Source organism: Trachypithecus francoisi, unplaced genomic scaffold (assembly GCF_009764315.1).
Source record: "Trachypithecus francoisi isolate TF-2019V2 unplaced genomic scaffold, Tfra_2.0 Lachesis_group10, whole genome shotgun sequence".
NCBI lineage: Eukaryota > Metazoa > Chordata > Mammalia > Primates > Cercopithecidae > Trachypithecus > Trachypithecus francoisi.
The window spans coordinates 27,725,170-27,854,887 of record NW_022681455.1 but is presented as its reverse complement, the minus strand read 5'-3'; the positions used below and the strand labels follow the sequence as shown (position 1 = coordinate 27,854,887).

The window sequence follows — 129,718 nt, the reverse complement described above, 5'->3', positions numbered from 1 at the left end:
TTCTTTTCTTTTTTTCAAGACAGTTTTGCTCTTGTTGCCCAGGCTGGAGTGCAATGGTGTGATCTCGGCTCACCGCAACCTCTGCCTTCCCGGTTCAAGTGATTCTCCTGCCTCAGCCTCCCAAGTAGCTGAGATTACAGGCATGTGCCACTACGCCCAGTTAATTTTTTTTTTTTTTTTAAATACAGATGGGGTTTCTCCACGTTGGTCAGGCTGGTCTGGAACTCCTGACCTCAGGTGATCCGCCCGCCTAGGTCTCCCAAAGTGCTGGGATTACAGGCGTGAGCCACCATGCCCTGCCGGAAGTATTGAGTTTTAGGAAAAATGAAGGATTAGGTGCATATATTTACTTAATATACATTTCTTTTTGGCCAATTCTACATAAGGCTAAACACACTAATCTAGGATAATTATTTCTGAGAAAGGGAGTGGTATTGCAGGTGAGAGGAGATATTTTTTGCTGTTTTTCCTGTATTGTATAGAATATTTATATTCAGAAAGTAGCCATTATTTGGATAATTAAAAGAATAATAATTTAGCATATACTACATTAAAAATGCATGAGATAGTCGAAGTTGACAAACCTTACCTCCTACATAATGTAAAACTTTATACTATTTAGTTATTGACAAAGCCAAACACAAACTTTCTTTTTTTATTTTTTATTTTTTTGAGACGGAGTTCACTCTCTCTCGCAGTCTGGAGTGCAGTGGCACGATTTCGGCTCACTGCAAGCTCTGCCTCTCAGGTTCACGCCATTCTCCTACCTCAGCCTCCCGAGTAGCTGGGACTACAGGCACCCACCACCACGCCCAGCTAATTTTTTTGTATTTTTAGTAGAGACAGGGTTTCACTGTGTTAGCCAGGATGGTCTCGATCTCCTGACCTCGTGATCCGCCTGCCTCGGCCTCCCAAAGTGCTGGGATTACAAGCGTGAGCCACCGCACCTGGCAGCAAATCTTCCCCTTTTGCCTGAACCTGCTGATAGGCAGACCGTTTCCATTTATCTCAGTTCTCTGTTTCATGAGTGATTAGCTAAGATTAGAACTGTTTGTCTCTGTGTTGGGGGTCTCCAAGACTCACTCCTAGGTTCAATAATTGGCTAGAAGGACTCACAGAACTCAGCATATAATCACCCTCACAAGTAATTCCAAATGTAAATAACCTCACCTATAACTTTTGAGGTTATATTTTTACTTCACCTTCCTCCATCTATTTGTACCACACCTTCCCCAACTCCCTGGCAACCACTGATCTTTTTTACTATCTACCTCTCTTTATAAAAGTCTAAGCAAAACCAGCCTGCAGAGTACACACCGCTCTTCAGATAAAGAGTGCTCTCCCAGTTGTAATAACCAAAGATAGAAATCAACCTCCTCACTTACCCAGTTTGGTCTTTGTATTAGTGCTGTGAGTTGCAAAGGAATGAAAGCCTCCCTCAGACACCCATCTTCTTCACTCAGGCACTAAATCCTTTTTAGCTTGTTCTGGTCCTTCCCTGACTGGCAACTTGGGGATTTCACAGTGAGGCCAGCTCCTGATCCCTGAGTTAAAGTCATCTGTCTGTGGTAGCACAGTAAGGGTTTGATTTTGATTCTTTGAGAGCTCCCTTTGTTTGGTTTTCTTGGTGGCTTTTGTTTAACTTGGTATTATGGATAACTCTAAATCCACCCCTCAACCCCTTTCAAAAACCCTCATGCTTTTCACTGTGATAACAATTCAGTTAATTACCTCACACTTTGCTACTGTGATAACAATTCAGTTAATTATCTTTAAAAAGGGCAGAATTTAACTATTAGGAGTAGCTCTTCTAATTCCTTGATAATTCAAGATAATTGAAGTCCGTGTTTTTAAACAGCGAAGGTCATTTACAATTATGTTACCCCCTATCCGCCTATGCTTACCTTTTTTTTTTTTTTTTTTTTTTGAGATGGAGTCTTGCTTTGTTGGCTAAGCTGGAGTGCAGTGGTGCAATCTCAGCTTACTGCAGCCTCCACCTCCCAGGTTCAAGCAATTCTCCTGCCTCCGCCTCCCAGGTAGCTGGGATTACAGGCACCCACAACCACACCTGGCTAATTTTTTGTATTTTTATAGAGATGGGGTTTTGCCATGTTGGCAAGGCTGGTCTCAAACTCCTGACCTCAGGTGATCAGCCTGCGTTGGCCTCCCAAAGTGCTGAGATTACAGACGTGAGCCACTGCACCTGGCCACCTTTTTTCTTTTTTTTCTTTTTCTTTTCTTTTCTTTAAACTACAGCTGCTAGCACCTCTAAGAAATTGTGTTTACTTTATTATTATTATTATTCTTTTCCTTTCTTGAGACAGGGTGTCTGTCTGTTGCTGGAGCTGAAGTGTAGCTCACTGCAACTTTGAACTCTTGGGCTCAAGGAATCCTCCCACCTCAACCTCTTGAGTGGCTGGGACTATAGATGTGTTATTAATATTAACATCTTGCATTCATGTGGTACGTTGGTTGCAATTTTTTTTTTTTTTTTTTTGAGACGGAGTCTCACTCTGTCCCAGGGGCTGGAGTGCAGTGGCCAGATCTCAGCTCACTGCAAGCTCCGCCTCCCGGGTTCACGCCATTCTCCTGCCTCGGCCTCCCGAGTAGCTGGGACTACAGGCGCCGGCCACCTCGCCCGGCTAGTTTTTTGTATTTTTTAGTAGAGACGGGGTTTCACAGTGTTAGCCAGGATGGTCTTGATCTCCTGACCTAGTGATCCGCCCGTCTCGGCCTCCCAAAGTGCTGGGATTACAGGCTTGAGCCACCGCGCCCGGCCTGGTTGCAATTAATGAATCAATATTAATACAATATCAACCAGGCGCAGTGGCTCATTCCTGTAATCCCAGCATGTTGGGAGGCCGAGGAGGGCTGAGTTTGAGACCAGCCTGGCCAACATGGAGGAACCCCGTCTCTATTAAAAATACAAAAATTAGCTGGGCGTGGTGGCCGGTGCCTATAATCCCAGCTACTCGGGAGGCTGAGGCAGGAGAATAGCTTCAACCCGGGAGGCAGAGGTTGCAGTGAGCTGAGATCATGCCACTGCACTCCAGCCTGGGCAACAGAGCAAGACTCTGTCTTGAAAATAAAAGACAAAAAACAAACAAAAAAAAAATGCATGTAAAGTTCCTCTATGTCTTTTAATGACTTTGTAGCTGATTTCTTTTTGTCACTGAACAGTATTTCATTGTATAGATATACCACAGCTTGTTCATCTATTCACCTATTGAAGGACAGCTTGGTTGCTTCCAAGTTTTGAAAATTATGAATAAAGTTGTTATAAACACTCATGTGCGGGTTTTTTTGTGGACTTAAGTTCTTTAATTCTTTGGGTAAGTATTAAGGAGTGCAATTGCTGAATTTTATGGTAAAAGTATATTTAGCTTTTTAAGAAAATGCCAAATTGTCTTTCAAAGAGGTGGTGCCATTTTGCATTTCCACCAGCAATGAATGAGAGTTGGTGACGCTACACATCCTCACCAGCATTTGGTATTGTCAGTGTTCTGGATTTTGGCCATTTTAATAGGTATGTTGTGTTATCTCATTTTTTAAAATTTGAATCTCCCTGAACATATACTGTGGAGCATCTGTTTATATGCATATTAATCATCTATATATCTTCTTTAGTGAAGTGACTGTTAAGGTCTTTGGCCATTTTTTCATGGGATTGAGTTCTTACTGATGAGTTTTAAGAGCTCTTTGTGTATTTTGAATAACAGTACTTTATCTGATATGTCTTTTGCTTGTATTTTCTCCCAGTCTGCGGCTTGTATTTTCATTGTCTTGGTGTTATAGTATTTTTGATCACTAGTACGTCTTTTTGGTTCATTCTAAGAATTTCCATCTCTCTGCTTACATTGCCCATGTGTTCTTGTATGCTGTCATCTTATTCTTAGTATCTTTTTTTTTTTTTCCTTTTGAGACGGAGTCTCGCTCTGTCACCCAGGCTGGAGTGCAGTGGCCAGATCTCAGCTCACTGCAAGCTCCGCCTCCCAGGTTCACACCATTCTCCTGCCTCAGGCTCCCGAGTAGCTGGGACTACAGGCGCCCGTCACCACGCCCGGCTAGGTTTTTGTATTTTTTTAGTAGAGACGGGGTTTCACCGTGTTAGCCAGGATGGTCTCGATCTCCTGACCTCGTGATCCGCCCGTCTCGGCCTCCCAAAGTGCTGGGATTACAGGCTTGAGCCACCGTGCCCGGCCCTATTCTTAGTATCTTAATCAGTTGTTTCAAATTCCTGGTCTGAGAATTTCAACATCCCTGTCATATCTGAGTCTGGTTCTGATGCTTGCTCTCTCTCTTTAAACTGTGTATTTTGTCTTTTTTTTTTTTTAAGTGTCTTGTTTTTTTTTCTTGATAGCAGGACATGCTGTACTGGGTAAAATGAGCTGCTGCAAGCAGGCCTTTAGTAATGTGGTGACAAAATGTGGAGGGAGAAAAGCATTCTGTAGTCTCACAAGTAGGTCTCAGTCTATTAGTGACCTTGTGTCTCTGGACTGTGAGCTTTAAACATGCTTTTTAGGTTTTTTCCCACTTTCAGTGGTACTGGATGGCTAAAGTGAGCTGGAGTTGTTATTTCCCTTCCCGTAGATCCATCGGGCTCTTGATAAAACCCCAGCAGGTTAGATTGAGATTAAATGGTTTCTCCAGAGTGCAGACCTTGTTAAGAAGAACAGAATGGGCCTGGCGCAGTGGCTCACGCCTGTAATCCCAGCACTGTGGGAGGCCAGGCAGGTGGATCACCTGAGATCAGGAGTTCAAGACCAGCTTGGCCAACATGGCGAAACCCCGTCTCTACTAAAAATACAAAAATTAGCCGGGCGTGGTGGCAGGTGCCTGTGATCCCAGCTGCTCAGGAGGCTGAGGCAGAAAGAACTGCTTAAAACCCAGGAGGTGGAGGTTGCAGTGAGCTGAGATCGTGCCGCTGCACACCAGCCTGGGTGACAGAGCGAGACTGTCTCAAAAAAAAAAAAAAAGAAGAAGAAGAACAGAATGCTCTGGCCTGTTGCAAACTGCTTCTTGCCCCACCCGCTACCAGAGGGGATTTTTCTCCCTCATTGTGAGAACTTGGTTGAGCCCCTGACATAAAGTTCACAAATTTATAGCTGGAGATTTTTCCTTAAGATTTGTTCACAGAAAGCCTCGAGCAGTTTCTTAATTACAGCTCAGGTGTCCCTGCTCCAGCACTGATTCACATGGAGGATTTTGCTCCTTGGGTTTCTGGTCTGGTAAGTTGTGGTACTCTGTATTTGCCTTTCTGTCTCTCCAGTTTTGAGGGCAGTGGTTTGCCCTGTGACCTCATACGAAGTATGGAAAACCTTAAGCCATGAGTGTGGATTTTCCTGTTTTTAGTTCCAGCGTGGTTTTATCGTTGTTTTTCTTTCACTATTTAGTTCCTGTGAACCATCAGGTCTTCTTAAGCTGTAATTTTGAAATTATAATAGGTTAACAAGGAGTTACAAAGAAAGTAGAGAACTCCCCTGTACCCTTAACTCAGTTTCCTACAAAGATTACTTCTTCTTCTTCTTTTTTTTTTTTTTTGAGACGGAATCTCGCTCTGTCGCCCAGGAGGGAGTCCAGTGGCGTGATCTTGGCTCACTGCAACCTCCACCTCTTGGGTTCAAGCAATTCTCCTGCTTCAGGCTCCAGAGTAGCTGGGATTATGGTCACCCACCACCACACGCGGCTAATTTTTGTATTTTTAGTAGAGACAAGGTTTCACCATGTCGGCCTAGCTAGTCTTGAATTCCTGACCTCAGATGATCCACCCATCTCAGCCTCCCAAAGTGCTAGGATTACAGGGGTGAGTCACCCAATGTGCTGGCCCAACGGTTACTTCTTATATAACACAATATCAAACACAGGAATTTGACATTAATATGACATGTGTGTATGGTTCTAGATAATTTTTATCATGTGTAGATTTGTGTAGCTACACTGGAAACCAGACACAAAACAATTCCAGCACCACAAAGATCTCACTGTGAATGCCAGCCCTTAATTAGTCATACCCACTTACCTCTCCTCTTGACAAAAATTCTTTTTTTTTTTTTTTTGAGATAGAGTCTCGCTCTGTCGCCCAGGCTGGAGTGCAATCTTGGCTCCCTGCAACCTCTGCTTCCGCATTCAAGTGATTCTCCTGCCTCTGCCTCTGCCTCCCAAGTAGCTGGGATTACAGGTGTCAGCTGCCAGGCCTGGCTACTTTTTCTATTCTCAGTAGAGATGAAGTTTCACCATGTTGGCTAGGCTGGTCTCAAACTCCTGACTTCAAGTGATCCTCTTGCCTTGGCCTCCCACAGTGCTTGGATTACAGGCATGAGCCACTGTGCCCAGCCTTGACAAAAATTCTACAATTCTTTTTCATTTTGAGAATGTTATAAAATCGTATAACAGATGACCTTTAAAGATTGGCCTTTTCCACAACCTAGTTTCCTCAAGATCCATCCAACTCGTGATATCAATAGCTCCTGAGTTGTTATTGTTGAGTATTCCATGGTATGGATGGACAACTGTTTAACCATTCACATATTGAAAGACATTTTGATGCTTTCCAGTGTTTTGCTATTACAAATAAAGCTGCTATGAACCATTTTATACAAATTTTTGTGTGGATATAAGTTTTCACATCATTTTTCGTCTATATATTTTGAAACTATGTTATTGAATGCATACACATTTAGAATGTTTATATTTCTCTTTTATAAAATGTCTCTTCCATTACTATAAAATGCATCTCTTATTGTTATGAAATATCTCTGTGGTAGTGCTTCTTGTCTTAAATTCTACATTTTAAAAAATATTGGCCGGATGTGGTGGCTCACACTATAATCCCAGCACTTTGGGAGATTGAGGGGAGAGGACCACAGGAGGTCAGGAATTTGAAACCAAGCTGGCCAATATGGTGAAACCCTGTCTCTACTAAAAATACAAAAATTAGCTGGGCATGGTGGTGCACACCTGGAATCCCAGCTACTTGGGAGGCTGAGGCAGGAGAATCGCTTGAACCCGGGAGATGGAAGTTACAGTGAGCTGAGATCACGCAACTGCACTCCAGCCTGAGTGAGAGTGTGAGACTCCATCTCAAAAAAATAAATAAATACATACACAAATAAAGTTAATATAGCCATGCCAGGTAAAAACAAACAAACAAACTAACTAAACAAAGAGTTAGCTTTTGTTTTGTATATTTTTAACATTCCTCTTCTAGATCCCTTACTTTATATCCTTATGCATACTTTCTCCCATGGCATTTTTTAAATTGTGGTAAAACACACATAATATAAAATTTGCCATTTTTATCATTTTAAGAGTACATTTTGGTAAAATTAAATAAGTTCAGTGTGGTGGAACCATCACCATCATCCATCTCCAGAACTTTTTTAGCATCCCAAACTGAAACTCTATAACCATTAAACAAAAACTCCCATCTGCTCCCCTTCAGCCCTTGGTACCCATTGTCTGTCTCTATAAATTTTGCTTGTGTTTTTATGTATCTAATAGAAGTGGATTATACAATATTTGTCCTGTTTGGCTTTTTTCACTTAGCTTAATGTCCTCAAAGTTCATTCACATCATGGCATTTATGAGAATTGCATTTTTTCTAAGGCTAACGTATATCCCATTGCATGTATATATCACACATTATTTATCTGTCAGTGGACATTGGGTTAAATATATCTTTTTTGGGGGGGAGGGGATGACAAGGTCTCACACTGTCACCAGGCTGGAGTGCAATGACAGCTAATTTTAAATTTTTTTTGTAGAAGTAGTGGTCTTGCATTTTGCTCAGTCCAGTCTTGAACTCCTTGCCTCAAGGGGTCCTTCAGCCTCAGCCTCCCGAACTGCTGGGATTACAGATGTGACCCACCATGCCCAGCCCCATCTTTTGACTTTTATGAATAATGCTGCTGGGAACAATTGGCGTGCAAGTATCTGAGTTTCTGCTTTCTTTCTTTTTTTTTTTTTGAGACAGAGTCTCGCTCTGTCACCCAGGCTAGAATGCAGTGACTTGATCTTGGCTCACTGCAAGCTCCGCCTCCTGGGTTCAAGTCATTCTCCTGTCTCAGCCTCCCTAGTAACTGGGACTGCAGGCACCCACCACCACGCCCGACTTGTATTTTTAGTAGAGACGGGGTTTCACTGTGTTAGCCAGGATGGTCTTGATCTCCTGACCTCGTGATCTCCCTGCCTCAGCCTCCCAAAGTGCTGGGATTACAGGCGTGAGCCACCGCGCCCGGCCGAGCTTCTGCTTTCAATTCATTTAGATAAACACCTAGAAGTGGAATTGCTGGACCATATAGTAATAATATGTTTAATTTTTTTAGAAACTGCCATACTGTTTTCTACAGTGGCTATACTATTTTACATTCCCACCAGCAATGCACCAGAATAATAATTTTCTATATCCTTCCTGGTATTTATTTTTGCTTTTTGTTTTCTTTTTCTTTTTTTCTAATAGCCATCCTAAGGGATCTCAGATGCTATCTCACTGTGGTTTTGATTTGCATTTTCCTAATTGTTAGTGAAGTTGAGCATTTCTTGATGTGCTTATTGGCTATCTGTGCTTCTATCGTCTTCGGAGAAATGATCCAAGTCCTTCGCCCAATCTGAATTGGGTTGTGTTGTTGTTGTTACTGTTGAGTTGTAGTAGTTCTTTACATATTCTGGATATTAATCCTTTGTCAGACATATGCTGCGCAAATATTTTCTTCCATTCCATGAATTGTCTTTTCACTCTTTTGATTGTGTCCTGACTAATTCAATAAATCAATAAAATCTGACTAAACAGTGCCCTGACTATAAATGTTTTTATTTTATTTTATTTTTATTTTTTAATATTTATTTATTTAGTTATTGTTTGAGACAGAGTCTCGCTCTGTCGCCCAGGCTAGAATGTAGTGGCACAATCTTGGCTCACTTGAATTTCCACCTCTTAGGTTCAAGTGATTCTCCTGCCTCGGCCTCCCAAGTAGCTGGGACTACAGGCGCAGGACACCACGCCCAACTAATTTTTGTAATTTTAGTAGAGATGAGGTTTCACCATATTGGTCACGCTGGTCTCGAATGCCTGACCTCAGGTGATCCACCAGCTTCAGCCTCCCAAAGTGCTGGGATTACAGACACGAGCCACCATGCCCAGCCTACAAATGTAACTAATTTGATGAAGTCTAATTTATTTTTTTTGGTTATTGTTCTCTGTGCTTTTGGTATGATATCCAAGAAATCATTGCCAAATGTCATGAAGATTTTCCCCAAGGTTTTCATCTAAGAATTTTAAAGTTTTAGCAACTATGTTTAGGTCTTTGATCTGTTTTAAGTTAGTATTTACATGTATTATAAGGTGAACATCCAACTTCATTCTTTTGCATGTAGATATTCAGTTTTCCTAGCACCATTTGTTGAAAAGTCTGTTATTTCTCCATTAAATGGTCCTGGCACCCTTCTCACAACTCAGTTGCCCATACAAGCCACAGTTTCTTTCTGGGCCCTCTATTCACTTGTGTCTGTATGTCTCTCCTTATGCCAGTACCATACTGTTTTGATTACTGTAGCTTTAAAGTAAATGTTGAGATCAGGAAGTATAAAGCCTCCAATTTTGTTCTTCTTTTTCTTTTTTTTCTTTTTGCATAAAGACAAATTTTATTGAGCCCCTAGCTCTCTTTATTGAGCACTAGCTCTCTTTCTCCTGCACAGTCTTGGTTCCTCGGAGAAGTCCAGTCTGGTGGGCAGCAGTGAGACCCACTTTGCGGCCAGCAGGGGCATCTCTACGTATGATGGAGGGCTTGCCAATGTGCTGGGGGTTACTACCTTCAAAAGGATGCTCCACAGGGTTCATGGCCACACTCCGCACTCGTGGCCAGCAGTTCCTCTTTGCCTTATATTTGTAGTAGGCCCCGCCAGCCTTCAAGATGGGTTTGTGAATTCGGCCACCTCCAGCCACCACACCAACCACAGCTCTGTTGGCTGAGGAGATAACCTTCTTGGAGCCAGAGGGCAGCTTCACACGGGTCTTCTTGGTCTCAGGGTTGTAGGAGATAACGGTGACATAGTTCCCTGATGCCCGGGCCAGCTTGCCACTGTCTCCAGGTTTCTCCTCCAGGCAGCACACGATCGTACCCTCAGTCATGGGGCCCACAGGGAGCATATTGTCAATGTTGAGCTGAGCTGTCTTGCCGCAATACACAAACTGGACTGTGTGAATGCCCTCGGCAGCAATGAATAGCTCCGTTCGCTTCTTAAACCGGTACGGATCTCGGAAAACCACCTTGGCGAGGGGCGCGCTGCGGCCCGGGTAGTGGATGACATACTTCAGAGTGCCCTTGATGTAGCCGTGCCGCTCAGCGAAATCCACGGCGTGCAGGCACGCGGAGCTCTAAAGGTGCTTCACTTGCGCGAGGAACACAGACCCGACGCCCTTCCTCTGCCCTCCGATCACGCGGCCCATGGCGACGGGTCCTGGTCACTAGCGTGGCCGAAAGAGCTGTTCTTCTTTTTCAAGATTAATTTGGCTATTTAGGATCCCTTGAGATTCAATATGAGCTTTAGAATAGATTTGTTTATTTCTGTAAAAAAAAATTATTGGGATTTTGATAGAGTTTATGTTGAATCATAGATAGCTCTTAGTGTTAACTAATTGAACATCAATGTCTTTCCTTTCATTGCTGTCTTCTTTCATTCCTTTCAGCTATGTTTTGTAGTCTCCAGCATACAAGTCTTCTTCCTCCTTGATTAATTTTAATCCTAAGTATTTTATTCTTGTTGATCCTATTGTAATTGAAAATGTTTTTCTTTTCTTTTTTGGAGACAGAGTCTCCTTCTATTGCCTAGGATGGAGTGCAGTGGCGCAACCTCAGCTCACAGCTCAAAAACATTGAAGTTTTTTATATGTAAAATCATCATCTGTGACAGAAATACTTTTACCTTTTTTTCCAATTTGGATGCCTTTTATTTCTTTTTCTTGTTTTTTTTCCCCCTCTATCTAGAACTGCCAATACCAGCTAAATACAGTACTAAAAGTAGGCATTCCTGTCTTGTTCTTGATCTTACAGAAAAAAAACTTTCAGTCTTTCATTATTGAGGGTAATGTTCATAAAAAGCCTTTATCATATTGAGGGAATTTCCTTCCATGTGTACTTTATTGAATTTTTTTTTTTATCATGAAGGTGTTTAAAGTTTGTCAAATGCTTTTTTTGTATTAGTTCAAAAGACTTTTTTCTTTCAGTCTGTTTATGTATACATTATGTTAATTACTTGTTTTGTATTCTGAATCTTTCCATTTCAGGAGTAAATCCTACTTTGCTATAGTGTATAATCCTTTTAATATGTTGTTGAATTCAGTTTGCCAGTATTTTGTTGAGGAATTTAGCACTGATAAAAAAGTATTAGCCTGTAGCTTTCTTTTTGTAATCGCTTTGTCTGGCTTTGGTATCAGAGTAATGCTAGCTTCATAAAATGAGTTAGGAAGTGTTTCCTACTCTTCAGTTTTGTGGAAAAGTGTGAGAAGGACCGCTTAATTATTTAAATGTTTGATAGAATTCATCAGTTAAGCCAGCTGGTCCAGGGCTTTTTTTCATGGTAGGTTTTTGATTACTATTTCAATATCCTTACTAGTTATAGGTCTTTTCAGATTTCTAATTCTTTATGATTCAATCTTTGTAGATTGTGTGTTTCTAGGATTTTGCTCATTTAATCTAGGTCATCCAATTTGCTGGCATACAATTTTCATAGTGTACTCTTATAATTCTTTTTATTTTTGTAAATTTAGTAATAACATCCCCGCTTTCACTTCCAGTTTTAATACTTTGAGTCTCTTTTCCTTTTTTTTGTTTTTACTTAGTCAATCTAGCTAAATGTCAAGTTTGCTGACAATGTAGACAATGTAGACAACTTTTCTTTTTTTTTTTTTTTTTTTTTTTTTTTGAGACGGAGTCTGGCTCTGTCGCCCAGGCTGGAGTGCGGTGGCCGGATCTCAGCTCACTGCAAGCTCCGCCTCCCAGGTTCACGCCATTCTCCTGCCTCAGCCTCCCGAGTAGCTGGGACTACAGGCGCCCGCCTCGTCGCCCGGCTAGTTTTTTGTATTCTTTAGTAGAGACGGGGTTTCACCGTGTTAGCCAGGATGGTCTCGATCTCCTGACCTTGTTATCCGCCCGTCTCGGCCTCCCAAAGTGCTGGGATTACAGGCTTGAGCCACCGCGCCCGGCCTGTAGACAACTTTTCAAAGAACTCCTGGTTTTATTGAATTGTCTGTATTGTTTTCAGCCTGCCTTTTCTGATGGCCTGTCTTTTATTACAGCCTGCCCTATGGGGATAACTGCATAACCCTATTACTTCTTCAATTTATCAGTCTCTCCCTGTGCACCTCTCTTCCAATCTCTCCCTCCCTCTCCCTCTCCCTCCTTCCTTCTCCGTCTCTCTCTCCCACCTTCCCTGCCTCTTACACACGCGCACACACACACACATACACACCCCTTGATGAGTACACATAAAATGAACACACCTGGGAAACCAGAGCATTTCCAGTTCCTTTTCAGTTACTACCCACTCTTCCCAGAGGGAAGCACTATTGTGACTTCTGGCTGGACAGCGGAATGTTACCTGCTTTATAATTTAGATCAGTGGAGCCACAGAGTACTGTCCTTTTCTGTCTTGTTTATTTTAGTCGACATCTCCGTGAGATTCATCCACATAGTTGTAGATTGTTCATTATTGTTGCAATAGATTATTTCATGTGAATTAATTCATGTATCTGCTGATCGGCACTTGCGAAGTTTCCAGTAGTTTTAATTATTCTGAATAGCTTACTGGGCATTCTGGTAAATATATTTGGTGAATATATGTACCAATTTGTGGTAGGCAAATGGCAACGGTCAGGATGTGATATCTTTGATTTTAATAAGTAGAAAGTCTGAAATATATGGAAAAAACTACCAGGAAAAAAAAAAATCTGAGTAGAACATATAGATTTTCTGAAGCCAAACCTGGATTGTTTCGCCCTAGATGCCTCAGTTCCAGTGGCTTCTGGCAGGGTTGTTTCCGTAGTGTAGTGGTTATCACGTGAAACCAGGCGGAAACAAGTGGTCACCTTTTTTATGTTTTGTTCCTGAGAGTCTCTATTTGAACCAGATAGGACCTTTGTATATGATCAAGCACCTAGATCAAAGGATCTCATATCCTCCTTTTTTTGATTTGAGCCACCTCAGGAACAATTTTGCTTCCTCCTTTGTTCTCAGCCACGGTGAGGCCCATGTCGCCCTATCTTGCCGCGCCCCAGCATGTCGCTGTCCCAGCTCCCTCCCCTTATGCTCCCCGTGGCCTGTAGGTTCTAGGGCCCGATGGCATCAACTCGAGTAGGCTCTAGTGGTGCAGGATCCCGCCTATACTATGCAGGTGAGATTGGCTTCCTTGAAATTTCCAGAGCCACTTGTGCAGGTTCTTTGCCAAGAGATTTTCCTTAGGGGTTTCTAAAAATAAGCAATGCTTAGGACCCAGGTCCGTGAGAAAAAAATAAAAAAAGAAAGAGGGCCACACTTTGAGCCAAGTGAATAACTGATATTCTATTGACTTCCCTTTACCCCTAAGTGCAGAGAGAACTTTTCACAAAATAGGTAAGAGGCAATTTCATGTGGATACTTAGAAACTGTCAAGTGTTTAAAAAAAAAAAAAAATTAGATACTGGCCTGGCCTCTATGAGTACTCAATGCCAGATGTTGGCATTATGGGTAAGATGCGCCAATCAACTGAACTCATCAGTAACAAAGAAACTGATTTCTTTCTTAAACTTAGGAGCGTGCTAGGCTGGGCGCGGTGGCTCAGGCCTGTAATCCCATTACTCTGGGAGGCCGAGGCGGGTGGATTACTTGAGGTCAGGAGTTCAAGACCAGCTTGGCCAACATGGCAAAACCCCCATCTCTATAAAATTACAGAAATTAGCTGGGTGCGGTGGCACACACCTGTAGTCCCAGCTACTTGGGAGGCTGAGGTATGAGAATTGCTTGAACCTGGGAGGAGGAGGTTGCAGTGAGCCAAGATTGTGCCACTGCACTCCAGCCTGGGCAACAGAGTGAGACTCTGCCTAAAAAAAAAAGTGTGCTAAACCAGCATTGTCACTTTAAATTTCACTGTAATAAAGCTGACAATTTCCTAACTTCTAATATTCACCTTCCGTAATCTACCTGTAGTGCCTCACTGAGTTTTTAAATAAACTCTCCAACCAAATGATTATAAATTACTTGTTTTAACAACAAAACCAAAGAGCAACAATAACAACAAAAAAGCTTTATATAGGGAAAAAGAGGAGGACCACATTCATGTAACTTTCATTACAGTATATTGTTATAATTGTTATATTTTATTATTAGTTGCTGTTATTTACCCTGGCTATTTTATCAATTAAACCATTATAGGTATGTGTTGTAAACCCAAAATATCTGAGACAGATCTCAACCAATTTAGAGAGTTTATTTTGCTAAGGTTAAGGATACGCCTGTTACAGAGGCTCAGGAGGTCCTGACGACCTGTGCCCAAGGTGGTCAGCGTACAGCTTGCTTGTATACATTTTAAGGAGACATGAGACATCAATCACTATGTATGAGATGTACATTGGTTTGATCCAGTAAGACTGGACAACTCAAAGTGGTGGTGGGGTCTTCCAGGTCATAGGTAGAAAAGACATAAAAGACAAAGGTTGCATTCCTTTGAGTCCTTGATCAACCTTTCACTGAATACACAATTTAGTTTGGCTCAGTGAATCTGCATTTTTACATAAACAATAGGGCAGAGGAAACAATCAGATATGCATTTGTCTCAGGTGAGCAGAGGGATGACAGTTTGGTTTTTTTGTTTTGTTTTGTTTTGTTTGAGACAGAGTCTCACTCTGTCATCCAGGCTAAAGTGCAGTGGTGCAATCTTGGCTCACTGCAACAACCTCCTCACTGCAACAACCTCCGCCTCCTGGGTTCAAGTGATTCTCCTGTCTCAGCCTCTCCAATAGCTGGGATTACAGGCGCATGCCACTACACCTTGCTAATTTTTGTATTTTTATTAGAGACAGGGTTTTGCCATGTTGGCCAGGCTGGTCTCCTGACCTCAGGTGATCTGTCCACCTTGGCCTCCCAAAGTGCTGAGATTACAGGCGTGAATGACCCACCGCACCTGGCCAGAGGGATGACTTTAGGTCCCACACCTGTGAAGGTAAGCTATCGGTTTACATTGCCAGGGTGAAATTCAACAAATTGTTTTAGGATAAATACCTTAAGGCCTTCAAGGAATTTCCTTATGGGCAAATTGTGAGGGTGGTATGTAGCTCTTTTATCTTTTTAACTATCTTGTTTAGGAATAAAATGAGAGGCAGGTTTGCCTGTAGTTCCCAGCTTGACTTTTCTGTTGACTTAGTGATTTTAGGGTTCTAAGATTTATTTTCCTTTCACAGTGTGTATAGAAGAAAAAACAGTTATGTATAGGGTTTAGTACTATCAGCAGTCTCATGCATCCACTGGGGGTCTTGGAATATATCCCCATGAATAAAGGGACTATTGTATCTGAAACTGCACCAAACTAAAAAGAAAGGCATAAGAGTCTGCACTAATGGGACATCCACAGTTGGGGTCCAGGCTTTTTCTAGGAACAGAAACACAGAGAAATTCACTGATCTTCCTCACATGCAGAAGAATCTGTTATAAGAGTCTATGAAACAGGTTTTCCTACTTTACTCTGAAAGTCTACATTGCTCTGAAATGACCAAATCATAAAATATTGAGATTGTTTTAAAAAAGTTTTTCAGGTCACTAAATGTAACTGCCCAATGGGTTCATCTTGCCTGCTGCCTAGACAGAGCCAATTTATCAAGACAGGCCAACACAGTGAAACCCCGTCTCTACTAAAAAATACAAAAAACTAGCCGGGCGAGGTGGCGGGCGCCTGTAGTCCCAGCTACTTAGGAGGCTGAGGCACGAGAATGGCGTAAACCCGGGAGGCGGAGCTTGCAGTGAGCTGAGATCGGCCACTGCACTCCAGCCCCGGCGACAGAGCGAGACTCCGTCTCAAAAAAAAAAAAAGGAGGAAATTGCAATGGAGAAAGAGTAATTCACGCAGAGCCAGCTGCGTAGAAAACCAGAGTTTTATTATTACTCAAATCAGTCTCCCTGGGCATTGGAGCACTGGGGGATGGTAATTTTAAAAGATAATTTAGCGGCAGGCACGGTGGCTCATACCTGTAATCCCAGGACTTTGGGAGGCAGAGGTGGGCAGATTACCTGAGGTCAGGAGTTCAAGCCTGGCCAACATGGTGAAATCCCACTTCTACTAAAAATACAAAAACTAGCTGGCCATAGTGGCGGAAGGGGAGCCTGTAATCCCAGCTACTCGGGAGGCTGAGGCAGGAGAATCACTTGAACCCGGGAGGTGGAGGTTTCAGTGTGCCGAGATTGTGCCGTTGCATTCCAGCCTGGGCAACAACAGCGACAGTTGGTCTCAAACAAACAAAAATTAATTAACAAATTAAAAGATAATTTAGGGGGTAAGGGCCTTGGGAAGTAGGGAGTGCTGATTGGCCAGGTTGGAGATGGAGGTGTGGAAGTGAGGTTTTCTTGCTGTCTTCTGTTCCTGGGTGGGATTGCAGAACTGGGTGGTGGTAGCTGATCCATCGAATGTAGGGTCTGCAAAATATCTCAAGCACCCATCTTAGGTTTTACAGTAGTGATGTTATCCCCAGGAGCAATATGGGGAGCTTCAGATTCTTGCAGCCAGAGGATGCATGACGGTCCCCTAAACCATAATTTGTAATCTGGTAGCTAATTTGTTAGTCCTACCCAGGCAATAAGGGATTTTCTTTTGGGAAAAAGCTGTTATGGTCATTGTTGTAAACTATAAACTATAAACTAAGTTCCTCCCAAAGTTAGTTCAGCCTACGTCCAGGAATGAACAAGGACAGCTTGGAGGTTAGAAGAAAGATGGTTAAGTCAGATCTCTTTCACTGTCTCAGCTATAATTTTGCAATGATTGTTTCATAAAGACCAAAAAAAAAAGTTTAAAGTTTATTAATAGCAAAGAAGTCAGTCAACTTTAAAAGTTTCCTCTGATCGGCCGGGCACAGTGTCTCATGCCTGTAATCCCAGCACTTTGGGAGGCCGAGGCAGGTGGATCGCCTGAGGTCAGGAGTTCGAGACCAGCCTGACCAATATGGCGAACTCTGCCTCTACTAAAAAAATTCCACGAAAATTAGCTGGGCGTGGTAGCGTGTCCCAGCTACTCAGTAGGCTGAGACAGGAGAATTGCTTGAACCTGGGAGAATTGCTTGAACCTGGGAGGCGGAGGTTTCAGTGAGCCAAGATTGTACCACTGCACTCCAGCCTAGGTGACAGAGCAAGACTCCGTCTCAAAAAAAAAAAAAAAAAAATTTCTTCTGCCCAAAATACCTTTCCTTCTTCACCTGGCCTGGCATTTGTGAAGTATTTGGGTCACTGGGGAAATCCCTTCCTGGGTATTGGGTTGTGGAGTTTTGGTATTGTTGGTTTTGATAAATGGAAGATACGATGAAAGGAAAAACTTGCCTCAAATATGAAAATGCTCAAAGGAAAAAAATACATTTCACAATACTAAACATGGGACATCCAAGAAAACTCCATTTTAATTTTTAGAGGTGACTCGTGGGTGTACGGTAGTTTCCATAGAAACTGGGCGGAAATGTATCCTGTCAGTATTGTTTTTTTTCTTCTCTCTCCACTTTAGCTTAGTTAATTCTTCTTTCACTAAACTGGACTCCAGTTGTCAACGCAAACGTCAACACCAAAGGTGAACACTGAACGTTGTTGCAAAACTAGTATCGCTGTGGGGCCCTAACTTTGGTCTCTACACTTGCGTAGCTTCTGACCTGGGCTGAGGTGCAGGTGGTACAGGTCTCACCTACCTGATGCACCTGGCCACTCTTCACAATCAGGAAAGAATGAGGCTCTCAAGGTTTATAAAACGGAACAGAACTCCTTTTGGGGTTTGTTGTTTGTTTGTTTGGGTTTTTGTTCATTTGTTTTCTTTTTGTTTTTGAGACAGGGTCTCACTCTGTTGCCCAAGCTGGAGTGCAGTGGCACAATCAGGGCTCACTGCTGCCTGGACCCCCCGGGCTCAAGCAATTCTCCCACCTCAGCCCCCAGAGTAGCTGGGACCACAAGCACATGCCACCATGCCAGGCTAATTTTTTAATGTTTTGTTGTGGGTGGGGGAAGGGGTGTCTCATTTTGTTGTGGGTGGGGGAAGGGAGGTCTCGAACTCAAGGGATCAAGAGACTCTCCCGCCTCAGTCTCTCAGAGTGTTGGGATTACAGGCGTGAGCCACCACGCCTGGCAGAGTTTCCCTTTGAATCACATCTGTGCACATTTTATTGTGCTTTATATCATTGAGCCATATGTATCACTTAAGAGTTATTTGCCAAATATTTGTATTGCAAATATCTTCTTATCACTTGAGTCTGGGAAACACTTTAATGATCTCTTGTGATGAAATTGTTAATTTTGATGGCACATGCCTATAATCCCAGCTACTTGGGAGGCTGAGGTGGGAGAACTGTTTGAACCTGGGAGGTAGAGGTTGCAGTGAGCTGAGATCGCACCACGGTACTGTAGCCTGGGCGACCCAGCAAGATTCCATCTCAAAAATAATAATTAGAAGAATAAATTGTTAATTTTTATGAAGTCCAATTCATTTAACTTTGGTTTAGTTATCTTTGTGTCTCCCTAAGAAATTTTTCTTTCCCCAAGGTCACATAAATATTCGATTCTTTTTTATATCCCTCATAACTTTATTTATTTTTCACTTTTAGAATTATGAGCAAAAAACCTGAACAGGCAATTCTAAAATAGAATATGTTAATGGCCAATGAGTACATGAGCATACGTTTTCACAGCAATAAAAAGTTTGCTGATTTCTTTATTTTGACCAGTGGTGACCAGACAAAAGACCTCAATGGCCTCTGGTAACATTATTTCCTTTCCAGAAATCTTTTCAAAACTCTTCTGTGAAGGTTGTGTTTTTCTGGGGGAGGGGTGGAAGCATGATTTGAGGTGGGTTGCAGATGGAGATAAGACAAGGTTTCTGCCTTTAGGATTTTCAGGAATATCTGCCCTTCAGAAGCTCTGCTTAATCTGATTCTGCTGATCTCCCTTTCTTTTTCAGTTTGCTCCATCCCTCCAATCCTGAGACTTAGTTCATAGCTGCATTTGATCTACATCTCTTCGGCTCCAGACGGTTTTAGTAGGGGTCAATGTGGGCTGCAGCTCTCTGGGACAAAGGGAGTACCTACTAGAGTCAGATTGCCCTCTCCAGCCAAAAGAGCCTACAAGTTAGGTCCTCGAGACATAAGGTCCTATCAGTTAGGCTCTCAGTCACTGCTAGGAGCCATCCTTCCTTCCTTAGTGGGTGGAATGGGAATTCCCCTGGGACTCGAAACTGAGTTCAATCAGAGGTGGGGAGTCAGAAATTCAAGACAGTCTAGAGCTGGAGGTGGGAGCCCAACCTTTTTAGCAGTTCCAGTGGTGCTTATACACACTAGATTTGTGAGGCCCTAATTTGTGGAGCTAGTAGCAGAATTTATTGGAATTGAGGAACGAAATGAAGAAAAGATTTTAAGTTTTAATATTTTGATGTAATGTGCCAGTATTATATTTTACTAGAGAGTAAAAGTAAGTCCACTTTTTTAAATTTTTTATTTTTTTATTTTTTATTTTTTATTTTTATTTTTATTTTATTTATTTATTTTTTTTGAGACGGAGTCTCGCTCTGTCGCCCAGGCTGGAGTGCAGTGGCCGGATCTCAGCTCACTGCAAGCTCCGCCTCCCGGATTCCCGCCATTCTCCTGCCTCAGCCTCCAAGTAGCTGGGACTACAGGCGCCCGCCACCTCACCTGGCTAGTTTTTTGTATTTTTTAGTAGAGACGGGGTTTCACCGTGTTAGCCAGGATGGTCTCGATCTCCTGACCTCGTGATCCGCCCGTCTCGGCCTCCCAAAGTGCTGGGATTACAGGCTTGAGCCACCGCGCCCGGCCCACTTTTTTTTATTAAAAAAATTATTAAGGTAAAAAGAGCTTGCCATGAGATTTACTCTCTTGATTTTTTGTTTTTGTTTTTGTTTTTTTTTTGAGATGGGAGTTTTGCTCTTGTTGTCCAGGCTGGAGTGCAATGGCGTGATCTTGGCTCATGACAACCTCCACTTCCCAGGTTCAAGCTATTCTCCTGCTTCAGCCTCCCCAGTAGCTGGGATTACAGGCATGCGCCGCCACGCCAGGCTAATTTTGTATTTTTAGTAGAGATGGGGGTTTCTCCATGTTGGTCAGGCTGGTATTGAACTCTCGACCTCAGGTGATCTGCCCACCTCGGCTTCCCAAAGTGCTGGGATTACAGGCGTGAGCCACTGAGCACAGCGACAAAAATTTAAGAGTACAATACAGTATTGTTAACTACAGGCACAATGTTGTACAGCAGATCTCTAGAACTTACTTTGCACAACTGAAATTCCCATTTTCCCCTTCCCCCAACCACAGGCAACCACCATTCTACTCTCTGATTCAATGAGTTTGGTTATTTTAGATATCTCAAGTGGAATCAAGCAGTATTTGTCCATTTGTGGGAAGCTCATTTCACTCACAATAATGTCCTCAAAGTAGTTGACCCGTGCTGTTGCATATTGCAGAATTTCCTTTTTTTTTTTTTTTCTTTTGAGACAGGGTCTTGCTTTGTCTTTCAGGATCGAGTGCAATGCTATGATGTTGGCTCACTACAGCCTCAACCTCCTGGGCTCAAGTGATCCTCCCACCTCAGTCTCCTGAGTAGCCAGGACTACACACCGCCATGCTTGGCTAATGTTTTAATTTTTTGTAGAGACAGGCTCTCACTATATTGCTCAAGCGATCCCCCCACCTCAGCCTCCCAAAGTGCTAGAATGACAGGCGTGAGTCACCATGCCTGGCCAGAATTTCCTTTATTTTAAAGGCTGAATAATATTCTATTGTATGTATATACCATATTTTCTATATTAATCCCTCCACTAATGAATATTTAGGTTGCTTCCACATCTTTGGTGTTGTGAATAATGCTGTAATGAATATAGGTGCACTAACATGTCCTTGAGATTCTGAATTCAATTTTGATGGATATATACCCAGAAATGGGGTTGTTGAATCATATATGGTAGTTCTAATTTTTGTTTTGTTTTGTTTTGTTTTTGAGATGGAGTCTTGCTTTGTCGCCCAGGCTGGAGGGCAGTGGTGCGATCTTGGCTCACTGCAACCTCCACCTCCTGGTTTCCAGCGAGTCTCCTGCCTCAGCCTCCCGAGTGACTGGCATTATAGGTGGGCACCACCACACCCGGTTAATTTTGTATTTTTAGTAGAGACGGGGTTTCACCATGTTGCTCAGGCTGGTGTCGAACTCCTGACCTCAAGTGATCTGTGAGCCTCAGCCTCCCAAAGTGTTGGGATTACAGGTAGAACTACCAGAACTACCCGGCCTGGTAGTTCTATTTTTAATTTTTTGAAGAACCTTCATACTGTTTTCCACAGAGGCTGCACCATTTCACAATCTCATTAACAGGGTGGAAAAGTTCCAATTTCTCTACGAACTCACCAACGCTTGTCTTTTGCTCTTTTGATAATAGCTATCCTAACAGGTACAAGATGATATCTCACTTTTGTTTTGATTTGCATTCTCTTGATGATTAGTGACATTGAGTGTCTTTTCATATACTTGTTGGCTATTTGTATATCATCTTTGGAGAAATGTCTATGCAAGTCCTTAGTACATTATTATTATTATTATTATTATTATTTGAGACGGAGTTTCGCTCTTGTTTCCCAGGCTGGAGTGCAATGGCACGATCTTGGCTCACCGGAACCTCTGCCTCCCGGGTTGAAGCGATTCTCCTGCCTCAGCCTCCCGAGTATCTGGGATTACAGGCATACGCCACCAAGTCCAGCTAATTTTGTATTTTTAGTATAAACAGGTTTTCTCCATGTTGGTTAGGCTGGTCTCAAACTCCTGATCTCAGGTGATCTGCCTGCCTCAGCCTCCCAAAGTGCTGGGATTACAGACGTGAGCCACCGCGCCCTGCCCAGTTTTATTTTTAATCAGGTTTTTGTTTTTATTTGTTTTGATTAACTACTGAATTGTAAGAGTTATGTATCTTGGAAATTAACCCCTTATCAGATATATGGTTTGCAATTTTTCCCCCCATTTAATAGGTTGCCTTTTTTTTTTTTTTTTTTTTTTTAACCGTGCAGAAGGCCTGTAATCCCAGCACTTTGGGAGGCCAAGGTGGGCAGATCACCTGAGGTCGAGAGTTTGAGACCAACCTGATCAAATGGAGGTACTCCTTCTCTACTAAAAATACACAATTAGCTGGGCATGGTGACACATGTCTGAGGCAGGAGATCACTTGAATCCGTGAGGCGGAGGTTGCGGTGAGCCAAGATCGCGCCATTGCACTCCATCCGGGGCAACAAGAATGAAACTCCATCTCGGAAAAAAAAAAAAAAAGGAAAAAAAGAAACTCTTTTATTTGATATAATCCCGATTTTTCTATTTTTGCTCTTGTTGGCTATGATTTTGATGTCATAGTCATTAAATCAAGACCGATGTCCTAAAGCTTTCCTCCAAGAGTTTTATAGTTGCAGATCTTAGATTTAAGTCATTAATCCATTTTAGTTAATTTTTGTGACTGCTGTAAACAAGGGTCTAATTTCATTCTTTTTCATGTGAATATCTGGTTTTCTCAACATCATTTGTTGAAAAGATTGTTTTTTTTTCCTATTGTGTGTTCTTGGCAACCTCCTTAAAGATCAGTTGACCATATATTTATGGATTAATCTCTGAGCTCTCTATCCTGTTATTTTGGTTTGTATACCCGTCTTTTTGCTAGTACCAGACGGTTTTAATAACTGTAGCTCTGTAGTATATGCTGAAATCAGGAAGTGTGATGTCTTCAGCTTTGTTGTTCTTTCTCAAAATTGACTTGGTGACTTTGGGTTCTTTGTAGTTTCATATGAGTTTTACATGAATTTTATAGTCTTTTTTTCTGTTTTCTAAAAACTGCCAGAGAGATTTTGATACAGATTGCATTAATTGTACGTCACTGAAAACTTTAACAAACATTAACAACATTTCACCTTCATGATTAAGTTTAATTCTTTTTTTAAGGGAGAGGGGTGCTACTATAAATGGGATTGTCCTTTAATTTTTCTTTCTATGTAGTTTATTGTTTATTATTTCATGTAGTTTGTTACTGTATAGTAATGCAAGTGATTTCTGAATATTGATTTTGTATTCTGCAAATATATTGAATTTGTTCGTTAGTATTAACACTTCTTTTTAATGGAGTCTTTAGGACTGTCTCTATATAAAGTCATGTTATCTGCAAACAGGCCCAATTTTACTTCTTCCTTTCCAATTTGGATACTTTTGGTGGTGGTGTTTTTGTCTTATGTTGAGACAGGGTTTTGCTTCAACTCAGTCTTCAGGTTGACTGATAATGCATGATTCAAATCACATGATTGGTATTTCTGATGAGGTTACGGGGTGTGGCCAGCCTCATCTTAAAAAAATACACTATACCCAAGCGGGTACTTATAGTCCCAGCTACTTGAGAAGCTGAGGCGGAGGGATCCCTTCAGCCTAGGAGCTTGAATCTAGCCTGGGCAACATAGTAAAATAGTATCTGTTAAACAAACAAAATACTACTATTAGGTGGTTCAATTTTTCATTACACAGGAAGAGATGGGCTCCTCCTCAGAAACTAATCTAGAATGACATCTGACAAAGAACAGAACATAAATAATTCCGCTTTTCTGGGAAACTAATAACAGAAACCAATAGCCTGTTCTGAGGAGAACTTGGTGGCTAGGATATAAGAAAAATGGTAAGCTTTATACAAAAAAATTTTAAACAATACGTATTATCTATGCAAAATTTTAAAAAATTAACAAATTATTACATGAAATACAATTTAGAAATGACAAGAGATGGAAAAGACTGTATTTATGCTCTGGATAAAATCACTTAGGGGAGCATTTTAAGGATATAGATCTTCTCAGTTTATACCAGAAATAGAAATGGAAATATGGGTGAGAAAAAGTAAACAAACAGTAAAGAAATCCAGAAGATCAAAATGGAAAAAAAAGAAAAAGAGGGAGAGAGAAAATTTTTCTACTATTGAAATTATATTCCATAAATAATCTAAAAAATTATTGGACTCATTTTCACATGAAGAAGAAAATTTTAAAAGTAGATTACTTAGCCCCTTTTGGTGGTGGTGTGATATCTCACAGTAGATATTACCCTACATGGGGACTAAAACAAACTCACTTCAAATTCTAGTTGTTAGCCAAGCATACATATAAATCTTTCATTTGGCAGGAGTATATGACAAATCTAGGAGAACCTTGGAGTTTTAATGCTTAAAATTTCCAATATTCTCATCTGGAATAACCAAAAAGAAGTACATTTTACATTTTTTCCCCCTTCTCATCATCCACATCCAAATCACCTTATTTTTTCCTCCTTTCCTTTCTATTCTTCTTATCTCTCCCCATAGTTCTGACTTTACTCCACTGTACTGTTTTGACCTTCCAAGAATATTTTTGAGCATCTACTAAGTATCATTACATTGGACTAATTATTTGAAAGGTTTTGCTTTGTTTTGTTTTGTTTTGTTTTTGTTTTGAGATGGAGTCTCACTCTGTCACTCAGGCTGGGGTGCAGTGGCCCAATCTCAGCTCACCGCAACCTCCACCTGCTGGCTTCAAGCGATTCTCCTGCCTCAGCCTCCTGAGTAGCTTGGACTACAGGAACGTGCCACCACACCCAGCTAATTTTTGTGTATACATATACATACACAATTTTTTTTTTTTTTTAGTAGAGACAGGGTTTCACCATATTGGCCAGGATGGTCTCTATCTCTTGACTTCGTGATCCGCCCACCTCAGCCTCCCAAAGTGCTGGGATTACAGGTGCGAGCCACCGCGCCCAGAAAATCATAAGTGTTTTTAAGATGCTTTTCAGATCCTGAATTCCAGCAGAAAGGCCGACACCAACTAGCACTGACATTCATAAAGGAACTGAATCAGTGTGAAAATGCAGTTTCAGGCAGAGCACAGTGGTACACACCTGTAATCCCAGCACTTTGGGAGGCCAAAATTGGAGGATCACTTGAGGCCAGAAGTTCAAGATCAGCCTGGGCAACATAGTGAGACCCTCTCTCTAACAATGACAGCAACATTTTTTTTTCTTTTTATACTTTAAGTTCTAGGGTACATGTGCACAACGTGCAGGTTTGTTACATATGTATACATGTGCCATGTTGGTGTGCTGCACCCATTAACTCATCATTTACATTAGGTGTATCTCCTAATGCTATCCCTCCCCACCCCAATTTTTTTAATTTTACAAAAAAGGGTCAGGTGCGGTGACTCACGCTTGTAATCCCAGTACTTTGGGAGGCCGAGGCGTATGGATCATTCGAGATCAGGAGTTTGAGACCAGCCTGGGCAACATGGTGAAACCCCGTCTGTACTAAAAATACAAAAATTAGCTGGGCATGGTGGCCATGGTGCCACAGGCCTGTAATTCTAGCTACTTGGGAGGCTGAGGCAGAAGAATCGTTTGAACCTGGGAGGCGGAGGTTGCAGTGAGCCAAGATGGCGCCACTGCACTTCAGCCTGGATGACAGAGTGAGACTGCATCTAAAAGAAAAAAAAAAGAAAATGCAGTTTTCTCATCTCCTCATTCCATGACTTTACCCCTTTTTTTTTCCTTTTTTGAGACAGAATCTCGCTCTGTCACCCAGTCTGGAGTGCAATGGCGCAATGTTGGTTTACTGCAACGTCTGCCTCCTGGGTTCAAGCAATTTTCCTGCCTCAGCCTGCTGGGTAGCTAGGATTACAGGCACCCGCCACCACACCTGGCTAATTTTTTGTATTTTTTTTAGTAGAGAAGGGGTTTTACCATGTTGGCCAGGCTGGTTTCAAACTCCTGACCTCAAATGATCCTTCTGCCTCAGCCTCCCAGAGCACTAGGATTACAGGCCTGAACCACTCAACACTCTTGGGCCAATCAACGATCCCAACTCCTTGATCCACTCTAAATCCCTTAAAATCCCTACCTGGAACTCCTCAGGGAGGCAGATTTGAGGTTTTCCTCCATCTCCTTATTGGGCTGTCCATGATTAAACCTCTTCCTCTGCTACAATCTGATGTCTCAGTATATTGATTTGCCATGCATTGGGTAATGGATCTGATATGGTTACATTCTTCTTGATAAGCAAACTAGTAGGAAAAGCAGTTCTATATATAAATATATCTTTTTTTTTTTTACAGTGAAATAAATGTGAATTAACTGTTATGAAGTTGTTATTGTTGTTGTTTTCTTTGAGACAGAGTCTCACTTTGTTGTTCAGGCTGGAGTGCAGGGAGAGTGATCATGGCTCACTGCAGCCTCAACCTTCTGGGCTCAAGGGATCCTCCCACCTTAGCCTCCTGAGTAGCTGAGACATGCCCAATTAATTAATTTTTTGTAGAGATGGGGTCTCCCTATGTTGCTCAGGCTGGTCTCAAACTCCTGGGCTCAAGGGATCCTCTGACCTAGGCCTCCCAAAGCACTGGGATTACAGGTGTGAGCAACCTGAAGTATCTTATAATAAAAAACAAGAAATCATTGATTTTCCCCCCCTGGATTATGAAAAATGAGTAAAAATCTGTCGTGTAGACAAGATGAAGAGCATTCTAGGTGCAGAGAAGAACTGGAGACAGCGCGGCTACTACTACTTTATTATCTGCGCAAGGAAGCCCCTTCTCTGACCTTTGACCTTCACATTCTTCAGTGAGAACCTACGCGATAGACAACAGTCTCTTTTAATGTTCATTTCTCAGTACCTACACTTAACCTTTAGTTTGCTAAAAATAAATAAAATTAAATGTTCATCCTAAGAGGTGAAAATAGGGGAGACAAAAGGTGTAAAGCAGTGGTCCCCAACATTTTTGGCACTAAGGACCGTTTTAGTGGAAGACAATGTTTCCACAGCCTGTAGGGGGTGGGGATGGGGGCGGGGGCTGGGGCGGGGGCGGGGGCGGAGTATGGTTCTGGGATAAAACTGTTCCACCTCAGATCATCAGGCGTTAGATTCGCATAAGGAGCCTGCAACCTAGATCCTTTGCATGCGCAGTTCACAATTGAGTTCGCACTCCTATGAGAATCTAATGCGCCGACTGACCTGACAGGAGGCAGAGCTCAGGCAGTAATGCTCGACCGCCACTCATCTCCTGCTGTGTAACAGGCCATGGACCAGCACCACTCTGCCGCCCAGGGTTGGGGATACCTAATATAAAGGGTGCAAACAGTCCGGGAGCAGTGGCTCACGCCTGTAATCCCAGCACTTTGGGAGCCCGAGGTGGGCGGATCACAAGGTCAGGAGATCGACACCATCCTGGCTAACAAGGTGAAACCCCGTCTCTACTAAAACTACAAAAAATTAGCCGGGCATGGCCGCCGGCGCCTGTAGTCTCTGCTACTCGGGAGGCTGAGGCAGGAGAATGGCGTGAACCTGAGAGGCAGAGCTTGCAGTGAGCTGAGATTGCGCCACTGCACACTCCAGCCTGGGCAACAAAGCAAGACTCCGTCTCAAAAAAAAAAGGGTGCAAACACTTCCTGATATCACAGGTAGAGAGAATTCTGAGCGTTACAATTCATTCAGAGTGAGAAATTGAACTTGGTACTGAAGAAACAAACACAATTAAGGTACAATCTTTCTCTTCCCCACCAAAGAGCTCATGATGCAATAGATGAGAGAGTAAAGTAAAAAGAAGACTAAAATAACGTATCAAGTACCTAGCACAACAGATAAAGCTCATAGGAGTGTGTCTGATCCAAACTGTTGGATATAAAGTTCCCACCATAACCTGAAGGATAAACAAGTGATCACCAGTGGAAGAAATGGAGGCAAACAAAGGGAAGCAAAGTGTAAAACAAGTTCTGTCCCTCTGGAGAACCCTGACTAATATAGATTTTTGTACCAGGAGTGATTCTAGAGGAACAGAATATTAAGGATGGAGTTCTTTCTTTGGTTTTGGGGTTTCTGGAGTTGGCTGCTTAATATGATTCGACACAAAAATGCTAAGGACTCTACTTCTAATAGTGTGGAGAACACTGATAGTCCTTGGTATGAACTGTTTAGAGAGTTATGCAAAATAAATACATTTCACACTCCTGATTCACCACTCCTGAGAAGCAAGTTTAGTGACTTTATACATAATACCTTTGACCATATGTGGAGAACCAAGGAACAAAATGAGGCTGGTTGGTTGCTTCTAAGTTCAGTGGTCAAAGTGATGAAAGAAAATGATGAACTCAGGGATTCTGTCTCCTGGCTTCAGAAGCAGATACTAAGCCTCAAATCTGCTAAGATTGCCCTGAGTGAGAGTCATATCTCCTGTAGAGAAAGAGCTGACATTGTGGAAAAACAGACACAAGCTCTTACCATGCGAGTGGCTGACCTGCAATGAAAGATGAATGCACAGCCTCACCAGGTGTCTACTATTAAAGTGAGGGCATTGATTGGAAAAGAGTGGGACCCTGAAATTGGGGATGTGTAAGAAGACCCTGATGAAGCTGGGGACACTGAGTTTGTAAACTCTGATGAACCTATTTTGCCAGAAAGAACAGCTTCTCAATCCGCAGTAGTGGCAACATCCCCTCCCCGACCCATGCTGCCATCAGCCTGTCCACCTTTGTCTGAGGAGATAAACCCTGAGCTGCTTGAGGCAATAGTGATGGCCTCCTCTGAAGCAGCTGCCAGGCAAAATAATGTTGATTCTCCCAACACTCCTGTTTGCTTCTAGACCTATAACTAGACTAAAGTCCTGGTAGGCCCCTGGAGGTGAGATTGAGAATGTAACTCATGAGGAGGTGCACTACACTTGAAAAGAACTGTTTGAGTTCTCTAATTTACATAAACAGAAATCTGGAGAACAGGCATGAGAATGGATATTTAAGGGTATAGGATGATGGTGGAAGGAACACAGAGTTGGATCGGGTGGAATCTATTGATTTGGGCCCATTAAGTAGGGACTCTGCATTTAATGTTGCAACTCGGGGAGTTAAAAAAAAAAAAAGTTCTAATAGTTGATCTGCTTGGTTAGCTGAAATATGGATTCAAAGATGGCCCACTGTGAGCAAGCTGGAAATGCCTGATCTCCCTTGATTTAATGTAGAGGAAGGGATCCAAAGGCTCAGGGAGATTGTGAAGGTGGAGTGAATTAGTCACTTTAGACCTACTCATCACAGCTGGGAAGGCCCAGAAGATATACCCTTGACTATGCTTTGCAAAATAGATTTGTGAGGGCAGCACCTGCATCTTTGAAGAGCCCTGTAATTGCTCCTCTGTATGTCAGATCTAACAGTGGGAACTATAGTCGCTCAACTACAAACTTAAATACAATGAGAATAATTGGATTGCAAGGTGGCAGGGGCCAAGTGGCACTACTCAACTGTCGAAGAAAAGGTGGGCATAGCTACCATAATGGACAGCAGAGTCAAAGCAGCAATCAGAATAGTCTGACTCATGTAGAGTCTGGCATTGGCTAATTAATCACAGTGTTCCTAGAAGTGAAATTGATAGGAAGCCTACTGCGTTCCTACTTAATTTATACAAGCAGAAAACTTCTAAGTCGAATGGACAAAAGACTAATTTGAATTATAAAAACAGAATCATGGCCCCTCAATCAGTTTCCAGACTTGAGCCAGTTTACAGACCCAGAACCCTTTGGATAAAGGGGAGGCCATGTCCCCTCGAGGAAGGACCCCACTACATTACTGACAGTTTATGCAGTGGATCTTTTTCCCACCCTTCCCCAAGAAGACCCCCTGCCTTTTACCAAGGCAACTGTGCATTGGGGAAAGGAAAATGATCAGACATTTCAGGACTGCTGGACACTGGCTCTGAGCTGACGTTGATTCCAGGAGACCCAAAACATCATTGTGGTCCTCCAGTTAAAGTAGGGGCATATGGAAGCCAGGTAATCAATGGAGTTTTAGCTCAGATCCAACTTACAGTGGGTCCCCAGACTCATCCTGGGGTCATTTCCCCAGTGCCAGAATGCATAATTAGCATAGACATACTTAGCAGCTGGCAGAACCCTCACATTGGCTCCATGACTGGTAGGGTGAGGGCTACTATGGTGGGAAAGACCAAATGGAAGCCATTAGAGCTGCTACCTAGAAAAATAGTAAATCTAAAACACTCAATCATCAAAGGAAAGGTGAGTGTAGTGACCCTGATGAACTGAGGAGTCAAAGCAGCAGTCAGAATAGTCTGAATCTCATAGATCTATGGCACTGGCTAGTTAATCACGGTGTTTTCAGAAGTGAAATAGATAGGAAGGACACTAAATTTTTTTTTTCTAGCAGAATGACGTTTTTATTTTACCATCATGCATAAAAGGGAAGATAAATATGCCAATGGTGCATTTCTAATTTGTCAGAGCAATTTCACAGTATTTATGCAATTTAGGAAAGAGACACATCAGTTATTATGTTGTTACCAGGGCAAATTATCAAGTAAGACAATCAACTACTTGATCTGTATAAACAGAGAACTACCAGATCAAGTGAACAAAAGTCTAACTCGATAAAAATACAGTCATGGCTTCCCAGACTGCCGCAGTTTGCACAGTTACTATGGGACTGAACGAGGAGGATGAACACAGAAATGAAAACTTAAAACAAAAGAAACTATTTTAAAGAAGGGGTCCGGGCAAGAAGAAGAGAGCTCCTTGCTTCTAGTGAGCAAAGGCAGCCCTGAGCTTCTACAGCCCTTGGTATTTATTGGGTAGAAAAAGCAGGGAGGAGGAGGTAATGATTGGTCAGCTGTTTGATGGGTCACAGGTTCACATTATTGCTTACAGGCTTCAGTTGTGCCTAGTCACAAGCAACACTACACTTGGAGCGTGACTGCCCTCAGCATTCCTTCTGAGTGGCAGACACAGCTGTCAGCTTGCCAACATTCTGCATTTATGAGAACAGTTTGCTGTTTGCTCATATAGCCTCCAGTGGTATACTGAGTTGATCACGACCCTCACTCTTTCAGCCTGCAACACCAGACTTGAGCCAGTTTATAGACTCAGAACCCTTTGAATGGAGTGGCAGTGGGGTCTTCTTGAGGAAGGACTTGGTACGCTACCAAAAATTTATACTATTAATCTTTTTCCCAGCCTTCCTCAAAGGGACCTACCATCTTTTACCAGAGTAACTAAGCACTGGGAGCAAGGAAATAATTAGACTCTTTAGGGACTATAGTTCTGAGCTGACATTGATTCCAGGAGTCCTCAACGTCACTGTGGTACTCCAGTCAGAGTAGGGGCTTATAGAAGTCAGGTGACCAATGAAGTTTTAGCTCAGATCTGACTCACAGTGGGTCCAGTAAGTCCCTGAATGTATCCTGTGGTTATTCCCCCAGTTTCAGAAGGCATAATTGGAATAGACATACTTAGTATCTGGCAGAATCCTAACATTAGTTCCCTGACCTATGGAATGAGGGCTATTAAGGTGGGAAAGAACAATTGGAAGGCATTAGAACTACCTCTACCTAGGAAAATAGTAAAATCAAAAGCAACACTACATTTCTGAAGGGATTGTAGAGATTAGTGCCACCATCAAGGACTTAAAAGATGCAGGGGTGATATTTGTGCTTTCCCACATCAAAGCTCCAGGTTCTCAGGCCTTCAGAATCTGGGACTCCAGAGAAGTCTCCCTTCTCCCTGATCCACTGCTTCCTCAGGCTTTGGGATGCAGGCCTAAATCACACCACTGGTTTTCCTGATTCTCTAGCTTGCACACAGCATATTGTGAGATTTCTTGCCTCCATAATCCTGTGAACCAATTCTCATAATTCCTCATATTTACGTTTATATATCCTAGTGGTTCTGTTTCTCTGGAGAACCCTAACACAGAATGTGTATATCACTACATGTGTGGAAAGCTGAGGACAGAATTGTGGGGGAATATCCATATTTAAGGAACAGGAGGAAGATTCCACGAGACCAAATGAAATCCAGGAAAGACTGGATGAAAGCACAGCAACCTGGAATCATGTATTTCAGACATCAGCATCAAGATGAATGTGTTTTTCCAAACAAGGCAGTTTGTTTACTTTTTGATGAAATTAGGAAGAAATACATACCCAGCCACTTATGTCTGATGTTTCATTACTGGGGGAAAATGAGCATTTCTTGTTTCCCAGTCAGGTTTTTGTAAAGTAGACAGTGGAGCTCCACACAGAACACATTTAGGTTTCACAGGTGGAGTTCAACAACTTCACTGCCATCCTTGTAGATACCAAAGCTCAGGCACCTGGGAGTACTTTCTGCACATTGATGAACCCGGGTGACAGTTGCACAAATCACAGATAATAAAACCCAGTTTTTCCACCTCCTTGCTCAGTCCCCAAAGAGCTGAAGAATAGTTTTTAAGTGGAGGAGCAAGGGAGGGAGGAGGCGTCATTGAAGCAGAACAGCCTGGCTGTGAGGCCTCCCGACTGAAGAGAAATGAGTTTGCTGGATGAGTTCAATTTGGGTCTTGCTGGGTTTCTTCCCTTCTCTGAAATTTGCCAAATATCTCCCTCGATCAAAGGAATCTTTATGGGCTCACCACGGAAAACTTATCCATTTTAGCATTTTACTGTAAAGAGAATGGAAAAATGCATTATCGTGAAATGTCTGAAATCGCAATTGGAAGAAAACATGCTCCAGGTGAGGCTCGAACTCACAACCTCGGCATCACCCGCACATATACTGCTGTATAAGTACCGCGCGCTAACCGATTGCGCCACTGGAGCATGCTTTCCTTATCTTGGCCATGCGCACTCTACAGAGCCATGAGCTACTGAAGCGCTCGACCCCGGCCTCGCGCCGGAGCGGGAGCGCGCTGAGCTGCAGGGGATCCTCCCTCCGCAGTCACTCGCCTCCTGCGTAAAACACAATTTGATCAAGATATCTCCGTCTCTCCTGGAAGATGAATGTGATCCTCCCCCTATGCCATCAGGAGCCAAAATTTCCCGGGAATATGCGGGTGCTCTTTTCAGAAAGCCCGAGAAAAGCCGAGGAGAAAAAGGAGAGACTCTGGCTTCTCCTTGCCATCGTCCTAGCAAGAACATGGTTTTTTGTAGAAGATGCGAGCTCTTTGGCTTCTTCGTAGTTTCACCGCGCACTGCCCGGCTGGCCTGTGATGCTTTCAGACCCAGGACGCGGAGAAGCGGAGCTCGCCGCCTGCCCCTCCCTCTGCGCGTCTCCGGACACCAGCAGCGCTCCTGGCTGCCCTCCCAGCCTCTCCTGCAGCGCGCCCGCTTTCGCAGTCCAGCATCTCTGGGCTGTCTATCGGGATTCCCCAAAACTCTCCCAGCGCCTGCCTGAATACTGCATTCGAATTCACAGAGCCAGCTGGTCAGGCACCTCTTCAGGGAAAACTGGCATAGCAACCACTTCTTATTTGTGCAGTAGGTGCCAGAGGTCAAGGCGGTGTGCACCCCCAGCGCTCCTCCCTCTGTCTTGACCTTTTCCAGTTGCAGAAAGTTTGCCGCTGTGACATATATCCGCTCAGTAACCTCATCTCTGGGGCCTCAGTTTTAAGGCCAATTTTGTTTGTTGCTTGTTTGATTTGGGGGGTGGGGGAAGGCAGCTGTCAAAGTACACATACACACAAGATATGAAGTCTGTTGGCTTTTATAGAATAATTTCTGTCAACCATAAGAATTGTGTAAAAGGAATAGCCTGCCTATTCCTGACCACGGAACACTTAACAAATAGGACCAGTGACTAAGTTTCTCCATACTTAAAAAAAAAAAAAAAAGGAAATGCTTCCATATCTTGATGTCTATTACATAGCTGTTTTGAGATCATTTCATGTGTTTAAAATAACACCTTAAGATAAGGAGCAGGGAGAAGCAACACAGGCTCCTTGGTAGATGACCACCTCTCCTGAGAAGCTCCTACATTCTCACTACACAGTCCCAGAGGGAGAAATAAGGCTCTGCCTGAACCTCTAGAGATTGCTCCATCTAAATAACAGTAGCTCACAACAGTTTGTCAGAGCTTACCATGTTGCTTCGGTTTGAGTGTTTGTGTTTCTCCAAAATCATATTGAAACTTAACCTCCATTGTGATATTAAGAGGTGGGGCCTTCTGGGAAGTGATTAAGTCCTGAGGGTTCTGGCTTCCTGAATCGGATTACTGCCTATGTAAAAGAGGCTTTAGAGAGCTGCCTGGCCCTCTCATATCTTCTGCCCTGTGAGGATGCAGCAAAAGGCATCACCTTTGAAGCACAGAGAGCATCCCTCACCAGATACCGTATCTGCTGGAGCCTTGATCTTGGACTTCCCTGTCTCCAGAACTATAAAAAAAAAAAAAATCTGTTCTTTACAAATTATCCAGTCAAAGGTATTTTGTTAATATAGCCCTAAAGTACTAAGACACATGGGTTAGGCACTGTTCTGAGTTCTATAAACCTCATAACAATACTAATGATTTTGTGTTCCAAAACCAGATCTAAATATGAACAGCCAGCATTTGGGGAATTATTGTTCTGAAGGGATGAAAACTTATAGGACTCACAGTATGTCACTGGATATTAAACAACTCTTATCAGGAGGCAGGTCAGTGACATAATATAAGATTTATAAGCATAAAATCATGATCGGAGAAAATGGTGGATGGAAAGCTGAATGTTTTGAATTGTTGGTGTTAAAAAAGTGACTGTCGGCCGGGCGCGGTGGCTCAAGCCTGTAATCCCAGCACGTTGGGAGGCTGAGACGGGCGGATCACGAGATCAGGAGATCGAGACCATCCTGGCTAACACGGTGAAACCCCGTCTCTACTAAAAAAAAATACAAAAAACTAGCCGGGCGAGGTGGCGGGCGCCTGTAGTCCCAGCTACTCGGGAGGCTGAGGCAGGAGAATGGCGTAAACCTGGGAGGCGGAGCTTGCAGTGAGCTGAGATCCGGCCACTGCACTCCAGCCTGGGCGACAGAGCGAGACTCCGTCTTAAAAAAAAAAAAAAAAGTGACTGTCTTCAGTTCTCTACCCACTGTGCCATAGAAAACTGACCTGTGTGATCTATACCAATAGACATCCCAGGCCTCTGGCTTCAAGTTGAAATTTTTTTTTTTTTTTGAGACGGAGTCTTGCTCCGTTGCCCAGGCTGGAGTGCAGTGGCAATCTCAGCCCACTGCAACCTCCGCCTCCCAGGTTCAAGTGATTCTCCTGCCTCAACCTCCCAAGTAGCTGGGGCTACAGGCATGTGCCACCATGCCCAGCTAATGTTTGTATTTTTAGCACAGATGGAGTTTCACTATGTTGACCAGGCTGGTCTCAAACTCCTGATCTTGTGATCTGCCCGCCTCGGCCTCCCACAGTGCTGGGATTGGGATTATAGGTGTGAGCCACCACCCTGGCCTCAAGTTGAATTTCATTAGTGGAAACACTAGCATTAGATCAGAATGAGATTGGAGAAAGAGGCTAGAGTATTTATTTATCTGAATCTCTTTCTGTGGGTCAACTCTGGCTAGTTCATCAAAGCGGACCTTTCCTCCAAATCTCAGTAATGGCTTTTTCCTCTCTCCTTCAGGTCTAGGGGCATTGACCACTCTACTATCAGTAACCCTAGAGTACTGCCCTCTTCTTTGTCCTTCCCGCAGCCTGCCCATACCTTTACTAGACACCTTTATTAAACAGTCCCTTTATTAAATCCTTCTGAAATTATTACAATTTGAATAAGACACCTGTTTTCTCTTGGGATCCTGACTGATAGAAATCCTGGTACTATTGATAATGTCATTATGAGTGATTAGGGGTAGTTTGGGGAGGCCAAGGAGGGGGTGGCTCACGCCTGTAATCCCAGCACTTTGGGAGGCCGAGGCAGGCAGACCACCTGAGCTCAGGAGTTGGAGACCAGCCTGACCAACATGGAAAAACCCTGTCTCTACTAAAACTGCAAAATTAGTTGGGCGTGGTGGCGCATGCCTATAATCCCAGCTACTCAGGAGGCTAAGGCAGGAGAATCACTTGAACCTGGGAGGCAGAGGTTGCGGTGAGCTGAGATCACGCCATTGCACTCCATCCTGGGCAACGAGAGCCAAACTCCATCTCAAAAAAAAAAAAAAGTAGTTTTGGGAGTAGTAGTTAATATTATGTTTTGGCCAGTTTTGGGAGGCTGGCTGGGGTGGCTCAGCCTGTAATCCCAACACTTTAGGAGGCTGAGGCAGGAGGATTGTTTGAGGCCAGGAGTTCAAGACTAGCCTGGTACGGTGAGACCCCATCTCTGCAAAGGAATTTTTTTAATTAGCCGGGTGTATTGGCAGTCATCTGTGGTCCTAGCTTCTCAGAAGACTAAGGTGGGAGGATCACATGAGCCTGGGAGGTTGAGGCCGTAGTGTGCTGTAATTGTGCCACTGCACTCCAGCCTTCCAGCCTGGGCCACACAATAAGATTTTGACAAAAAATATATGTATATGTTTTCTTTCTTTTCTTTTCTTTTTTTTTTGGAGACGGAGTCTTGGTCTATCACCCAGGCTAGAGTGCAGTGGCATGATCTCGGCTCACTATAACCTCTGCCTCCCGGGTTCAAGCAATTCTCCTGCCTCAGCCTCCCAAGTAGCTGGGATTACAGGCGCCCACCGCCACGCCCAGCTAATTTTTGTATTTTTAGTAGAGATGGGGTTTCACCATGTTGGCCAGGCTGGTCTCGAACTCCTGACCTCGTGATCCACCCACCTTGGCCTCCCAAAGTGCTGAGATTACAGGCATGAACCACCACCCCTAGCTAAAAAAATTATGTTTTAAGTTGGGGAACAAAAACATGAAGATAAACATGTTATTTTTGCAATAGTTACACAAATATAGAAAAATTACAAAGTCTTTAAACTACTTTTCAAGGAGATAAAGATCTGGTAGCAACTGATATGTCCTATTTAAACTCATCTGAAACAACAACTGTAGGTAATATACTCAAATTCCCTCTCAAAAATATTATTCTCTGTGCAACAATGGCAGGGAATTTTTTTTCTAAAAAAAAAAAAAAAGATGATTCTCAAGGGTCCAAGACTCAAGGGTTTAATCATTTTGTTCCAGGATCAGATATGGCAGTGCCTCCTTTGCCATTTGAGAAAAGTGATGAGCCTTTTTAAACCTGAGAAAAATTCTGTTTACCTTTTGGTGTATTCCTCATCACAAATATTTAATTAAGGCTATATTAATAAAGTGAAAATGTTGAAATAGTATTTTAAACATTTCAGGGTGAACAAAGGTTTTTTTGTGTGTTTGTTTTTTGTTTTTCACATGCCGTCTCCCAGGCTGGAGTGCAAGGGTGTGATCTCCCAGCTCACTGCAACTTCTACCTCCCAGGTTCAAGTGATTCTCCTGCCTCAGCCTCCCAAGTAGCTGGGATTACAGGGACTGGCCACTACGCCTGACTAATTTTTATATTTTTAGTAGAGACGGGGTTTCACCATGTTGGTCAGGCTGGTGTCGAACTCCCGACCTCAGGTGATCCACCCACCTCAGCCTCCCAAAGTGCTGGGATTATAGGCGTGAGCCATCATGCCCAGCCCGAGTTGGAGGATATTAGTGCTTGTTTTCAGTTTTTTGTCTAATGAATGCTTAAATGCATTCATTTATAGAATCAATGTATCACCTGTGTGTACAAAGAGAGAATCTTGAAATATATGTCAATTTTCAGAACTTTTTTTTTTTTTTTTTGAGACGGAGTCTCGCTCTGTCGCCCAGGCTGGAGTGCAGTGGCCGGATCTCAGCTCACTGCAAGCTCCGCCGCCCGGGTTTACACCATTCTCCTGCCTCAGCCACCCGAGTAGGTGGGACTACAGGCGCCCACCACCTCCCTCGGCTAGTTTTTTGTATTTTTTAGTAGAGACGGGATTTCACCATATTAGCCAGGATGGTCTCGATCTCCTGACCTCGTGATCAGCCCGTCTCGGCCTCCCAAAGTGCTGGGATTACAGGCGCCCAGGCTGGAGTGCAGTGGCACAATCTCGGTTCACTGCAACTTCCGCCTCCCGGGTTCAAGCTGTTTTCTTGCCTCAGCCTCCCAAGTAGCTGGGACTACAGGTGCCCGCCACCACGCCTGGCTAATTTTTGTATTTTTAGTAGAGACGGGGTTTCACCGTGTTAGCCAGGATGCTCTCGATCTCCTGACCTTGTGATCTGCCTGCCTTGGCCTCCCAAAGTGCCAGGATTACAGGCGTGAGCCACTGTACCCGGCTAATTCTCAGAATTTTTATTCTAGATTTGTGCCCTTAATTGTTCATTTTTGGGGTGATTCTTTCAAAATTTATGTATGTGTTGGGGATTAGAAAAGGTTACCCCAAAGTATGGTGCTTGGGCATGCTGAGTTCTTAGACTTAAAGGAAACTGGAAGGCTTAGAAGCTGCCTCAAAATTAAGGTCTCTCTGGCTTCCCTTGTTTCTCCCCTCCAAGTACAAGTACAGGGAGGGGCCGTCTCTGAAGTTCCCCATACATGACTGAAGGAAGTTCTTCCAAAAGGAATATAATTGTCTTGAACTTTTTTCCTAGGAATGTTATCAAACAACCAGAGATTAATCACTGAGAGAAGAGGAGATTGAAAGTCATCATGGCCAGGCACATGGCTCATGCCTGTAATCTCAGCACTTTGGGAGGCCGAGGCGCATGGATCACCTGAGTTCAGGAGTTCCAGACCAGCCTGGCCAACATGGTGAAACCCCATCTCTACAAAAAATACAAAAAATTAGCGGGGCATGGTCGTGCATGCCTGTAATCCCAGCTACTTTGGAGGCTGAAGCAGAATTGCTTGAACCTAGGAGGCAGAGGTTGCAGTGAGCTGAGATTGTGCCATTGCACTCCAGCCTGGGCAACAAGAGTGAAATTCTGTCTCAAAAATAAATAAATAAATAAATAAATTCTCCAATTTAGTGTGTGGAATGAAAATAAATCTCAGGACCCCAGAATCACTAAGACAAAGGGAAAAGTCAAGCTGGGAAATGCGTCAGACAAACCCGCCTCCTATTTTAATCCTAAATAAGATAGGATTAAAGATGAAAAGACAAAGATGAAAAGGCTACATACCTCCCTCACAGTTTTCCCACAAGGAAATTCCTTGTGGGCCTCAAGATCTTTATCCTAAAACAGTCTGTTGAATTTTATCCTGGCAATGTAAATTGATAGCTTATCTTCACAGGTGTGGGACAGACAGTCATCTCTCTGCTCAGCTGAGACAAATGCATATCTGATTGCTTCCTCTGCCCTATTGTTTATGTAAAAATGCAGTTTCCCTGAGTGAGACTAAGGCATAAATGACAATTTGCTGCCCCCACGTAAATTGTGTATTCAGTGAACTGAGTCCTTGATCAAGGACTCAAAAGAATGCAACTGTTTGTCTCTTATCTACCTATGACCTGGAAGCTCCCTCCCCTCAACTTCTTCAAGTTGTCCCTTTCCAGACCAAACCAATGTACATCTTACACACATTGATTGATGTCTCATGTCTCCCTAAAACTTGTAAAAGCAAGCTGTACCCTGACCACTTTGGGCACGTGTCATCAGGACCTCCTGAGGCTGTGTCACAGGCATGTTCGGAACCTTGGCAAAATAAGCTTTCTATATTGATTGAGACCTGTCTCAGATATTTCAGGTTCACAGGTAGTATTTAGATTGTGTAGGGCAGGGGGTGAGGGGGTAGCGGGTAGTGTGGAGGAATGCAGACCAGGAAAAAGTTGCACAACATCCCTCTATACTAGAAACCCCTCTCCCGCAACACTGACCAGGGATACTTGTCACAAGATAGAGCTGTCAAACTTCATTATTTTGGCATCTCCTCTCTGTAGGATACAGTTAGGAGAGTCTTTGGGAGTGATTTCGGAGACTACCCAGAATGAGTGATCTCCAAGAAATAATCAAGGCTTGGCAAGACACAAAGAAAAAAATAAAATAATGTGGAAATGGGGGTCAGTTGCCATAAAGATGCCCAGAAGATCACACTAAAGCTCCCTCTCATCACTGTGGAGTAATTAGCATCATATATAAAGCCATTTGTTAGTCAGGATTCTCCAGAGAAACCGAACGAATAGCAGATAGATAGATAGGTAGATAGATAGATACTAGATATATGAGAGGAGATTTATTCTGAAAATTAGCTTGTGAGCTTACAAAGGCCAAGAAGTCCCATGATCTTCTGTCTGCAAGCTGGAGAGCCTGGAAAGTCAGTGGTGTAATTCAGTCTGAGTCCAATGCCCTAGGACAAGAAGGGAGGCTCTAGTGTAATCCTACGGTCTGAAGATCCCAAAGCCAGGAGCTCCAATGACAGGAGAACATGTGTGTCCCAACTCAAGAAGACAGCATTATCCCTCCCTCCACCTTTTTGTTCTTTTCAGGCCTTTAATGGATTGAATGATGTCCATGCGCACTGGTGAGGATGGATCTGCTTTACTCAGTCTGTTGATTGAAATGCTAATCTCTTTCAGAAACACTGTTGCAGACATATCCAGAAATGATGTTTTATCCAAGCTTTTTGGGTATTCCTTACCCCAATCAAATTAACACACATAATTTGCCATCACAGACCATAAGAACACTAAATCCATTACACCTTTCTCTCTCCAGAGAGAAGGTGAGGATGGTGATCAGAAAAGATAGGGTTAGTGGAAGGATATGGTCCTAAGGCTAATTATTTCTGACAACCTCATGTTAGAGTAGGCACTAGGCAGACATGAGCAGGGCGTGTCTGCCTAGCTACCCCAATCCCCTGCCCCAATAATATCAGGTCACCAGCAGGTGATGATCAGGCAGTTGTTAAACTGTGTCTAAAATAATAATTGGTCGGCCGGGCGCTGTGGCTCACGCCTATAATCCCAGCACTTTGGGAGGCCGAGGCGGGCAGATCTCCAGGTCAGGAGATCGAGACCATCCTGGCTAACATGGTGAAACCCTGTCTCTACTAAAAATACAAAAACAAAATTAGCAGGCGTGGTGACAGGCGCCTGTAGTCCCAGCTACTCGGGAGGCAGAAGCGAGAGAATGGTGTGAACCCGGGAGACGGAGCTTGCAGTGAGCCGAGATCACACCACTGCACTCCAGCCTGGGTGACAGAGCAAGACTCCATCTCAAATAAATAAATAAATAAATAAATAAACAAATAAATGAAATAAAATAATAATTGGTCATAGCCAGCACTAGGGAAAGGCAGTCTCCTGATAGAGGCAGTCTCCCAATAGATAGAAAACATTTGGTGTTATGTTGGTGATCAGCAGCTTCCCAGTAAGATCTCAGGAGTTGGGCGAGGGGGTCAAACATGTGCACTAAGAGGCAAAACGGTGGCCTTTAACCAGTGTATGACCTTCCTCTAGGAACACTAGAAACACTAGATTGGTAAGGGAAAACATCTCAAATGAGCATGTGCACAACTTCAGTAAACACACAGTGCTTGTGGCCCCTCCCAAGTGCTGGCAGGCCACTGAGCATGCAGACAACCCATCTTAAGGGAAAAATCAAAAGAAGAGAAACAGAAACCCCGGAAACATGCCAATGTATAAAACCCCCAGTCAAGGGCCAAACAGCACACAGATCTCTCAAGTTGCATGCTTGGCCTTCTTCCAAGCTCTAAAACTTGCCTTGGTCTCTTACTTTGCCTTATGCCCCTCGGACAAATTATTTCCTGCTAGGAGGCAAGAACTGAGTTCGCCACTCCAGACACTCAAACCAACAATTTCACCTAAGCTAGAAGAACAATTTAAAACTGGCAAGTTAGAGTTCTTCCGGTATGGCAGGCACTTTGAAATGGCTAAACCAGCTCTACTAGAAGTAGATAACGAATTCACTAAAGATTATAAAGTAGTTAATAGAACACCTGAGTAAGCCAGAACACCAGGCTTGTAGACTGTACAGCTAGAAACAACACCCAAAATCACACTACAGAACTGCTCACACACTGTTGCCACTACAAGGCAATAGTTCATGGCTTTTCTAGGAAAATGAACATATTTGCTACTACCGTCACCAGAATGGATGCCTTGTACTGTCTGCTTCTTTATGTCCACAACTTCATTTCTTTTCTTTCTTGTTTTTCTTTTCTTTCCTTCCTTCCGTGTTTTTTTTTTTTGATGGAGTCTCACTCTGTTGCCCAGGCTGGAGTGCAATGGTACAGTCTCCGCTCACTGCAACCTCCACCCCTCGGGTTCAAGAGATTCTCCTGTCTCAGCCTCCCGAGTAGCTGGGATTACAGGCGTGAGCCACTACACCCAGCTAATTTTGTGTTTTTAGTAGAGGTGGGGTTTCACTGTATTGGCCAGGCTGGTCTCAAATTCCAAACCTCAGGTGATCCACCTGCCTTGGCCTCACAAAGTGCTGGGATTACAGGCGTGAGCCACTGCGTCCGGCCTATGTCCACAATTTCTGAATCAAAGCCTGATGTGGATGAACTTGGTTGGTGAATTCCTTGTCATATGTTTATGCTCTGGATGCAAAGAAAATAAGTTGGAAGACAAATGAAGGGGGCTTTGTGCTGTGGCTCACGCCTGTAATCCCAACACTTTGGGAGACTGAGGAGGAAGGATCACTTGAGGACAGGAGTTTGGGATCAGCATGTGCATCCTACTGAGACCCCGTCTCTACGAAAAAAATTTAAAACTTACCTTGTCTCAAGAAAAGAAAAAAAAGACAAGTGAAGGGTATCAAAATATGCCATCTCAAAATACGCTACTATAGCATAAGAATTGTTTTTAGCTGAAGCCAACTGAGTGAAACATCAGATGCCAGAAATGCTCTCTACCTTCCCCCTTTCTGTCTAAGAGCAGAGCATAAATTTTACTTTTGTGAAGGTCTTCCCTCTCCCCTCTCACATACTGGGAAGAGGAGACAATTATAATGCATCACCTACAATCTGCTTAAACAAACCTTACTTCCATTAACACCTTCCCCCATCTGTATATTTACCTTACCTAAAAGCCTAGATGCTTTTCATTTGTCTCATCAGTTCTCCAGTATTTATCACCCTTTGTTAAATAGTGCATAAGTTCTCAAGCCTAAACACTTGTTTGGGTTTTTACTTTCTTTTCTGTGAGACCCCTGTGTACACATTAAAATTAAAATATTAGCATCAAACAAAGTTTGTATGCCTTTTCTCCTATTACTGTTTTTTGTCAGTTTAATTTCTAAGACTTCACTCACTAAACCTAAGAAAGTCAAGGAAAAAGTTTTATTTCTCCCTATAGAAGATAACAGAATTGAGTGAAAGTGGAGACTGAAGAGCAAATAAAAGAGTGTGCTATAACAATAACAGAATTAACAAATTAGAAACAGCAAGTAAAGGAGTTTGTGGTCCTTCCCCAAAAAACTAAGTGACAAGAAAAGGTTAGTGAAAATTTCAAATAATTCAAAGGAAAAAGACAAACATATAAAAATAGTTATACATTTTATTGAAAGATAATGGAGAACTAAGCAAAATCAGGTAACTTGTGTCTGAAGTTGAGAATAACTTCAGTGGAAAAGGAAATAAAACTTCAATAGAAAGATTTGTAAATATTTACAAAGAAAGCCATGTTCCACAAAAAACAAGTACTTTCAATCCATCAGAACAGATACCATGGCTGGGCTCGGTGGCTCATACCTGTAATCCTGGCACTTTGAGAGGATGAGGTAGGCAGATCACTTGACGCCAGGAGTTTAAGACCAGCCTGGCCAACATGGTGAAACCCAGTCTCTACTAAAAATACAAAAATTAGCTGGACACGCCTGTAGTCCCAGCTACTCAGGAGGCTGAGGCACAAGAACCTCTTGAACTGGGGAGGTGATGGCTGCAGTGAACTAAGATCTCCTCATGGCGTTCCAGCCTGTGTGACACAACGAGACTCTGTCTCAAACAAACAAAAACAAAACTGAGATACCTTTTAGGTCACCCCAGAATTTAGAAAAAACAAATAGATAAACAAAATGGAGACACATCCTCATGGTTACCAAACTTCTAAATGTAATTGCCCAAAAGGTTTGTCCTGCCAGCTGCCCAGGTGGAGCTGATTTATCAAGACAGGGAATGGCAATGGAGAAAGAGTTTAATACATACAAAGTCAGCTAAACGGGAGACTGGAGTTTTACTATTACTCAAATCAGGCCCCCTGAAAATTCAGAAGCCAGGGCTTTTAAATGATAGTTAAAAATTAAATTCATCCCAAAGTTAGTTCGACTTACACTCAGGAATGAATAAGGGCAGATTGCAGGCAAAGGCCAAGATGGAGTCAGGTCAGATCTCTTTCATGGTCATACTTTTCCCACTGTTATAATCTTTGCAAAAGTGGTTTCAAAAATACAGAAAGAGGCCAGGTGCTGTAATCTCAGCACTTTGGGAAGACAAGAAGGGCAGATCACCTGAAGTTATGAGTTCGAGACCAGCCTGGTCAACATGCTGAAATCCCATCTCTACTAAAAATACAAAAATAGCCAGGCGTGGTAGTGGGCACCTGTAATCCTTGCTACTTGGGAGGCTGAGGCAGGAGAATCGCTTGAACCCGGGGGTGGAGGTTGCAGTGAGCTGAGATTGTGCCACTGCACTCCAGCCTGGGTGACAGAGTGAGACTTCCTCTAAAAAAGAAAAGAAAAGAAAAATACATTATTATTTACCAGACATTATTCAAATATAATAAAGATGTGCAAATGGTGCTATGAAAAAGCTAGATTGAGGGCAAAGTGATACGTTATTTGAATTCTGAAGTGGTAGGACTTAGCTAGAAGAAGGGATGAAATTATTATTGTATGCAGAGAAAGCAGTATCTATGAAGCCATGGAAACATAAAGTACCCTGAGGGCTTTCGGAAAGGAATGATAGTCCTAAAGTGCAAGCAACTAAAAGCTGCTCTGGCGGATTTTAGTAGAAATGAATAATCTGTGCCTGTCCTGATTCTTAAGCAATTTAAAGTAGATTTTCCAAACTTAGTACAGCGAAAAGTGTTGGATTATTTCAGGAATCCAAATTACCATTTTGAGGAGTCTATTTGTGACTTGTGAACATTATAATATTATTCAGTATTTAGAACAAACGTGGTGGAGAGAAACTCCATCATTTTAGTCTCTGATATAGATTATTGATATTAACAATTTATATGAGCCACTCAGATGTTATCTTTGGGTGTTTAATTTTGCAGGCAGCTCAGTTCCGATTCTGAGGCATAAATTGAAACCAGGAGGACTGATCACTTAACATTTAGGTAGAATCTTTATCAGAGCTTGCTGTGTTGTTTTCTTTGTTCCTCTATATTTGCTGACTTTGGTTTCTTGGGCTTCAGGTAAATTTTCGACCTCCTGTGGTATTTACAAACTCATTACATTCTGATTGTCTCTTTTCTTTTCTCTTCTTTTCTTTTCTTTTCACAGGGTCTCAGCTCTGTCACCCAGGGGCTTGACCATAGCTCACTGCAACCTTGAACTCCTAGACTAAAATGATTCTACCTCAGCCTGGAATTACAGGCTTGAGCCACCGCGTCCAGCCTGGTTGAATTTCTTTAGCTGTGCTTCATTCAAGAAACCGTTACTTAGCAGAGACTAGGGTTCATACTTTGCAAGGCTCTGAGATACAATATTAAATAAGATATGATACCTGTTATCAGGGAGCTTACAGTCCATTAAATAAGCATCATAAAATCAATAATTATAATATAGTTTCTTTAGACCTACAATGACTAAATTAGTGGGAACTCCTTAGGTTGCAGGTGACTGAGACTTGATACAAATTAGTTTATCAGAAAGAGGCATTTATTAACTGGTTTATATTGCCACTAATTCTTGTATTGGTAGATCTTCAAAGATTCCTACAACTGAATTTCTTGTATCAACAGTTCAGATAGCACAGCAGTTTCATTTCCATCTGTTATGAGGAATTTTAATTTTAGAATTCTGTACTTTTGGTGATAATTTTGGTGCTGTGTATTTAGTTTTGGTTTTCAGTAGGAAGCAGTGAAGCCAGCTTGCTTCCACCATTTTGGAACCAGAAGTGTATTTCTAGCATGTCCTACTTTTGCTACCAGTACATTCCTGCATTCTGAGAAGGTGGGCTAAAATGGGTGTTATCGATTTGAATAATTTCCAGTTTTAGGTTTTGGCATCTAAGAAATGCACCCTTCGGCCGGGCGCGGTGGTTGACACCTGTAGTCTCAGCACTTTGGGAGGGCAAGGCGGGCGGATCTCCTGAAATCACGAGTTCCAAACCAGCCTGGCCAACATGGCGAAACCCTGTCTCTAACCCAAAACACAAAAATTAGCCGGGCTTTGTGGTGCACGCCTGTTGTCCCATCTACTCGGGAGGCTGAGGCGGGAAAAAATTGCTTAAACCCGGGAGGCGGGCCGGGCGCGGTGGCTCAAGCCTGTAATCCCAGCACTTTGGGAGGCCGAGACGGGCGGATCACGAGGTCAGGAGATCGAGACCATACTGGCTAACACTGTGAAACCCCGTCTCTACTAAAAATAAAATACAAAAAACTAGCCGGGCGAGGTGGCGGCGCCTGTAGTCCCAGCTACTCGGGAGGCTGAGGCAGGAGAATGGCGGGAACCCGGGAGGCGGAGCTTGCAGTGAGCTGAGATCCGGCCACTGCACTCCAGTCCGGGCGACAGAGCGAGACTCCGTCTCAAAAAAAAAAAAAAAAAAAAAAAAAACAAAAAAACCCGGGAGGCGGAGGTTGTAGTGAGCCCAGATGGTGCCATTGCACTCCAGTCTGGTGACAGAGCGAGACTTCGTCTCAAAAAAAACATAAAAGACACGAAAACTACAGACCTCGAAAGCAAACCCCAGAACCCCAGGGGTTAGTCTGCACTGGCCCTGGTGAGACTTAGGACTCACAACCCCTGGTTTATGAGAGCAGTGCTCCAACCCCTGGGCCACAGGGCCATGTTGAAAGCGGCCTTACTTCCTTTTACTAAAGCTATTTTCACTCTCAACTCAGTTTTGTTGCTGTTTGGTTTCTAGAATGTCTGATTTTTCACTTTCCTCTTTCTTCCAATTTTCTGGCCTATGGTCAAACACCGCAAATCCCTGCATTCTCTAATAGTTTTAGCATCCCCTCCAATTAGCTTTTGGCCATTTTTAGCCACGCCCCACTGTCTGCTGTACTTTTCACGCTGCTTAACGCCCAGATATTCTGGACTTCAGTTCTTAGCGCCTTAGGGAAATAGTGCCTTCATCTGTCTCAAATTCCCCCAAATCATAAATCAAAAGAGCCACACTAATAGGTGAGGGTAAGGGTTAGACAATCTGGAAGGGGGCCGTGAAGCACCTCCCGGGGACAGAAGCCGAAGAGAGGCTCTGCCTGCTGGAGTCGTCTTTAAGATTGTATCCTTTTGGAGCCTCCACCCAGGGCGTAAAATCCTTGCCGTGTTTCTCATTCTCCACTGAGCGACACTGAAATCCAAATAAAAGAGTTCCGTCCAACGGCGCTGTGGCATAGAAACCAGAAATTTGTTCTCTTCCACAAGGGGAAAGTGGCTGGGAGGGGCATGAGAAAAGCTATTTGAGACTCGGCTTGGACAAGCAGACCGGGGTAAAAAAGTAAACTAAACCATAATTCTTAAGTCTCCTTAAGTCGGGGGCCCTGTGCTCATAAACAGGATCCCTTAAAAAAAAAATAAGTAAAAATAAAAAAGTCCTCGACTACTGACAAATACAAGTAACATTAAAACAACTCGGAAAAAAATGAGAGCCATTGGTTGGGAAGTGGGGAATCCAGGCCCTATATCCCTGTCTTATACCGAGGACGCAGCTCTCCCTTCCAGAAGAGAGGCTGTGAAATCTGCTGTTTAAGAGCAATCCAGCTGGCTCTCCAAAAGGTCTTACAGGGTAAAACAATCACACATTCCACATCCCTACCTTCATTCCCCAAAGTCATACCGGCAAAATAATGCCCTTGTAACCGGAAGTGGCATAAACGCAAACGATAGCAAAACAAAACAAGAAATGGAGGGTCATATGAATGCGGCAGAGTGAGAGTGGAGAGAATGTAAGGTCAATTTTATCGCTGTTCTCCACCCTGAACTTCTTAGAATCAAAGGTTCACCTCCCAGAGGGGCCAGTTGTTTGTTCAGATTCTCCAAAATCCTAAACTTCCTTGGGTAGAAGGGACCCTTTCTCCTGAAGCTCCTTGTCATCACCCGAGTTCCAGAGAAGAGGGGGATGCAGGTCCAAGAAGGATCGTGAAGTCCCAACAAGCCTGTGCAGGGCAGTTTTTGAGAATGTTGTTTTATGTTTAGGTACAGTGTTCCGCCTCCTGATTTCTAGTGCCTAAAGAAAAGAACAACCTCAGTGAAACACAGGTCTATTATGTTCAGAGGAATCACTTGAGCCTAATTTTGTTGTTGTTGTTTATTTGGTTTGTTTTTGTTTTGTTTCTTTGTTTTTGTTTTTAATGCTCTTACCGGACCTCAGTGGGCTCTCTTTCTTTCCTTGTCTGCTGAGATTGAGACTTCGCGCCTGTAATCCCAGCACTTTGGGAGGCCGAGGCCTGCGAATCACGAGATCAGGAGATCGAGACCATCCTGGCTAACACGGTGAAACCCCCTCTCTACTAAAAATACAAAAAATTAGCCAGGTGTGGTGGCGGGCGCCTGTAGTCCCAGCTACTCGGGATGCTGAGGCAGGAGAATGGCGTGAACCCGGGAGGCGGAGCTTGCAGTGAGCCGAGATCCTGCCACTGGACTCCAGACTGGGAGAGAGAGTGAGACTCTGTCTCAAAAAAAAAAAAAAAAAAAAGGACTTCTGATTCTTAAAGGTATTCATTTAATAAAGTATTCACTAATGCATAAGCAATCCTTATGGGAAAGGGACTATGGATGTCACTTCTTTATCTCAAGGAGTACACAGTAATTAATAGTAGGCAAGGCATACATTCAAATCTCTACCACATTGCCGGGCGCGGTGGCTCAAGCCTGTAATCCTAGCACTTTGGGAGGCCGAGACGGGTGGATCACGAGGTCAGGAGATCGAGACCATCCTGGCTAACACAGTGAAACCCCGTCTCTACTAAAAAATACAAAAAACTAGCCGGGCGAGGTGGCAGGCGCCTGTAGTCCCAGCTACTCAGGAGGCTGAGGCAGGAGAATGGCGTAAAAAACCCGGGAGGTGGAGCTTGCAGTGAGCTGAGATCCGGCCACTGCACTCCAGCCTGGGCGACAGAGCGAGACTCCCTCTCAAAAAACAAACAAACAAACAAACAAAACAAAACAAAACAACAAAAAACAAATCTCTACCACATAAGGCACTTGTGACACAATACTTAACCTGCAAACACACTATTACATCGCAAGTGTTTTGGCAGCTACGCCAGGGCCTGCAAGGACTGAAATTCTGGAAAAGTACCAGCCTTAATATCTCTTACTTCTCACTTCATTTTCCACAAATCAGCAGAGGCTTGCACAAGGTAACTTACATGGAGGGTGTCTGGAGCAAAAAGATAAAACAGACCTTCAGTTCTTGATAAAATTAGGTATGGCCTCTTTTACAGAGCTTTTCTCAACCTGGGCTCTTTCAGAATTAGAGAAGACTCATAAGTTAGGGGGCAGAGGGAAGGGGACAGTGGTGAGAAAACAGAGACATAAAGGAAAAATAAAGATGAAAGGGAGAATGCTGAAGGGCGGGAATTAGGAGTGGATAAGTAGCCTGTTCCTGTACACTTTTCCTCTACCAAATTTGTTAGCCACATTCCCAAAGATGCCCAGACTCACTGCTGTCTCCCAGGCTCAAGTCTCTGCTTGCGAATCTGGATTTTAGAAAATAGGTAATGGTCCACCTTTCAACTTATGAACACCACACTATATACTATATACTATATATAGGTATATGTAGGCACATATATGTGCATGTGTATAGGTATATATTGTATATGGAGCTTGTGCCAGAAGGCAAATCAACTACATCACTAATCATATTTAGTTCCATTGACTCACTGATTGTAGGAAGAGTTCCTCAGTAAAGGCAGCAGTGCATTTAATTATACTTTGGTGCAAGCTTATCTTACTGTACCATATTCACATGGAATATCATGCAGCTCCTAAAGGTTTTTAGAAGAAACCTGCATTTAATAATACAGAGAAAGTTCATGAACTACCATTGAGTGAAAAAAGCAGAGGGCAAAACTTTATGAATGATCACAATTTCATTCTCAGTGTATTTGCATAGCAAAATCTTAGAAGGAAATAAATCAACATACTGATGGCTATTGGTTGACTTTTGAATTTATGTATAAGTCAAATGATTATATTGTAATACTTTCTAAATTATAAAAAATGCTAAAGTAATATTTCTTTGTATTTGGTTTAACCTTCTGACAAATGTGATTTGAGGAGCTGAATAATTCAGAATTTAGTAAATGTAGGATCTGTCCCTTTGACTCTGTGACACTAAATTAAACAATTAACTTTATTGTTTTTATTGTTATTAATTCCTACTTCCAGTAGGAAGCAGTGGCTCACGCTTATAACCCCAACACTTTGGGAGGCCAAGGCGGGAGGATCACCTGAGGTCAGGAGTTCGAGACCAGCCTGGCCAACGTGGTGAAACCCCGTCTCTACTGAAAATACAAAAAATGGTCCGGTGGTGGCTCATGCCTGTAATCCTAGAACTTTGGGAGGCCGAGGCGAGTGGATCACGAGATCAAGAGATGGAGACCATCCTGGCCAACATGGTGAAACTTTGTCTCTACTAAAATACAAAAATTATCTGGGCATGGTGGCGTGTGCCTGTAATCCCAGCTACTCGGGAGACTGAGGCAGGAGAATCGCTTGAACCCGGGAGGCGGAGGTTGCAGTGAGCTGAGATCAGGCCACTGCACTCCAGCCTGGCGACAGAGTGAGACTCCGTCTCAAACAAAACAAAACAAAACAAAATACAAAAAATTAGCCGGCTGTGTTGGCGCGCACCTGTAATCCCAGCTACTCAGGAGGATGAGACAGGAGAACTGCTAGAACCTGGGAGGCAGACGTTGCAGTGAGCTGAGATCACACCATTGTACTCCAGCCTGGGTGACAAGAGTGAAACTTCACCTCAAAAAAACAAAAAAAAAAAATCCTGCTTCCTTCTATTGTAGTATACCTTTGTCTAATTAGAATGTCTTAATGAGTATTTTCAGAGCACCCATTATATCGATTTCTAATTTCAGAGTTATGTTTAAGAGGGAAAATCACAAATGCCGGGAAGTTACTCTTCAGGCCATGGACCTTGAGGCTCTTATAGGTTCCATCTCTTTTTTTTTTTTTTTCTTTTTTTTCTTTTTTTTTTGAGACGGAGTCTTGCTCTCTCTCCTACTCTGGAGTGCAGTGGCGCAATCGCGGCTCACCGCAAGCTCCGCCTCCCGGGTTCACGCCATTCTCCTGCCTCAACCTCCCGAGTAGCTGGGATTACAGCCGCTCGCCACCACACCCGGCTAATTTTTGGTGTTTTTTAGTAGAGACGGGATTTCACTGTGTTAGCCATGATGGTCTCTATCTCCTGACCTCGTGATCCGCCCACCTCGGCCTCCCAAAGTGCTGGGATTACAGGCGTGAGCCACCGCGCCCGGCCTAGGCTCCATCTTTGAAGCGCCTCCTCACACTGCTGTCAGGAGAGTAAGGCTCAGAAGTGGACTTGGGTAAATCTGGTTATATTCATCAGGGCACATTCCAAGGGTGGATTGAGGAGAGATTATTTGGTGGGCTTCTTTATAGAATTAGGGAACCAAGAAGATGTGAGGAAATCTTCAGGGATCAGAACAGTGGGAATCTTCAATATTCCTAGGCATTAAGGGAAAAGGGAAGGGGCAGAATTGCCAGAATTTGGCATGAGTTCCAGCAACGGGAGAGGAACCACCCACTGGGAGCTGTGCCCATGGGAGGAACACAGCTTGTCCAGGAGCAAGTAGGAGAAATACTGTACATGCATCTGCCTCGCTTTCTTTGTGCCCTCTTATCTCCTGCTGCTGTCTTCCATTGGCTGAATCCGGATCGGAGCCGGGAACCAGGAGCCAAGTGATACAGCCTTCCAGGAAGAAGAAAGGCAGATAATGGATCTGGAAGTGCAAATGTAGAATAATCTGCATTATCTGATTGTTGTTATAATTATAGTGATACCTCCCAGGAGTTTGTTGGGTGATGAATTTCTATACTTTTTTTTTTTTTGGACAGAATCTTGCTCTGTTGCCCAGGCTGGGCGATCTCTGCTCACTGCAACCTTTGCCTCCCGGGTTCAAGCAGTTCTCTTGCCTCAGCCTCCAGTGTAGCTGGGATTACAGGCGCCCGCCACCATGCCCAGCTTATTTTTGTATTTTTAGTAGAGACAGGATTTCATGATGTTGGCCAGGCTGTCTCGAGCTGACGTCAGTTGATCTGCCCGCCTCAGTCTCTCCCAAAGTGCTGGGATTACAGCGTAAACCACGGCACTCGACCAATACTTCATAAACTTTGAATGATTGGATAAGTTGAAGCCTGAGTAGCTGATTTACCTCAACATATTTTTTATTTTCTCACATTGGGAGCACCGCCATTGCAAGGACGAGTATGAATAGGTTTGCCATAAACTGCTATGACAGAGGAAGTCTTGGTTCTTCCCAACAGATGCATCTCAGTAAGACTAGTATACAGAAGGCTCACCTTCTGTCAAAAAAGGGTGAGGAGGCATCTGGCCTGGGGAAGAATGCGATGCAGCTTCTGGCTTTAAGCAATAGCTTGGTTCATTCTAAGTAGCCTGATAAGGCTGCGGTGATATTTTCTGGCTTTGTTATCCCAGTTTGCTTTTCTTGGACACTTCATGAACTATATAAATAATGTTTCATAAATATTTTTCTAATTATACCAATAGAATGAATCCTCTTTTAAAAATACATATGCTGGGCTGGGTGCAGGGGCTCACGCCTGTAGTCCCAGCACTTTGGGAGGCTAGGGACGGTGGATCACGAAGTCAAGAGATGGAGACCATTCTGGCCAATATGGTGAAACCCGTCTCTGCTAAAAATACAAAAATCAGCTGGGCGTGGTGGCATGCACCTGTAGTCCCAGCCACTTGGGAGGCTGAGGGAGGAGAATTACTTGAACCCGGGAGGTGGAGTCTGCAGTGAGCCAAGATCTTGCCACTGTACTTCAGCCTGGCAGCTGAGCTAGACTCCATCCAAAAAAAAAGAACAACAAATGCTGACCTCCATGCAAGTGTTGGAATACCCCTCTAAAACTATTAGTGTGCAAAATTGTGCAGGGAACACCAGTTACTGGTCTACAATAAGATAAACTTTCTCCAAAATATAATTAAATGTACTGCTGCCTTCACTAAGAAACTATTCCTACAATAATCAGTCATTCAATGGAACTAAAGATGCTTAGTGATATAGTTGATTTGCCTTCTGGCATAAGCTCCATATCTTGAAACAGACCAGACTGGTAACTAACATTTATAAATTAGCACTGGGTTGCAGACCATGCTTTGAGTGGCTGTGCTTTACACAGTTTTATGCCTCATAGTTATTTACCCCAAAACAGAACGTATCCACTGACAATATCTACATACATTAGTACAATCTTGGATTAGTAGATAGCTAACTGGTTCTGTAGGACTAATAGTTTATATACAAAGCAAAAAGAAGATTCTGATTTTGTAATCTTTTGGTGGCCACTGCCTGATAAACAAGGCTCAACTAAAATTCATAGCACTTCTCCTTACAGCTAGTGCTTGATGATAAGGCTATTGTAATACTAACTGTGTTGACCTTTGAAATACCTAATAATAAAACTTCGTGGAACAAGTACTTTTGCCTCCTTCTTTGTAGGATGAAAAGGGGGCAACAGGAGCTGAGGAGACATAGATACATTTCTAGCCAGGCACAAATAACTGAAACTAGGTGAGGTGTGGTGGCTCACACCTGTAATCGCAGCACTTTGGGAGGTCCAGGCTGGAGGATCACTTGAGACCAGGAGTTCAAGATCAGCCTGGCCAACATAGTGAAACCCCGTCTCTAGTAAAAATAAAAAAAAATTAGCCAGGCGTTGTGGCGGGCACCTGCAATCCCAGCTACTCAGGAGGCTGAGTCAGGAGAATTGCTTGACCCAGGAGGCAGAGGTTGCAGTGAGCCGAGATCGCGCCATTGCACTCCAGACTGGGGGACAAGAGAAAGACTTCGTCTGAAAAAAAAGAAAAAAGAAAAAGAAATAGCTGTTGCCTCCCACAGTGGGTAACATTTGCAGAAAAGCATCTGAGAGCTCTAGAGAGAGGAGAGACAGGATTATCACTTTATCACTTTAGAGCACATGCGACCCTACAGGGCAGAAGATGGTGATGTTTACTCAACTGTGTAATGAAATGAAAGATGTAAGGATGACTTCCACTGGTGAAATCACAGTTCGGATAGGTTGAGGAGAAGGGGGAATGCCTAGAAATCCATGTACAGAACAGCCCCACTCTCTTGCTATGACGGCCTCTTGTCCAGAAAAGTTTCCATGGGCCCTGGGGCAGCATCATGTTGGAGCTGCTGCATCAGGACTTAAGCAACAAAGAGCAAAGTGACCCCACAGGGTCAGGGTCGTAAGCAGAGGTCTCTGCGGGGCAGGAGGGCTGGGTCAGAGGTCAGAGGGAGAGGGCAGGGCCGAGCGCAGGGAGTTACTGGAGGAAGGGGAGAGGTGACGCGCCACATCTTGTTCCCCCACTCTCATCTTGGTCTCCAGTACTGTAAAAATTATTCAGTTCCGCACTAACAGTTGTACTCTTCTACCCTTCCATTCCGTAATCAGTGAATTGGGAACTCCTGTTTAGTCAGGCAAATTCCAGAGATAACTTTTGCCCCTGGGATTCAGCCAGGAGGCGAGCCGTAAGTCATCTTTACTCATCACGTGTACTTTCAGAGACTGTGTCACAGTGTCAGGATGGCCGAGTGGTCTAAGGCGCCAGACTCAAGGTTGCTGCTTCTTGTGTTCGGGTCTTCTGGTCTCCGTATGGAGGCGTGGGTTCAAATCCCACTTCTGACACAGTATGACATTTTGTTTTTCCCTACCAGATTTGTACCAAGTTTCGCCAAGGAATGCCACAATAGTTCAGCCGTTTCTATCTCCAAGATTTCCCGCCCCAGCAGATATTCGCCAAACAGGGTCTCGTAAAGAGAGAGGCATCTCTCTTACATGAAACCAATCGACAAACGAAAACCCCTGACTTACAGAATCCTGGGATATTTTCAGTACCATTTGGACGCAGTCCCGCAGCACTGTTGGAGATCCCTTTCTCCTGCAAGAAAGTAAGCAGTGAATTTCCATCTATTGGTCTGTGAATCAGCTGACAAAAATTAAACAAACGAAAAAAGGAAAGAAAAGAGAAAGGCACGAGAAAAAAGTCCCCGTTCTCAGACAGCCCTGTAGGAACGTTCTTGATTCCTGTATATCGTCTGTCTCTCTGAAAGGGGAATCAGACATTGATCTGACCAGCAACCGTCGTAAACACACACCGCTGTAGCAACGATGGTAACACCCTGTTCTTTTCCTTAGTCGTTCAACTGATCAGTCACGTGAGGGAAATTACTAAAATCTTCACTACTTTTCTGCACAGGTAAAATAATCTGTTACAAACTTCTACCAAAAGATTTCCTAGGTTCCCTCTAAAACCTAAGAGGAAGGAAACCCTAAGATTATAACACTGCTGAAAACACGTTTGGGTCATCGATAACAAAGAAATACTCATCCTGTTGAAAAGAAACTAAGTGGCCGGGCGCGGTGGCTCAAGCCTGTAATCCCAGCACTTTGGGAGGCCGAGACGGGCGGATCACGAGGTCAGGAGATCATAGACCATCCTGGCTAACACGGTGAAACCCCGTCTCTACTAAAAAATACAAAAAACTAGCCGGGCGAGGTGGCGGGCGCCTGTAGTCCCAGCTACTCGGGAGGCTGAGGCAGGAGAATGGCGTAAACCCGGGAGGCGGAGCTTGCAGTGAGCTGAGATCCCGACACTGCACTCCAGCCTGGGCCACAGAGAGAGACTCCGTCTCAAAAAAAAAAAAAAAAAAAAAAGAAACTAAGTTTAAAGTTCCTTCTGAGATTGCGTCTCAGAGTTACCTGATTTGGATATCCTTTCTGTCTCTTGTTTTTGAAGATAAAAATTGCATTATATGAAGCACTACGTAGATTTGAAATCTTGGTCATAAAATTAGGGTCCTAGGTTTTTTTGCAATATTAACATTACCTGGGTTTTCCTCCTGTATAACTTTTAAATTATTACCCAGTGAAGTCCACTTCTAGGAATCCACCTCAGTGAAATTTCAGCTCAGCTCTATGATTGGCCTTGCCAGGTACAGTGCTTCTAGCATTTTGAGGTAGCAGATTGTTAGAGGCAACCTGGATGTCCATCAGGTATACTGCCTATGGTTTTCATACTATGCAGCAGCCTCAAGTGACCAAGCAGACGTACATGTAGCAGGATGAGTAGATTTTTCAAACCGTGTTGAGTAAAAGAAAAAAGTTAGGATTTATTTTTATTTTTTGAGAAGGAATCTGGCTGCGTTGCCCAGGCTGCAGTGCAGTAATGCAATCTCGGCTCACTGCAAGCTCTACCTCCCGGGTTCACGCCGTTCTCCTGCCTCAGCCTCCGGAGTAGCTGGGAATACAGGCGCTCGCCATCACGCCCAGCTAATTTTCTGTATTTTTAGTAGAGACGGGGTTTCACCGTGTTAGCCAGGATGGTCTCTTATCTCCTGACCTCGTGATCCGCCTGCCTCCGCCTCCCAAAGTGCTGGGATCACAGGCGTGAGCCACCACGCCCAGTCAGAAGTTAGGATTTAAATTACGCAACTCAACAACATATTTTTCAAGGATAGTTTATTATAATTTCAGCCGGGCGCGATGGCTCACGCCTGTAATCCCAGCACTTTGGGAGGCCCAGGTGGGCGAATCACTTGAGGTCCGGATTTCGAGACCGACCTGACCAAAATAGCGAAACCCCATCTCTACCAAAAATACAAAAATTAGCTGGGCGTGGTGGTGCGCGCCTGTAATCCCAGCTACTCAGGAGGCTGAGGCAGGAGAATCGCTTGAAACTGAGAGGCAGAGGTTGCAGTGAGCTAAGATGGTGCCACTGCACTCCAGCCTGGGAGACAGAGTAAAACTCCATCTCAAACAATAATAATAATGTAGTCCCACCACTTTGGGAGGCCTAGACGAACCTGGCATAGGCCACCCATTCGAGGTCTTTTCCTGCTTTGTCGGAGCCCGAGTCTGCCGACTACGAGTTACATAATGAAACTTAAAAACTAGCAGCCCGTGTCAGGATGGCCGAGTGGTCTGAGGCGCCAGACCCAAGTTGCTGCTTCCCAGGTTTGGGGCTTCTGGTCCCCGCATGGGGGCGTGGGTTCAAATCCCACTTCTGACATATGTTTTTTGCCCCTTTAATCCTAGGATTGGGGGACCGGGCGCGGTGGTTTACGCTTGTAATCTCAGCACTTTGGGAGGCCGAGACGGGCGGATCACCTGAGGTCACGAGTTCGAGATCAGCCTGGCCAACATGGTGAAACCCTGTCTCTTCTAGAAATACAAAAAAAATCAGCTAGGCATGATGGCGCGCGCCTGTAATCCCAGCTACTCGGGAGGCTGAGGTATGAGAATCGTTTTAGCCGGGCGCGGTGGCTCAAGCCTGTAATCCCAGCACTTTGGGAGGCCGAGACGGGTGGATCACGAGGTCAGCAGATCGAGACCATCCTGGCTAACATGGTGAAACCCCGTCTCTACTAAAAAATACAAAAAACTAGCCGGGCGAGATGGCGGGCGCCTGTAGTCCCAGCTACTTGGGAGGCTGAGGCAGGAGAATGGCGTGAACCCGGGAGGCGGAGCTTGCAGTGAGCTGAGATCCGGCCACTGCACTCCAGCCTGGGCGGCAGAGCGAGACTCCGCCTCAAAAAAAAAAATAAAAAAAATAAAAAAAAATAAAAAAAAAAAAAAGAGAATCGTTTGAACCCAGGAGGCAGAGGCTGCAATGAGCCAAGATTGCGCCACTGCACTCCAGCCTGGGTGACAGAGTGAGACTCTGTCTCAAAAAATAATAATAATAATTTTAGGGCTGGGCGCGGTGGCTCAAGCCTGTAATCCTAGCACTTTGGGAGGCTGAGACGGGCGGATCACGAGGTCAGGAGATCGAGACCATCCTGGCTAACCCGGTGAAACTCCTTCTCTACTAAAAAATACAAAAAAAAAAAAAAAAAACTAGCCGGGCGAGGTGGCGGACCCCTGTAGTTCCAGCTACTGGGGAGGCTAAGGAAGGAGAATGGCGTAAACCCGGGCGGCGGAGCTTGCAGTGAGCTGAGATCAGGCCACTGCACTTCAGCCTGGGTGACAGAGCAAGACTCCGTCTCAAATAATAATAATAATAATAATAATTTTAAATATTTTAGAGAGGTTGCCTGTATGTTGGGAGAGAGGAAAGGACATGACAAAGAAAAACAACAAAACAGTAAGGGAAACAGAGAGAGAGAAAGAGAAAGATTTCGTTGACCAATAACAAAAATGAGCCATGGACAGTTTGATTAATTTACCTCTCCAAACCTGAAGTCTCTTCTTCTTCCTCTCTTCCCCGCCTCCATGATTAATTCCACCTTTTCACTCTTCTTCTCACCTCTGCACATTCACAAGCACCTACTCCTCTTTCTCGCTCTAGAAACCTCTTAAATGATAAATTATTATTATTATTATTATTATTATTTTGAGACGGAGTCTTGCTCTGTCGCCCCGGGCTGGAGTGCAGTGGTTGGATCTCAGCTCACTGCAAGCTCCGCCTCCCGGGTTCCCGCCATTCTCCTGCCTCAGCCTCCCGAGTAGCTGGGACTATAGGCGCCCGCCACCTCGCCCGGCTAGTTTTTTGTATTTTTTAGTAGAGACGGGGTTTCACCGGGTTAGCCAGGATGGTCTCGATCTCCTGACCTCGTGATTCGCCCGTCTCGGCCTCCCGCAGTGCTGGGATTACAGGCTTGAGCCACCTCGCCCGGCCCAAAATGATAAAATTATTAATTATTTTTCTCCATTCTCCACCTTCATCTTTTTCAATCATTCTTTTGAATTGAGACAGTTCATTTTTCTGTTACTGATTTTATTTCTGCTTCAAAGTATTCACAGTGTATTTTGGGCTAGGTGGGGAAACCGGAAGAGTAAAAACAAAAATCTTGTATGACTTTTGTTTCTCTCTACAAAGCGCCTGCTTAGGACGCTGAATACTGAGCTTTGAGGGTCCCTCTAGCCAGGAAACTGTTACGGAGCTAGATAGAAACTTAGGAAGCACTGTTCTGAGTATTTGCCACTTTCCCTACTATTTCATTTTTGACTTAACCTGAAAGATAGCAACATAAGGTATTTTGATGACACTATTTTTAGTATCATTTAGAATAGCACCGGGCAAAATAATAAATACCGTTCTGAAAACCGGGAGCATACGCCACCCATCCGAGGTCTTTTCCTCCTTTGTACAGAGCCCGAGTCTGCTGACTACGGGTTGTATAATGAAACTTAAGACCTGACAGCACGTGTCAGGATGGCCGAGTGGTCTAAGGCGCCAGACTCAAGTTGCTGCTTCCCAGGTTTGGGGCTTCTGGTCTCCGCATGGAGGCGTGGGTTCGAATCCCACTTCTGACACATATTTTTTGCCCCTTTAATCCTAAAATTGGGGGACCGGGCGCGGTGATTTACTCCTGTAATCTCAGCACTTTGGGAGGCCGAGACGGGCGGATCACCTGAGGTCAGGAGTTCGAGACCAGCTTGGCCAACATGGCGAAACCCCGTCTCTATTAAAAATACAAGAATTAGCCGGGAGCAGTGGTGGGCGCCCGTAATCCCAATTACTTGAGAGGCGGAGGCAGGAGAATCGCTTAAACCCGGGAGGTGGAGGTTGCAGTGAGCCGAGATCGTGCCATTGCACTCTAGCCTTGGCGACCAAACAAAACTCCCTCTCAAAAAGCCACAAGAAAAAAAAAAAAAAAGCAAAAAACCACTAGGATTTGGGGGGCTGAGCGAGGAGGATTGTTTGAGCCCAGGAGTTCCATCCCGTCTATACAAAAAATGAGCGGTGCGTGATGGCGCGCGCCTGTAGTCCCAGCTACCTGGGTAGGAGAAAGGCTTGATCACTTGAGAGCCCAAGAGAGCGAAACTGCAGTGAGTTGTATGATTGCGCCGCTGCACTCCAGCCAGGGCGACAGAGCGAGTTCATGTCTAAAACAAACAAAAACAGGAGACAAGGGCTTGAGATATAGATTTTACCAAAACCATTTTGCAACTACCACCTTTCAGGAGCTTTCCCCAATGCTTCCGCCCACATTTTAACTTAACAAGCTCGTGAGTGGCACTTACCATATTCCCTGTACAATTATTTTCAGCATCTTAATGGTTTCTGCAAGGGACAGGCTGGAGTATTATTGTACAATCATCTCGTTTCCTTCCTCAAGGTCAAACCACCGCCACCTCTTCCCCCCACCCCCTTCCGCCTTTCTTCTTTCCATGTTTCCCCGTTCTTCCTCTCCCTCGCTGATCTAGATCCTCTTTGATTCTTTCTGTGGGTGATGGGAGAAGGGATGTGAAGTGAAGAGACAGGATGTAGGTTATTATGGGACGCACGTAAGAGAAATATAAGACCTTGATGGACGAACAGAGAGATCTTCGTCTTGATTTCAAACTCTACCGAGTAAAAAATAAATAAATAAATATGTGTGTGTGTGTGTGTGTGTGTGTGTGTGTGTATAAATATATATATACACACACACATACAAATCTCTCTTGCTTTATTAAGGTGGGAGACATACATCCAATATTTAGTTTCCATTCTGTTCCGTAGTAATGCTTTCAATTACTGCCCCAAATTAGCAGCTTTCAGAAACTTCATTTTCTTTTTTCTTTTTTCTTTTTTTTTTTTGAGACGGAGTCTCGCTCTGTCGCCCGGGCTGGAGTGCAGTGGCCGGATCTCAGCTCACTGCAAGCTCCGCCTCCCGGGTTTACGCCATTCTCCTGCCTCAGCCTCCCCAGTAGCTGGGACTACAGGCGCCCACCACCTTGCCCGGCTAGTTTTTTGTATTTTTTAGTAGAGACGGGGTTTCACCGTGTTAGCCAGGATGGTCTCGATCTCCTGACCTTGTGATCCGCCCGTCTCGGCCTCCCAAAGTGCTGGGATTACAGGCTTGAGCCACCGCGCCCGGCCAGAAACTTCATTTTCTACAGAAATGAAACAATGAGCATACACGCAGAAGACAATCCTAACATACTCGAATGTACTGGCAAGCAGCTATTACAAGATCCTATTTTATGTACCCAACGATCAGGGGTGAATTGTTTGTTGTTGTTGTTGTTGTTGTTGTTGTTGGTCTTCAAGTGGAGAACTTCAAATGTTACTGAAAAGTGCGAAGTCCTCCGTTCTTGTTTTTTGGTTAAAAGAAATTAAGCAAGAGACAAGCAACAACGAAGATACCACCTTAAGGCAGTTTATTGCAAAAACGAAAATACACTGAAAGCTGAGTCAGAGCAGTCTACTTGAAGATGAGACAGCGCCAACTGGCACTGGGGATACCCCCTTTTTGGGATTCTTTTTTAATTTTACTTTTATTTAAATTATTTATTTATTTATTTGTTTGTTTGTTTGTTTGTTTGTTTATTTATTTATTTTGAGACAGAGTCCGGCTCTGGAGTGCAGTGGCGCGATCTCGGCTCACTGTAACCTCCGCCTGCCAGGCTCAAGCAATTCTCCTGCCGCAGCCTCCCAAGTAGCTGAGACTACTGGCAAGCGCCACCACACTGGGCTAATTTTTGTATTTTTAATACAGATGGGGTTTCACCATGTTGGCCAGACTAGTCTCCAACTCCTGGCCTCGTGATCCGCCCGCCTCGGCCTCCCAAAGTGCTGGGATTACAGGAGTGAGCCACAGCGCCTGGCCGGGAGTCTTACACGTTTCTTCAAAAAGTGGCAGGCAGGAGGAGGTGTTACTAGTAAGCATGTTTTGGGTGATCCTCTGGTGCACATGCGCTGTGGCTATACATGCTAGTATATACATTGCATGTCTCATTAACATGTTAAATCTCCATCCAGGGGTGTGTTTTTTACTATTATAATGAGCAAAAGGTTACATGTGGAGCAAGCAAAACTGGAGCAAACCGTACTCCGCTTGCCTCCATGGCATGGAAAGTCCCTTGTGGGGTTGTTAGTTCCTGCTTGAGCCAGATAAGTTCAACTGCAAGAAGGGTCCAAGGACTCTTGTAGTCTCAGATGCGGATGATGTGTCCCAGCTGTCATGGCCCCCTTCCTGGGTGTGCCAGATATGGAGGCCAACCTGGAGCCCACCTCCCTGTTCATATATAACTGTTGTTTATTGTTATTATTTTGAGAGAGAGTGTCGCTCTGTCGTTCAGGCTGTAGGGCAGTGGTGCGATCTCGGCTCACTGCAACCTCTGCCTCGAAGGTTCAAGTGATTCTCTTGCCTCAGCCTCTCGAGTAGCTGAGATTACAGGCTGCCACAATCACGCCCAGCTAAAACCCGACGGAGTTTCACCATGTTGAGCAGCCTGGTCTGGAGTGATCCGCTCGCCTCGGGCTCCAAAGTGCTGTATTACAGGCGTGAGCCGCCGCGCCCGGCCAAACCCAGCATTGTTTTAAAGGCAAAGTGCAATAGTAGCAAACATAAGCCTCTTGAATCAGATATATGTGTTTAAATTCAAACTCCATCACTTCCGAAAGTAAAATATATGGTGTTTTATCTTATTTAGATCATTTGTGAAACTTTTCTTCATCTGCAAATGTAAGGAAAATTCTTCAAAATTATTTGGGTATTGTACGGGCGCAGTGGCTCACGCCTGTAATTCCAGCACTTTGGGAGGCCGAGGCGGGAGAATTAACTGAGGTCAGGAGTTCGAGACCAGCTTAGTCAACATGGTGAAACCTTGTCTCCATAAAATTACAAAAATTAGCCAGGCATGGTGGCGTGCGCCTGTAATCTCAGCTAGTCTACTTGGGAGGCTGAGGCAGGAGAATCACAGGAATCCTGGAGGCAGAGGCAACAGTGAGCCGAGACCGCGCCATTGCACTCCAGCCTGGGCTACAGGGCAAGACTACGTCTCAAAAAAAAATTTTTTTAAAAATCCTTTGGGGACTGGGCGCGGTGGCTCACGCCTGTAATCCCAGCACTTTGGGAGGCCGAGGCGGGCGGATCACGAGGTCAGGAGATCGAGACCATCCTGGCTAACACGGTGAAACCTCGTCTCTACTAAAAAGAATACAAAAAACTAGCCGGGCGAGGTAGCGGGCGCCTGTAGTCCCAGCTACTCGGGAGGCTGAGGCAGGAGAATGGCGTAAACCCGGGAGGCGGAGCTTGCAGTGAGCTGAGATCCGGCCACTGCACTCCAGCCTGGACGGCAGAGCAAGACTCCGTCTCACAAAAAATAAAAATTAAAAAAAATTAAAAAAAATCCTGTGGGGATTAAAAATAATTTACGTAAATACTTTCCCTAGCAAACCGTGTCTCTTGAGCAGTTGCTCAAGAGAGCATTCAGCTTCGTACTTCTATTTGCTGCCTCTGGCATTTTTACCGATTTGCAACAACTCAAATTCTCTGCTGTATCGCCATTTCTGGACCAAGGTGTCCTACCTTCCAAACACTTTAGAAAATGTGCTCGGAGTCCCTTTTTCTCTGACAATTAAAATATTTCAAACTTGTACCTCACACCCCACCATGTGCTCGTCATCCAGCACTTGACATCCCCCTCAGGACTTCTTTCTTCCTCTTTTGAACCCCCAAAATGTTCTGGTATTATCAGTCACAAGAAAAACCGAAAACCTGACTTTCATACAAATATAACATGAATGTAGTGTTTAAGATTTCATATATCTCGCTAATTACTAAGTAAATTGGGAAAATCCCTTGAAAGATGAATTTGAAGAACAAATAACACACAATAGAAAGGCTGAAAATTGTATCTCAACTGAGTAAAATCTTAGGATTAATGTAGACATGAATCACTTGAATTATTATCACTTTTCTATAACTTAACTTCACCATCACAGAGCTTAGCCTAGTGAATAGAAAGTCAAAGGTGCATAGCTCTAAAAAAATCAGATTACTTGCTAGAGGATGTGCCAGACAACGCCAAGCGCATCACTGAAAGGAAGGACCCAGTAATTTCTGTTGTCGATTTTTAAGTCTGATAATTCTTTCTGACACATATGACACCTTATAAAAGTTGCTTCGAAGTAAACGTGGGAGAGTGTTAAAGGAGATGGAGTCTTGTTGTTTTTTTGTTTGTTTGTTTTGAGGTTATTTAGTTCTGACCTTGGTCTTCAGTTTGTCCATTTATACAACTGGGTGTGTATCTATTTAATTTTAATGTTGTGGTCAAGTGGAACATTTAAAAATCTTTTATGCTTTCCTTGGTTTACATTCTTTCTAATGGACTCTTTATATTTCCAACATGAATAAAAATGAATGTATTATTTTACTTTTGTTCTGAATCTTTCTTCTATATCTCCCAACTTGATTATTTTTATTTAAAATATCAGATGTATTATGTGGTGTGAAGGGACTCCAAAATCAGCAAAGTCCGAATAAAGGATTTCTTTTCTTTGTTTTGTTTTGTTTTGTTTTTTGAGACGGAGTCTCGCTCTGTCGCCTGGGCTGGAGTGCAGTGGTGCCATCTCGGCTCACAGCAAGCTCCACCTCCCGGGTTCCACGCCATTCTCCTGCCTCAGCCTCCGGAGTAGCTGGGACTACAGGCGTCCGCCACCACGCCTGGGTTGTTTGTTTGTTTGTTTGTTTTTGTATTTTTAGTAGAGACGGTTTCACCGTGTTAGCCAGGATGGTCTCGATCTCCCGACCTCGTGATCCGCCCGTCTCCGCACCCGGCCCCGAATAAGGTATTTCTTAGGCTCAATACAATGTGCCAGTCAGTTGAGATGGTCAAAATCTAGCAGACCAGAGATATTCTCAAGGTTATTAAAGACCCCAGAATTTGATTCGAGTAACTAACTCCATATTAATCTCTTCGGGGAAATTTTTGAAGCTTTCATTTGTAAAGATGTCTTTTAGGATAGAGAGCAGTAACAATATATTTTCTACAAACTCTACCAATGCACTTGAAAGAAGTCATTTTAAGAGCTCCTGAAGAGACCCTTTCTACCGTAAAAATGGTAGTTTGTGATGACACCTGTCTGCACAAAAGTCACATAATTGTCTTGTAAGCTAGGGGTCAATGGAATAAAATATCTGATGCCCACTGGCACCCAAATCCTATGAAATCAGTCTAGTGGGGGTAGAAGCCTACAAAAATTAGTACAGTTAGCCCTCCATGTCTGTGGGTTTTACATCTGTTGATTAAACCAATTGTGGATCAAAAAAATATATTTTTTAAAAAAAGGATGGTTGCATCTATACTGAACATTACAGATTCTTATATTCTTGTCATTTTCCCTAATCAACACAGTTTAACAATTATTTACATAGCATGTACCTTGTATTTTAGGTATTATAAGTAATCTAGAGATAATTTAATGTATACAGGAGGATGTGCATAGGTCATATGCAAATACTATCCCATTTTACATAAGGAACTTGAGCGTGTATGGATTCTGGTATCCGTGGGAGATCCTAAATCAATCTCCCACAGATACCAAGGTACGACTCTATTTTTAAAGATCCTGAAGTGTGATTCTAATGTGCAAAGTTTGAGAACCACTGTTCTAGGCCATTTCCGTATCATTGGTTACTCTATTTTTTAAAAAATGTGGAATGCTTCACAAATTTGCATGTCATCCTGCACAGGGGCCATGCTAATCTTCTCTGTATAGTTCCAATTTTTGTATATGTGCTGCCAAAGTGAACACAACTCTAATTGTTGCTTGCTTACATACAAAGTTTTTCATTATATATAAACAATCAAAGCCAATTTTGATAGTGTAAAGAAAACCCCTTATCATATAGTATAAGTCATATTTAACACTACCCTCAAACAACGATTAAAGTAACTGTGTTTCTTCCCTAACATCAAGAATGCCAAAATGGGACGGGTGCGGTGGCTCACTCCTGTAATCCCAGCACTTTGGGAGGCAGAGACGGGCAGGTCACCTGAGGTCAGAAGTTTGAGACCAGCCTGGCCAACATGGTGAAACTCCATCTCCACCAAAAATATTTAAAAAATTAGCCGGGCGTGGTGGCGGGTGCCTGTGATACCAGCTACTCAGGAAGCTGAGGCAGGAGAATTGCATGAACCCGGGAGGCAGAGGTTGCAGTGAGCTGAGATTGCGCCATTGCACTCCAGCCTGGGTGACAGAGCCAGACTCTGTCTCAAAATAAAAATAAAAATATATTTAAAAAAAGGAATACCAAAATGTACAGTGAAGATAGTGTTTTAAATCTCACCCTGGCACTGTGGCTCACGCCTGTAATCCCAGCATTTTGGGAAGCCGAGGTGGGCAGATCACCTGAGGTCAGGAGTTCGAGACCAGCCTGGCCAATATGGTGAAACCCCATCTCTATCAAAAATACAAAAATTAGCTGGGCGTGGTGGTAGGCACCTGTAATCCCAGCTACTCAGGAGGCTGAGGCAGGAGAATCGCTTGAACCGGGGAGGAGGAGGTTGAAGTGAGCCGAGATCGCACCAATGTACTCCAGCCTGGGTGACAAGAGCAAAACTCCGTCTCAAAAACAGACAAACAAAAGCAAAAACAACAACAACAAAAACTTATAAAAATATGAATATTTTGATCGGCATCTTTCATAGCTCAAATTTATTAAATTATGTGTTATTTATATATAAAAAGCAACACACATGGTGTTGGTGTTAAGGAAAACATTATTTATGGCAATTGTTAAAGACAGTAAGGAAAACTTTATTACAAGGGGATTTTGCAGTAAGTGAGAGAGACTGGGCTCAACTTTGCATACAACAAGGAAAAGTGGGAATTTATAGCCAAGGATCAGGGTGGGGAGATGAGGTCAGTGGATGGAAAATAACTGAAAGGAAACATCACAGGTAAGGGGGTTTCTGGTTAACCTGGCCTGATAGAATTCTTGAAGGCAGGCCAAGGAGATGACATCACTGGAGCATGGTGGAGAATGAGAATCCTGATCAGATATGAAGGAAGATCAGATAATAGAGGATGAGGGATTCTGGCTAAACTGACTTAGCACGATTATTGTTAAAAGTGGGCAATGCAGAGCTGCAAACATGTAAGTACAAAAGTCGGGGCTTTAGTTGAGAAGAGCCTTCAGAGGAACCTGACTAGAGTTTGGTCATGAAGAAATCTTTGTCACTGCTCAAAAAATGTCTGATAAGTAATTAAATTGTTAGAGATTAGTTGATATATTATCTAAATGTGTTAATAATTTCAACGGTTTGGCATCTTTTCTGACTTGAATTTTATAAAATTTAGATAATGTAAAAATAGAAACTTACAGCAGTGTTAAGCATTGGGGTTTCAAAATGAAGCCTCCAAATTCTTACCTTAAGGACTCCAAGCTCCACCTTTAAGAATCCAGGGGTTGATTTTTCTTTTCTTTTCTTCTTCTTTTTTCTTTTTTTTTTGAGACGGAGTCTTGCTCTGTCGCCCAGCCTGGAGTGCAGTGGCACGACTTGGCTTACTGCAACCTCCGCCTCCCGGTTTCAAGCAATTCTCCTGCCTCAGCCTGCCGAGTAGCTGAGAATACAGGCATGCGCCAGCACGCCTGGCTAACTTTTTTGTGTTTTTAGTAGAGACGAGGTTTCACCATATTGCTCAGGCTGGTCTCGAACTCCTGACGTCGCGATCCATCCGCCTCAACCTCCCACAGTGCTGGGATTATAGACGTGAGCCACCGTGCCCGGCCACCAGGGTCTGATTTTTCAAGTGTGAAAACAAGATAGTAAAGAAGCCTGAGGGGAGCCCAGCAAAGAGAACCAAACATCACTGAAATTTGGGAAGCAGGACCAGCTATATAATTTGTAGGGCCCAGTGAAAAATTAAAATGAGGGAGCCCTGGTTCAAAAAGCAGGGAGACAATGCTGTTATAATTATTAATGTATACTGATGTGGGTGTGAGTTACAGGCTCACTCCCACCACGACGCCCTCCCAACTCACCTGGGCACTGCCAGGCTGCCAGCCAGTGTCAGGAATGACAGCCATTATGCCACATCCCAGAAACCCCGGGATTAGGCTGCAGGAACTTAATTCTTCTTCTGTAGACCCCCTAGGGGGCTTTACTGCTGGAGGTAGGTGGGGAAGAGGGGTCGGGAAAGAGAGTGGGGAAGGATGTCAGTTAGCAGGGCAAATTCGCTGCTGAAAACCCATCCAGGGGAGGCAGAGCTCTTGGGAGCCAACTCTTGGGCAGAACTCTTGGGAGCCAACTGACCCCCAGGCCTAAGCTTGCTACATTGTCATGTAGGCTATAGCTTACAAAACACAAGTTTAAGCATAAAACTATTGAGAACTTCAAGAGAGCCATTACAAAACGTTAAACCCCAAGAGTAGGGCTGAGTGTGTGTAGGGGTGCTTGGGGGATGGTGGTAAGTTGTGCGACTCCATAGATGTCAGGCCCGTGAAGCCCACCCCACTGGGGAGCTTAAATTATACTCAGGATCTTTAAAACGGCTTTGCGCAATTCCTAGGCTGAAAGAACCAAGACTGACAAAAACGGGTCCACAGACACAACTAGAACGCGATCTGAGCCTCAGTTTTCCCATCCAGTGTCCAAAGGCCAAGTGGTCAACACACACACGCTCTTCTTGTAGTTAGGAATACCCATTACGATCTCTGTGAAAGAAGTTTCATTGTGGTGGGGGACACAGAAAACTGAATCTTCTTTGAGTAGGCATGTCGTCTCCACGTCTCCCTCAATTCCGCGAGCAAAGATTTTCGGAAGTACATGCATTTCCTTCTCTTCCGTTCGCTGCATCTCCAGTTTCTCCTTAGTCTCTCCAACCTGGCAGAGGACCGGGCCTCACGACCACACAGTGCCCTTGCCTTACCAGGGACACGGAGGAGCCAAGGTGTTCCAAATGCAGACAGTGTGTGCGCTATAGAAGGCGCGGAAAACAAACAAACAAACCGTGAGTTCTAATTTCAACCCTAGAAGTCAGTGTATGAGAGCCTAACAGGTTGAATATCAAGTTCCTGAGAACGAATTTCAATAGGGTTTCTTAAGTTGCAAAGGAGCAAACAACAAGTCGTAGGTGACTATGTTGAGAGGGAAACGTGAGACAACTCGAGGATGAAAGGCAGACTAGAGAAAATAAATAGATAAGGAAGAAAAAAAATCCATTGACACAACTGGACAGCGGTGTTAGGAGATGTATAAGTTAGAACGGTCCCCCGGGACAGCAGAGTGGCGCAGCGGAAGCGTGCTGGGCCCATAACCCAGAGGTCGATGGATCGAAACCATCCTCTGCTAATTTCCTGTTTTTTTCCCTCCAAAACGTTGGATCTGGCACTCGTCAGAGGTGCTCTAACACCTGTCATGAGTGATTGAAGACCTACTGTGACTGAGGGTGTAAGCTCTGTTTTAACTGCCTGGTCCTTTCTGAAACCTAGTTGTCCACTTTGAAAGAACGGAAGCACGGGCGGAGAAATGAGTGAATCTGCAAATGGGAGGTCTGAAAAATAAGGCGGTAGAGGAGCAGAGATCGGTGTGGAGAAGAAGGGAAAGACGGAGGAAGAGGTGAAGAAAAAGAGCGAAAGATGAAGACTAGGTTGGACGACCCGGAAAAAGATATTACAAAACTCTTGGAGAAGTGGGTTTTGAAGGAGGTAATTCCCCAGACAGAAGCGGGTGTCACATGTGTGTTGCTCTGGCATTACGATTCCAGGAAACCTCATCTCTGAAGAGCTAGGAAAACACCGGAGGAAACAATGGGAATTGAACTACTTCCCTTGTGCCATAACTGAATCTTTCTTTACCCAAATGTTTGATTCTTCTGAAGTTTCTTCCCACTTATTGAAGTCGTTGTTGAAATGCGTACCTTCTGCCTCCAACCTTCTGGTAAGCTGATGAAGAAGCCCGAGAGTCCGCTCTAAAGCGCCTTTACCAGCCAGCTACGATCTCTAAGGGCTCCTGTGTGCAATAATGAGCTGCACACGGTAGTGGGAATATTCACTACCGAAGGGGTCCCACTCTATTCTGAGCCCGATTTTCTTCGTCATTTCCCCTGTAATAAATACTACACAATAATTTTATATTTAACGCATGAACAGTCTGAGGGTTAAATGAATGCTCAATATAATAAAGCTCGGCTGCAGTGCTGAAGCACCGGTATATGACCAGAACACTTGGAAGACCCGAGTAGTTACCGAAATCACGAGCCTTATTAGCACTTCCTGGTGCAGCCCAGCTGGGGGTGGAGAGCCTGGATAGCTCAGTCGGTAGAGCATCAGACTTTTAATCTGAGGGTCCAGGGTTCAAGTCCCTGTTCAGGCGAAAATCAATAGTTTTACTTTAGTTAGGTCTAAATCCCAGCCTATTTGAGAACGTCTTGTGAGGAGAAGGAAATTATCACAAATGCCGAAACAGACAAAGGCATCGCTTTCTTCATTAAATTATCCTTTCCTAATATTATTTGAAACGTATCCCCAATATTTCAAGAGAAGTGGAAAAGGACATGATATAAAAATAATAAACTGGTGATGGAATGACTGGAATCTGGTTTAATAACTATATTTCCTGTAACTAGCATATAAGGGGGCTTTACACAACTTTGCAAAGGAACTGTTAGACAGGAATTTAGGTCGATAGAATAAAATGGCTTACGATCTCTTGTTTCTACAGTTTGATTTCCAGACCAAATTCTAACGCGGTATGAGGCCACAGTAAGCCTCCATAATTCTGGATGTTCAGGATCAGAAACAGGACTTATCATTTTTGGTCTTGGAGTAGAGATTCCCTTTTCTCCCCATTCCCAAGGGTAGAAAGACTGTAATTTTTTGTGCTTATGTTTGTCTAAACTTTCTGTTAAGTCACTATTAACAACTGGACTCACACACTGGGACACGATTGAGTTTGCCCTGTGCAATTGTGGTAGAATTGTTCTCAAGATGCCCAATCAATAATAGTTCCGAATTCATCATTTTGCAATTATCACAGCACTATTGGCCACACGTCCTTCCGAAACTAAAACTTCTGTGTCTTTTGATCCTTTGGGAATTTCCTCCGGGCAAGGTTTCCCTTTAGGCCTAAATTTGATAAGAAAAGTCCTGTAGGCCGGGCGCGGTGGCTCAAGCCTGTAATCCCAGCACTTTGGGAGGCCGAGACGGGCGGATCACAAGGTCAGGAGATCGAGACCATCCTGGCTAACACGGTGAAACCCCGTCTCTACTAAAAGATACAAAAAACCTAGCCGGGCGAGGTGGCGGGCGCCTGTAGTCCCAGCTACTCCGGAGGCTGAGGCAGGAGAATGGCGTAAACCCGGGAGGCGGAGCTTGCAGTGAGCTGAGATCCGGCCACTGCACTCCAGTCCGGGCGACAGAGCGAGACTCCGTCTCAAAAAAAAAAAAAAAAAAAAAAAAAAAAAGAAAAGTCCTGTAAATAATTTGCCTGTAGCCTGAGTGACATTCCATTTACCATGTGATAAGTAAATCTACTGGTGGTGCTGACAGTAGGTGCTTTTACCAACCAATTTTGGATTGCCGGCATTAAACATCCTGGTGCTCTCCCTAGGCAAATAGGAGGATAACGATACCCAGTGGAAATATTTATCATCATCCCTTCTTCCTCAGGTTTGGCAGGGCAACGATCGTGGGGCCAGGTACCCATATACTATTATTATTAACATATACTTCAATAGGATTATCCATCCATGTGACTGTCCGAATTAAGGGTGGGAAAGGCACATAGGCCCAGTAGGTATAATTAGCTGCAGCTGCTCCTGCAGGCATGGGGAGACTTAACACCGTTGATAAAATCAAAGCTGCAAGCAGCATATTCTCTGGAGTTTGTGTCACCTTTGTGTTCTCTAGGCTTTTTTTAGCTAACTGTGTCAGCTTCTTTAATTGTGCCCAAGTCGGCGGCTCCGCCTTCTTGATGGATGGCAATTTCATTTGTTCTTCTGACATCATCATTTTGCTCATCTTGTGAGTCGATGATGCTCGATTGTGGTGTTTCTGTCTCCGTGGAGGCACTTTTCTTTGCGTCTCCAATGGGTTCATTGTAGAACTTCATATGTCTTGTGGGTATCCAAACAGGAAGCTGATTTTCTCCTGGTGAAACACAAGCAAAACCTCTCACCCACGTTACCACCTTCCCTATTTCCCATGTCTTATTTTTGTTGTCTTGCCACCAAACCAGTTTTCCTTCATATGGACTGTTCTTTTTACCAGTAAGATGTTGTTCTGCAGAAGTAGTAGTCTGATTTCTATAAATGTTTAAAAAATTTAAAGTATAGAGTACTAGATTAAGTTGTATCTGAGGAGAGGTACACTCCTTACTGTCTCCCCCTTCTTTTTGTTTAACTAATTGAGTTCTGAGTGTTCTGTTAGTTCTTTCAACTATGGCCTGTCCTTGGGAATTATAGGGAATTCCTGTTGTATGTTGTATGTATAATTTTCCACTGATTTAAGAATTCTTGGAAAGCTTCACTACAGTATCCTGGTCCATTGTCAGTTTTAATTTTTTCTGGAACTCCCATGACAGCAAAACAAGATAATAAATGTTTTTTAACATGGGAAATACTTTTTCCTGTCTGGCAGGTTGCCCATATGAAATGTGGATAAGTATCAATTGTTACACGAGCATATGATAATCTTCCAAATGAAGGTACATGCGTGACATCCATTTGCCATACGCATTAAGACACAGACCTCTGGGATTAACTCCTGCCTCTTCAGTGGGCAGGTGTAGGACTTGACACTGGGTGCAATGTTATACAATATCTTTTGCCTGTTTCCATGTGACATCAAATTTGTTTTTCAATCCTGCTGCATTTACATAAGTCAAAGCATGAAGTTCTTATGCTTTTATGAATGCAGATAATACCAGTAAGTCAGCTTGTTCATTTGCTTTAGTTAAAGGCCCTGGTAAATTAGTGTGTGCTCGAATATGAGTAATATAAAATGGGAAATTTCTTTTTCTTACAGTTTGTTGTAATAAATTGAACAGCTGGTTTAACTGATCATCCATGCTATATTTAATTAGAGCTGTCTCAACATCCCTTGTAGCCTGTACTACATATGCAGAATCTGATACAATATTAATAGGTTGATTAAAATCTTGTAACAGTGTAATGACTGCAACCAACTCTGCTCTTTGAGCCAATTGACCTTGAGTTTTGATTACTCACTCTTTTGGCCCCGTGTAAGCCGCTTTTCCATTGCTGGAACCATCCGTAAATACTGTGAGAGCATTTTCTAAAGGTTTATGTCTGGCAATTTTAGGTAAGATCCAAGTAGTCAATTTTAAAAACTGGAAGATTTTTATTTTTGGGTAATGATTATCAATAATTCCCACAAAATTAGCAAGATCAATCTGCCATGTACCAGAATTGATAAAGGCTTGTCTAACTTGTTCCATGTTTAAAGGAACAATAACTCGTAGAACAACTATTTTGTCTGGGTCATTTCCACACAATTTTATTATTCGTAATCTTGCCTGACCAATTAATATAGCTATTTGATTCAAGTACAATGTAAAAGTCTTAATTGTACTGTGAGGAAGAAATGACCACTCCACAAGATCAGTATTTTGAATAATGATGCCTGTTGGAGAATGTGCAGTAGCAAAAATCAAAAGTTGGACTGGAGCTAAGAGATCTATTCTATTTATTTGCACTAACCAAAATTTTTTTCTTCCACTAATTTAATTTCTTTTGTTGCCTCTGGGGTTACTATTCTTTTACTATTTAAGTCTGGGTCTCCTCTTAGGATAGAGAACAAATTTGACATGGCATAAGTAGGAATCCCTAGAGTTGGCCGAATTCAATTAATATCTCCTAACAATTTTTGAAAGTCATTTAATGTTTTTAATGTGTCTCTTCTTATTTCTATTTTTTGTGGCTTAATTTTTCTATTTTCTATCTGTATCCCTAAATAATGAAAAGGAGGAGAGGTTTGAATCTTATCAGATGCTATTGTCAGGCCTGCTTTGGCAACCTCTGCTTGCAGAAATGTGTAACAGTCAATTAATTTGTCTCGTTTCTGAAGCACATAAAATATCAACATACTGAATGATATAACAGTCTGAAAATTTGTCTCTAACTGGTTGAAGGACTTGACCTACAAAAGTCTGACAAATAGTTGGACTATGAAGCATTCCCTGAGGTAACACTTTCCACTGAAACCTGGTGGCTGGTTCTTTATTATTTATGACTGGTATAGTAAAGGCAAATTTTTCACAATCCTGCTCTGCCGGAGGAATGGTAAAAAAGCAATCCTTCAGATCAATTATAATTAGAGGCCAGTCTTTTGGGATCATGGCCGGGCAGGCAATCCGGGTTGGAGAGGTCCCATGGGTTGAATTATGGCATTGACGGCTCGCAAGTCAGTCAACATATACGCCATCGGCCGGAATTTTTCTGAATTACAAACACAGGAGAATTCCAAGGCGAGAATAAAGGCTCAATATGTCCCTTTTCTAATTGTTCCTTCTAATAAATGCAAAGCCTCCAGTTTTTGTTTTGGTAGTGGCCACTGATTTACCCATAATTGTTTTTCTGTTTTCCAAGTTAATGGAATGGGTTTAGGAGGCTCTACAGTGGCCACCCCTAAAAAGGACACCCTATTCCTTTTCTTTCTTGATTTCCCTCAGTCTCAATTGGGACTTTAATGCCATTTTCATGTTCTCCTAATCCCTTTTCTGTTACATATCCCATCTTAATCATGATTTTTTGACTCATGGGGCTGCATAATGGAGCAGGCACAGTGATTTCCGCACCCCATTGTTATAACAAATCTCAACCCCACAGATTAACAGGAATGGAAGTAATCATTGGTTGAACAGTACTTTCTTGATTATCCAGCCCTAAACAATGTAAAATCACAGTACTTTGATACACTTGAAGGCAGTGCCTATGCTGAGAAGTCCTGTAACAGCCTTTTCGACAAGTCCTGTGACAGCCTGGCCACTGATTTAAAGCAATGATAGAGACGACTGCTCCAGTGTCTGTGAGCCCTTCAAACTTTTTCCTTGAATAATGGCCTTACACACAGGTCTGTTCTCTGAGAACTGACTTGCCCAATATGCAGCCTTTCCTGCCAAATCAGTGCTTCCAAACCCTCCTGTTCTTTTTATCTCACTGTTACCAACCTAATATAAGGCAGGAGTAATAATTGAGCAATCCTGTCTCCTGGACTGGCATTCCAAGGAATTGAGGAGCTAATAACCAGTTGAATTTCACCTTTGTAGTCTGAATTAACCACACCAGTATGAATTTGAACTCTCTTTAGATTTAGACTTGATCTTCCTAAGATTAGTCCTAGAGTCCCCTTAGGCAGTGGACCATATGTCCCTGTGGGGATTTTTTGTGGGGGCTCCCCTGGAAGCAGAGAGACTGCTTGTATAGTATATAAATCTACTGCTGCACTGCCGCTTGTGGCAGGGGACAATTGCTATATTGTGGTAACGGGCTCATTCCTTGAAGTACTTGTGACAGTGGGGGTTGTTGTCCCTGAAAACCCTGAGGAACAAAAGGCTGAATTGGGAATGCCCCAGTTTGTTGCAGGACCTGAGGCTGGCCCCTCTTCTCGTTTCCCGACAATGGTTGCCCATTTTTATCAAATTTAGAATGAAATTGATTAGCCCAATGTTTTACTTTTTTACATCTTGGACATAAGTCAGGTGGCTCTTTATCTGTTGTTGTAATACCTTGAATAGTTATATTTTGTTTGTTTGAGACTGGGTAATTTCTTTTAGGTGCCAATTTGTCCACAATTATAACATTTTCCCCCAAATGTTCTAACTTGTCCTCCTAAAGCAACTCCTGTGATTGTTTGAGCCATAAGCATAGCTTTATGCATAGCTCCTCCAATTCCATCACAGGCTTTTTCCGTACTCTGAGATGACATCTGATCCTGCTGGGACCTTTCCTTTAAATGGCTTAATGGCTGATTGACACTCAGGACTGGCGTTTTCGTACGCCATCAACTCCACTATGACCTTACAGGAATTCTCATCGGTAATTGACTTGAGCAGAATCTTGGAGCCTTGCCACAAAATCAGGGTGGGGCTCTTTAGAGCCTTGTCTTACTGTATTGAATGAGGGGCAGGTGGTTCCTGGGTCTTGGATTTTTTTCCCAGGCTCTAAGGCGGATAGCTCTAACTTGCTCAATGGCCTTATTTTGCATTATTACTTGTTGCTCAGTAGTGCTCCAATTTTGAACTGTTCCTAATAGTTAATCTGCATCTATATTTACTGGAGGATTGGCAGTCCTATTTTTTCGGACCTGTTCTTGTGCCCCATCAATCCACCAAGTCTTACATTGTAAAAATTGAGAGGGTGAGAGTGATGATTTTGCCAAAGTCTCCCAGTCATAAGGAATGAGTCTATGTCCATGAGCAATGGAATCTAATAATGTTCTTATATAAGTGGAGTTGGGTCCATACTGTTTTATTCCCTCTTTCATATCTTTTAGCATTTTTATAGAAAAGGACTCATATCTGGCTTCAGCTAGGGGAGGCACTCCCTCTTGGGCCCCTTCTCCAGATGGTATCGGTTCTAGTATTACCGAGAATTGCCCTGCCTCAGTATCTCCTTGTTTTCTTGCTCAATAATGTTATGTAATTCACTATCCTCTCCACTAGGTGGTGCTGTAGGATTAAGTCTCATACTGGGCGACTGAGGCTATAATGCCCTGCCCTGTGGTGCTAGAAACATTCCTGGCTGTCCATACTGATTTTATGGGGGCGGCCGATACTGAAGTTCAGCTGGCGGCCAATATTGATAGGCTACTCGCAATTGGGTCTTATTTTCTACCGGCTGATATTGTGGATACTGTGTTTGAATTGGCACTGCCGTGACAGAGACTCTATCTTGTTCTATTTGATCTTCTTTTGGGGTTTGTACTTGTCTAACCTTTCCTTTAAATGGCTTAATGGCTGATTGACACTCAGGACTGGCGTTTTCGTACGCCATCAACTCCACTATGACCTTACAGGAATTCTCATCGGTAATTGACTGAGCAGAATCTTGGAGCCTTGCCACAAAATCAGGGTGGGGCTCTTTAGAGCCTTGTCTTACTGTATTGAATGAGGGGCAGGTGGTCCTGGGTCTTGGATTTTTTTCCCAGGCTCTAAGCTGAGGTTGTAATGTTACAGGCATCTGAGCTGCTGGAAGACGAGTTGGCCATCGTGGTTTAGACTCTGATGGCCCCACTAATTCTTGACCTTTTTCTTCTAATTTTAACGTTTCAGGATATGTCACCTCCTGTAATTGATTATAGTCAACATTTTGCGTTGACTGAGCCATTGCCAATTCTGCTACATATTTACAATGTGAACTTTCCATTCCTTTCCAGGATTCTATCCCTGCCTCTTCTTCACAATCGATTACATAGCTTTCAGGAGCATCAGAAACTGAAACACTATCTTCTCCTGTTTGAAACGGTTGTAAAGCTACTTTAATAATGACCCAATCATTCCATACTGTAAGTGGGATGATTTCACCCTACCTACTTGCTTGTTTTAATTCTTTGCCAATTTTTTCCTAATCTTTTAGATCTAAAGTTCCCTGTTCTAGAAACCGTGGGCAGAATTGTTCTACTGTTTGAAATAGCGTGATTAGATTTTCTGTAGAGACTCTAACTCCTCATCTTTTAAAAACAATTTTAATAGAGCTGAGATAAGAGGCATATTTACTTTTAGTTTGCCCCATTTTTACCCTAGGTTCTTTTGAGTGCACAGGCTTACTGCAAGGCTGACCATAGACGTACTTTGGAATCTCTCATTGACTTGTCCTCAATGACCACGCTCAAGCATCCAGATGAAGGGGTGGCCTGCCCCTCCACACCTGTGGGCATTTCTTGTCAGGTGGGATGGAGAAAAGAAAGAGACACAGAGACAAGTATAGAGAAAGAAAAAGTGGGCCGGGCACAGTGGCTCATGCCTGTAATCCCAGCACTTTGGGAGGCCGAGGTGGGTGGATCACCTGAGGTCAGGAGTTCGAGACCAGCCTGACCAACATAGTGAAACCCTGTCTCTACTAAAAATACAAAAAAAAAGAAAAAGAAAAAGAAAAAGTGGGCCCAGGGGACCGGTGCTCAGCATAGGGAGGACCCGCCCTGGCACTGGTCTCTGAGTTCCCTCAGTATTTATTGATCATTATCTCTACTCTCGGAGAGGGGGATGTGGCAGTACAATAGGTAATAGTGGGGAGAGGGTCAGCAGGAAAACATGTGAACAAAGGTCTCTATGTCGAAACAAGGTTAAGAAAAGATGCTGTGCTTTGATGTGCACATACATAAACATCTGGGTGCATGAAAGAACAATATTGCCGCCAGTATGTCTCACCTCCAGCCTTAAGGCTGTTTTCTCCTAGCTCAGCAAATAGAACATAGAATTGGGTTTTACACCGAGACATTCCATTGCCCAGGGACGAGCAGGAGACAGATGCCTTCCGCTTATCTCAACTGCAAAGAGGCCTTCCTCTTTTACTAAACCTCCTCTGCACAGACCCTTTATGGGTATCGGGCTGGGGGATGGTCAGGTCTTTCCCTTCCTAGGAGGCCACATCTCAGGCTATCACATGAGGAGAAACTTTGGACAATACCTGGCTTTTCTAGGCAGAGGTCCCTGCGGCCTTCCGAAGTGTATTGTGTCCCTGGGTACTTGAGATTAAAGAATGGCATGACTTTTAACAAGCATACTGCCTTCAAGCACTTTTTTAACAAAGCACATCCTGCATAACCCTAAATCCATTAAACCTTGAGTCAACACAGCGCATGTCTCTCCTAGCAGAGGATTGGGGCTAGGGTTACAGATTAACAGCATCTCAAGGCAGAAGAATTTTTCTTAATACAGAACAAAATGGAGTCTCTTACGTCTACTTTTTTCTACACAGACACAGTAACAGTCTAATCTAGCTTTCTTTTCCCCACATAATGTCAGGTAATCCACCCGCCTCAGCCTCCCAAAGTGCTGGGATTATAGGCATGAGCCACCGTGCATGGCCAGCCCTAGTTTTTAAAAGAAAGTTTTATAATTTTCAAAGGTCAGAAAATGTTGATTTCTACTTTTTCTATATTTTAGAGTATATTGAGGATTTTTTTGTGGGGTAGGAGCAGCTAATATATGAATAATTTTCTTGCATATATTATGCATATACAATGGGAAATTTTCTCATTTCAGAGTGCAGACTTCAAAAATCTTTGCATCAGGCCTTTCACACATCAACCAATGAGCCTCTGAGTTGTTTCCAGGCATATTTAATATTGTTAACAGTTCTATGAGCAATTATGCACATACAGCATGGTGCAGAGTTACAAGTGTTTTGTGTGTGTGTGTGTGTGTGTGTGTTCCTAGAAGAAAAATTGTCAATTTGTTAGATTTTGTAAATGTTTAACCTTTTGAGATAATGACAAACCATTTTTCAGGGTTGTAAAAATGGATGCCTCTCTTGGCAATGTATTAGGGATACTACTATATATCTAAATAGTCAACTGCTGTTATTTTTGCACATTTCATTTTAATCTGATCAAGTAGAGGTTAATAGTATCTTATTGTAGTGATGGTTTGTATTCCTTTATCACAATGAGGTTGAACATATCTACATATGTTTGGATTTATACATTTGAATTTTCTTCTAAATGTCAGTTTATTTATCTATTTGATTATTTCATGTATATATTTGACTTATTTACATGTGGAAGTCTTGCTACATTTTTTTATCTTCCTCTTTATCTAATCCCTTGCAATTCAATTCAATTATTTGGATGCAGTTTATTCTTTCTCAGAGTAACTTGTGTTTTCAATTTAATCTGTAATTACTTTCATAATTATCAAGGTTTTCTTAAACCTGGAGCATTTTTGTGTCTTGTTTAACCAGTGTTTCCAATCTTTATTACTTCCAATACATATTCTCATATATGTGGTAACCACTGCCTCTTGCTTCTCAAATTCTTTCTTCACCCTTCTCCTTCACCTTTTTCCCACATCAAAGAGGGTTGAACTCTGACTGCATTTCCCAAGCCTGCTTCACATTTGTCTGCAGCTCAGTTTAGTCAACAAAATGCACTGGTGGGTGATAGGAGAGTAAAAGGAATAAAGGAGTCAGATAATTTCTACCACTGTCTGCCTGCTTTGGGCACCATCTATGGGAACAGCTGCATGTTCTCCTTCACTTTAGCTCTTACTGGACAGGACAAGTACGATTAAACCTTAAGCCAGATAATTTCAATTCCTAGGCTCTAATAATGCTGTCTCTTCCAGAAAGTGTGATGGTACTTGCTTCCGTTTGCTGGGGGAGTTTAAGGATCTCTTCATGTGCAGAAAGCATTAGTTTTTGAATGTGAGTTAAATATTGGTAAAATGCTGAGATTGGATGTTGAGTAGCAAAAGAGGTAGAGTTCACTTAGCTGTTTTTGCTCAGACTTACTCATCACCCATACTCTTTTGTGCTCTACACTGCAATGATGTAAACTGCGTTTCCCAGACTCCCTTGTCAACTGACTTCTGGCTGAACTTAACCAATGTTAGGCACTGAATGGAGATGAAAGGGAAGAAGGAAAAGTGGAAACAGGGTATTACCCATCCCTCCTGGGCTTCTGCTACATCTTAATGTGTCAAGAGCCTGAAGGGTAAGCCTGCTGCGGCTTCAGGTTCTTCCAGGTGGCAGAGGCTTTTGGCCTTTAGTGATTTCCAGTTCTTGCTAATCTCTGTCCCATTTGTCATATCAGTTTCTCTATCACTTGTGTAGCCAATTTCTTGTATTAAATGTCTCCATCTTACTACCTAACTAGTGTATACACAGTCCTGACTGATTTGTATAAATACTAGTAAGAATTGCAAATTTTGTTCTTGACATTTATGTCCTTGATCTTCATGGTGTTAATCTTTTTTTTTTTTTTTTAGACAGGGTTTCTCTCTTGTTGCTGAGGCTGGAGTGAAACGACATTGCCTTGCATCACTGCAACCTTCACATCCCAGGTTCAAGCGATTCTCCTGTCTCAGTCTCCCAAGTAGCTGGGATTACAGGTGCCTGCCGCCGAGCCCGGCTAATTTTTTGTATTTTTAGTAGAGACAGGGTTTCACTATGTTGGCCAAGTTGGTCTTGAACTCCTGACCTAGGCAATCCACCCACCTCAGCCTCCCAAAGTGCTGGGATTACAGGCATGAGCCACCACGCCCAGCTCATGGTGTTAATCTTTACCCAACTTCGTGTTTCCCTCTATAAGAATATTATATTCCTGGCTTCATTCATTAAATACCCCCAACTCTCCTATGATCTGGCATAACCCTCAGTCAATATACCAGAGTTTATACATGTATGGGTTTTTCTTTAATGAGCTCTTTTTTGTATTTTGTCAACTCAAGATTTTATATCAGTACCTGTTTTAATATATGAATTTCTGGAATGTCTAATAAGTCCTGCAAGTTTGTTGGCAATTCTCTCCTTATTTTTAGTAAGTGTTCTTGCTATTATAGTTCCTATGCACTTCCATAAAATTTTACAACCAGTTTATCAAATTCTTGGAAAAACACTTTTGGAATTTATGTTGAAATTACACTGAATCAATAGATCAGTTTGGGAAGAAATTATATGGTTGAGATATTAAGTCTTCTTATCTGTAAACATGATATGTTTTTCCACTTATTTAAGTTTTCAGTTTCTATTTTGAAAATAAGCTATTTTGTCATTCTACCTGTTCTGATATTTTTAGAAAGTTTGTAATTTTTATCTATTTGTTATGTTCATCATTACGTTATTATTTAAGAGCTTGGTTATTGTGTTTCTTTAGACAATCTCTTTGTTTCCTTAGTTTGAACAATTAACAATGCAAGATTGCATATTCTTCCTCCCCGCCTCTCTTCCCTCTCACCCACAGCCAATTGTAATCAGTAATTTTAGAGCTCTCAATGTTTACTCTGGTGTAGTTAATTAAGCTCATGCATATAACACTGCTTCATTCTTAGTTGTAGTGGATTAAAAATGTTGCCCCCAACTTTGTGTCCATCCAGAACCTCAAAATGTGACTTTATTTGAAAATACGGTCTTGGCTGATGTAAGTAGTTAAGATGAGGTCATACTGGATTAGGGCGAGGCTTAAATTCAATGACTGGTGTCTTTATAAGAAGAGAAAGCATACAGAGACATAGAGAAAAGAAGGCCACATAACAACAGAGACAGAGATAGGAATTACGCAGCTACAACCCAAGGTACGCTAGAGGTTTCCAGGAGCCACCAGAAGCTAGGAAGAGGCAAGGAAATATTCTTCCCTAGAGCCTTCAGAGAGGGTGACTGCAGACACTTTGATTTCAGACTCCTAGACAACAGAACTGAGAGCAAATTTTTGTTTTAAACCACCCAGTTTGTGACATGTTATGGCAGTGGTAGAAAACTTGCTGATTTTCTCTCAGTACACACTTATTCAGATTTCTGATGCACATCAGGTTGCCTTTAATTCCCTGTTACATCAAATTGGTACAATTAATATCTTATTTCTGTGAAGCCACTTATTGAACTCAGCTGGAATTTCACTGAAACACATTCCTAGGAATGGGATTTCTACTACTAAACGGCTATACAAAAATAAACACGTATTTAATGTCAATGCTGCAAAATCTAAAACCTAGACTTCAAGATCCTCCCTTTATGAAAGGAAATGTAGAAATTAATATATGTATATTTTTATCATGGTAAACAGAAGCAGAGGCCATCTAACTCACACTGGTCTGAGAAAAAATCCTGGGGGACGGTGACCTTGAGGTAAACCTATAATGAATAAACTTGAGTTGAAGAAGAAAGGAGGATATTTCGAGCATAGGAAGCTTTTTAAGTTTACTGTACTCCTTACTACTAATGAAGATTTCTTTGCTATTCATGACCTAGAACTATTTTCAGCAAAGTCATAATCTTTTGCAGAACTGCCGTTTTCAGATTTTTGAAGCAACATGGGAAATCTGTTTTATAGAATCTTATAACAACTTTTTAATATGAAGATTAGCATTTTTTAGGGCCTCTGTCAAGAAAAAAAATTCAGTAGCCAATGTATGAATACTACTTCAATAGAGTTTCTTTTCACAACTTACCGAAAGAGTCCTCGTTAGTATAGTGGTGAGTATCCCCGCCTGTCACGCGGGAGACCGGGGTTCGATTCCCCGACGGGGAGGAAAGTAGATACTTTTGATGCCAACCTAAACAATTCCAATGTTAAAAAGCAAGTCAAGCCTTAAGAAGGCCAATCTTAGGAAGCATGTCTTTCTGGTATTTATTTATTTATTTATTTATTTATTTATTTATTTATTTATTTATATTTATTGAGAGGGAGTTTCACTCTTGTTGCCCAGGCTGGAGTACAATGGCGCGATCTCAACTCACTGCAACCTCCCTCTCCCGAGTTCAAGCGATTCTCTGCCTCAGGCTCCCGAGTAGCTGGGATTACAGCCATGCGCCACCCAGCTAATTCTATATTTTTAGTAGAGATGGGATTTCTCCATGTTGGCCAGGCTGGCCTCAAACTCCCAACCTCAGGTGATCCACCCACCTCGGCCTCCCAAAGTGCTGGGATTACAGGCGTGAGCCACCGCGCCTGGCCCAGGTTTTGTCATTTTAAGTCGGATTCCTGCGTATTGGTTTATCAGTGGGTTCACGCAGCAAGCCATCACCTGATGGAAGTCCACTGCCACCTTCTCTCTGGGAAGAGAGGTCACCGAACGCGCCAGTATTCAAAGTGTGTTCAGCTGGCTCTAGAAACACGCCAGGATCTCTAATTGGGAATTCTCATTCCTCGACTGGTTGTTGGGAACAAGAAATGCGTTTTTCTTTGCCTTCGTGTGTTCCAAGCATGCTAGCTGGTGAGAGTCGTTTGAGGCTGGCCTGCCACAGGAGTGACTTTGAGGCAGAAAGGGCCGAACTACTGGGGTGCGTGGTGAAGTTTACATTTAGGCTGCATCACTTGCAAATTGGGCGATGTCTTGGGTTATTTTGTCCTCTCCTTCCATCTGTGAATTTAATAATTTGTATCTTAGGATTCTTGGGGAAATTAATAAGTAAATGATAAATGGAAAACTGATTAATAATCTATACAGGAAAGGCCCGGCGTGGTGGCTCACGCCTGTGATCCCAGCACTTTGGAAGGCGGAGGCAGACAGATCACGAGGTCAGGAGTTGGAAACCAGCCTGACGAACTGGTGAAATCCCGTCTCTACTAAAAATACAAAAAGTAGCCAGGCAGGGTGTCGTGTGCCTGTAATCATAGCTACTCGGGAGGCTGAGGCAGGAGTATGGCTTGAATCTGGGAGGTGGAGGTTGCAGTGAGCCGAGATGGTGCCACTGCACTCCAGCTTGGGCAACAGAGCGAAACTCCATCTCAATAATAATAATAATAATAATAATAATCTATACAGGACAGTAAAATGTAATATCTGGGGTTATATTTTCTACTGGAAATTAATTATATTTCTATCAAACAAAATTTATTTGAGTTGGTATGGACTAATATCATTTGCATTACTATGAGTTATCTACAAGTCAACTTTTCTCCTGCGGAGTCCTAGAACAGTTTAACAAATAAAAATTTGGTGAAAGGTACACACTCACAATCAAGTAATTTCCAGAGGTCTATTACACAATGCCCAACACTTCACTGAAAAGACACCCAATCATTTCTGTTGCCCATTTCCAAGATTCTGACAATTTTTTGTAACACATGAAACTTTAAGTTGTTATGCACCGTTTCAAATCGAGTTATTAAGGAGGAGTTAGCAGGGACAGAGACACCTTTAACCAGGTCACTTAGTTCTGTCCCTCTGTTTATCCAGTTGTAAATTTGGTCAGTGTATGTTTTTAACTTTATTACCACAGTTGGATGGGATATTTTAAATCTTACTCTTTCCTTAGTTTATACTGTTTCTTAGGGACTTCATATGAACAAAGATGAGTGAAAACAAATGCATTCTCTGGCAGTTCTACAAGATCTTTCTTCTCTCACTCCCTACTTGCTCTCCCTCATTTAGAAGATCTGTTGTTTGTGGTATGAAGAGACTTCAGCAGGCTTCAGTAGATGGCATTAATATTTCAGGATGCGTGTTGCTTCTGTTGTCCAGGTCTGACAAAAAGTCCACTGAGTCAACCGAGACAGTCAAAATCTGCCAGTACAGAGATACAGCCAATCTAAGGCTCTGCAATCCAAGTGACTGAAGGAACTCACACTGCAGCCTTGACCGCTTGGGCTCAAGCAGTCCTCCCACCTGAACCTCCCCAGTGGCTGGGACCACAGTCGTACGCCACCATACCTAGCTAATTTATTATTATTATTTTTTGAAGAGACAGGGTCTCACTATTTTACCCAGACCAGTATCAAACTCCTGTGCTCAAATAGTCCTCCTGCCACGGCCTTCCAAAATGCTGGGATTGCAGGCATGAGCCACTGCACTTGGCCCTCATTCCTTTTTATAACTACATATTACACCATTATGTGTGAAACAATAGTTCATTCAATAAATATCCTATGTTTGGTAGTTTAGGTAGTTTCCAGTATTTTGCAGTTTCAAGTAGTCCTGCAGTTAATGTGTGTAGATAGTTTCTTATTGTTGGAAATGTATCTTAAGTATAAATATTTCAAAATGGGAGTGCTACGTTGAAGGATGAGTAAGAAAGCAAGATGTTGATTGGTTTGTGGCTTGAGGTGTATGTATTTTATAATGCTAAAGGACTATCCAACTATTCTTAAGAGTGTCTTAGAAAGTGGTAATAATTTTGTCAAAGTTCAGCATCTAATAATAGAGGAGATAATTATATAATTTTATTTTTGCACATGAAGAGCAATAACCCATCCCTTTATTGTGAGGTCCTTTGTGAATGTTTGTATGTCTTTTTTTTTTTTTAGACAGAGTTTCACTCTTGTCACCCAGGCTGGAGTGCAATGGTGCAATCTCAGCTCACTGCAACCCCCTCCTCCTGGGTTCAAGTGATTCTCCTGCCTCAGCCTCCTGAGTAGCTGGGATTACAGGTGTCCACCACTATGCCCAGCAAATTTTTTTATTTTTAGTAGAGACGGGGTTTCACCATGTTGGCCAGGCTGGTCTAGACCTCCTGACCTCAGGTGATCCACCCACCTTGGCCTCCCAAAGTGCTGGGATTACAGGTGTGACCCACCGCACTCAGCCAAATGTTTGTATGTCTTGAGTGAGTGCGTGTGTCAAATAAGTCTCCACAGAGAAGAATGCCATCAATATAATATCACACCTATATTTCTGGAGAAAATTGGTTGCAGTTAAGATCTTGCTGGCAAAGATTATGTGCTATGGCAAGCCATATGAGATAATCCATGGTAGAGAGGTAAAGGTGTACTGTGTTCCCTCACAGATGCAGGCAAACTGAGAAGATTTGAGGCATTGAAATAGCCACTAAACAAAACGTAGTAGACAAATCTATAACTACAGAGTATGTATCAGTTAACAATTAGATGGAGTCAGTAATTACAATAATATTTGGTATAAGGACCTTAAGGGGTGGGACCATGGAATTAAGGTTACAGTAATCTTCCATTAGGAGGCATTCATGCTTTCCAAGTTTAATAACAAGCTAACCTGGGCTATTCAATGAGAAACTGTAGGGATAATCACCCCTTCTCTAAACAGAGCTTATACAATGGGCTCAATACTTGAAAGTCTTGTTTTAATTTATATTAAATTAAATATACAGTCAAAATATCCCATTACATGTAGCACTTTTTAAAATCTCTTTTCTACCATCTTTTAATACTGATAAAGCAATTTCCACAGTACTCACTTTGACAAGGCAAATGCTTATGCGAGCAGAAAAAGTCAGAGAATGTAAAATTTGGGAAGGAAGAAAAACCTGAATCTAATGTTCCCAGGCTACAGAAAACTCATAAAATCTTAAAATTAACTTGGGTTCCACTTCGCTTTGTATAGCTTTCACCCTTACGTGCTCAGAGCTATGCCTACACTCACCCTCATATCCATCTCGTTCTTTGGCCAGAGGTTCCTAGTACATAATATTCAGAGAAGAAAGAAATGCAGGAGACTCTTGGGATGAAATGGAGGGGGATGGAGGAAATGGATGAAAACAGAAGGAAAATAAATCAAGAATGAATAATAAAATTGTACTTCTGTGTTGAGTTGAACCAATTTATGTGAATCCATAGAACTGTTTTCCTGGCAACTTATGCAAAGTCAGATTGCACAGCAGATGCATGCTGGACCTACAACACAGACCTCCATGGGTGAAACCATACTAACATTTTCAATATGGCACTGTGGACTCCAAAATTATTCTGTTTTCCCCAACTCTGAGTCCCCCAGGAGAGAAGAACAACACAATTTATGTAAATCACAGCCACTGCTTTCTGTTTCCTGCCCTGTCCCATACCTGACAAAATCTAGCCTTTCATCATTTTCCATGGTTTAGGTTTATTTGTTTATTTGTTTATTTATTTATTTATTTACTTATTTTGAAACTGACATTATTGCAGGAAACATTGTGAAGTCTCTTGTTGTCTTGGTTCTTACCTCATTGCTTCCTTTCTTCCTCTGCAAAGGTGCTCATGCATGACTAAAGGTCGAATATGACAGTGGCAGCAAATATTATTTTTTCAACATCCAGGTCATTCTTGTCTTTGAATGAGATGGACCTTAAGATAAGATGTGATGAAACATATTAGAAGAGGACATGGATTAATATGGAATCTCTGATGTTCAAGGTGATGCATTACCAAGCGATTCATTCAACTTTGCCCTTATGGATGGGAAAGGAAACACTTAAGTAGCAAATGAGAGGTAACAGAGAATGAAAGGTAGAAGAAAAGAGAAGACAAGAGGGAAAAGAAGAAGGGCCTAGGGAAAGGTGGAGGAGAGGAGAAAGGAAAAGTTAGCATTAGGATGGGTGTGCTAAAAAGGGAGAAGCACGAGAGACATGGGAAGTGGTCTTCTACGTCTGCAAAACCCTTGGAAGTGGGCAGTCATTCCACTTCCCACCCAACCCTAAATAATCCAGGAAATCCCAATTGTGAAAGTGCAGAAAAAATTTGAAGGGGACAACAGATTTAAATCCTCTGTCTTGTGTTGTAAGTTATAACTTTCATTCTTCTTTCCCTATCTTTTATTTTTATTTATTTATTTATTTATTTGAGACTGAGTCTCACTCTGTCACCCAGGTTGGAGTCCAGTGGCATGATATTGGCTCACTGCAACCTCCACCTCCCAGGTTCAAGCAATTCTCCTGTCTCAGCCTCCCGAGTAGCTGGGACTACAGGTGCATGCCACCACACCCAGGTAATTTTTGCATTTTTAGTAGAAATGGGGCTTCACCATGTTGGCCAGGCTGGTCTTGAACTCCTGCTCTCAAGTGATCTGCCCACTTTGGCCTCCAAAAGTGCTGGGATTACAGGGGTGAGCCACTGCGTCTGGCCTCTTTCTGTATCTTTTAATTCCTCTGAAGAGGAAACCTTGTTCACTCCAGTCATTACTAAATTGGACACATCTCCTCAAGTTCAGGAAGAAACATGAGTCCCCAGGTGATTGAGACACACTTTGGGAGACCCTGAAAGTCTTTAAAACCCTGAATTCCTCTCACTCTTCTTATAGATCTCATCATTTCACCAGCTGAATTAGGACCTAAGAGAGAGTTGGAGGTTCAGTCTGGGGAACAGCAGACTTTTGACCTTTCAATACCTGTTTCTGCTAAAAGAATACTTCATTTTTATGTCAGGTGCAACCAGGGACTGACAATTCCTGCTGCCCTGCCTACTGAAGGATTTCTGAGGTCCACTTGGAAGGTGGGAAAACTTCCACAACTTTAAAAAAACAGGGTTTCTCTGACAGAAATCTTGTTAGCTTTACTTCTCTTCTCTAGGGTACATATGACTTAGTGAAAATGAGGGAACAGTCATAAAGAATATGCACTTACTGTGCTCAGAGTATCCACTAGGTAAAAACCTCGACTTTTTGTCCAAAACCCATTTCAAGTCTTATAAAAATCTATAGTGCTGTACACAGAAAAAATGCACAGAAGCCCATTTCTGGTTTTGTTTTGTTTTGTTTTTGTTTTTGTTTTTAGATTATATCTTAAGGTGAGGACAGTAGCTTTGTAACGAAAGCACAAAATGGATGACTAACAATTTCAAAATCTGTCTGGATTTTAGTTTGTAAGTGTTTCTTACAGGGTTTTGTGTACTACCATCTTATCTAAGACCTGGGAAACTCAGAGATGAACAAGACAAAGGCCACTGCTCTTAGAGTCTACATGCTACTAGGGTCCTCCCAAACTGCAACACCCTCTAGAATGAGGTAGTTATCCCCCACCAGGTAAGAGAATTTGAAAATGGCTATCCAATAACTCCAGTGCAAGTTACTTGCTATAGTATCTTTACCATAACCCTAAATTTTCTAGCAAATACGTGATTTAGTCTTTGGAGGGTATAAGTAAGTTAAACCTAGCAAAGGGTACGAGTGTTTCGACATATATGGCAGAAGTTTTCTGTTTTGACTTCTACATGCTGCAGAAGTCAAAACTACACTTAACGCCTGGACAGGGACTTGAACCCTGGACCCTCAGATTAAAAGTCTGATGCTCTACCGACTGAGCTACCCAGGCCCTTTTGCTAAATCCTTCTTCATTCTTTAAATAATGTAATCCCACTAGTAATTGGATTGCCATGAAAAGCTGCAGGAAATCCATGGTTTTCGGAAACTACCAGGGTTGTAGCTCAATCACCTAAGCCATTTAATCACCAAGCAGATAATTTAACCTCTACACTGTACTTTCATTTCAGCCTATTCATGTACACAATTGCAGGGAGAATGAAGATTATTCCTATATTGCCAAAGGGAGTTCGTTGCTCTGGGCAGAGGGGTCCTGGGAGACCGAATTTGCGGGCTCCCTAGCCATCTTGGAGGGAGGAACCAGGAGGTGGAGACAGTTTTAAGGAACGATTGGCCTAATTGAAGAGAATCCTCGAGAGGATTAAAAAGTGTGGAAGGAAAATGAAGGTTCTCTGTTGCCCCATTTGGTATTTTTCCCACACTTTCAGAAGTGGAATGTCTAGGTTCTTCAGAGGTAGGAGGAAATAAAAATACAAGTCCCCCTCTAATTTTCTCTTCGCATTTTGTCTGGAGCCCCAACTCATTCAAAGACAAGAATGGCTTGGGAGTTCAGGAAATAGTGCTCGTGGTTTGTTCAGTATTCTTTAATTCTTGAGATATTTTGAACACCTGTAAAGAGGGACCATGGGGACAAAAACCCCACAGCAAATTTGGCAGAAGAGGAAGACAGGAAGAGACTTGTTCCATGAGGAGCTGTGCCAGACCTGGACTGCCTAATCCAGGACTATTTATTTTTGAGTCAGTAACTCTATTATTTAAAACATTAGGCCGGTCGCAGTGGCTCATGCCTGTAACCGCAACACTTTGGGAGGCTGAGATAGGTGGATCACTTGAAGCCAGGAGTTTGCAACCAGCCTCGCCAACATGGCGAAACCCGGTCTCTAATAAAAATACAAAAAAAAAAAAAAATTGGCTGGGCTTGGTGATGCGCACCTGTAATCTCAGCTACTCGGGAGGGTGACACAGGAGAATCACTTGAACTCAGGAGGCAGAGGTTGAAGTGAGCCAAGATCGCACCATTGCCCTCCAGCCTGGGCGACAGAGCGAGACTCCATCTCAATCAATCAATCAATCAATCAGCAAGCTTTTCTTTTTTCTTTTCCTTTTTTTTTTTTTTTTTTAAGACGGAGTCTCACTCTGTCGTCCAGGCCAGAGTGCAGTGACGCAATCTCGGCTCACTGCAAGCTCCGCCTCCTGGGTTCAGGCCATTCTCCCGCCTCAGGCTCCCAAGTAACTGGGACTACAGGCGCCTGCCACCACTCCTGGCTAATTTTTTCTATTTTTTGAAGTAGTGGGCAGAAGGGGAGGCTGAGGCAGGAGAATGGCGTGAGCCCGGGAGGCGGAGCTTGCAGTGAGCTGAGATCGCGCCACTGCACTCCAGCTTGGCGACAGAGCGAGACTCCGTCTCAAAAAAAAAAAAAAAAAAAAATTACCCCTACTTCCTGACAGTATCCAAAGCACAGCAAAGCCCTACTTTCTTTAAGCCTCTCTCAAATCACCCCGCCAAAGTCTAAATTTTATAATTTGTTTTCTAACACCCTATTAGTGAGACACCCGTGGTTTCCACTATGTGTGTTCACCCTCAATGCAATATGTAATAAACCCAACTCCAGGTGTGTCCCTGGCGGCCTTTGGTGAGAGTGCCTTGGCACCAATCAGTTTTATGTATTTATCTGTCTCCCTCCACTGCTCCACTTCTGTATCTTTGGTACCAGTTACAGAATCAGAACTTGGCTGTGCATTCAACAAATATTTGTGAAATGAATAAATGAATGAAAAAATCAATAAAGTCAGCTTTGCCCACAAGAAAGCCCTGAGCAGGGCAGGCCAAGAAAGCAGCAAATCTTGCCATATGCCTGGCTTCCAGAAAGGTTGGATTAGCATAGTTGGAATAAAGCAGGCTATTTTCTTTCAGGGCAGCATGCCAATAATAAACTTTTTGATAGTCCTGCTCAAAACTATTCTGGATGTTTCACTACCTTCCATCATTTAGATATTATAGCTCTGCCAAAGCCTGCCTCCAGTTGTGTTGGTTCTGGGGGGGGGGAAAAAAAAAGCCCTTCTTTAAGCATTTAAAACATTCTTTCACTGGTGAGAATTTCTACTTTGATTTAGTTTTCTAGTCTGTTAATTTTGGCTTCTGATATTGTGAGCATGGGCTGACAAATTGTGATGATGGCCTTGTATGGGGTAGAACCTAGTCTATTGATTGTTAAATAGGCTTCTTGCCCATGGATCACATCCTTTTACTCTTCCCTATGGATAAAGCTATTGGCTCTTATTCCTCATGTGGTGCATCTGATGCCCACCATCATCTAGTCCAAACCATCACCACCTTTTTCTGGACCACCGCAAGGTTCTTATAAGGGTGGAGCCTGAATTCAATCCCACTTATATCTGACTCAAGGTTTTCATTCTTTCCACATCTCTAAATGTTATTAAAATATTTTACATGCTACAGCTAGATCAAGAAATTATTAATACAAGTCCTAGCTATTTGGGAGGCTGAGGCAGGAGGATTGCTTGAGACCAGCAGTTCCAGGCTGTGGTACACTATGATCACATCTGCAAATAGCCACTGCATTCCAGCCTAGGTAACCAAAGAAGACCCCGTTTTTGTTGTTGCTCTTGTTTTAAAATGACAGACAAGTAAACAACAACAAGATCAACTTCTCTTTGGCCATTGTCCATTCACAAAATAGCCTGCAACTCTCCAATAACTTATTTACAATGTGTCTATAATGCTGGAAGCCCTTCACTACGAAATAAAAGCAGGGACAGCTATGAGCCTCTCACCTTCATCACTGAAAGGAGGGAGAAGGGAAGGAAGATACAGTTTATTGCTTGGTAATAGCCATTAACCCTTTTTACTCGTACCTCTATTAGCACATATAGAACCATATATCACATTCCTTCACTTTCGTATCCCCTTTCCCCAGGCTATCAGGAAAAAATGAATGAGAGGAAAAAATGAGAGAGAGAAAAGCCAGCGGGTGAAGAAAGTGCTGGAACAAGTGGGGGATCTGGGGAGAAACACAGGAAAAATGTGCAATATGCCGCCACCTAAACTTAGAAGGACGATTTGGATGCTGGAAGACAGGTTTAAAGGGGGGGCGTTCAAGCCTTTCTCACTGGCTCCCTCCTTACCTATGTTACTTTTTCAATTTAATTGTGAGAAGAGAGTGTAAGCATCACAACAAGCTAGCAGAAAAGATCTCCACAGCCATCACTAACAAGATCTACAGATATGTGAAATTCCCACTCCGTGGGGACTGACTTGGATTGTGGGGCTGGTGGGTGAGTGGGAGGAGGGAAACTTGGTGGGCAAGGAATTAAGGGGAGGTGTGAGCGGGAGCAGGCTCTCAATACACCAGGCTCTTTGCCTCTGGGGCTGCCTTAACTGCGTGCCATAGTGATAGTCTCCAGCTTCCATCAAAACTCAGCTTTACTCCTCTTCTGTTTTGCAATTAGTTTAGTTTTCACTGTACAACTGAACACAGTCTCTGGAACAGATTGACTATTGATTACGGTAAGTAGATGATTGAACCACCCACTCCATGCAGGTGTCAGGATGGCCGAGTGGTCTAAGGCACCAGACTCAAGCTTAGGCTTCCCCCTCTGGGCGTTCTGATCTCCAAATGGAAGCAGGGGTTTGAATCCCACTTCTGGCATACCTATTTTGCATATGCCACAGATTCAAGATCTGCAACTTCTCATGTTAACTGTTTTACTACCCTACCCTTTTTAAAAAATTCTTTGGCAGACTCACCAAATGTTGCTCTTCCCCACTTTCTTCATTAGAACATTGCCCTTTCAGCTCTTTTTGGACCAGTGTGGTTTAGAAATCCTTTCCCTCTTTCTTCTTTCCTCTGTCCTTTCAATAAAAAGTACATATTTACAAATTTCTACGTGGAATAATAGTAATAGCTCAGTCCTAAAATCTAGGCCTTAAAATATAGATAAGGAGAGGGCTATTCGTTCCTATTTTCAGCCCTTTAACTTCTCTGTGAGAGTAAGTGGCAGGCATTTTGAGCATGCTTCCATATTTCTGCATGTCGTTCCTTCTCCATTGTCCTCACCAGAGCTTCTTCTTTTTCTTCACCTGCTGGCCTTCTTCTTTCATTCCTCATATACCTTCTCCCCATCACTTTACTCGCTGGCTTTTATCTCTCTCATTTTTTCCTCTCATTCATTTCTTCTTCTTCTTTTTTTTTTTTTTGAGACAGAGTCTCGCTCTGTCGCCCAGGCTGGAGTGCAGTGGCCGGATCTCAGCTCACTGCAAGCTCCGCCTCCCGGGTTTAAGCCATTCTCCTGCCTCAGCCTCCCGAGTAGTTGGGGCTACAGGCGCCCGCCACCTCGCCCGGCTAGTTTTTTGTATTTTTTAGTAGAGACGAGGTTTCACCGTGTTAGCCAGGATGGTCTCAATCTCCTGACCTCGTGATCCGCCCGTCTCAGCCTCCCAAAGTGCTGGGATTACAGGCTTGAGCCACTGCGCCCGGTCTCATTTCTTCTTGATAGCCTAATTGTATGGTGGGTGAAGTAAGGAGATGGGATGTGATATATTCTATGGCATAAGATAAGAGAGATGTGAGAGTCAGAAGAACGAGAACAGTGGTTCTCAACTAGGAGTGATTTTGCCACAGTCTAGAGATATTTCTGGTTGTCACACTGGGGAAGGGTGCTACTTGCATCTAGTGATTAGTTATCAGGGATGCTGCTAAACATTCTACAGTGCATGGGACAGCATCTGCAACCAACTAAGAATTATCTAGCCTAAAATGTCAATAATGCTGAGATTGAAAAACCCTGGATTAGGAAGAACCTCTCTGTTTTGTAATCACTATTGAGTAATAAGTCGTGTGTTAGTTTCCTTTTGCTATTACAACAAATTAGCACAAACTTGGTGACTTAACACAAATTTATTCTCATACAGTCAGAAGTCTAAGATCAAGCAGGACTTTGTTCCTCCTGAGGCTTCAAAAGAGAATCTGTTTCCTTGCCTTTTCCAGCTCGTAGCGGCCACCTGGATCCCTTGGTTCAAGGAATACAGTCCTCCATTTTCTTTTTCCTTTCTTTTTTTTCTTTTCTTTTCTTTTTTTTTTGAGACAGAGTCTCGCACTGCTGCCCAGGCTGGAGTGCAATGGTGTGATCTTGGCTCACTGCAACCTCTGCCTCCCAGGTTCAAGTGATTCTCCTTGCCTCAGCCTCCCAAATATCTGGGATTACAGGTGTCCGCCACCACGCCCAGCTAAATTTTTTGTATTTTTAGTAGAGATGGGATTTCTCCATGTTGGACAGGCTGGTCTCAAACTCCTGACCTTGTAATCTGCCCACCATGGCTTCCCAAAGTGCTGGGATTACAGATGTGAGCCACCACATCTGGCTAGTCCTCCATTTTCAAAGCACATGCATCAATCTATCCTCTGGTTGCATCATCACATATTCTTTTTCTGTCTCTTTCACTCTTGACTTCCCTTTTATAATATTGGGCCCAACTGGATCATCTGGGATACTTTTCTCATCTCAAGATCCTAAACTTAATTACTTTGCAAAATCTCTTTTGCCATGTAAGGTAACGTATTCATAGGTTTCTGGGATTAGCATGTGGACATCTGTGAGGGGCCACTATTCAGTCTATCACAAGTGGTTTCCTGATTTGATTAAGGTGAAAGATGTTCATGCACTGGTTAGTTTTCATACTAGTATTTATTAGCCCTCTAATTAGTAGCTTTCAGAGGCTTTCATTTCCCATGAAAGATAATACAAATATTATAAGCAACAATTGGCAATTGGGTATCTAATTTTACCCATTTTGTGTGTGGTTGGTGATCTGGTGGTGCTTTGTTTGCTTGGTTTTGCCTACTTAATTAAATTTGTTTGTTTCTCAGATAGAATACCCAGAATATTACTTTGAAACAATGTAGAGAAGTAATACCATGAGAACTTTGAGTCAAATATTAGGAGTTTGAATTCAAGTCCCCCAAATGAACTCCTCTAAAAGGTAAAGTTTTCTTGTTCCTAGAAATGTCATCAAATTCCAGTAGCTGACAATTTCAAGTATTCCCGCCCTACTTCATATTACCCTAGTCCAACACGATCTATGTTATGAGTCAGCCAATGTTTTCTGTAAAAAGACCAGATGGGTCAAGAGGAAAACTCAAGGATATTCTGTAAGTTTTAAATTGTAAGAGAAAAAACAACATTTGTTTGTTTGTTTGTTCTGAGAAGGAGTCTCACTCTGTAGGCCAGGCTGGAGTGCAATAGTGCAATCTCAGCTCACTGCAACCTCTGCCTCCCAGGTTCAAGTGATTCTCCTACCTCAGCCTCCTGAGTAGCTGAGGTTACAGGCACCCGCCATCAAGCCAGGCTAATTTTTTTTATTTTTGTAAAGACACGGTTTCACCGTGTTGGCCAGGTTGATCTTGAACTCCTGACCTCAGGTGATCCACCTGCCTTGCCCTCCCAAATTGCTAGGATTACAGGCGTGAGCCACCATGCTCAACTGAGAAAACAACATTTTTAACAAAATTCAAAATATAACTATAGAATTGAGCAAATTTTTTTCTAGTATAGGCCCACTAATGAAAAGAATGAAATTCTTTTGGAGGGAATAATGTTTCAGTTACTTGAAATTCTAAGTCAGCATTCCCTATTATCAAGTAAACTAAGCAGTGTTGGTAATATCTATCCAGACATCAGGAGCCAGGGAAAATCATTCAAAGGCATTTGCCTTTGTTGTAATTGACTACTAACATTATTCACAATGTTTTCAGCTCTTAGCAGAGTTCTGTTCTGAAGGTCGGCTGTTCAGATTTCTATTGGAACTAACTCACAGAATAGAGTTGCTTTCTCTTCTCTCCTTTTCATCTTATTTCCAACCAAATTTTGGTTTCTCACTGTTTGCTTTGGTTCAGTTAAATAATCATAGGCACAGAATATTTGTCATTCTTAAATAATACGTTTTATCTTAGTTATTAGAGATTGTACAGTGAACTTAAATTCTGCAGCATTGCTCCGTACTCCTTCAGATTTTTAGTTATATCATCTCTATATTGTCACAGCATATACCATTTCCATTTTCTCCAGTTACTCTTATCTTTCTCACTGTTTTGGTGATCTGCAGTTTAATACATTCAGTGCCCCATGTTAATTGTTTTGCTCCAATTTCCCCATTTTAATTGTTTGTTTGTTTGCCTAGAATAATACTTTGTGTAGTTGTTTATTGAAGGAAAGTCTATGTGATCAATATATCCTGACCTCTTGCATTTTAAGTGGTTTATCCAGAATATTTGACTTAAAAATGCAGCTTTCTGAATATATATAACCCCTTATTCACCCTATATTTCCTTGAGTGTATAGTAGGTGTTACTCTACTGTGTTCAGGCATTTGATGCTGTTGTAGAGAAATCAGATGCCAACATGATTTTCTTTCCCCTAGCGTTGACTTGACCTTTGTAGCTGCTACCCAAATTATTTCTTATCTTCAAAGTCAAATAACAGTACTAGAAATTATCCTGATTATTTGAGATCAATTTTCTCTGGTATGCTTTTTGATCTTTTAGTAGATATATTCAAATTTTCTTTTAGATTATAAATATTTTCTCATGTAATGCAAATTCTGCACTGTTTCAATAATTCTTATTTTAGAGGGGGGAATTCCACTTATGTGGGTTTGTTGCTGTTGTTGTTTCGAGACAGAGTCTCACTCTGTCGCCCAGGCTGGAGTGCAGTGGCAAGATCTTGGCTCACGCAATCTCCACCTCCTGGGTTCAAGCAATGCTCCTGCCTCAGCCTCCCAAGCAGCTGGGATTATAGGCGTACACCATCATGCCCAGCTGATTTTTGCATTTTTAGTAGAGACGGAGTTTCACCATTATGGCCAGGCTGATCTCAAACTCCCAGCCTCATGTGATTTGCCGACCGTGGCCTCTCAAAGTGCTAGTGTTGTGCCCCAGTCCTTTAATTCCCCAAAGAAGACCACCAGAGTCCAGAGTCAAAGCCAAACGGCAAGGATCCTTAATACCAGTTCGAACCTGGACTCCCGACCAAAAACTGTTCTAGAGCCCCCAGCTGGGTCTGAGACAGCGTTATATAGTCAGCAGTAAACAGGCACAGAATCACAGGGGATTTTGTGCAATACAGGTTTGGGATTGGCTGACATTTGAACAAGGCGATTTGGCCGTTTATGATTGGTTCCCGCCTTTTGGGAGTTTCAGTTATTCTTTCAAACACTCATGACCTTTATCAGGGGACTCTCCAGGTGGTGTTTTTTTTTCCAAAGTTGAGACATATGGAGGAATGTGTTTGTGTTGGTGCTGGGCTCAGGAAGTTGAGATATATGGAGGAATGTGTTTGTGTTGGGCCCAGGGCTGAGGAATGTGTGAGTGTGTTTGATCTCTTTCATTTCCCCCTTTCTCAGGAGACTGAGGGTCCAATCTTGGATCCCTATAAGGTTATCTCTGCTTCTTCTGCACCCCTGAGGTCTAGGGGTTGATATTGGGCGCGGAGAACCATAAGTTGGATGGTGTTGAACCTTTCTCTAACAAATTGCAATATTTTATTAATAACGCATGGTCCTATTGTGAACAGGAGCAAGAGGGTTATCAGTGGCCCAATGAAAGGGGCTAGGAGAGAACATGGAAGAGTTCCACCAGTTATTAGCGGCTGAGGCAAACTGCTGCCTCTTCATTTCTAGTCTTAACTTGTGTAACTGTTGTACCCGACTTTCCACTAGCCCCAACTCATTTATATAAAAACAGCACTCTTTTTTGAGGAACATACAGGTGCCCTCTTTCTCAGCGGTGAGTAAATCTAAAGCTCTCCGATTTTGGAGGGTTACTTGTGCTAGAGAGGTGAGTTGCCCCTGGAGGGAGGCAAGGGATTCAGCCGACGCTTCCATTGCGACGGAGAATTGCTGGAACAGGTTGTCGTTTTCCACTATTGAATGGCCTAGTGCCCCCCCCCCCCCCCCGCCGCCAACCCAGCTGCAATAAGGGATTTGGAAAGGGAGATTCCAGTGACAAGGGGTAGGAACACTGCCCGTTTATGTCTAAGGGCCTCGTCAAAGACGGCACCTGTCCAGCCCAGGAACTCAGCTGGTGTCAGTAAAGTTAGCCGGGGGACCAGAGTGACAGGGAGGCATATCCGTCCGTCAGGAGACTCCCCAGACAAATTTTTAAACAGTGTACCATTGCACCAGAAAAATATGCCAGGTGGGGCATACAACGGGGTACTAGGGAGGGCAGCTGTGTGGTTACAGAGACTGGAGTTGGTAGCCGAATAGCAGTAGGGGAGCTTTTCTTGGTTCGGATTACGGTATAGGAGGACGTTTGACACCGGAGCAGCAGACGAGGGTTTTACAGTTTGGTTGCTGGGTGAGGTAGACAGGGGGACAGCAGTCAGTGGCGCACGCCCTAGAGCTGCTCACATAAAGCAAGAAGACAAGTCGCCTAGGCCGGTAAGGTTGGCGACCATTAGCCCCTCCTGCAGTAGGGTTAGCCACGAAAAGGGACGTAGGTCCTGTAACAGTTTTTCTTCCTGTTGGTGGATGTTCCCGTGGACTAGGGACTGGACTTGGACTAGGCTGCGCCACAGATATAGGTGACTACTGGGCCAAGTACTGGTGGAGGAATAGTAGACAGCCCCATGCTGTGGCGAGGTCCACCGGGAATCCCATGGGTCTTTAATTATCCAAGTATAGGTGCCTGCACCGTGATAGAAGTTCCACCCGGTTTGTGTCCACTCTCTGACCGAGTGGGTTTTACAGTAGCTATAGGGGCATCCTGCACTCATTCGCTTCCAATAATTTTTACAGTTGTGTTGGGCCTGATCAAATTCGAAGCAGATCGTGGGTAATGCCGGTTTGGCAACCTGAAACCCAGTGAAGTTGAGGTAAATTGGGGTACTACATCCAGAGGGGGGCAATCTGCACTAGCTAGCAATTTGCCGGCTTGGGAGGTTTCTCCTGGGTGGGTTTGGTTCTCATAGAGCCAGAACATTCAAACAAAGGGGTTAGTAGCTGGATTTGCAGTGAGCGGGGACGATAAGCGCAGGAGGCACAAAGTCACAAAGAAAGCTAACATAGTTACAGTGGGTTGCGGCGCCGGCGCAGTGTCAGCTTCAAAGGATTGTCCTTAGTTCGATCTATTGTCCAAGTATCCGCAGTCCCTGGCATCTCCACGCCTTGCTGGAGGAGATCTGCCGCTGGGTTCACCGGCCTGACGTGGGTGTGATGGATCCACGACGCGATGCCCTCAACCTTGAGAGCAGTAGGGGTGGTTAGGAGTACCTGGAATGGTCCTTTCCACCGTGGCTCTAGGCTTTCTTGCCGACGCCGCTTGACCAAGACCCAATCTCCTGGTTGATGTGAATGAGGTGTAGGCGAGGGTCTAGACTCATACAATTCTCGCAGTCGAGGCCACACTTCCTCCTGGGCTCTCTGTAGAGCTTGCAAGGAAAATAAGAACTCAGAAACACTTTCTAAGTCTGGGTTCAACAGGTCACTTTTTAAGCTGGGAATTATAGGTGGGGGGTGACCATACATGATCTCATATGGGGTAAGTTTTAACCTATAGGGGGTGTTACGAGCCCTAAACAGAGCGTAGGGGAGTAAGACTACCCAATTAGCGCCAGTCTCCATGGTCAATTTCGTTAAGGTCTCTTTTAGGGTCCGATTCATTCTTTCTACCTGTCCTGAACTTTGGGGTCGGTAAGCACAATGTAATTTCCAATCAGCCCCAAGGATGGAAGCCAGGTCCTGACTTACCTTAGCGGCGAAAGCCGGTCCACTGTCAGACCCTATCTGGACAGGAAAGCCATACCTTGGGAGGATTTCTTCTAAAATTTTCTTTACAACAACCTGTGCAGTCTCGCGTTTGGTTGGGAATGCCTCAGTCCATCCTGAAAAAGTATCTATGAAGACTAATAAGTATCGGTACCCATATTTACCTGGTTTAACCTCAGTGAAATCCACTTCCCAATAGACTCCAGGCCTGGTCCCTCTTAACCTCGTCCCAACAGTTTGGGACTGACTGTAAGCATTGTTGAGTAGACAAACCTTGCAGTTTGCAGCTATCTTGCCGGCCTTTTCAGCCACATGCCTAATTTTAAGCTTGGTGTGTCTGATTAAGTCTATCATCCTTTGGGCCCCCAAGTGAGTGGACCTGTGGATACGTTCTAGCACTTGCTATCCCAGCCTTTCAGGTAGGATGATGTTGCCACATGTATCTGTCCACCATCCATCTTGAATCTGTTTCATTGGGAGCTTGTCTATCCACCGTAGGTCTTCTTCTGAGTATTCAGGGTTATAGGGTTAATCTCGAGATCCTGGGTCAGGGAGTTGGAGTGCAAGGAGCCGATCGAGAGCTTTTGCAATTTCTTTGGTAGTGGAGTCCGCTAGGTTATTGCCCCGCGCGACTGGACTGACTGGTTTCTGGTGTCCTGGGCAATGCACGATGGCCAGTTTCTTTGGCCTCCACAGGGCTGCTAGTAAATCAAGGATTTCTTTTTTATTTTTAATGTCCTTTCCTTCTGCTGTGAGCAAACCTCTTTCCCTGTAAATAGCCCCGTGCACATGTGCTGTGGCAAAAGCATACCGGCTGTCAGTGTAAACTGTCAGCTTGTGGTTTGCCCCTAACATAAGGGCCTGGGGTGAGTGCTATAAGATCGGCTTTTTGTGCCGACATCCCGGGGGGTAATGGCTCGGCCCAAATTACCTCAGTTTCCGAAGTTACTGCTGCTCCTGCATACCTCTGTCCTTGGTGGACAAAACTGCTTCCATCGGTGAACCAGATGAGATCGGTGTCGGGTAGTGGGTGGTCTTGTAGGTCTTCCCTGACTCCGTGTACCTGGGCCAGTATCTCGGAGCAGTCATGGAACGGGGTTTCTAAGTCTGGATTTGGCAATAGTGTCGCTGGGTTTAGGGTCGTTGGGGGCAGGAAAGTTATCCTGAGGGGGTTCAGCAGTAGCCCCTGATAGTGGGTGAGCCGGGCATTGCTAATCCATCGATCAGGCGGCTGTCTGAGAACGCCTTCAATGGCATGTGGAGTAGTGACTCGTAGCTCCTGTCCCATGATAAGCTTATCAGCATCCTGCACCATCAGGGCCGTTGCCGCGATTATTCGGAGGCAGGGCGGCCATCCTGCGGCTACGGGGTCCAATCTTTTTGACAGGTAGGCCACTGACCTCCGCCAGGGGCCTAAATACTGAGTTAATACCGCTTTGGCAACGCCCCTGCTTTCGTCCATGTATATATAAGTGGAAGGGCTTGGAGACATCAGGGAGTCCCAGCGCGGGGGCTGATAACAGAGCGGTTTTGATCTGTTGGAAGGCCAACTCAGCCTCTTCCGTCCAATTGAAGGGCTGCTGTTCCTTTGTTGCCTGGTATAGGGGCTTGGCTAACTCTGCAAACCCGGGTATCCATAACCTACAGAACCCCGCCGACCCCAGGAATTCTCTTACTTGTCGCGTTGATTGGGGTCTAGGGATACGTAGGACTGTCTCTTTCCGGGCACTGGTTAACCAACGTTGCCCCCCTTTTAACAGATATCCCAGATAGGTTACCTCTGATTTGCAGATTTGAGCCTTTTTTGCTGAGGCCCAGTAGCCTAGCTTCCCCAAAGTCTTTAGGAGGTCTTCGGTTCCTTGAACAAAGGCTTCCGGGAATTTGGCCGCTACTAAAAGATCATCAACATACTGCAAAAGAGTTATTTCGGGGTGTTGCCGTCGGTACTCACCCAGATCTTCGTGGAGGGCTTCGTCGAACAGGGTTGGCGAGTTCTTGAATCCCTGTGGCAATCTGGTCCATGTTAGCTGGCCGTTTATACCCCTCTAGGGGTCTGTCCATTCAAATGCAAAAAGCTCTTGACTTTTGGGAGCCAAGGGTAGGCTGAAAAAAGCATCTTTTAAATCAAGGACAGTATACCACTGTTTTTCAGGGTTCAAAGTACTTAAGAGGGTATATGGGTTGGGTACGGTGGGGTGTATGTCCATGACTCTTTTGTTGACTTCTCTTAAATCTTGCACCGGCCTATAGTCTTTACTATTAGGTTTACGGACAGGTAACAACGGTAACAATGGAGTGTTCCACGGCGAGTGGCAGGCGCATAGAACTCCTTGGTCTAGAAGCCGGCGGATGTGGGGCGTAATTCCCTTTTTGGCCTCTAGGGGCATTGGGTACTGCCGAACCCGAACTGGGTCTGTCCCAGGCTTAACTTTAACAAATATGGCGGGGCGGTGTTTTGCCAGCCCTAAGCCCCCGGTTTCTGCCCATGTTTCTGGGAAACGCTGGAGCCAGGAGTTGATATCTTGATCAGGAGGCACTTGCTCCTGATGGAGTGTATATTCATCCTCCAAGGTGATAGTGAGGATGGATATTGGCTTGTTTTGAGAGTCAGTCACTTTGGGACCCCCTGACTGGAAGTGAATTTGGGCTCCCATTTTTGTTAATAGATCTCTCCCCAACAAGGGGCAAGGGCTCTCGGGAATAACTAGGAAGGAGTGAGACACCTTTCCTGTTCCCAAGTCTACGGTCCTCTGAGTTGTCCAAGGATATTTTTTAATTCCTGTGACTCCTTGTACCCAAGATGAATTATCAGACAATTTTCCATAAGGCTTGACCAAGACTGAATGTTGCGCCCCGGTATCGACTAGGAACTGAACCGGGGACCCATCCATTTGCAGAGTTACCCTAGGTTCGGGGAGGGTGTCCGAACCCCGTCCCCCCTAGTCGGAATCCTGGGTAACAAGTATGGGGGTAGGTCTTCGCAACCCTGAGTCCGACTGCCTCTTTTTCTTTGGGCAGTCTTTAATCCAGTGGCCACGTTCTTTACAGTAAGCACACTGATCTTTTTCTAACTTTTGCTTAGGGCCTTGTGCTTGTTTTTTTCTTTGGTTTTTCTCTGCTTGAGGGAAGGCAGCCACCAGGACCCTGGTCATCTCTTTGGTAGCTTTTAACTGCCTTTCTTCTGGGGCATCCCTATTGTTGTATACCTTACTGGCAATGCGGAGGAGATCCTGCACCTGTTTTCCTTCTAAATCTTCTAGTTTTTGTAACTTTTTCTTAATATCTGGTGCTGCCTGGTTTACAAAGGACATTACTACCGCTGCCTGATTCTCAGGTGCTTCTGGGGCCATAGGGGTAAACTGTCTGAAAGCTTCCATTAACCTTACTAGATAAACGGTAGGGCTTTCTGTCTTTCCCTGCAACACTGAATACACTTTAGCTAAATTAGTGGGCTTGCGAGCTGCCGCCCAGAGACCTGCCATTAGAGTCTGGCGGTAAATGAGCAGTCGTCCCCTACCTTCTGCTGTGTTGTAATCCCATCTAGGTCTGGTCAGAGGGAAGGCTGCATTGATGAGGTCAGGATTGGCGGTCGGTTGGCCGTCATCTCCTGGAACCAGTTTTCTGGCCTCAACCTGTATCCTTTCTCGCTCCTTCGTCGTGAATAGAATCCGGAGGAGTTGCTGACAGTCGTCCCAAGTAGGCTGATGGGTAAACATAACACTGTCTAATAATGATGTTAGGTCCTTAGGGTTGTCTGAGAACCGGGCATTCTGGGATTTCCAGTTATACAGATCACTAGTGGAGAAGGGCCAATACTGGAGGCGGGGGAGCCCAGTATCACCGGGGGGTCCTATTTCCCTGAGGAGCAGCGCTGTAGTGGAGTCGGGGGGCCAAGAAGCCTGTTTGCGTTGGGTATGGCCGGGCATCCATCCCGCCGGCCCCCCAGGACTGCTTTCGCTTCCCACCACTGCCGGTGCTGCCGCGGCTTCTCGGTTTTCGCGTTCTCTCGGGGAAGCAGCCGGTGGAGCCTGGAGCTGAGGACCCGGGTGTGTGTAAGGCGGGGGTTCTAACAACAGGGGGTCTTGGCTGTCAGACAACACAGGGGCAGGAGGGGCGGATGGGATCTTTTGTCTCTGGGAATTTTCCGCAGGCCGCGTGACTAACGCCTTACAGGGCTCAGGGGCTAGCACGAAAGGGATCAGCCAAGGTAGCGGATCTTCCACAAGGTCTTGCCATACCAAGGTGTAGGGGATCTGATCAGGATGCCCCGAACGTCCTGGTAGGAAGATTTTAGTTTTGACCTTAGTGATAATAGGGAGGCAAAATGTTCCCTCGGGAGGCCACCCTACGCCGAAAACGGGCCATTCTGAGTGGCAGAAAGTTATCAATTTCCCTTTCTTTAGCTCTACACTAAGGTCATAGCCCCTAGCTTTGACATCTTTAAAGTTATTTAAAAGGAGAGAGAGAGGAGTACTCTGGGCGCTGCCCATTTCAGGAACCCCTGGAGGTAGAGAAAGGGATACAGAGAAATATCAGTAACAGGACTTGAAGTAACTTTTGTCTCGTCCAGCGGCTCCTGAAAAGTGAAAGTGAGTTCTAAACAAGTAACAGTCTACAACAGCAACAACAGACAACAGTTCTGCAAGCGCGTTTCTGGTTTAGTTCCCGATCAGAATCAGACGGGCCAACAGAATACAGAGGCCCCAGATGGGCACCGGAGGACGTCTCCTACCGGTCCCTGGTGGCTGTCTTATAGCGCGTCCGCCAAGACTATGCCAACCTCAGTACAGATCCCGCGGGATTCCTTAGAGAGACAAAGACGAACAGAGACAAAGCCGGCTCACTTACTGATCAGTGATGATCCGTTGACCTGGGGTCTGGTGGGCTTGGGGGAAATCCCAGACGAGCCCCCAAATGTTGTGCCCCAGTCCTTTAATTCCCCAAAGAAGACCACCAGAGTCCAGAGTCAAAGCCAAACGGCAAGGATCTTTAATACAAGTTCAAACCTGGACTCCCGACCAAAAACTGTTCCAGAGCCCCCGGCTGGGTCTGAGACAGCGTTATATAGTCAGCAGTAAACAGGCACAGAGTCACAGGGGATTTTGTGCAATACAGGTTTGGGATTGGCTGACATTTGAACAAGGCGATTTGGCCGTTTATGATTGGTTCCCGCCTCTTGGGAGTTTCAGTTATTCTTTCAAACACTCATGACCTTTATCAGGGGACTCTCCAGGTGGTGTTTTTTTTCCCAAAGTCGAGATATATGGAGGAATGTGTTTGTGTTGGTGCTGGGCTGAGGAAGTTGAGATATATGGAGGAATGTGTTTGTGTTGGGCCCAGGGCTGAGGAATTTGTGAGTGTGTTTGATCTCTTTCACTAGGATTACAGATGTGAGCCACCATGTCCCTCCACACATCTGTGTATTTTTAAAATCTCCCTTGCCTATATTCTGCATTAGCAGTTGGCAAAATTTTTCTGTAAAAGATCAGATAGTAAATATTTTAGGTTTTGCAGGCCATATGGTCTGCAGCTACTCAACTCTGGCACTGAGAAGGGTAGTATGAAAGCAGCAACATATAATATAATAGCACATGAATGAGTATGACTGTGTTCCAAAAACCTTTATTTAAATAAAGCCTAATTTGAATTTTAAACTGAAAATAAATTTTCATATCATTGTTTATATGTTATAAAATTATTTTCATTTTTTGAGCCATTTAAAAATAGAAAAAACATTCTTAGTTCAAGTGTTATGCCCAGACCGTTTGTTCCCCAAAGAAGACCACCAGAGTCCAGAGTCAAAGCCAAGCGGCAAGGATCTTTAATGCAAGTTCGAACTTGGTCCCTCCGTTCCACAACATACAAGAGGGCCCTGAACAATGCGTGCGCTTGCCTTTTATAGCCTAATGTAAACAGGACTTGTAAAGTTACAGAGGAACGAGGGAATTCTCTAGGTTACAGCATTACAATTGGTTAACATTTAAAGTTTATACATTTAGCAGTTTTTTTATTGGTTCCCGCGCTCTCACAAACGGCTGTGTTCTTATCGGGGATTTTCCAGGTGGTGTCTTTCTAAAGTTGAGATATATGGTAGTCTTTGAATTGAAAGATATATGGTGGGGAGACATATGGTGGGATGAGCCCAGGAAGTTGAGGGATATATGGAGGGGAGACATATGGTGGGATGAGCCCAGGAAGTTGAGGGATATATGGAGGGGAGACATATGGTGGGATATGTTTATACTGGGCTCAGGAAGTTGAGAGATATATGGCAAGCACTAGTAATTAGAACAGAAAAAGAACAAGACAGGGACTTTCACATTGCTTGTCTATACAACATCTGAAATCTATAGATAACATTATCGGTTAGGTCCGGCGTCAACTTTTAACTAGGCTCAAGGCGTCGCCCGGGCTGTCTGCCTGTAGGGTCAACTTCTAACTAGGCTCAAGGCGCCGCCCGGAATGTCTGCCTGTGGATTTCATTTGATCTCTTTCACAAGGCCACACAAGAATAGGTGGTAGGCTTGATTTGGTCCACAGCTGTAGAGCATCAACACCTGCTCTATATCTATAATTATTTTTATAATTAATTTGATTACATTTTTGTTGTTCTTCTATTTTTCATGTCTATTCTCACTATCCACTTATATGCTGTCAGTGGTAACTGCCTTGTGCTTTCTGTAATTTTAGTCTTCAATCCTGAATATTTTTTTATTTTGTCTCTATTAGTTCTGTATTTTTCTGTTTCACAGTCTTTATTTTTCTTGTCATGAAATATTTATTTCTGGCAATGTATTTCCTGAATTCTTGTGTTTCTGCTTTGTGTTTTTTTCTTTATAGCCATTATTGTTTCTGTTTAACCGAAAAGTATCTGAGACAGGTCTCAATCAATTTACAAAGTTTATTTTGCCAAGATTAAGGACATACCCGTGACACAGCCTCAGGAGGTCCTGAGGACATGTGCCCAAAGTAGTCGAAGTACAGCTTGCTTATTTATTTATTTATTTATTTATTTAGAAGGAGTTTTCGCTCTTGTTGCCCAGGCTGGAGTGCAATGACGCGATCTCAGCTCACCACAACCTCTGCCTCCCTGATTCAAGAGATTATCCTGCCTCAGCCTCCCAAGTAGCTGAGATGACAGGCATGTGCCACCATGCCCGGCTAATTTTTTTTTTTTTTTTTTGTATTTTTAATAGAGACAGGATTTCTCCATATTCATCAGGCTAGTCTCGAACTCCCGATCTCAGGTGATCTGCCCGCCTCGGCCTCCCAAAGTGCTGGGATTACAGGCATGAGCCACCGCTCCTGGCCGTACAGCTTGCTTTTATACATTTTAGGGAGACATGATGTTACCGGAAAGGAGTCCCAATCCAGACCCAAGAGAGGATTCTTGGATCTCGTGCAGGAAAGAATTCCGGGCGAGTCCATAGAGTAAAAAGCAAGTTCTTTAAGAAAGTAAAGGAATAAAGAATGGCTACTCTATAGGCAGAGCAGCAGCATAGGCTGCTCTGCAGCTTATTCTTATAGTAATTTCTCGATCATATGCTAAACAAGGGGTGGATTATTCCATGAATTTTCCTGGAAATGGGTGGGCAATTCCCGGAACTGAGGGTTCCTCAGATCGTACAGACCGTATAGGGTAACTTCCAGAGGTTGCCATGGCATCTGTAAACTTATGGTGCTGGTGGGAATATCTTTTTGCATGCTAATGAGTTATAATTAGCCTATAATGAGCAGTGAGAATGACCAGAGGTCGCTCTGGTCACCATCTTGGTTTTGGTAGGTTTTGGCCGGCTTCTTTACCGCATCCTTTTATCAGCGAGGTCTTTGTGACCTGTACCTTGTCGTGACCTCCTCTCTCATCCTGTGACTAAGAATGCCTGAACCTCCTGGAAATGCAGCCCAGTAGGTCTCAGCCTTATTTCACCCAGCCCCTATTCAAGATGGAGTCGCCCTTGTTCCAGTGCCTCTGACAATGAGCCATCAATCAGTGTGTGTAAGATGTACATTGGTTTGGTGTGATAAGGCAGGACAACTCAAAGTAGGGGCTTCAAGGTTAGAAGTCCATAAGAGACAAAAGTTGCATTCTTTTGAGACCTTGATAAGCCTTCCACTGAAAACACAATTTAGTCTGGCTCCTTGAATCTGCATTTTTACTTAAACAATAGGGCAGAGGAAGCAATCTGATACACATGCGTCTCAGGTGAGCCTCAGAGGGATGACTTTGAGTTCTCTCTGTTCTTTGTCCACAAGGAATTTCCTTGTGGGCAAATTGTGAGGGAGGTATGTAGCTTCTTATCTTTGTACCTATCTTATTCAGGAAAAAAATGGGAGGCAGGTTTGCTTGACATAGTTCCCAGTTTGACTTTTCCCTTGGTTCTGTGATTTTTGGGATCCTGGTATTTATTTTCCTTTCATACCTCCTTATAATATTTTTAATAAATGAATTATGTCATTTTATATTCTTCTTTGTAGCCATATTTTTTGGCAAACTTGTATATAGAAAGATTAGATTGCAAGTTTTATATTTATTTTTATTGCAGCTATCTGTGGATATCAGCATACTTATTTTGTGTGTGTGTGTGATGCAGTCTCACTCTGTCACCCATGCTGGAGTGCAATGGTGCCATCTTGGCTCACGGCCACCCCCACCTCCTGGGTTCCAGTGATTCTCTTGCCTCAGCCTCCACGTAGCTGGGATTACAGATGTGCACCACCACACCTGGCTAATTTTTGTATTTTTAGTAGAAATCAGGTTTCACCACGTTGGCCAGGCTGGTCTTGAACTCCTGACCTCAGGTGATCCTCCAGCCTCAACCTTCCAGAGTTGAGATTACAGGTGTGAGCCACCTGCCTGGCCCAGCATACTTCATTTTCTGTTCAGATATAAGTGAGACAGATTTTCCTGAACTAGTAGCATAGGCCCCTGTGAGAGCAGAGAAGGCAGGGTAACTTTGTAGACTTCAGATGTCAAAGATTCTCTGTTGTGTTGTTTCAATAAAAGCCTGAGGTTGGCACCTCTGCAATCATGCTTCTCTTGGCTTTCAAAACCTAGCCCAGGTCTGGAGGGTTTTTGCCCATAGCTCTGAAATACTTAGACTTCTTTTCATGGACAAAAGTAATGAATGGTATTGCCTTGATGTTTCAAGATGAAGCACCAATTCAAACACAAGCTTTTTTATTTTTTTATTTTTTTTGAGATAGAGTGGAGTCTGGCTCTGTTGCCCAGGCTGGAGTGCAGTGGCATGATCTTGGTTCACTGCAACCTCCGCCTCCTGGGTTCAAGCAATTCCCCTGCCTCGGGCTCCCAAATAGCTGGGACTACAGGTGCGTACCACCAAGCCCAGCTAATTTTTGTGTTTTTAGTAGAAACGGGGTTTCACCATGTTAGCTAGGGTGGTCTGAAAGAGATCAAATGAAGAGACTAAGAGGCAGAAATGAAGTCCACAGGCAAATAGCCCGGGCGGCGCCCTGACAGCCCTGGCGGCGCCCTGAGCCTAGTTAAAGATCGACCCCGGACCTAACCAATTAAGGTTATCTATAGACTCCAGACATTGTAAGGACAAACACATTAAGAAAAACAACACCTGGGGAAGCTCCAATAAGGTTACAACCGTTTGTAAAAGCAGGAACCGATAAGAAGGCTGCTAAAAGCATAACTTAACATTAACATGTAAACCAATTGTAATGCTGTAGCCTAGAGAAATGCCTTGTTCCTCTGTAACCTGACAAGTCCTGTTTACCTCGAGCTATAAATAGCAAGCGCACGCATTGTTTGGGGCCCTCTTGTGTGTTGTAGAACGGAGGGACCAAGTTCGAACTTGCATTAAAGATCCTTGCCGCTTGGCTTTGACTCTGGACTCTGGTGGTCTTCTTCGGGGAATAAACGGTCTGGGCAAAACAGTCTCGAACTCCTGACCTCAGGTGATCCACCCGCCTCGGCCTCCCAAAGTGCTGGGATTACAGGTGTGAGCCACTGCACCCCGCTACACAAGCACTTTCTAAACTTTCCTACCCTCCTTCAGCCATGACATTGTCTGGTATCATCTCAGTTCTATTTGCAGAAATTTCAGCTCAGGGTTGGTTCTCTCCTTCTAGCAGAGAGAGGCAGCTCAATATTTCTGAAGCCTGCTCCCTATCAGATTCCTCTGCATTTCCTCTTCTCTGGGAAATAACTCGATTTGACTGCAATTTGGTTTCCTAGGCACGCATTGTGAAATTATCAGGCGTTTAAGGTGTTGTATATGCTCTATTTTGTTCCTGTGTAAAAGTTGTTTGTGCTCTTTATGATATTCTGATGGGGTATCTGAAAGATTTCAAACTAAGCGGCTGCCACGCCTCTCCCAGCTACTGTCCTCGGACCCGGGCTAGCCGGGCTTCTGCTCTTGCCCCTCGCCCCAGGGAGCGCAGCGTTTTGGAACACTTTCCTCGAAATTCCAAGTCTGAGACTCTAGTCTTTAGCACAGCCCTGGCATAGGGGTGGCGACCCGATCCGAGAAAGAGGCCCAGCGCGTGGGTCGCATTTCTTACATGGGATCGTGAGAAATTTGGCTGCCAAAACGGAACTGACGCACTGATCTGGGGTGACCTTCACTCACATCAGACACGATTTGGGTCTCTGGCTACCGATGGGCCACCGCCAATTCTTAACCTTCATCCACAGTGTGGATTCATGCGGCGGCTCTCACCACCGGTGTCACCTCGAGGCCACCTCGGGTCTGCACCAGACAGCAAAGGGGGAGCAGCAGCAGGAGTCCTTTACCGTGTGCTCTATCCCTACTTCCGCTGCTGACCCCACAGCGGTCGCCCATCCCCGTGGCTGGCTCCACACCTAGTGTCAGGTTGTCCTCAGGGAGGGGCAACACCTCTCTCTCGAGGACTCTTGAGACCGTTGCCTCACAACGCCAACAGGTCCATATGACTGATGTCCCCTCTTGACCCTAATCAATGTGATGGCATCATTCTAGACAAGGGCAGACTTTCCTTGCTTGAATAGAACCACTCTTCTAACTCCACCTACAAGACCTTTGCCCTCTAGTGGCCGTGTATGGAATGCAGCGTGTAATGCAATCAACAACGGAAAGAAATCACATTTTAAGAATGCAAAACTTTGTTCTTCGTTTTCGCATTAAAATTCCGACAAGAGATAAATGTAACCCGACCAGAAAAATGAATTGTTGTTCACATTATCCTGCATATTCTGGGTAAGACTTGCCTTAATGGTCGTTAACAAAGCACAGTAACAACCTTTCCGAGAGTCACTGTAAACTGGTATTTATTGGTAACCGATGGGCACACTCCTGCACTGGAGGTCACATTTCCTTTTAAGGCAGCCCTCGAGACTCTATACTTCTAGGTTCAAGTAATTAAACTATCCCCATGCCTTTTCTTATACAGGGGCGATATCCCTACTATTACTTGTCTTGGAGAACTATTCCTGAGGGTTTTTTCCTACCTTATAACATCTTTGTAAGTATTCCCAACATTAAAAATAAAAACTAATGCATTCTGTATGTCCCACTAGAAGTTCCTCTAGTATCCCTGTAGTAGTTCAAAATGTACAGTATTACTAGAAGGTTTGCTGGGAAATATATAAGCGGCACTGTCCCCTGATTTCTCAAGTCACCCTAGGTAGGTGCCAACAAAATTAACATTTGTTTTTCTTATTGGATTTACAGACTTGTAATTTCATAAATAATATGCATAACTGATATTATTGATTAATGGATTTAGACAATTAATTAATTTAGGCAATTTAGGCCAAACTGGCAGAGATCTGAGAGAGGATGAGGGAAAAGTGCTAATCTCATCCAGGAATGTCCTCACAGACATACCCAGAAATAATGCTTAATCTGGGTACCCTGTGGTTCATGCAAGGTGTCGCATGAAATTAACAATCACAGATACATACTATGAGGTAATGATTTTGGCATTTAAATGTTATATAAATAAAATAATGATTGTGGAAAAAGTCAGAAATTGAAAGATATGTACATAAAATATAGTTTATAAAAAGACATGCACCAAATATCATTACATACTCTTCTAAAAAACATTGTCATAAATTGTAAACATTTAATTCATTAGACTAGTTTCCTATGAAAAAGAATGATATACGGAATAGGCTATGTAGATAAAAAGAAATTAATCAATTGATTAAGATGGTCTTATGTGGGGAAAAGAAAGAAAGATCAGACTGTTACTGCGTCTATATAGAAAGAAGTAGACGTAAGAGACTCCATTTTGTTCTGTGTTTGAGATGCTGTTAATCTGTGACCCTACCCCCAACCTTGTCCTTGTAAGAGACATGTGCTGTGGTGACTCGAGGTTTAATGGATTGTGGGCTGTGCAGGATGTGCCTTGTTAAACAAGTGCCTGAAGGCAGCTTGCTGGTTGAAAGTCATCACCATTCTCTTAATCTCAAGTACCCAGGGACACATACACTGCCGAAGGTCGCAGGGACCTCTGCCTAGGAAAGCTAGGTATTGTCCAAGGTTTCTCCCCATGTGATAGTCTGAAATATGGCCTCGTGGGAAGGGAAAGACCTGATCGTCCCCCAGCCTGACACCCGTGAAGGGTCTGTGCTAGGGAGGACCAGTACAAGAGGAAAGAAGGCCTCTCGGCGGTTGTTGGCAGTTGAGATAGAGAAAAGCATCTGTCTCCTGCCCGTCCCTGGGCAATGGAACATTTCGGTGTAAAACCCGATTGTATGCTTTGTTTACTGAGATAGGAGAAAACCGCCTTAGGGCAAAAGGTGGGACTTGCTGGAACAATGTTGCTAACAGGTTTATGGAGATGTTTGCATATGCATATCAAGGCACAGCATTTTCCTTTGAACTTATTCATGTCACAGAGATCTTTATCCATATGTCTTACTGCTAATTTTCTCCCTACAATGATCCTATTGTCCTGCCACTCCCTTATCTTTAAGATGGTAAAGATAATTATCAATAAATACTAAGGGAACTCAGACCGGTGCCGGCGTGGGTCCTCTGTATGCTGAGCGCCCGTCCCCTGGGTCCACTTTTTCTTTCTCTATACTTTGTCTCTGTGTCTCATTTCTTTTCTCAAGCCTCTCTTTCCACCTAACGAGAAACGCCCACAGGTGTGGAGGGGTAGGCCACCCCTTCAGTCTTAGATTAAGTAATCAAAAAAATTAACAAAATACTATGAGATATTCAAAATAATTGATGATCTCTGTGGTGCTTTTTTTTTTTCTTTTAAACAGTCTTGCTTTGTTGCCTAGTCTCGAGTGGTGCAGTGGCACAATCTCGGCTCACTGCAACCTCTGCCTCCCAGGTTCAAGCAATTCTCGTGCCTCCCAAGTACCTGCGATTATAAGCATGTGCCATCACGACCAACTAATTTTTGTATTTTTAGTGGAGACATGGTTTCACCATGTTGCCCAAGCAGGTCTCCTGAGCTCAAGTGATCCAATAGCCTCAGCCTCCCAAAGTGCTGGGATTACAAGCGTGAGCCACCCCACCTGGCCCATGGTGCATTTTTCGAAAATGAAAATTCTGCTTCCACTCATGAAAAATGAATTGCTAGGAGAATTGTCGCCTGGCTATAAAAAACTAGAAAAATAGAAAAAATATTTAATACAGTTCTTAGATAACAGTGTTTTGGAAACAGGCAATGCCAGTTTGTAATACTTGAGAGAAGAGAAACAGAAAATGTGAACCTGGTGATTACATCAGTCAAGAGAATTTTGAAGAAGGAAAAGACAGTGGCATTTACCACACTAAGTATCATGACTTACTAGAAGTCTCAATACATTCAGAGCATGCATTGTTGGTGCAAGGATAAACAAAATGTCATAGAATAGAGAGCTCAGAAATCATCTGCACATATGTGTAAATTTAATACATGATAAAGGTAGCATTGCAGCTGGAGTAAGAGAGTATCATTTACTGAGAAATGTATACAGGAATAAATAGGGGTAAGAAGCTGTGAATCTATCACACCCTGTTTCATTGCCTGACCTAACTAGATGTAATTTATGTCATAAGAAAAGGAGTATGTAGTGGATAATAAATATTCTACATATGGTCAATCATGACATTAACTGATCTTAGTGAAAGGGTACGTCATTGCCAAATTGTTGTGCAAAGTAAGGGGAAAATTCGCCATGTCAAATGGCATGTTTATTTTTATTTATTTATTTATTTATTTTGAGACGGAGTCTCGCTCTGTCGTCCAGGCTGGAGTGTCGTGGCGCCATCTCCGCTCAATGCAAACTCCGCCCCCCAGGTTCATGCCATTCTCCTGGCTCAGCCTCTCGAGTAGCTGGGACTACAGGCGCCCGCCACTTTTTGTATTTTTAGTAGAGACGGGGTTTCACCGTGTTAGCCAGGATGGGCTCAATCTCCTGACCTCGTCATCCACCCGCCTTGGCCTCCCAAAATGCTGGGATTACAGGCTTGAGCCACTGTGCCCGGCTAGGCATGGTTTTTAAAAAGGGCTTTATTGGGGGATTTATTTTGCTAAGCAAGCAAAGGCAGAGGTTGATCAATTCTCTCCTTATTTCACATGGAAGCATGCCAGGCACAAGCATTGCTGGAAATACAGCAGGTCTGTAGTCGACAAGAAGGTATCTTCCCTTTATTTCTCACCCTCCACAAACAGAAGAGCCTTTTCCCAGACCTTCAGTGAGAGTGGGCCAGACCGCCTGACGGCAGGCAATCTGGATTTAAGGTGTGACGTGTTTGTAATATAATGGTACAATCCATGCTGTGAGATATTACGTAATTTATATAAAGAATTATATAACACTACATATGTTAAATGACACCACTACAGTCAAAGATGAGTGGAGATATACATCTATATGTATATATATAATGTGTGTATACATATATGCATATATATACATCTTCCCAGAAATATATTACATATTATTAACGTTAACATACATATAAAATTTCTGGGAAGATGCACAGGATACTTGAAACTAGGCACCAGTGGAGGGAATTAAGAGAGTAGTGTTCTAGGATGAAAAGGAGACATTTTCCAGCTCTATTTGTACAATTGAGTGGGGGGAGGACTTTTACCAATCTTTGTTTTGGATCAAAATCAGTGCTAGACATCCTCATCCATAATATTTCATTTAAAAGTGAATTTAATTTTAATTAATTTCTTAGAGCTGAAATATTTGCACTACCAACGATCACTTATTGAGGTTGACGATGAGATGAAGAGCGGACTTGAGGCTTGAGTTTTTTCACCAGCTAGAAAACTGGCGTGTTTCCAAATGGACACTGTAGAATTCTTACAGGCACAGTTTAAAACATTTGCCAGCAATTCTCAAGCAGAGGCTGGGAAAACAGTAAGTTTATCTGCCCCAGAAAGTTGTTTTTCATAAGGAAGAAACAGTTACTGGTATTCATTTTAATATCCAACTTGTATTATTTTCCCTTTGATTTGGTCATCTAGCGACTGTAGACGTCTATACATGGCAATGTTTCTGAAGAAGCTCCTCAGATGTTAACACTAAAAGCAGAAAATGAATTACAGGAAAATGGGATTCGCTGATTGGAGAAAACGTCCAATTAATTAATATAAGGAGAAATTACTTGTGCAAGTATCCACTTAATTCACAAAATGTAAGATCCGACTCTGGCGGGACTCGAACCCGCAACCTTTGAATCTCTTGAGTCAGGCTAGAAGTCCAATGCGCTATCCATTGCGCCACAGAGCCTGCTTGAGCTCCGCCTTTCGCCCTGAGGTTACTAATTTGACTACTCACGTAATACGTTTCCGGAAAACATTCTGCTCCAGTCACCGTGAGAGTTCAATAAACACAAAAATGAAACAACACAAGGGGTACACACAATCCCTGACACAAAGGAGTTACTAAGCCTTTCAATAACTATTTTCACTTGTGCCATGAGATAACGAATAATTTAGCGAGACTACGTCTCAAAAAAAAAAAAAAAAAAAGCGAGACTCCGTTTCAAGAATAATTGGAGAGCTTTCGGACAGCTGAACACGTGGAGGTTTCTGGAGGGTGGCAGACCCAGAGAGTGCTTGGAAGCTTGGCGCCCCTTCTTCCATACCTTGCCCTGTGTGCCTCTTCATTTGTATCCTTTGGGATATCCTTTATAATAAACCAGTAAACCCTATAGCCTGGCGCCCGCAACATGGGAGGTGCAGGTGGCTTGCTCTGAGGATCTGGACTTGCCCTGCACGGTCCCCTGGGAACTGCAGGTGCCCTACATGGTCTCCTGGATCAAGCTATTGGAAGGCGGTGAAGAGAGGGTGGAGGCACCCCAGGAAGATCTGCGCCTCAGAGGACAGAAGGACCAAAATGGCTCTTCCGGGGTCCAGTGAAAGATCCTATTCCCTGAAGATCCGAAACACTACCAGATGCAACCCGTGAACATACAAGGGCACTCTGCAGGCACCGGAAGGGCAGAGAAACCTAAGTGGAGAGGCGATCCTGAGAGTGACAGGATGTCCTAAACGCCGAAGAGAATTTTAAGAAATACAAAGCTGGAGCCGGGCACAGTGGCTCACGCCTGTAATCCCAGCACTTTGGGAGGCAGAGGCGGGCGGATCACGAGGTCAGGAGTTCGAGACCAGCCTGGCCAACGTGGTGAAACACCATCTTTAGTGAAAATACAAAAGTTAGCCAGGCATGGTGGTGCACTCCTGTAGATCCAGCTGTAGATCCAGCTACTCGGGAGGCTGAGGCAGGAGATTCGCTTGAACTAGGGAGGCAGAGGTTGCAGTGAGCCGAGACTGTACCACTGCACTCCAGCCTAGGTAACAGAGCAAGACTCTGTCTCAAAAAAAAAAAGAAAAAAATGTAGAGTTGGGATTTTGCTGTTGTTGTCTCTGGTCGTTTTCTACTCATTCTCACTTGTAAGTTTGCATGACTACAGATTATTTACCCAGAGTTTTCTAAACCCCTCATGGAATAAGCTTTTCTCCCAGTTACCTCCCCAAATTTGGGGCCATTTGGGGCCAGTAACTCTTTGCAAGACAGAACTGGTATAAGCAGGATTTCTACAAATTGTTTTTCCTAAAGCTGAGGACTCAGTGGTGTGTCTGTCACACTGGAGGAGAGAATGAGTCCTATACTGAAGAAGTGTGAAGTCTTTCATCTGAGTGAAAACACCGGAAGTGAATCATCCCACCCCGCTTTCTATGAGCGGGCCTTGAAAACCATCACATGACCACATAGCATGGAGTTACCACGACTTCTCCATGGCTATCTTTTTAGCGATTTATGCAGCTATCTGGTCATATAAAAACTATGGTGAAATGCAGCTGGAAAAGGGTCTTGGGAAATACGAATGCCCCCAGCTGGCCCCGTGACAGACTCCTGAGGACAGCTGTCGTCTTCTACATCTGTGGAACATCTTTTTTAATTTACTGTGTTTTATTGTACCAGCCCAGATGCTTTATGTCTGGGAAAAATTGACAGATAAAGCTGTGAGACAGTGGGAAATATTTAGCAAATAAGTTTCTGGTGTGAGGGTCCTGCTATTACTAAGGAGTATTCTGTTTCTGTGTACAAAGAAATAACAGTTCAATGGATTATTCCCCAGCAGGACTGGGGAATTATTCCAGCAGGATTATTCCCCAGCAGTGTGTTTTCATCTGGGAAAGATATCCATAAACAAGCAATAAACAAGAGTGCCACAATTATTTTTGTATCTTTATGTACTTGTCAAAAAAGGGTTTGTATTTTTCTCCTTTTGAAAACTGTATCTATAGTTAGATTGCATTGTGAACTGACAAGTAGCCTGGATATGGAGAGTGAGAAGTCCGAGGTGACAACAGGATTAAATACCTGATTAAAATACCATACATGAGGCCGGGCTCTGTGGCTCATGCCTGTAATCCCAGCACTTTGGGAGGCCGAGGTGAGCAGATCACTTGAGCTCGGTAGTTCAAGACCAGCCTGGCCAACATGGTGAAACCCCATCTCTACTTAAAAATACAAAAATTAGCCGGGCATGGTGGCGCACGCCTATAGTTCCAGCTACTTGGGAGGCTGAGGCAGGAGGATCGCTTGAACCTGGGAGGCAGAGGTTGCAGTGAGCAGAGATGGCACCACTGCACTCCAGCCTGGGCGACAGAGCCAGACACCATCTCAAACAAATAAAATAAAATAGAGTGAAAGTGCTTTGAAAAAGTATAAAGCGCTATGCAAATTTGAAACTTCCATTTTAGGGTTATTAGAAAAAAAATGTACATGTTAAGGTTATTAGAAAAATATAAAAATATAATTAAAAAAAGAAACTCCATTTAGTCATTATCCTCGGTATGATGGTGGTGTTCCGGGGATGAGAGGATGCCTTTCATTTCTCATGTTTTCCATCATTCCAAACAAAGAAGATCACAAAGAAGCCTTTCTCATAGTCTTCTGCAGGAATTCCTTTGGGGAAGTTAGGAGGCCAGGTGCATGGTCTGTTCTTGAAGCACCAGCCAAAAGAATTCCAAGATACGGACGTATGGGAGCCACTGGCAGAAGGAACTTCACTAAATGCTGCACTGATATTTTAGCAATTGTTGGGTTTCTCTGATCAAGCTTGGGCCCTTCCCTTCCTGTTTTCCAACGACATTTTATTGCTTTAGTTGCGTGTTCATTGCCTCCACTAATATTAGGGTGTAAAAGGGATACTAAGTTCATTTTGTGTTTTGCATGTTATTAAAAGTGTACATGTGGGGAAAAAAAGAATAGTTTGACCAAGGATCAAAATCCATATCTCATTTAATCTGGCCTCTCCAATTCCATGCTTGGGATAGTTGATTTCACAGAACGGAATTTGAGGAACTTTCAACATTTGACGTTGGATGGTATTTTTAATATATAGCCGAGTCCCGTAAGTCCCTTTCCTCTAGCTCCAGTCTAGATTTTTCTCTCGAAAGATAAGCCCTTCTTGTTCGTTCTTGTTCATATCTGTCTTTTTCGTTTGTGTTTAAAAACGAGTTTCGTGTGTTTTGTCAACAAGCTCACAGAGCAAACGATTACCTTGTGGCACAAATTTACTGCGTCCAGGTGGCTTTAGAACGCTCCCAGGTTCTCTAACTAGGGAATTTTCTTTTAGCGGCTGCTTGGGCTGAGATGTAAAAACATCATTTTCTTTGCTTTTCCGCCTTTCGGTGAGACAGTGTGATCCAGCGGTACTTGCTCCGTTAGGGGAGATCAATTAAGTGGCTTCTTGTCGTCCTGGACAGAAAGGAATGAAGTCGTTGAAGGTGACGCTCAAGCGCGGGAGAATCCAAGTTTGGCGACGTGGAACGGGCGAGCATTTGTGGTCTGAGAAACGGGAGGAGAAATGTGGAGGGAAGAGAAGTCTCAGGTGATCCGCGACCCAAAGATGGCTTGGTGCAATGTGACAGAAACAAATACGACCATCACTGGAGGGTTAGAATCCATGCCTCCAGGGCGAGATCGAATCCCAGGGTTAAGACCTTAAGGTCATTCATTCGTCCCCACACGCTACTTAACAATAGACAGTGAGGAACTTCTCTGGCCCGATGACCTCTCAACTTTGTGTCGCATCCAGAAAAGAAAATACTGTAATTAATTCTGAAACTTGCAGGACGCAAAACAAAGCAAAATACGAGCTCTGAACTGTTTGCAAAAACGCAACGCTGACTTCCTCTCAAGCTTGGCGTTTGTTTGGTGGGGTCCCACGCGGGTTCAACATGCATATCGAGAAGTGTTATTTCTGTTCGGGGCCCATCTACCCTGGATACGGCATAATGTTCGTCCGCAACGATTGCAAGGTGTTCAGATTTTGCAAATCTAAATGTCATAAAAACTTTAAAAAGAAGCGCAGTCCTCGTGGACCAAAGCATTCCGGAAAGCAGCTGGTAAAGAGCTTACAGTGGATAATTCATTTGAATTTGAAAAACGTAGAAATGAACCTATCAAATGCCAGCGAGAGCTATGGAATGAAACTATTGATGCAATGAAGAGAGTTGAAGAGATCAAACAGAAACGCCAAACTAAATTTATAATGAACAGATTGAAGAAAAATAAAGAGCTACAGAAAGTTCAGGAAATCAAAGAAGTCAAGCAAAACATCCATCTTATCCGAGCCCCTCTTGTAGGCAGAGGGAAGCAGTTGGAAGAGAAAATGGTACAGCAGTTACAAGAGGATGTAGACATGAAAGATGTTCCTTAAAAATTTCTGTAACCATTTCTTTTGTGTACATTTGAAAATGCCCTTTGGATACTTGGAACTGCTAAATTATTTTATTTTTTACATAAGGTCACTTAAATGAAAAGCGGTTAAAATACATCTTTCCTACATTGCCATCTACATAACATCAGATATTACAGATGTTAGATTGCATCTCAGTGTTAAATCTTCACTGATAGATGTACTTAAGTAAATCATGAATATTCTACTTGTAACTATAGAAGTGAATTGTGGATGTAAAATGGTTATGCCATTTGGATAATGGCACTAGGCAGCATTTGTGTAGTAACTAATGGCAAAAATTTATGGCTAGTGATGTATAAAATAAAATATTATTTGCCATAAAATATTCCCTTTGTTAATGTTATAGAAGGGGGGGGATACAAAAAGGAACTAACAATTTGTATGGCAGTGTCAGATATTATTTTTATTTTAGTATTTCTTGTTTTGGTTTGTTTGCATCTTAGAAGAGCATAATGACATTGTTTGATGAAGCCTAAATTATGCTGGACTGTTTTGACCTGGTTTAGCCCTTCTGATAGGTAGTTGTGGATGTTGGGGATGAGAACTGAATATTCGCCTGGCGTGACACTACACTCTATAATTTCCACTTTGGAGAATATTCATTTCTCACTTGTGATTCCTGGTAGAACAAACTTTATTTTTCTAGCCCAGCAACGATCTAGAAGCAGAGGAATCCCAGCGCCTTTTAAAATTTATTATGTGGTTTTCTTTTAAAAAGCTCCTGTTTTTGGAAAGTAGAATTTATGGGTACAACGTATGTTCATTATATGTACATAAAATAAAACCATTTAAAAAGTAAAAAACAAACAAACAAACCAACAACAACAACAAAAACGCAACGCAGAAAGGATTTTTAAACCGGAAATGAAGATTGAGCTGAGGGGAAAAGTTCTTGCATCCGTAGAGCCTCGAAGCCCAGGTTACTTATCGCGGGTTTCGGGGCACACTCGCTTCCCATTCCCCTCTCTCCTCCCGGCCGGCATCGCTTTCTCAGAAGTCGGTTTCTTCCACGGACCACACTGCCCATGGAGACCTCAATTCCTTGGAGAGACTTCTGGGAACCTAAGGAATGAGAAGATGGGAGGTAAATCTACCAGCAGCACCAGGCTGCTGAAATCTTTTCCAGCCAATTTACCTCGGTGCTGACTTGTTTCTCTTACAAATTAATTTTAAAATGAAGATAAATGAAGAGGGTGTCCGTGAGAAACGCTTAAGGTCCCTTATACAGTCCTCTCTCAGCATTTTAACTGCCCCCCCATGACAGGTATACTGAGCATTAATCCACACTCCTTTTGAGTGCCGCTGCCTCCTCGCGTCCCCAGAAGACGTCTTACTTCAGTTTTCTTCACCATCTAGACTTCCTCTTCCCTCCCTTTCATAATTTATTCCCTTTTTTTTTTCTTCTGGACGAAGGAAAAGGATTGGAAGTAAATGTAAAGTGATATATATATTATATATATAGACATAGACATAGAATATGAGGTATATATATAAGACTAAGAATTAAGAGAAATCTCTTTGCCTTGGTAACCAGTTGGTAAACACTTCTGAGTTGTAAGTGATTTCTTCTTTACTTTCTACAAGGTATTAAACCTTGGCAACGGTAAACAATTTTCATTCACTGTTCATTCTCCATTCTGTAACACAGTAGTTCTCTCTACTTAATAGCTTCAAGATGTTTGTTTTTTTTTTACGGGAGAGAATCCAAACACTCCAAATACTAATTGTAAATCTTTTAGTACAGACGATTTTCTGTGTGGGCAAACTCTCAAAAGGTGGAGATTTTTTCTTGTTTTATTTGTCTATAGTATTTGGTTCTGCAGTAAACTACTATAGTTAGTATAAAATATGCATAAAATACTATTAGAAGGCAGAGTAGAATCATGCTGATTGGGGTGGGGGCATTGGCTGCCAGGTATAGATAGGTACAATTCAGACTCGTTCCCTACCAGCTGCTTGATGTTCAAGTTTATTTCGTTTCCTTAGGCCTCATTATCCTCAATATCCCTTCCTCATACTGTTGTTTAGTCAAATTGTTTCTTGTCCCCACGATCCTTTCCGACAATGGCTCACTTTCTGAGCCCCCCAACCCCCCCACCAAAAGACTGTATCTACATCATTCTGGAGAATGTTTTATCAGATCCTTCTCTTTCCCTACAAGGGCACTGGTTTTCCTGAAAAGAATAGACTTGGAAGGACTACTTTGCCAAGATACGTAAAACACCAATAAAAAATAACTTAATTCATTATCTTAGATCACCAATTTATTTTAACTGAACATATGAAGTATGGTTCTTGCTCCTGCCACTTTAGTTATAATCAGCAATAATACAAATGTTGATATATCATGGCCAGTCTGAAAGGCTAGTTTGGTTACGTAATATTCCATCTAACTTCCCAAAATTAATAAACACAATTTTGTAGAATCATCTAGATTGGGTGATCATCTCACCGAAGGATATCCTAATATATTCTCATAAACTAACATCTCATAAACTTCTAATGAAGATGCCCTTGACTGACAGTAGGGAAGAGGTAGAGGGAGAGGAAAAGAGAGAGGGGCACACACACACACACACACACACACATACAGAGAGAGAGAAAGAGAGAGATTGATTTTCAAGGGACTCTGGCTGAGCCAGAGCAGTTGGCTGGCACTGGGAGCTTCTGTGACTGGGGATGTTCCATCTCTTTCCTCTCACCAGGAACGTTTCTCTGACCCCTCCTTCTTCAGAATTGAAAACCAGACAATAAGCCTCCAAATCTACTTTTGCTTTTTACTGAGTATTTTGTGAAGCCCACAGAAAGGCTCTCATTCTCTAGAGTGATGGACGAGGTAGGGAGGGTACAGATTACATCAAAGAATTTCCCTCTGTGGTCTCTAGGCTGCAGAAGGAAGGCATTTGACATAATTCTTACTAACATGAAATTTGAGGCCGGGCGTGGTGGCTCACACCTGTAATCCCAGCACTTTGGGTGGCCCAGGTGGGCGGATCACGAGGTCAGGAGATAGAGACCGTCCTGGCCAACATAGTGAAACCCCGTTTCTACTAAAATTACAAAAATTAGCCAGGCGTGGTGGCGGGCGCTACTCGGGAGGCTGAGGCACAAGAATCGCTTGAACCCAGGAGGTGGAGGTTCAGTGAGCCGAGACCGTCACTGCACTCCAGTCTGGCAACAGAGCAAGACTTCGCCTCAAAAAAAAAAAAGAAAGAAAGAAAAGAAAAGAAAGAAAAGAAATTGAGCTATCTAATTTTTAGTGGATTCAGTTTTGCTTGTAGATTTTTAAAAATCCAGTTTCTTTCCAATTAAGTGTGGTTTGACTCTCATTTCTCATCATCTTTGGTACTATGACTCTGATGGCATTAACTTGGGCTGCTTCTTCCCTAGCTCAAAGGATTACTATGTATTCAAAAGTGCAGTTGAGGCCGGGCGTGGTGGCTCAGGCCTGTAATCAAAGCACTTTGGGAGGCCGAGGGGGGCGAATCACTTGAGGTCAGGAGTTTGAGACCAGTCTGGCCAACATGGTGAAACCCCATCTCTACTAAAAATACAAAAACATTAGGGCCCAGCTGAAAATAAAGATTTGAAATACATTATACAATCTTTTAAAGCAAATGACAGGATGTTTTCCAAAGATGGCCAGTAGAAAAACACATAAGTAATGCTCTGGTTATGTATAAAGATCTATATATAGAAAGTAAGTGTGATGCATTCTTACTTTCTATGACCACATTTATTCTGTTTATCAGTCATGACATAGTTAAACTTCTCTGGGTACAGATAAAAGGAAATTATTTGATCTTGAAAAAGATTTAGTTTTCTGGAAAAAAAAACTTTCTCAGTGATACATAATTAAATAGAATGCTATGTAAAAGGCACTTTGTTACTTCTGGTTACACATAGTCTATTAAAACCAAACAATTAGCTTTCTCAAGATGCATCAAATTCATTTTGCCCATTAGCATTTTTCTGACCATAAAGTGGGACCTGCACATCTATGCATCTTGGGATCTGGCATCCACATTTATCGTTCTTTGTTTTTTGTTTGTTTTTGTTTTTTTCATTTCATTTCATTTCTATAGAGCATCTGAACATTCTGCTAAAGGAACTGATGAGTTGCAAATGTAAAAAGGAGAACTGGAAATGTGCTTTATTGGTTAAATTTGGTTTGATCAACCATTGCATTGTTCGCAAAATTAAACCAAGAAGTCAATTTTTTAGAAAGTAAACTAGGATCTATTAGGATCTACGATTTCACAGGAAAATAACTCATGGGCCAGCTTTACTTGCAAATTTCTTCTTAACCCGTCTGGAAAATGAAAGCGCATTGTCATTTGCAAAACAATTTCCCAAACATAATGAAATAAATAATTTAGGTTTACATTTAGGGGCTTAGGGACATCAAGTGATAAGATCCAGAGGTTTTCTGTATCGTTTTTCTCTCCCTCAGCTTAGCTGAGGGTGAAGGGGTGGCCAGCCCCTCCACACCTGTGGGCGTTTCTCGTCAGGTAGGACGAGCAACTTGAGAAAAGAAAGAGACACAGAGACAAAGTATGGAGAAAGAAAAGTGGGCCCAGGGGACCGGCGCTCAGCATACGGAGGACCCGCGCCGGCACTGGTCTCTGAGTTCCCTCGGTATTTATTGATCTTAGCATCTCGGCGAGGGGGATGTGGCAGGACAATAGGGTAATAGTGGGGAAAGGGTCAGCAGGAAAAATGTGTGAACAAAGGTCTCTGCGTCATAAATAAGTTTAAGGAAAGGTACTGTGCCTTGATATGCACGTATACAAACAACTCGGTGCACTAAAGAGCAGTATTGCCGCTAGCACGTCTTACCTCTAGCTCTAGGGCGGTGTTCTCCTATCTCAGTAAATAGAACATAGAATCGGGTTTTACACCGAGACATTCCATTCCCAGGGAAGAGCAGGAGACAGATGCCTTCCTCTTATCTGAACTGCAAAGAGGCCTTCCTCTTTTACTAATCCTCCTCAGCACAGACTCTTTACGGGTGTCGGGCTGGGGGACGGTCAGGTCTTTCCCTTCCCAGGAGGCCACATCTCAGGCTATCACAAGGGGAAAAACCTTGGACAATACTTTGCTTTCTTAGGCAGAGGTCCCTGCGGCCTTCCGCAGTGTATTGTGTCCCTGGGTACTTGAGATTAGAGAATGGTGATGACTTTTTAACATGTATACTGCCTTCAAGCACTTTTTTAACGAAGCACATCATGCATAGCCCTAAATCCATTAAACCTGGAGTCAACACAGCACAAGTCTCTGCGAGCACAGGGTTGGGGCTAGGGTTACAGATTAACAGCATCTCAAGGCAGAAAAATTTTTCTTAATACAGAACAAAATGGAGTCTCTTATGTCTACTTCTTTCTGCATAGACACAGTAACAGTCTGATCTCTCCTTCTTTTCCCCACATGAGGGGGCATTTCCTTCTCTGAAATCCATTAAGCAACAGTGTCATTCAGCAAGGAGGCTGGTCTCCTGGAAGTTCTAGCAGAAGGTCCCAGGTTTAAAAGTAGGATTAAGGCCTGGCTCCACCTCCTTGGTGAGTAAATTTGTTTTCAGTTTCGAGGACTCCAGCAAAGAGGCAAACTTGTCCCCAGGGGAGCTGGTTGTTGAATTGACCCGGTTTGTTCGAAATAAAGATGCTTGTGTGGTGGATATGGTCATCTTAGTTCTTCCAAAGTTCCCTCATGTCTGTAGTCTTGCTGCAGCGTCTGTAGTCGTGGCCGAGTGGTTAAGGCGATGGACTAGAAATCCATTGGGGTCTCCCCGCGCAGGTTCGAATCCTGCCGACTACGTTTGAAATTTTACCCTAAAATGGGGTCAGATTAATGTAATACGAAAAGTACAGGAGCACTGGTATCATCTTTCGCCCCTCTGGTTAATGTAAGACGGAACGTACAGGAGTACTTATATCATCGTTCGCCCCTCTCTAATTCTACCCTGGTGGTGTATGTGTTTGCTGTCAAAATGTCGCTAGTTCATTTACTTAAAGAACTAATAACCTCAGTAGTCCTTCTTCACTGGCAACGTGCAGTGCTCCACGGTCTCACCGGGTTTTCTCTCCTCCAAACCCTGCTCAAAGTAAGCTCTTTCAAGAGCTTGGTGAAAGTGTTTCTCAGACAAACCATCGAGTGTATATAGGCTATGCCACAAATGGGAGCTATCTGTATTTTTTAAAATTATTAAGTAAAAATTGACTTTTAAAAAGCACTTCTATGTGTATACACATAGTCATTACCATATCAGGATACACACCAGTTCTATCAATCCATAAGCCTCCCTAGCACTGTTCCTTTATAGTCTCATCCAAATCCCACACATAGCAGCTGACAATCGTAAATACGTTTTCCATTTGTACATTTTGGCCTTTTGGAAAAATGTCGTAGAAATGGAATCATACAGTATGCAACTTTTTGAGATTAGCTGCCTTTACTTAGCATAATGCCTTAAGATTTGCCCAAGTCGGCCGGAAGCGGTGGCTCACGCCTGTAATCCCAGCCCTTTGGCAGGCCGAGGCAGGCGGATCACGAGGTCAGGAGATCAAGACCATCCTGGCTAACACGGTGAAACTCCGTCTCTACTAAAGATACAAAAAATTAGCCCGGCGTGGTGGCGGGCGCCTGTTGTCCCAGCTACTCGGGAGGCTGAGGCAGGAGAACGGCGGGAACCCGGGAGGCGGAGCTTGCAGTGAGCTGAGATCACGCCATTGCACTCCAGCCTGGGCGACAGAGTGAGACTCCGTCACAAGAAGAAGAAGAAGAAGAGGAGGAGGAGGAGGAGGAGGAGGAAGAAGAAAAGATTTTTCCTAGTTGTTACAAATATCAAAATTTCATTCCTTTTTCCTCTTAAATAGAATTCCATTGCACGAATGTACCACAGTTTATGCACTCATGGAAAGACATTTGTGTTGTGTGACATTTGTTTCCAGTTTGGGGCAATTGTGAAAAAAAAAAACAAGTTGTATTTCATAACGACTAATGATGTCAAATATCTTTTTGCGTCCTTATTTGCCATCCTTATACTCTCTTTGGTAAAGTGTTTATGCCTTTACCCAATTTTTATTGAGCTGTTTTCTTATTGTTGCGTTTTAAGGATTCTTTATATATTCTAGATACAATTCCTCTATCAGATACACGACTTGCAAATATTTTCTGCCAGTCTTTATTTTTTTCAGTGTCTTAACGTTTCTTTTGCAGAGCAAATATGTTAAAAATTGATTAAGTCCAATGTATTTCTTTTTTCTCTTTTGGAAAGTGCCGAATCTAAGAACTCATCACCCAACTCAAGGTCATGTGGATATTCTGTTATGTTTTCTTTTAACAATTTTATAGTTTTATATTTACATTTGCATGTATGATCAATTTTTAGTTAATTTTTGTATAAATTGTGAGATTTATGTTAGGATTTCTTTTCTTTCTTCGTTCCACTTTTCCTTCCACTTCTTCCTTCCAGGCCTTTCTGACTTTTTTTTTCCTTCATTTCTTTCTCTCCTTTTTTCAGCTTTCCTTCTTTCCTTTGCATATGGATAGCCCATTGTACCAATATTATTTGTTGAACAATTTTAATTTCTTCATTTATTTTATTTGCACCTTTGTCAAAAACAAATTAGCCATATTTTGTAAGTTTATTTCTGGAATCTCTGTCCTGATCAGCTGATGTACATGTTTATATTTCTGCCAATACCTTACTATCTTGATTACTGAAGTTTGTATGAAATCTTAAAACGAGGTAATGTGATTATTCACTGCATTTTTTCCAAATTGATTTAGCTATTCTAATTCTTTTGTCTATCCATATAAATTTTAGAATCAGCTTTTCTTTGTCTCCAAGAAATTCCACTTGAATTTTGATAGCAATTGCATTACATCTATAATCAATTTTGGGAGAATACACAGGATAATTCTGGTTATTTTTCCATCCTTACACTCTTTTATTTACTCTTTTATTATCAGAGTCTTCAAATAGTTATCTCATGCATTCTGCCTATAATTTATAGTTGTATTTGATAGGAGAAAAATGGTAAAACACATTTCATCTCACCTGGAAATAGGAACTTGAGATACTTTTTTTTTTTTTTTATAGTGAAACAAGACCTCCTAGAAATAAAGAATAAAGTAGCAGGGGAAAGGAAAAACATTTAATGAAAAATTTGGAAGTTACAGTTTAGAATTACTTCAAAAACAGTAGGAAAACATCAAAGATGGAAAACAGTAGTGGAAAGAAAATTGAACAACCCATTCTAGAGATTCAATATCATCTGATTACTGGGAGTTCCAGCAAGATGAAGGAAAAATGGAGGATAATTTTATCAAGAAATATAAGAAAAATTCTCAGAACTGAAGGACTTGAAGATCTACATGGGAGGGATTGCCCTTTATGACTAACACTTTTAGCATCAAGTCTAGAAAATACTTCCTTGGGTCAAAGTCTAAAGATGTTCCCCGATGTTGTATTCTACAAGCTTTGTTTGCTTACTTTTATATTCAAATCTACAGTCAGTCTGGAATTGGCTTAGTGGATAATGTGAAAAAGGTAAATTTAATGTTTTTGCTTGTAGATTATCATCTGATCACTTTTTTTCTTCTATATATTCATCATTTATTCAAAGACTGGATTCTGTGTAGTGCTATTGTCTATCTTTGGGCAATGTCATGTTTTTAAAAATTACGTTACCTTTCTATCTTTCTGTTTGGTAAAGTAAGTCTTCTGACTTTGCTTTCCTTTTTCAAGATGAGTTAGGCTACTTTGGTCCTTTTCACTCTCATATTATTTTTTACTGAATTTATCAATCTCTTTCCAAAAACCTGATATTATTGTTACTAAAAATGCAGGAGAAATTGGGACTTACTGGTTAACAGGTATAGGGAAGATGTAAAAAGTTCTGGAGATAGATGGTGGGGATGGTTGCACAATAAAGCAACATACTTAATGCCACTCAAGTGTACACTTACAAATGGTTGAAGTTATAACTTTTATGTTTTGTATATTTTATCACAATAAAAATTTAAAAAGATTAAAAGATG

General features: G+C 43.1%; 1 protein-coding gene, 10 non-coding genes and 3 pseudogenes across 12 annotated transcripts; 8 read left to right on the top strand and 6 right to left on the bottom strand.

Annotated features, from left to right (window-relative positions):
* Positions 1-9,670: 9,670 nt before the first annotated feature.
* Positions 9,671-10,444, bottom strand: LOC117086847 (annotated as a pseudogene).
* A 22,318-nt stretch (positions 10,445-32,762) lies between these two features.
* Positions 32,763-32,856, bottom strand: TRNAI-UAU. Its single transcript has 2 exons — positions 32,819-32,856; positions 32,763-32,798 (listed from the first exon to the last, which is right to left on the bottom strand). It is a non-coding gene; the product is annotated as a tRNA-Ile (tRNA).
* Positions 32,857-54,901: 22,045 nt separating this feature from the next.
* On the top strand, positions 54,902-55,009 carry TRNAL-CAA. The gene is made up of 2 exons: positions 54,902-54,939; positions 54,964-55,009. It is a non-coding gene; the product is annotated as a tRNA-Leu (tRNA).
* A 4,522-nt stretch (positions 55,010-59,531) lies between these two features.
* TRNAL-CAA lies at positions 59,532-59,638 on the top strand. The gene is made up of 2 exons: positions 59,532-59,569; positions 59,593-59,638. It is a non-coding gene; the product is annotated as a tRNA-Leu (tRNA).
* Positions 59,639-65,746: 6,108 nt separating this feature from the next.
* LOC117088809 lies at positions 65,747-65,852 on the bottom strand. The gene has a single exon (XR_004439341.1). It is a non-coding gene; the product is annotated as a U6 spliceosomal RNA (small nuclear RNA).
* Positions 65,853-69,322: 3,470 nt separating this feature from the next.
* Positions 69,323-69,394, top strand: TRNAM-CAU. Its single transcript has one exon. It is a non-coding gene; the product is annotated as a tRNA-Met (tRNA).
* Positions 69,395-70,344: 950 nt separating this feature from the next.
* On the top strand, positions 70,345-70,417 carry TRNAK-UUU. Its single transcript has one exon. It is a non-coding gene; the product is annotated as a tRNA-Lys (tRNA).
* Positions 70,418-83,175: 12,758 nt separating this feature from the next.
* Positions 83,176-83,247, top strand: TRNAD-GUC. Its single transcript has one exon. It is a non-coding gene; the product is annotated as a tRNA-Asp (tRNA).
* A 6,376-nt stretch (positions 83,248-89,623) lies between these two features.
* On the bottom strand, positions 89,624-89,696 carry TRNAK-UUU. The gene has a single exon. It is a non-coding gene; the product is annotated as a tRNA-Lys (tRNA).
* Positions 89,697-102,785: 13,089 nt separating this feature from the next.
* On the bottom strand, positions 102,786-106,370 carry LOC117086841. The gene is made up of 2 exons (XM_033216457.1): positions 106,326-106,370; positions 102,786-105,493 (listed from the first exon to the last, which is right to left on the bottom strand). The coding sequence occupies exon 2, from the start codon at positions 104,975-104,977 to the stop codon at positions 103,427-103,429; it is 1,551 nt and encodes a 516-aa protein (XP_033072348.1). The 5' UTR covers positions 104,978-105,493; positions 106,326-106,370; the 3' UTR covers positions 102,786-103,426.
* A 6,029-nt stretch (positions 106,371-112,399) lies between these two features.
* Positions 112,400-117,488, top strand: LOC117088502 (annotated as a pseudogene).
* On the bottom strand, positions 116,101-116,187 carry TRNAR-UCU. The gene is given in 2 exon segments: positions 116,101-116,136; positions 116,151-116,187. It is a non-coding gene; the product is annotated as a tRNA-Arg (tRNA).
* Positions 117,489-119,224: 1,736 nt separating the features above from the next.
* Positions 119,225-121,911, top strand: LOC117086850 (annotated as a pseudogene). The gene has a single exon (XR_004438596.1). The product of XR_004438596.1 is annotated as a probable ribosome biogenesis protein RLP24 (transcript).
* A 4,497-nt stretch (positions 121,912-126,408) lies between these two features.
* Positions 126,409-126,490, top strand: TRNAS-AGA. The gene has a single exon. It is a non-coding gene; the product is annotated as a tRNA-Ser (tRNA).
* Positions 126,491-129,718: the final 3,228 nt, after the last annotated feature.

Bases quoted from the DNA above. Each gene is read 5' to 3' on its own strand.
- LOC117086841 (XM_033216457.1), bottom strand. From the start codon at position 104,977: ATGGGCAGCGCCCAGAGTACTCCTCTCTCTCTCCTTTTAAATAACTTT.